The 144179-nt window shown below is 45.4% G+C and overlaps 2 protein-coding genes across 2 annotated transcripts in view; both read right to left on the bottom strand.

The window, feature by feature from the left end:
- Window positions 1-39469, bottom strand: part of LOC142768589 (uncharacterized) — a 45014-nt gene extending 5545 nt beyond the window's left edge. The window contains exons 1-5 of the mRNA XM_075870594.1: window positions 39157-39469; window positions 38721-38816; window positions 32561-32644; window positions 24508-24606; window positions 2089-2148 (exon numbers count right to left, since the gene is read on the bottom strand). Coding sequence (XP_075726709.1) covers window positions 2089-2148; window positions 24508-24606; window positions 32561-32644; window positions 38721-38816; window positions 39157-39262 — 445 coding nt within the window. The 5' untranslated portion in view covers window positions 39263-39469. The remainder of the gene's footprint in view (window positions 1-2088; window positions 2149-24507; window positions 24607-32560; window positions 32645-38720; window positions 38817-39156) is intronic.
- Window positions 39470-60935: 21466 nt separating this feature from the next.
- On the bottom strand, window positions 60936-143440 carry LOC142768588 (uncharacterized). The gene is made up of 7 exons (XM_075870593.1): window positions 143316-143440; window positions 129720-129829; window positions 102471-102557; window positions 97605-97703; window positions 92200-92403; window positions 61914-61958; window positions 60936-61311 (listed from the first exon to the last, which is right to left on the bottom strand). Exons 2-7 carry the CDS (start codon window positions 129820-129822, stop codon window positions 61307-61309), a joined length of 543 nt encoding a protein of 180 aa, XP_075726708.1. The 5' UTR covers window positions 129823-129829; window positions 143316-143440; the 3' UTR covers window positions 60936-61306.
- Window positions 143441-144179: the final 739 nt, after the last annotated feature.

Genomic DNA, 144179 nt, shown 5'->3' with positions numbered 1-144179 from the left:
TTTACAAGTGTATTGCTCTCGAAAGCTCAAAATTTGCTTTTACAAGATACATATGGCATCATGCACATGGCTCGTTATTCATATTACTGTGCCGATACGTACATATGTCAAAAGCTGCGCCTTAATATAAGAAACCGAAGACGTTGTCTCCTTCGTACTGTTGACACTCATTGCTTTAGGAAGCAGTATCTGACTTTTTCGCCACGGTGGTCTCGTGACTAAGGCGCTCGACTGCTGACCGCAGGTGAAGGAATAGAATCCTGGTCGCAGCGGCCATTTTTCTTTTGATGACGCAGTAATGCTTTGGGCCAGTATGATTAGATTTAGGTGCACATAGAAGAAACCCAGGTGATCGGTTGTTCGGAAGCCCACCACTACGGCGTCTCTCGTAATTGTACCGTGGTTGAAGAAGGTAAGTTCTTACAATTATTAGTATTGGTATCTTATTCGGAAAAAATGTCTGTCAGAGGACGTCATTCACAATTTGTTTTCACAGGTTTTATAGAAGAAGCTCTGATCTTATGTGTTCCACTTAACTTACTTCAGCAATGTTTTTGAGTCTACTTTCCCGTGCTTGTTGTGGTCTCTCTTCCTTGCGAAATGGCGTCGATTCAGCCAGGACGTGGACAAAACAGTTCGAAAGATTCAACTGCAGCAAAACTATGACTTTTTACAAAAAATCTCTCCAAGGAAGTGAAAAAAAGAAATACGTGAGCTCCACATTGCTTTGCAACTAACCTAGCAAGTACTAAAGCTCCGTAAAGCACGAAATGAACGTAAGTTAACCAACAGCCACCATCATCAACATCTACTAGTCTACTACCACTGAAGAAAGGAAGCCTCTTGCATATTCCGTCAAACAACCCCGCGCGTTTTCGTTGTCACAATGCAAACACGAACATCTTCATATCATCGGCCAGCTAACTCTCTGCTCTTCCCCCTACGCGTTAGCCATTGCTTTGTGAACCATCCATACGCCATGTTTATCTTTCTTATGAGCCTCGCACCCAGCCGATGCCTATTTGCTCTTCTTTGTTTCAACTCTCACATCACAAGCCCGTTCGTTCCCTCTACCACTGGGATCTCTCTTGTCTCTTCAAGTAACATCTGCCATGTTACTTTCCATCTCTCACTGCGTTATCTTCGATTTATGGTGAACCCTCTTTGTAAACCTCTAATTTTCTGTTCCTAAGTGACTAACGATAAGATGCTGCTGTTATGTACGTTATTTTTCTGGGCTAGTAATTAGAGTACTATGACTTGAGAATGCTTATCAAATGTGCTCCATTCCAGTCTTACTCTTGCAGTTATTTTGCTTTTTATGGTTTGGCTCCATGGTTACTACGTGTCCTAAGTGGACGTAGTTCTTTACAAATCCCGGTGCCTCACCCCTCATCGCAAAGCATTGTTATATGCTGTAACTGCAGCACATAAAGTTTCTTCCATATATATGAAGTATCAATCTACTCCCGGCAGCTCAAAACGTCAGGCAGATGCTGTGCGTATCTTTTTGTGCAATTGCAGAACCATAAAAGTGCCAGACTGCTAGCCGCGATAAATACGAAATCTCAATGTGCTGCGATTGCAACCATTGTTTTCGCCTTGCAGAGAAACTGTAAATGTTTTACATCCTTTCGAACAAAACAAGCAGGCAGTTTGCCTGTGGATAATGCTACAACACTCAAAAAGAACATTGATATATTACGACGAGCAGTTTACGTTGTAAAAGGAAATAGAGGAAGAGCCACCACGAGTAACATTATACAAACGCGCCCAATATGGAGTGCTAATAAACAATCTAGGAGAGGAAGGTGCACTTTATTTACCAATTCGTGTGACTGAGCTGCTGACAAGTTCGTTAGAAAGGAAAGCAAAGTTGTCCCTGTGTGTGTATCATATAATCATGCATGTCAAAAACACTTAGAAAAGCTACAGCGCATACAGTATTGAATTCCACAGTTCCGATGGCTCGAAAAAGTAATGCAGCTTGATATTTTTACGAATATGCGTGTGAATTGATTATAAACGCTTCTTCACATCGCCGCGACGTTATGATTGAGTAAGCACAAACGAACACATGTTACGTACCCCGCCCACGGTTTGGAGGTGGCAAATTGGGAGCGATGAGTCTACCATTATGCCAGTTATCTGTAAAAGAAAGATAAAGCACTGAATTCACCGTCACTAAACATGAAGTAACCGCGTTTAAAACAAGCTGTAATGCAATTTCAAGTATTGAAAAGCGCGAAAGCCAGAGCGTGGTAACTAGATCAAACGTCCGAAAATCTATCATAGGGTAGTAGCTTAAAAACATGAGACGTCATTCACTCCACGATTACCTCGACAGATGAAGTACATCAAACTTGAAAATATCTAAAATAATTAACAAATCTTTATATGAACAAATATCAGCCAGACCTTCTCCGAGACTCTCACCGATTAATGAACAGTTTTCGGAGTGAAACTTGTTACATCTTTTCAAAACTCTGTTAAACGAAAATCTACTTGCACAGACTGTGAAAGCTGTAACAAAGATTGGGCTGAGGGTTGCCTGCCATTAGGGAACCCTGGATTTACCGGTTTAGTGTGTGCAAGTGTTGCATATGTGTAGGCAGCTTGGCATTCTTAGTAGCAAAAACGTGCTTCTTCTGTAATGATGTGGCAACCTTGCCACGGCTGCTAATTCTCACACTACTCTCCTTGGCCTGTTGCTGTGCGCTGCTGTTCCACCACCACCACCTGTTTCAGGGGTGAAGCTCCTTTATGCGTGGGTTTGTACATAGTCCGATATATGTATTAGTAGTAACTGGTCGCAACGTTGATCTGTCGGGAAAGGCTGCATGCGTGCCAAATTATACAGTCCCAAAGGCTCGAAAAAATGCTGCAGTTTGATAGTTTTACGAATATGCGCGCAATTTGATTACAAACGCTTCTTTGACTCCACCATGATGTGATTCAGTAAGCACAACAGAACACACGATGCAAGTTAATAACCACTGGTGGTACATACCTGCTCTAGAGCGGGTATGGGCCACAGTGACAGCAAGATGGGAGATGGCGGTACTTGAAGTGTTCACTAGATGGACACATGCACAAACAGACGCGCGAATTTAAGGACGAATGAACGCAAGAATGGACTAACAGACAGATCGGTGGACTCACGCTCGAGTCACCGCTGATTGGCGAGAGTTATGCTATCAGAGCACTTTGTTTGCAAGCTAACCTCCTCAAATGCCCCTTACCTTTCGGCTCCATGCTCTGGGCACATATATCAGTACATGTCGTGTTTCTTATGTCTTTTTTTCATTTTCAAACGATGAGTTATTGTCTAGATGTCTCTATTGGACTGTCCGTTTGGAGAAAAAGGAAGAAAATTAGGAGGAAATGAACGGCACCGAGGTTAACCAGCCTGTAGGCAGCCGGTTTGCTACTCTGCGCATGGGAGGAGAATGGGGGAGATGAAAAATAGAGAGCAGAGAGGGAAGAGAGATAAACACAGCACATTCAGCAGCCCACGCACGCACACTCAGTCATAGTCCAGCATTGTCTTTTGCGGTCTGTGACATTGATGTTACAGCCGCTTGTTCAAGCCCGTGTCGTGTAAGAATTTCAACAGAGCATTTGTCACCTTCAGTTACAATGTTTTCTCTCGGGCACTTGGCAGAATAGTGTCCACAGACATTTGGCTGTTGCCGATGGGCGCAAGAACGGACGTCAGTGACTGTCTCTGGATGTCGTACAACGTACAGCCGCACAGGATGTGGTGTAGCGTCTCTTCGCAATGACAGGCATCGCAGAGAGCGTTGTCGACCATTCCTATGACAAAGAAATAAGATTTTGTAAATGCCACTCCTAGACATAAGCGATAAAGAAGGGTGGCTTCTCTTCGGTCGAGCTTAGTGGGCATGCGGAGAGCCATCAAAGAGGGCAGGTGGTGTTGACGATTCGTATCGATGCTTGGTGGGCACCATAGTGAAAACGTGATTTCACGCGCAAGTCGTCGAAGATTACTGGCTGCATCTGTCCGTGAAAATGGCATGGCTTCTTCTCGTGTTCCCTCAAGAGCTGCCCGCGCGGCAGTATCGGCATGTTCGTCCGCTATGACGCCGCAGTGACTTGGAAGTCACTGAAACGTGACATGATGCCCTTTCTCGTGTGAAGTGTGGAGAAGGCATTGAATTTCTAAAACAGGCTATTCGCACGGCCCGAGACGCAGTGCGGAGAGCAAAGATTGTAGGGCCGCCCTTGAGTCACTGAAAATCGACCATTGTTGCGGTGGTTCCTGAAGTGCAGCACCGCAAAGCAGCTAGTTACGCTGCTGTAGATGCCGTTGAATGGTCAGTCCTAAAACTGATGGTAACACCTCTTGCTAGGACAACTACTGCACCTGACGAACACTGGCAGATCGTGGAGCCATCGGTATATATATATATATATATACATATATATATATATATATATATATATATATATATATATATATATATATATATATATATATTGTAACAGCGAGCTGTGGTGAGATGGTTTTATTTACAGGAAGTGAACGATGGTCGTTTGCGGCAGCACACTGCGATCATGCCAAAACTCTTCTTCTTCTCCTTCTCTTCTCTACCTTTTACTAGTCTGTTACATTCCTCCGCAAGCAGACGATGCCGGTAGGGTGAGTTATGATGCACAAGGAGGGTAGAAATGTTTCAGGTGAGCAACGTGAGTAAGCTGCGTTCTGCTCGATCGTTGACCATTGGACAAAAGACGAGCTATTACGTAAGTGAGCTGGCTCAGACGCTCCAAAACTACAAATGGGCCTGAATATCTTTATAGAAGCTTTTGACACAATCCACGCTTGCGTTGCGGTGTGCAAAGTAACACCAAGTCACCTTTTTTGAATAAAACCAGTTAGTGACGGTCGTCGTATCGTTCCTTAGAACGACGTTGAGAGGCCAGAGTCTGAAAACGAGCATTTCAACGGGCTTCTTTCGCGAGGCACATGGTGTTTGATACAGAGTCGTCATTGTGTAGAATGAAGGGTAAGAAAGTGTCTAGAGGGCCTAGTGGCAACCTGGCGTGCAACTGATAAAATGGGCTTAAGTTCGTTGTTTCATGTTTTGCCGTGTTAAAACGCGTACGTGATAAAAGGCAGCACTTCATCCCAGTTCTTGTGATTGGAAGAAACATACATGGCAAGCATGTTGGTCAGCGTTTTGTTTGTCCATTCAATGAGGCCATTCGTCTGCGGTTGATACGATGTGGAATGAAGGAACTGTGTCGTGCACATGCACTGTAATTTTTTAACGGCATCAGCAGTGAACTGACGGCCACGGTCGCTCATAATAACACGCGGTGGGAAATGGCGAAGGACCACGGAGTGGAGCAAGAAGTCTGCCACGGATGCAGTGGTAGAAGAGGAAATAGCTGCGGTTTCGGCATACCGCGTAAGATCATCCACGCAGACGATTATCCAATGCTTCTTATAGCTAGATAACGGAAACGGACACATAATGTCAATTACTACTTGTTTAAAAGGTGTGTTGGGTAGTGTTAACGGCTGAAGGAGACCTAGTGTAGCGGTGGTCGGGCGCTTGTGACGTTGGCACGTCTCGCAGCTAGCGACGTAACGCTTCGTCGTTTCCTACATCTTGGGCCAGTAAAAGCATTCCTGCGTGCGGTTCAGCGTTCGTATGAAGCCGAAGTGACCAGACGTCACATTGTCATGCATGGCACGTAGAACATCGGAGCGAAGGCTCTCGGGGACAACTAGAATAAAACGTGCCCCAGGCCTGGAGTGGTAAGATTTATAGAACAACATGTCTCGGACTGTAAAGCAACTGCTGTGTTCGGAGGCACGTGCGGCGGCAAAAAGAGGATCCAAGTTGAGATCGTTGCGTTGTTTTCTCTGGAAATCAGCCAAGTTGGGGAACGTGCTTGTAAGAGCAGCAAGGTAGTCGTCAAAATTCTCAGCATCGCAGTCGGTAGTCGCAAGAGGAATCCGGGAGAGGCAGTCTGCGTCAGCGTGACGACGGCCACTCTTGTACGACACCGTAAAGTCGTATTCCTGAAGTCGCAGCGCCCAAAGAGTGAGGCGGCCAGAGGGGTCACGCAAACCGACCAGCCAGCATAACGTATGGTGATCAGTAATTATCTTAAATGACCTCCAGTAAAGATAACAACGAAACTTTTGTAGGGCGAAAACAGCTGCCAGACATTCCTGTTCCGTAACTGTGTAATTGCGTTCAGATTTGCTCAGGCAACGACTAGCATATGCCACGACATGTTCTGCGCCACTGTGACGTTGTACAAGCGCCGTGCCTACACCGATACCACTAGCGTCCGTGTGGACCTCAGTCGGGCAAGATGGAGCGAAGTGACGCAGCAGTGGTGCTGACGTTAGTACAAACTGAAGTTGTGAGAATGCGGCGTCATACTCTGGTGTCCAGTTGAACGCTGCATCCTGTCGCAAGATGTTTGTCAGGGGGTGCACGATCTCCGCAAATCGTGGAACAAAACGACGAAAGTATGAGCATTGTCCTACAAATGAGCGAAGTTCTCGTGCGGACTGCAGTGATTTAAAAGAGCTCACTGCTTCTATCTTGCAAGGATCGGGTCTGACGCCATACTTGTCGACCAAGTGCCGCAGCACGAAAGCTTGACGTTCGCCAAAGCGACATTTTGTAGTAATCAGAACCAGCCTACCTTTTTCGATGCAGTCGAGAACTAGACTAAGAAGGTTTTTATGTTCCTCAAACGTACGGCCAAAGATCACAACATCGTCAAGGTAGCACATGCATATCTCCCATTTTAGACCACGTATTACTGTGTCCATAAATCTTTCAAAGGTGGCTGGAGCATTACAGAGGCGAAAAGGCATGACATTAAATTCAAATGAGCCACCCGAATTCATGAAAGCAGTTTTTTTTTTGTCGCCGGGTTCCATAGGTATTTGCCCATAACCAGACCGCAAATCAAGCGTTGAAAAATAGCAAGCGGCATGCAAGCAATCTATGACGTCATCAATCCGCGGTAAAGAATATACATTTTTCTTTGTCACAGTGTTTATACGCCTGTAATCTAGGTAGAATCTCCAGGAACCATCCTTTTTCCTGACAAGAATTACCGAGCCTGCCCACAGGCTGGACGACTCTTGCGCGACACCTTTGTTCAGCATGTCCTTTACTTGTTCGGTGATAACTTTGTGCTCAGAGGATGACACTCGGTAGGGCTTTTGGCGGGTGGGGTGTGCAGAGCCGGTGTCTATTCTGTGACGAGCGCGGGACGAGGGTAACTGAAGGGGTGCATCACTATGTTTGAAATCGATAGCAGCAACATGCCGGGAAAGGACCTGCACCAGCGTTTGCCGTTCCGTCGTACTGAGAGTCTTGCTGATCATTGCGAGCATTAGATCTTCAATATGGTAAATATCACAAGAAGAAGAAGAGTAGGGGAGGTCAATAGCTAGTGCTGTTATCGAGTTGCATGATGCTTCATCAAAGAGAGCTATCTTCTTCCCGCGAGGAAGTACAACCGGCAGGGCAGAACAGTTCAGCGCCCACAATGTTGCTTCTCACAACACAACAGAACAAGGCACAAGTATGTCCTTCTTAAAACAGTTCTCGCGTAGAGGCCCCCCTACGAGGTGAACACAAGCATCATCAACCGCTATGGAAGAGAGTCGGATGAATGTCAGGCACCAAGATGGTGCTATCACTTCATCAATCACACTAATTGTGTTCCTGTCTTCGCCACGGTAGTCCTCTTCGGAAAGCGACTGTAGAAACAAATTGTTTAGTGATATTTCCCCACTACCACAGTCAACGGAAGCACCGCACTGATTCAGGAAATCGATATCAAGAATGACATCTCTCGAACAGCGAGATAGAACCAGAAATTCCGATACAAATACTTTTCCAGCCAATGAAACACTGACAACACATACAGCAAGAGGATTAAGCCACTCGCCGCCTACACCACGAAAGCTGATTGTATCGTCTCATGAAAACATAACTTTGTGACCTAAGCGGTTTCTAAAGGCAAGGCTTATCACAGACACAGTCGCCCCAGTGTCAACTAACGCCATCATCAGTATTCCATCAATCAACACATTCACTTTGTTTTTGAGCATACCAATAGGCAGTGGTATATCTTGAAAAGGCCGTCCGGCAACCTCACCTCCATTGGCCACAGATGCTAGTTTTTAGGCACCGGAGAAGAAGAACAACGCAGATGAGACGGCGAGCGACGACAACGGTTGGATGGTGGTGTCAAACTCCGCTCGGATGCTAGCGAGTCACTGCATCTGGTCTCGCGCGAAAAATGGTCCCTTGGAAACAAGTCGGCTGTCCGCAGGTCATATGAAGCACCGGATGTTGGTGGCGAAGACATGGCTGGTGTCCTTCGTGATTGGCGGCGTTGTTGCGACAATACCGAGCGATATGCCCAGTGAAACCACGGTTGTAGCACACGGGAGGGTCACGGTTTATACTATATTCATTAGAACGAATCCGGAGCCACTTCTGTCAGCATGGAAGTTCGTTATCACGCAAAGAACGGGTTTCTGCCACTCTCTAGAATCCATTGTATTCGTCGTAAGTTACTTCTTGGTAGTAGGGTTGGTAATGTCCTTGCCGCAGCGGGATGTAGTGCGGCTGAGAGCATGAGTATAAGAATGCGGCTGTGCTCGTCGTGATTGTGCGTCATAGGCAGGGCCTCTATTGTATCGACGTGGCTGGTACTGAGGTGTGGCATCAGAATCCTCAAAGCCCTCCGCCACTCGGTGCGAGGAGAATGAAGCAATGTTTCGCTCGAACTTTGGTGGCTGGTAGGGGGGATGAGTGCTTGGGCGGTGTGCCACTTGCGCGTACAGGCCGAGTTTTTCACGTACTACTTGCCGGATTGTTGATGCAAGATCAAGCGCCTGGTCGCTGTCTATACTCGCGATGATCGTCGCATTGGCTAGCCTGCCGAACTTCGGCGTGATGTGTCTCGTCTTTCGTTGCTCAAAAGTGCGGCAGTGGCGAATGACATCGGTGACAGATGTCAAGGTGTCTTTTGCGATGAGGAAACTGTAAACATCCTCGCCGATTCCTTTTAGATTGTGCCCGACTTTGTCTTCCTCAGACAGTACGCAGTCAATGGTCCTACATAGCTTTATGACCTCCTCATTGTAGATCGTGCAAGTTTCACCTGGCACTTGAGCGCGTTGCGTTAGCGTCTGTTCTGCTCTCTTTTTGTTGTTGGGTCCCCGAAACGCTCTTTAATTTCAGAAACAAATCTGTCCGACGTCGTTAGCGCTTCCTTCGGATTCTCGCACCACATTAATGCAGTATCCGTCAGAAAGAACGCGATGTACAAAAGTTGAGAAGAGGCATCCCATTTGTTAGCGGCGCTCACCCGTTTCTAATGGATGAGCCAAGCCTCGACGTCTTCATCTGGTCTGCCGGCGAAGGGACGAGAATATCTCAGTTGTGGAGCCGAACTCGTCGGCGCAGAAGACGAGCGGGGTCGGTGTTCTTCTGCGTTGTGGGACATGTCCAGCCCAGATGGATTCAGTGGAAGTCCAGCAATGCGACGGCTCGTCGAAGAACTTGCGGTTCACCCTTCGTCTTGGGGTGGCGATTACCTAGCACGTCCACCACAACAGTAACAGTGAGCTGTGATAAGATGGTTTTATTTACAGAAGGTTTGTGGCACCACACTGTGATTGTGCCAAGACTCTTCGTATTCTTCTCCTTCTCTTCTCTACCTTTTACTAGTCTGTTACAATATGTACATTGTCTGAATTAACTGTTTATTTGGGTGAACCTGTGCCTGGTAAACAGAAAGTCCAATTACAGCAGCAGTCTCGCACAGATAGCAGTCTCAGACTGATAGCGGCGAACGGAGCGTCGGCCTTCGATCAACTACTGACAAGCGGCGAAGCGCGTCGGCATTTATACTCTTGCCGTCGAATGTTCTAGCGTTATCGCTGGCGGTGGCGTAGCTTCCAGAACAATCTGTACCGTTCGCACAGTGGGCGTGATCTTATCAAAATGATCTACTACAGTCCGGAACCTTCTAGAAAACTGCAGGCGCGGTTTGCGCTGAGAATCGTGCGGTGTTTTCGGACGATAACAAAAACTTGGAAAATGGAACGTGGCATTGCCCCCCTCTGAAAAAAAGGCATCGTCCCGATGCTTTAACTAAAGATGAAAGTACAATAATAATGCAAGAAAGTACAATGAATAAATTACGATACAACAATAATACAAAAAAACACTAGTTCAGTTTGTTAACGCGCATGAAACGGCTTGAGGCGCGCGACATGGACGACTTCAGGTCGCGATCGGCGTCGTTGAGAGTTCGTGATGCCGTCGGGGACAACCTCGTAATCAAGTGGGCCGAGCCGTCGAACCACCCTGTACGGTCCGAAGTACCGTCGCAGAGGCTTTTCACTTAGTCCACGTCGGCGTATCGGCGTCCACACCCAAACACGTTCACCGGGCTGGTATTCCACGAAGCGTCGTCGAAGGTTGTAACGGTGGCTGTCGGTCGTCTGTTGATTCTTGATACGGAGCCGCGCAAGTTGTCGGGCTTCTTCGGCGCGATGAAGGTACTCGCTCACATCGATGTTTTCTTCGTCGGTGACGTTGGGTAACATGGCATCGAGCGTCGTTGTCGGGCTCCTTCCGTAGACCAATTTGTATGGAGATATCTGCGTCGTCTCCTGCACTGCCGTGTTGTATGCGAAGGTCACATACGGAAGAATGGCGTCCCACGTCTTGTGTTCGACATCGACGTACATTGACAGCATGTCGGCGATCGTCTTGTTAAGCCGCTCGGTGAGGCCGTTGGTCTGTGGGTGGTACGCTGTCGTCTGGCGGTGGTTTGTTTGGCTGTATGCCAAGATCGCTTGGGTTAAGTCGGCAGTGAATGCCGTTCCTCTGTCAGTGATAAGGACCTCCGGGGCGCCGTGACGTAGGACGATATTTTCGACGAAGAACTTAGCTACGTCGGATGCACTGCCTTTTGGCAGGGCTTTTGTCTCGGCGTAGCGGGTGAGGTAGTCGGTAGCTACCACGATCCACTTGTTTCCGAAAGCCGACGTCGGGAACGACCCCAGTAGGTCCATACCAATCTGCTGGAAAGGTCGGCAAGGTGGATCAATTGGCTGCAGAAGTCCCGCTGGCCTTGTCGGCGGTGTCTTGCGTCGCTGACAGTCCCGGCATGTCCTCACATAACGAGTGACGTCGGTGGTAAGACGCGGCCAGTAGTACCTTTCTTGTATCCTCGCGAGCGTGCGAGAAACACCGAGGTGCCCTGCCGTCGGATCGTCGTGGAGGGCCTGCAGGAGTTCTGGTCGCAGAGCTGAAGGCACCACAAGGAGGTACTTAGCCCGAAGCGGTGAAAAGTTTTTCTTTTGTAGAAGACCGTTTCGTAGAAAAAACGACGCAAGTGCGCGCTTGAATACCTTCGGCACTTCGGCGGTCCTGCCTTCGAGGTATTCTATTAGGGCCTCAAGTTCCGGGTCGGCCCGCTGTCGTTCAGCGAAGTCGTCCGTAGTGATCGTTCCCAAGAAGAAGTCGTCATCCGGGTCGTCGGGTAGCGGTTGGTCGACAGGCGCACGAGAGAGACAGTCGGCGTCGGAGTCTTTTTTGCCGGACTTGTAAATGACAGTAATGTCATATTCTTGAAGTCTCAGGCTCCATCGTGCGAGGCGACCTGAGGGGTCTTTCAAGGTGGCTAGCCAACACAATGCGTGGTGGTCGCTCACAACTTTGAAGGGCCTGCCGTAGAGGTAGGGGCGAAATTTCGACGTAGCCCAGATGATGGCGAGGCACTCCTTTTCTGTTGTGGAATAATTTGCTTCTGCTTTGGATAGCGATCGGCTGGCGTAACTAATAACCCTTTCAAGTCCGTCAGCCCTCTGCACAAGAACGGCGCCAAGACCTACGCTGCTTGCGTCAGTATGTATTTCTGTCTCGGCAAATTCGTCGAAATGGGCAAGTAACGGAGGCGTCTGGAGGCGATGTTTGAGCTCCTGGAAAGCGTGTTCCTGTGGCGTTTCCCACTTGAACTCCACGTCGGCCTTGGTAAGGTAAGTGAGAGGATCGGCGATGCGGGCGAAGTTTTTCACGAACCGCCTATAATAGGCGCACAGGCCCAGAAATCGGCGCACGGCTTTCTTGTCAGTGGGCGGCGGGAAGTCGGCGATGGCGGCTGTTTTCCGTGGATCAGGACGAACTCCAGACTTGCTGATAACGTGCCCCAGAAACAAGAGCTCTTCATACGCAAATTTGCACTTTTCTGGCTTCAGTGTGAGTCCGGAAGTCTTGATGGCTTGACGTACAGCTTCAAGGCGCCGAAGATGCTCGTCGAAACTCGAGGAAAACACGACGACGTCGTCCAAGTACACAAGGCAAGTCTGCCACTTCAATCCTGCCTGTACTGTGTCCATAACGCGTTGAAAAGTTGCAGGCGCTGAGCAAAGGCCGAAGGGCATCACCTTAAACTCGAAGAGGCCGTCCGGTGTTATAAACGCCGTCTTCTCTCGGTCTCTTTCGTCGACTTCGATTTGCCAATAGCCAGTCTTGAGGTCCATTGACGAAAAGTACTTGGCGTTATGGAGCCGATCAAGTGCGTCGTCTATTCGTGGGAGAGGATACACGTCCTTTCTTGTGATTTTGTTCAGGCGGCGATAATCGACGCAGAAACGTAGGGTCCCATCCTTTTTCTTCAATAACACCACGGGGGATGCCCATGGGCTCTTGGACGGCTGGATAATGTCATCCCGCAGCATTTCATCAACTTGTCTCTTCATGGCCTCACGTTCTCGCGTCGAAACCCTGTACGGACTCTGACGGAGTGGTCTGGCATTTTCTTCGGTTATGATGCGATGTTTCGTGATTGGGGTCTGCCGAATTTTTGATGACGACAAAAAGCAATCTCCGTATTGCAGGAGCAGGGCCTTGAGCTGTTCTTGCTTATCGTTCAGAAGTCTGGGATTGACGTCGAAAGCCATGGGAGGGGCTTGGTTCCTCTGAGCAGGTTCCGCAAAATCGGCGAGGGCGAAAGCACTGGTGGCTTCGACAATTTCTTCGATGTATGCGACCGTTGTTCCTTTGTTCACATGTTTGTACTCATTGCTGAAATTCGTTAGCATAACCGTTGCTTTGCCTCCCCGCAGCTCTGCAATTCCTCTTGCGACGCAAATATTTCGGGTGACCAACAGATGCTGACTGCCTTCAACGACGCCTTTGAAGCCAGGTGATTCAGGAGCGCCGACTGAAATAATGACGCTTGAGCGAGGCGGAATGGTGACTTCTTCTTCCAGCACATTCAAGGCATGGTGTCCAGACGGCGTGCGCGGCGGTAGTGCTTCTTCTGTGGATAACGTTATCGACTTTGTTTTTAGGTTGATGACAGCACCATGGAGGCATAAGAAGTCCATGCCAAGGATGACATCTCTCGAGCAACGCTGTAGGACTATGAAGTCTCTAGGATAAATACGGCCGTTAATGGTGACTCTTGCTGTGCAGATTCCTGCAGGCGTTACGAGATGACCTCCGGCTGTGCGGATTTCAGGGCCTTTCCAAGCTGTCCTAACTTTCTTTAACTTCGCGGCGAACGACCCACTGATGACAGAATAGTCGGCTCCAGTATCGACGAGAGCGGTCACACTGTGGCCGTCGATAAGAACGTCGAGGTCGCTAGTTCGCCGTCTCGCATTACAGTTAGGGCGTGGCGTCGGGTCACGGCTGCGTCGGCTTGTTCCGCTGCTTCCACGTTGCGTCGTCAGGCCACCTTCAGTAAGTGAGCTTTCGCCGTCAGGGCTTTGCCTGGTTGGCGTTGTGTTCGGAAAGCTCCGTCGCGGCGTCGTCGGAGGATCTTCGGTAGTTCGTCGCACAGCAACCACACCTCCACCGGTTGCTGCCCTTAGTTTCCCGGATACGGGCTAGGAGACCGGCCCCGCGTTGGGCCAGAGTACTGTCGGTGGTGCGGTGACGTGCGGCGGCTGGGCGACGGCGAACGCGAAGGGCTTCGTGGTGTCCACCGAGTTCCTGTCAGGTAGTCGGCGATGTCACGTGGTTGTTCTCCTGGCTGCGGACGTGGTGCATCGACGGCGAAGCCACGCAGTCCCATCTGTCGGTACTGGCAACGGCGGTAAGTGTGCCCGGCCTCGCCGCAGTGGTAGCACAGTGGGCGGTGGTCAGGGGTGCGTCAAACGTCGGTTTTCCTCGGCGCACTGCGCTGGCCCGCTGGTGAACGGTAGGTGATCGGTGGGGGTGGTGGCGGCGGTGGTGTCTGGCGACGGAACCACGACGGGGCGGCGTTTTGGCGTGGACGGGGAGGAGCGTTGTGGCGCACTGCAGCGGCGTAGCTCATAGTTTCCGGCTCGGGCAGTGGTGTATGGGGAATTCGAAGTGATTGCCGAACTTCTTCTCGCACAATGTCGGCGATCGAATCCACTTGAGGTTGCGCCGAAGGCAACAGTTTGCGCAGCTCTTCCCGCACGATCGCTCGGATCGTTTCACGCAGGTTTTCGGAGTCACTGGTTTGAGCAGCAGCGCATTCTGGAGTCAGGCGACAATTATACTGTCTGGTGCGCATGTCAAGAGTTTTTTCGATGGTGGTCGCCTCGGATACAAATTCTTGGACGGTGTTCGGTGGATTCCTCATTAGTCCCGCGAAGAGCTCCTGTTTGACCCCTCGCATGAGGAAACTAACTTTCTTCTCCTCAGGCATGTCTGGGTCAGCGTGACGAAATAGGCGGGTCATCTCCTCTGTGAAAATTCTAACCTTCTCATTCGGTAGCTGAACCCGGGTCTCTAGTTGAGCAGCGGCCCTTTCTTTGCGAGCGACGCTCGCGAACGTTTGCAGAAATGCGCCGCAGAAGACATCCCACGTTCGGAGCGTGGACTCACGATTCTCTAGCCAGGTCCTTGCGGTGTCTTCCAGGTAGAAGTACACACGCCGGAGCTTTTCTTCGTTGTCCCAGTGGTTGAGGGCGGCCACACGGTCGTATGTTTCTAACCAGGACTCCGGGTCTTCGAACGATGACCCATGAAAAATTGGTGGTTCCCTGGGTTGATGCATGACCATCGTGGGCAGGGATGCGGCGGTTGTCATTGTCGCTGCAGTCGCGGTCATGGCCTTGGTCTTCCGCGCCTTGTCTTCTAGAATCCCGTACTCCGGTGGTAGCCCTTGCTGTCGGCGGCTTGTTCGCTGCTCCTGGTTGGCGTCGGTGTCTTCTCCGCGACGTGGGCTGGGTTCGCGGCTTGACGGGGGCGTGCGGTACATGAACGAAGCAGCACCTCCACCAGATGTCACGGGGTCGTGACGTGGCCGAAGACAGGAAACTTCGTGTTGGGATTTTAACTGTTTATTTGGGCGAACCTGTGCCTGGTAAACAGAAAGTCCAATTACAGCAGCAGTCTCGCACAGATAGCAGTCTCAGACTGATAGCGGCGAACGGAGCGTCGGCCTTCGATCAGCTACTGACAAGCGGCGAAGCGCGTCGGCATTTATACTCTTGCCGTCGAATGTTCTAGCGTTATCGCTGGCGGTGGCGTAGCTTCCAGAACAATCTGTACCGTTCGCACAGTGGGCGTGATCTTATCGAAATGATCTACTACAGTCCGGAACCTTCTAGAAAACTGCAGGCGCGGTTTGCGCTGAGAATCGTGCGGTGTTTTTGGACGATAACAAAAACTTGGGAAATGAAACGTGGCAATATCTCTTGCAATGAAGAAGAGACAGTTGTTTGAGCACGGGCGATGAAAGCTCGGATTTCTTCCGAATCCCTCGTACACTAAGATGCACTGTGGGTTGAATAAGACACCAAAAAGATATCGATGGTTTAGATGCAGGAGTGAAACCCGGGGAAAGTTTCTCGTTGTACTTCACAATCATTTTAGCAAACGATGGTTGGCGCCTCTCTGAAGGTAACAGTGCAAGGAGAGGACAGAAAGCACGTACGAAGTGTCTAATCTGCGTTCTCAGGACTTCTACAACATTGTGAGTTTTTATCGGATAGTCACTAGCAATTGGAATTTTCGCTTCAACTGATGTGCATCTGGGCACACCAAGGCACACTCTCAGTGCTTGGGATTGTACTGCCTGTAGAACACGAACATTGGTCTTGCAGGTATGGCTAAGTACGGGCAACATACACCTCAGAAAACCGAGAAACAGGGCTCTGTAGAGCTCCATCAATGCGTCTCCTGACATCTCCCGATTCTTTCCTGCCAGGAACCTGAACAATTGGGAAATAGCGGTAAGGCACGTCTTCATATAGACCACATGCGGGTTCCTACGGAGGTCCCTCTCAATAATTATGCCCAGAAACCAGTGGGTTCCAGCGTAGAAAATTGGTCACCCACAGATTAAGAAGACATAAGGGGTCATTTCTTTGCAAGTGAAGGCCACCAGCGCGCATTTTTCTGGTGCTACGCTGAGAGTTTGTTTTAAAAAGTAGTCGGCAATCATAGTTGCTGCGCTTTGAAACCGGGAACGTATCTGAGCACGTGAGACTGCCGAAGTCCAGACACAGATGACGTCTGCGTATATTGAGATTTTATGGTACTTGGCAAGTAATCTGCAAGGCCAATTAGTGCAAGATTGAATAGCGTCGGGCTGAGAACTCCGCCTTGAGGAACACCCCTGGAAGTATAGCGTCGCGTAGCTGGCCGATCTTCTTTTAACACAAAGAATGCTCTTGCAGCCAGGTAACTAACTCAAAATCCACTGAAAGACTCAACCACGAAGTCCAACCACCACAAGAACACCAAAAATGGCTTCATAGTACTTTATCATACGCGCCTTTCACATCTAGAAACAATGTTATCGATAGTCGCTTACGGCATCTTTCGAGCTTAACGTACGAAACTAGATCAACAACATTGTCAATGGAGGAGCGGTCGCGTCGGAAACCAGCCATGGAATTGGGATACATATTTTAGTATTCAAGATACCACTCCAGGCGGCCTTGTATTATTTGTTCCATTATCTTCCCTACGCAGCTGGCCAGTGCTAATGGGTGGTATGAGGCGAGTTCGAGTGGCGATTTGCCATGCTTCAAGAAGGGTAACAAGCGGCTTACTTTCCAGTCGTCAGGAACATTGCCATTCTGCCACGAGATGCTGTGAAGGCTCAACAGTTCTCTCCTTGCACCTTCTCCAAGGTTGCACAAGGCTAGGTACGAAATATCATCTGGACCCGGCGAAGTTGAACGCCTGCGGAGAGCTAGTGCAGCCTCGAGCTCCTCCATTGTAAAAGGGAGGTCCATGTGGTATTTACGGGACCGGGGAACGTCACCACTCACTGCCCAATCTAGACGAGTGTCTTGATTGGTGATCTGCACACAGAAATCTTTTGCGACATCGATGTCTTGCCTCCTTGGAAATAGCGCGAGCGCTTTGAATAGAAAACGCTGTTTTTCAGGGTGACGCAGACCTTGCACCATTTTCCAAATGTGTGAGAGTCATTTGCACGTCATTCGAATGTCACGAAGCTTTCCCGACTCTGGGCACTAATGTGATGGACGATTTCAATTTCAACAACACAAATGGAGCACCCAGACATCCGCTTTGGGCGTGCATTCCGTACGCCACATACAAAATTTTATTGCATGAACCATGAATTAGGTGGAAATAAAGGTTCAAAGACTGGCTAGTTCAGATATATTCAGACTAAAGTATTGGCAGCGAAAACTAACGGGACCTAAATGCAGGAGACAAACAAGCACACTTCATCCTGTCTTTCTACCTTCATTTGTCTCCTCTTTTTCGTCCTATTAGTTTATGCTGCCAATTTCGCAATATGGATTATGTTCAAATCGAGTGCTCGTTTGTTGCCCCTGTGAAGGTTGGTACACCTTTCCCGTGTCCTTCTGAGATATCTGAAGCACATTATATGCAACATTATTTGCAAGTTGAGACTTGAAACGTTGATGTTCCAGTGAGCTTTGCACACTTGTTTCTTATGCTGGCAAGGTAGATGCAGATTCAAAGCACAGACGTGGTCAAGAGCAATCATTACGGCTCACCGCTCTTTAAATAACTGAAGAGAGTGTGCCAAATGGACTGCGGGTATGTCCTTTAGATGAACACATGTTTAGATTTCCAAAAAGTTGTAGCCTCATCTTCGCCCGAAATATCTAGAGATGGACGGGCCATAATTCTGCCGCGTCCTCTAGCCTTAAAAGGCGTCCGCAATACTCGCTGGACAGTATAGTTGTGCTGTCTTGGAGCTACTACACTGTTCGCGAATAAAAAAAACAGAAAAATAACTAAATCAATGGTATATTGAATTTTTTTCTTTATTTTTTACTCGAGTAAGTTGATAAATAGTGAGAGAGGTACAGTGAGAAATGTTTGATACCCGAAGGCTCAGCTAGTTCGTAGGTATCGTAATACACAGGATGAATACAGCTGGCAGATGCAGCAAAAGCGTTTATACTGCGATGTCTGCCTCGGCTCAGAACAGCAACAAGTGGGACCACTGGCGATGGTGATGGTTATGTACAGAAAAGTACGATGAAGTATGATAAATCGCGTGCAGTATTCATGGTAAAACAACATGATCCTAGGATACAGAGACGAGGCGAGTTAAGAGAGTGACGAATTATCTCTCACCTAGACAATCACGTACAACTGGATGAGAGGTATCACCCTTGCTTGAGTATACGCACAAGAGTATGCTAAGTTCGGAGCACTTCTGCGGACAAGACTATCGCAAGCTGTGTATACTGTAGTACCTTGGCGTAAAACAAGTAAAACCACGTATGAAAGAGTGTCTTATAGGAGGCTAGCGAAAAGATGAGAGAATGAGAGAAAGAAGCATTTTAGGAAAAAAAATATCAAGTTGATGAAGGGAGAGGTAGAAGTCGGAAGAAATAAAGAGAGAAAAACTGACAGAAAAGAGGAAAGTGCAAAAAAAAGAACAAAGTAAAATAAAGATAAGGATAAACGAAGGTCACCGTCCAGTTCATCATCTTCTTTATTTTTTGCACCACGATGGCAATTCAGTTTTTTTTTTCTTCAGGGCTCCTTTCCGTTGCTATACATTTTTTTAGTGAGCATTGCTGGCAGTGCCCTGAATATTTTGTTGTGCACTTGTTTACACATCCCGTATTATTTATAGTCCCGAAAAAGACTCCGAAAATACAAATTCTAGCTAGCACGCTCTTGGCGTTCGTCCTTGTTCTACAGTTCCTAGTGACTTCATAACGGTGACTGTCGTGATATCATTAGGGCACATATTGCCGATTGGTTCTTATACAAAAAGTATCAGTTAGGAATTGTTTTCTACTCACATTTGCCGTACATTCAGGCGCCTGTTGTTCCTCACCACGCATGAGTATTACGCGTGATGATCTGGTTTTACTTCATTTTAGACTTTGTGAACTTACAGGTCTAAATAACAGACTGTTGCCGACAAACCCAAAGCTATAAGTACAGCTTTAAGCTAGCACGTTTTAAATGGGTTTTCTCAAGAAACACTTGCGGAGAACTTTTCTGCAAGGTATGTAGGGAAGCGAGAACAACATCAATGAAAAAGGCGCGGGATAGATTGATGCTTTGAACGCACGAACACTTTACAGTGAAGACGACACAGTTCTTCAAGACAAAGGCAAACCCACGTACACAGTTTTTCTCCAATGTTTGTGATAACAATCAATAGGTGGATCTCTGAACTTTGCGTAAGCAGGCGTTTGTTGTGTAGCGACACCACGGATTCGAGCTAACGAAGGGGGGGGGCTCTCACCAGACAAGGATTGACCACACTGGTGCAGCATCTGGCCACTACCTTCTACATGCATACATCAATTAACTCACGGCCCTCAGTCCCCAGCAGCTGCAAAGCAACCGACAACGGCGGCGGTCAGATCTGCATCGCAGCAGAGGGTGCCAAGAGTCTCTGGATCAAGACAGGTCGACATTAGAACGTGAACTTAGCAACGTTTAAAGCTAGAACTTTATCTAGTGAGGCAAGTCTAGCTGTACTATTCGAGGAGCTAGAGGGTCCTAAATGGGATATAATAGGGCTCAGTGAGGTTAGGAGGACAGATGAGGCCTATACGGTGCTACAGAATGGGCACTTTCATTGCTATCCTGGCTTGGCTGACAAAAGAGAACTGGGAGTGGGGTTCCTAATTCACAGAAACATAGCTGGCAACATAGAGGAATACTACAGCAATGATGAAAGAGTGGTAGGTATAGTCATTAAACATAATATGAGATACAACATAAAGGTGATACAGGCCTACGCACCTAAATCCAGCCTTGATGACACTGCAATTGAAAGCTTTTATGAAGACGCAGAATCGGCAATGAGTAAGGTAAAAAACACAATATACTCTACTGATAGGAGACTTCATTGCAAAGGTAGGAAAAAGGCAGGCTGGAGACCAGGCAGTAAGAGATTATGGCATCAGTACTTGAAATACCAGAGAAGAGCTCCTTGTATAATTTGCAGAACGCAATAAATTACGGATTTTAAATGCCTTCTACTGAAAACGAGGAAACTGTAAGTGGATATGAACGAGCCCTTATGACGAAAATAAGAACGAAAAAGACTTTATATTCAATGCAGACGAAGACATCCTGCAGGTTAAGGAAGTGGTTGGCAGGGTACGATGCAGCGACCATAGAATGGTAGATCTCGAATGCGCCTTTACTTGAAGAAGGAACGACAGAAACTTTTACCAAGAAGCCAATAAATGAACTAGCACTGAGAGAGAAAGTACAGGAATTCAGAGTCTCGCTTCAGAACAAGTACTCGGCTATTATTGAGGAAACCAACCCTAGCGTAGACAAAATAAATGATAATCTGATGAGTATCATTACGGAGTGGGCAGTGAAAGTTGAAGGCAGGGTAGTTAGACAGCACACTGGCAAGCTTTCCCAGGAAACAAAGAATCTCATTAAGAAGTGTCATGCACGAAAGTCTCAAGTACAACAGACAAAATAGAACTGTCAGAGCTTTCTAAGTTGATTAATATGTGTAAGGTATCTGATGTAAGAAGGTAAACATGGAGAGAATTGAACACGCTCTGAAAACTGGAGGAAGCGTCAAAGCAGTGAAAAGGAAATTTGGGGTGAGGGAAAATCGGATATACGAATTAAGGGACAAAGAAGGCAAAATAACTACCAACCTGGATAGGATAGTTGAAATAGCGAAAGAGTTTACAGAGATCTTTACAGTAGGCGGGACAACCACGATCTTAATACTATAAGATCTAGCAGTAAGCCAGATGACACCCCACCAGCAAGGATAGAACAAGTCAGAAAAGCCTTGGAGAGCATGCAAAGAGCCAAAGCTGCTGGTGAAGATCAGGTAACCTCAAATTCGCTGAAAGATGGAGGACAGATTGTGTTAGAAAAACTATCTGTCCTGTTTACGAAATGTGTCCTGACGGGAAGAGCACCAGATTTTAGAAGAATGCTAACATCACCCTAATACATAAGAAAGGAGATGACAAGGACTTAAAAAATTACAGGCTGATCAGCTTGTTCTTCGTAGTATACAAGCTATTTACAAAAGTAGTACCTAACAGAGTTAAGAAAACATTAGAATTCAATCAACCAAAAGAACAAGCAGGATTTCGTACATGCTACTCAGCAATCGACCACATTCATACTATGAATCAAGTAATTGAAAGAGCTCACAATACAGCCAACCACTATACATAGCCTTCATAGATCACGAGAAGACGTTTGATTCCGTAAAAATATCAGCAGTCATGCAGACACTGAGGAATACGGGTATTCATGAAGCATATATAAATATTCTGCAAGAAATCTACAGGGGATCAACTGCTACCATAATGCTTCTTTAAAAAAAGCAACAGAACGCCATTCAAGAAAGGTGTTAGGCATTGGGATAAAATGTTCCCAATGCTATTTACCGCGTGCTTACAGGAGGTTGTCTGAGGCCTAGAACAGGAACAGTTAGGCATTAGAGTTAATGAAGAGTACCTTAGTAACCTGCGCTTTGCCGATGACATTGCATTGCTGAGTAACTCAGGAGACGAATTGCAGTTTACGACTACGGAGTTAAGCGAAGAGAGCAGAAAGGTGGGTGTTAAAATTAATCTGCAGAGAACGAAAGTAATGTACAACAACCTCGGAAGAGAGCAGCGCTTTGAGATAGGTAATAGGCGATTTCAAGTTGTAGAAGAGTATATCTGCTTAGGGCAGGTAATAACCGCAGAGCCGAACCACGAGGTTGAAGTAACTAGAAGAATAAGAATGGGGTGGAGCACATTTGGCAAGCACTCTCAAATTATGACAGGTAGTTTGCCACTATCCCTCAAAAGGAAAGCATTTAACAGCTGTATCTTGCCGGTACTTAGCTATGGAGCAGAAAGCTGGAGACTTACAAAGAGGGTTCAGCATTCCGCTTAAGTTGAGGATGACGCAGCAAGCGATGGAAAGAAAATGGTAGATGTAACCTTAAGAGAACAAGAAGAGAGCAAAGTGGATTAGGGAAGAAACGGGGGTTGAGGATATAATAGTTGAAATCAAGAAGAGGAAATGAACATGGGCCGGGCATATAGCGCGTAGACAGGACAACCGCTGATCATTAAGGGTAACTAAATGGATTCCCAGAGAAGGCAAGAGAGTTAGGGGGAGACAGAACGTTAGGTGGGTGGATGAGATTAGGAAGTTTGAGGGTATAAATTGGCAGCAGCAAGCACAGCACATAGTTAACTGGCAGAACATGGGAGAGGCCTTTGTCTGGCTGTGGACGTAGTCAGGCTGATGATCATGACGCACCATTGTTATGTTTTGTATTAGGTTCGATGGGTTAACTTTATTTAAGGGCACCGGATGCTGCACAAGCGAATAGAAAATGCAGGCCAGTGCCAGTGCAGTACAAGGCTGCATCATTGATGAAACAAGGTGCCCATCATCCTCGTGCAAAGGGTGCACGCGATAACATCCGTAAGCGTGCGAAGCCCTCTGTTACCGTTTAGTTCTAAAAAAAGCAAGAAAGTGCCTTTTCTCTCTTTCGCTAATGAATAAGTATGTAGTGACACCTTATTAGAGAGGATGCGTGGTTCGAGTCCCAAATGTGAAGCTTGGTTACAGAAATGTGGTCGTGCGTGCTAGCATGTGCACAATCTCGACAGGCATAAGAAAACGGGTTTTCTGCCATTCTACGCGATATGATCTTCTCGCTTCCTTTTGTTACCACTGAGGCGACAAACTGCACAAGAAAAACTTCTTTCCTAGCAGTGGCCGTATCACCATACCACAGTGTTTCAACGTTTTGTGAGATTGAATAAGAAATATTGTTAGTATTCGTTTGTTGCAACGTTCAAACTTGTTACTGTCATATTCACTGCTTCGCCCTTTTGTTAAGCAGATGTGTTATACATGGTTTAAGAAAAAAATATCCGTCGCACCAACTCCTCGATCCGCCGGGGTTAGAAACTCTGGCACGCCGCCGTCTGTAAATTTGGAAGAGGTACAACGGTTTTTCATCACTGTCAATTTGATGTACCGCTTTACAAGCGTCCGTTATTTATTATCCTCTGTTTTTACCTCATCTTCACTCTCACATCTCTCTTATATTTTTATTCGCACCATCTTGCTATATTAAACCATAAAGGAGAATAACGTGTTTCACCTCCCTTCTAATCCTTACTCCTCAACCTTATGGCTTTTCCCACCCCCTTGCAATTTTATACTATACACAGCTGTGCACAGTATAGTATAACATTCACCCTAGCCTTCCTTGATTCCTCCTTTTCAATTTCACATTACTGACATTCGATCTCAAAGCTTTGTCACAACGCCTGAGATTCTCTTCAGTATACTGCTAAGCCGTACCAAGCCCCTTCATCCATTTGTTATTTTTTCTTCTCACAACGTGCCTCTACAATGTCACTCATCTTGCCAGCCCTCCAATCTACAATATATAAATCATACGTAGATTTTGAACACATAAATATGCAACCCATACTTCAGCTTGAGTGACATCAAACAAAAACAGGTAGATGACAGGAGCTGTGCTAGGACAACATGAACGCTTTGGGCACTCTGCACGCAAAGAAGACTGGTAATCGATGTTTTTGGTGATTCAAAACCTATGCTGAAAACCCAGGACCCGCAGTAACGCGGAAACGTCCACGGCGATTTTCTGTAGCTGACTTCACGAGAACACACATCTGGTCAGAATATCTAGGAAGTGAAGCTGGAAGTTTGAGTCATTATGATACATTATGTATTACTGGCAAGTGTAACAAGGTGAATTATTTATGGATTGTGCCCCATTCAAACCATAATTTCACTTTGTAAAGCCGTTGTTTGTTTCTTCTGTTTTAGTTGATCCACAGAGAATAAAAGAGTAGGTTGCCAAATTCCTGTGAATTTTCGCATCCAAGGCTCTGTGAATTTGATTGGTTTTACCCAGGTCTCGTACAGTATAACTATTGAATATCAGAACGCAAAATCAAATTAAGCACATCTCGAAAATTCTGATTCATTGTAGGCGCAGTGTAAATAAAATAAGCAACGTACGTACCATGATGGGCGAATCCAGTAATAGGTGGACCTCCGCGTCCTGCAAAAACTCTAATTCGTAATCGCTGAGCCCACGGAGTCAACGGCCTTGGACCTTCCACTGTGGGTGTAAAAAATAGATTCGCAATCAAGTTCATTTTAGACAAACTACCTGTATAATGCCACGTGCCATGCCGTTCTGCGCAGCTGCCACTATGGAGCGACAGCCGTCGCGTCATTTAGATAGGCTAGAGCGGACTGCGATCAAACAGTGCAGTATCTGATGGTAGATGTGCGCATGTCTTGTGTTGTCTTCTCAGCGCTTAAATAACTGGCAGAGCGTAAGCTGTGGTTTGTTGTTTGGTGGAACGGCAGCTGTGCATGGGCACGCCGCTCTAATCCTGTTAGTGTTCATTTTGTGTCCTAAGCGGGCGACACAAGAACGCCTCCTTACTAATAAACCTTGTCTGTCGCACCCTCGTCTTCTGTGGATTCCAGTGACGACGACGCACGTGACATCTCGTGGTGGTGCTGGGTATGTTCAGTGACCCCTCGTGCAGCCGTGACACCAGTCCTCACCGAGCAAAGGAATACGACCAGAGAAGACGCCACTGACAGCTAGGACTTCCCCCGGAGCATGGCCTCCTTCCAGAAATACCACCCGCCACGAAAGAAGTCATGCCCGTCGAGATGAGTCAAGCCCAGTTGCCAACAGCCGTCGTATTGCAGCAACCCCGTGAACCCCCTAAATTCCGCGGAACGCAGTGCGACAACCCCGAGGACTGGCTGGAACAGTTCGAGCGCGTGGCGGCCATCAACAAGTGGAATGACGAAGCGAAGTTGCAGTGGGTCTATTTTACACTGGAGGAGTCTACGCATACCTGGTTTATCAACCACGAATCCGTGCTTAGGACGTGGGAGGATTCCAAAGGCAGCCTTCTTCGGACGTTTTCAAGCGTCGCTCCCGAGGAACGGGCGGAGAGGCAGCTGCATTCACGCTTCCAGCTCCCTAACGAGAGCGTCGCTGTCTTCGTCGAAGAAATGAAGCATCTATTTTGTCGATCAGATCCCGAAACGCCAGAGGAAAAAAACTCAGATTCCTTATCAGAGGAGGGAAGGAAGAACTTTTCGCTGGATTAATGCGCAATCCACCGCAAACTATCTCTCAATTTGTAACGGAAGCAGCCGCCATGGAAAAGGTTCTCGATGTGCGGCGGAGACAGTATGCACGCCCTGCTGTGGTAGGCGGTACGTCGCCAGCCGAGCTTAATGCTGTAACCGTCAGCAACCTTCGGGACACCATAAAGGCTATTGTGCTAGAGGAACTACGGAAGATGTCCCCGAGTTCTTGTCCTCAAGGCGCGACGTTGAGCGATGTCGTCAGACAAGAAGTTCGGCGGGCGCTGGGGACCGGACCATTAGTTCCACCAAGCCAGAAGCCTGAGTGGGCTCCACGAGGACTGCAAATCATGTCGTACACCACGGCCATGCGCAACCCAGTGTGCCCCGCCCAACCGACGTACTCTCCACCGCCACGCCAACAACTAAATGTCTACCGACCTCCTGCCGAAAGAGCCGTCCCTAGAAAGTCCGACGTGTGGAGGACTGACGAACATCGCCCGCTGTGTTTCCACTGCGGTGAACCTGGCCACTTCCACCGTCACTATTTCTATAGGAACCTCGGAATACGTGGATTTCACGTCGGCGCTTCACGCCCGCAACCTGGTCAAAGGCCAGCCGAGATTGAAGACTATTTGCGGCGACAAAGTTTGCCAGCGAGCCGCTGCAGGTCACCATCGCCTTCGTCTCGCCGTTACCCATCGCCACACCCTGCCAACACAGAAGCATCACGGGGAAGATCCCTTAGCCCTCATTTGCGAAACTAAAAACGGCAACCAATGGAGGTGTGGTTGCTGCCGGGCGCACCCCTGAAGACCCTCCCCCGCCCGAAATTCCCAGTGGAGCAACACTACCTCAGCGTGTGAGAGACACGAGCGACATATCAGCACTATGTTCCATGCAAGCCGCAACAGTACACCACGACAGACCTGCAACGCCAAGGTAAAATCGACCGATCTGGCAGTGAAAATCGACAACCGGGACGTAATTGCGTTGGTTGATACCGGTGCTGACTTCTCCGTCATGAGTGCGGTGTTCGCCGATCAGTTGAAGAAGGTGCTGACTTCGTGGGAAGGCCCGCAGGTACGAAAAGCAGGCGGTCACGTCATAACACCAAAGGGAAGATGCACAGCTCGTGTGGATGTGGAAGGGCATACGTACCCTACTGTTTTCGTCATCTTGGACCAGTGCTCTCGGAACGTCATTCTCGGTGCGGACTTCCTTCAAGCGCAATCATAGGTCTTCAATCATAGGTCTTCAAGCGCAAACAATCACCCTGTCACGAGATACGGGCGTCACGCGAAATCCAAGTCCTGCATTATCAGCGGCCCTAATGATTCTCGACGAGCACGTCACATTGCCACTATGCTCGAGTGCTGTCATCCCCGTTGGCGCAGCCAGCTGCATCTGCGTGGAAGGTTTGGTCGAGGCCAATCAGAGTTTGCTCTTTGAAAAAGGTTCGGCTATCGCCAGTGGAATCGTTCACATCGTTGAAGGAACCGTCAGTGTACTAATCACTAATTTCTGCTCGGAATATCGTCACCTTGCAAAGGGCACCACTGTAGCACTATTCGAGACCATCCTGGGCATAAGCGATGTACTCACGATCGATGACGCACTTCATCCTCGCGCACATGACGTGTTCTTTACCGTGAATCCGGCGTCGCCCCTGGAAAGACACGAAAGGCTGCGGAAACTGCTCTATAGCTACCAGGATTGTTTCGCCACGTCAACCAAGATCCGCCAGACAACGCCTGTAAAACATCACATCATAATTGATGAAAATGTGCAACCAAGTAACCAATCGCCGTGCCGTGTGTCCATAAAAGAGCGCAAGGCAATCCGGAAACAGGTACAAGAAATGCGTCATGACAACATCATTGAGCCCTCCCAAATCCCGTGGGCTTCCCCTGTAGTGATCGTGAAAAAACGGGACGGTATTCCAAGATTCAGCGTCGACTATCGCCGACTCAATAAGGTAAGGAGAAAGGACGTTTATCCGCTCCCTCGAATCGATGACGCCCTCAATCGTCTCTGCAATGCCAGATACTTTTCATCTGTGGACCTAAGGACTGGCTACTGGCAGGTGGAAGTTGACGAAAGGGATAGCGAAAAGACGGCGTTTATTACACCAGATGCACTATACCAGTTTAAAGTCAAGCCATTTGGACTTCGCACTGCCCCTGCAACTTTCCAAAGGGTAATGGACACCGTATTGGCTGGCCTGAAATGGCAATCTTGTTTGGTGTATTTGGACGACGTCATAGTCTTCGCTCCATCTTTCGAGGAACAAATCAGCAGGTTAAAAGTGGTACTTGATGCACTTAGGGCTTCAGGACTTACGTTAAAGCCCGAAAAATGCCGTTTCGCCTACGAGCAGCTGAAGTTTCTTGGTCACGTCGTCAGTTCTGCCGGCGTTCTACCAAACCCTGAGAAGACAGCTGCAGTTCAAGACTTCCCGCAGTCCCGTGAAAAGAAGAGCCTTCGAAGCTTCCTCGGACTTTGCACGTACTATAGGCGCTTTGTCAAGGACTTCTCGCAGGTCTCCGAACCCCTGACACGTCTAACGAAAGAAGACAGCTCGTTTGTCCGGGAGGCACCCCAAGAAGCGTTTCGGGAGCTCAAAAGACGTCTTGCAGCGCCCCCTATTTTGGCCCACTTTGACGAGAACGCGGCAACAGAAATCCATACGGACGCCAGCAGTGTAGGCCTCGGTGCCGTTCTTGTTCAAAGGCGGGACGGACGAGAACACGTCTTCGCCTAAGCCAGTCGATCTTTGTCTAAGACAGAGTACAATTATTCCACGACCGAAAAGTAATGCTTGGAAATTGTGTGGGCAACTTCCGCCCATATTTGTACGGCAGGCCTTTTACCGTCATTACCAACCACGATGCTTTATGCTGGCTTGCGAACCTAAAGTATCCATCCGGAAGTCTCGCAAGGTGGAGCTTGCGGCTCCAGGATTTCGACATATTGGTAGTACACAAGAACGGAAGAAAGCATTCTGACGCAGATTGTCTGTCTCGAGCCCCGGTTGAGCAACCACCACCGCGTGCAGACGACGACGCCAGTTTTCTGGGCATGATCGCCGCTTCCGACTTAGCCGCCCAACAACGGGCCGACCCTGAACTGAACTGTCTCATTGAACATCTTGAAAGAAAACGTACGGAGATACCCAAAACTTTCAGGCGTGCTCTACACACATTCTGCTTAAAAGACGGTGTCCTTGTGAAAAAGAACTTCGACTCTAGGAAGAGCACCTACCTTCTCGTCGTGCCGTCGTCATTGCGTCAGAAAATCTTGCAGGCGTCACATGACGAAGCAACCTCCGGGCATCTTGGGTGTACACGAACGTTTTCGCGGATCCGTGAGCGTTACTACTGGCCGCGCATTCTAGAAGACGTCAAGCATTACGTACGGACGTGCCGAGAGTGTCAACGCCGCAAGAGACCGCCAACAAAACCCGCTGGACTACTCTAGCCACTTCAACCCTCCAAAAGGCCATTCGAACAAATCGGAATGAACTATCTGGGACCCTTCCCGACGTCTACCGCAGAAAATAAGTGGATTATTGTGGCGACAGATTACCTGACTCGCTACGCAGAAACCCGCGCCCTTGCTCAAGCCACTGCTGAAGAAGCCACCAGATTCTTCGTTCACCAAATTGTCCGGCGCCACGGTGCACCTCAGGTCGTTATCACTGACAGAGGGACAGCCTTCTGTTTCAAACTAATGCAAGCCATTTTGCGGTACAGCCACACCACCCATCGCCGAACTACCGCATACCACCCGCAAACTAACGGTCTCACAGAACGGCTCAACAAGACCCTGGCGGACGTGATGTCGATGTACGTCGATGTTGAACATAAAACATGGGACGAAGTGCTCCCATATGTCACCTTCGCATATAATACGGCCGCCCAGGAGACAACCGGGCTGACACCATTCGCTCTTGTTTACGGACGAGAAACGACAACGACTGTGGACGTAATGTTGCCGCATTTAAACGAAGGCGACCCAAACCCGGACGTAGCGATATTTAAGCCACGCGCTGAAGAGGCCAGGCAGCTGGCTCGACTGCGAACGGCAACCAAGCAAGCGACGGATGCCCGACACTACAACCTGCGACACCGCCATCAGGAATACACACCCGGCGAACAAGTTTGGCTATGGGCACCAGTTTACCGACGAGGCCTCAGCGAAAAGCTTCTGCGGCGTTATTTTGGCCCCTACGAAATTGTTCGTCGCGTAGGGCCACTGATATATGAAATCGTCCCGGATGGTACGTCCCGGATGGTCCCGGATGGTCTGTAGATTCCGGCGACGACGACGCACGTGACAATATCTTAGGTAGTTGCATGATAATTGGGCCACCAATTTGTTGCACTCTAGACTGTTGGAGGTTTGTCTGAAGTATACATTTGGAGCTTCCAGCATGTTTTTTCGCTTCCAATAGAGCTGTTCACCAAAGGAAGCTCCCCACATTCGCAACTTGTAGCCAGGAATGTGTTCAAATATATGCTTCGATGCAGGTGTAGAACACGTTAATTGTCACAATGTACCTTTAAGTCACTGTGCCTGAAAGGCGTATAAGCACCGAAATGGAGCATTGTCTCTGCTTCTTTCATTTCAGATGATTGTTATCGCTTAATGATAACATTTATGATAACCATTTGTGTTCCAACAGGTAAGAAAGGTTGAATTATTACTTCTTTTTTGCGCCATTTCCCTTCGATCACATTTAAGTGAGTACCAGTTTATTCATTTGGACTTAAAGTGCTAATACATCTATGGCACTGAACAATTTCATCGCTATTGCTTACATTTCTTCCCGAAAATGGCACAGAAACGAGTGCACTAGCAAATGCAGCAAAATGTATGAAAAGTATTGTTACCCGCGACTCTGTAGCTATCTCGCAGGAGGGCAAGAGAACACTGGAGTAGGAAATAAGCAGTAGTCTCAGTGGGTCTGGTCACTTTCACCCAGCGCCAAACTACAACACAACCGTAGCGCTCAGACCACATCGGGTGCTAAAATAACACAAATCGGTGTCATTGCGAAGTATCACGCAAGCAACTACGGCGGGCCGATAAAAGTATTCAGTGGCTACCGGGGCCAGGCCAGCCCACACCAACGACAACGCGGCTCTATTGGGCGACAGAAGGATACCTCAAATTTTTATCAACTAATGAAAAAGAATACCACGTTGACACAATACCATTCATGAAATAGAAACTTTGTGCTATTTTATGATTTCATTGGGGTATTTTAAATAAATACGCTCACAGCTGAATATATATTTTATTGAGTAATGCACGCTGTTTCCAAGTACACATTTTAATTTTCTACTTCACTTCGAAAACGTCTGCACCAAGAGAGAGAGAGAGAGGTTCAGGAAAATAAAAGACGCAACTTCTGCAGCTCTAATTGGGAGCACGGCTTAGCGACTGTGTCGATTTAACCAGCATCTAGAACACTATCATGATAAGTGAGAGAACATGTGCAGAAAATAAGTAACAAAAGAGTAAAAAATAGAAAAATGTCAAATATTGGCAAGGCGGCCTTTGAAATCGCATGCCCACTATTGGAAGGTAGTATTTATAAGGAAAACGTTGTTGTCAGCCACGCTAGCAGACTATATCATAGACATGTGCGTGATACAATCGCAAAAGCGGTCGTAAAGGAAGAGACGAAGAATGCGAAGGAGACATGTGATGGTTCAGAGCAGGAAAACGAAGAGGAGTGATGACACATCATAGTATATGACAAATGAGAAAGAATGAAATAGAGAAATCACCTAAAAAAACAAGACACTGAAAGAAGTCGACAAATAGAAAAATAAAAAAGGTAGTGCGCAAAGACATTAAAACAAATAGACAAAAACAGCCCTGCGCGAAGAAATGACTTCCAATGAACAAAGAGAACATAGCGAAAATTCACAGTCAATAAAACACTTCCTACTGCATATTTTTAACGCATCTACGTGAAAGGCAAGGGTGACTGTATATGAGAGAAATAGAGAAATAAGCGTTTATTTTGGAACAATGTCCAGAGTGATGCCCCACATCATCCTAAGGTTAGAATCTTTCTTACACAAGAACTCACTGGCATTTAGGATTTCTGCAAGGCATAAACTACGTCACAAACCATGACCTTTAAGAAGTACGGCTATTCGTCATTCTGTGAATAGGTGAGGTATCCGTAACACCTCTATAATGTATGTAAACTTTGCTTATGCTGCCTGTGGCTGATAACAGTGACCAATTATGACTGATCACTTTGTAGCGGGTGGGAAATATTACATCATTGGTTGCGTAATTAGAATTCTGTGGTTACTGGTTTTTAATTTAGTCGTCTGCCAGGTTATATTAAACAGGTTAATTCAATTGTACGACAGATTTGATATTTGTTTGTTAGCTTTTTGCAAAATTCTTTCGATCAGCAGCATTGCTATATGGTAAAATATTTCACTGCCGTGCACAGTGTCTGAGCCTAATTTTCATTAGATGTAGGTTTTTTTTTATCATTTGGAATTCTGTATTGATTATGTCACCGACAGTGACGGCTACACTAATCTTAATCTGCTCTAAAAGAAAAAAGAGATGAAGAAAAACACAATATCAAGATAAAGGATGCTGAGCAATGTTTAACATTTACTTCAGGATTGGGACGCAAATGTGCAGATTACCTAATTATCTAAAAAGTGATTTTTAAATACAACAAAAATGGTCGAACGCAAGCCCTTGAAACAGACACAAAACATTTTAGTGATATTTTGTGCCACAATATAGCACCACTGCTGAATATACTCCTGTGTTATTATGGGTGCTCGCGGTGAGTCGACGAAGGGTAGTGCTAGGGCTTGTTACTCGAAACGAGAACTTTTGACTTAGCTTGTAGATGTGTCTTATCTCTCAGTTAAAAGTATATGTAATAAACAGCAGGCTATACGCACCTTCTTCAGTTATTGTAGGAAGACGTGGAATTTTCTTCTTCCTTTTTCTTCCTGCCACGCCTCTCGTGTAGAGCGGATCGTATGCTAACAAAGAACAAGATAGTCGGAGGGCGCTCAGAATAGTTCATAAAGTAGGGGAAAGTGTACAAAAGTTACGGATAAAGACAGTATTCTAGAAATGCACGTGCATGCAGTCTTTCCGACAAAGAAGTGGAAGTTCTTGGTCCCCATTTTTCATAAGGAAACGAAGTAGTAGTGCTTTTTTTCTCGATGCAATATTTACTTGTAAGAAGCAGCAAAATGTGGTTTAAGTTGGTCAATACACTTATGAATCTTTAGCATGAAAAGTCTCGTACTGCCCACTTTTCGGCCAACTCTATGCTCTAATTAAGACCTCTGTTTGGCGGGCCCCTGACTCTCCCCGCTATGCTACCGATGCGGGGAAGCCGGATATGCCGACCGCCACCTCCAGCACCACCTAATAAAACTACATATATCCGCCTTCAACGCCCCATTTTCAGGGCAAGATGAACCACCACACGACATCACCGACTACTTTGAACAGCATGGCAGACACCCCGACCATCTTCTAACTCACAATCGCCAAGCTGCTGCATCGCATCACAGTGTCAGCAGTATACTGGCCATAGTAGAGGCCTATCCATGAGCCACTACCCGGAAAACTAAGTGTAGAAACCGTTGAAGCTGTCTTTTTTGTCTGGTGAAATTCCGAAGAACCTTCTCAACAGATGGTGCCTCGACGAAGCTTTAAGAGAACGCTGCACGCCGAGTGGAGCTCAGACATCGCAACCTTAACGATCATCGTTACAAGCCGAAACCACGTAACAGACAGACGTAACCGTGGTTGACATCACTACCTAGCCGCAACTCTAGACGATAACCCAGCCACCTCAATGTTCTCGTCGTAGGCCACAATGTCACCACTCTCAAGGAAATAGGTGTCAACTATACTTTTCTGTGTGGGCAGTTCACCGTGACGCTGGATAAAGTTAGAGCTTTTAGAGCACCAGGGGAGGCCATTTATAAAGCCGACTGTGGTCTCTCTGCAAGACTCGCCCTCAGTAACAAGCCTTATCCTGCAAACTTTGTATTACTGCTGCTCTGCTAAAAGAATAAGATACTTGGTATGAACTGTTGTAAGACGGTAAGTTGGGCCAATTGGTTAAGATTCATCGTGAACTTATTTGCAGCGCAAAACCAAACACCAGAAAAAAAGACAGGACAGGGAAGGAGCAAAAGAAAAAGAACAGGATATATATATATATATATATATATATATATATATATATATATATATATATATATATATATATATATATATATATATATATATATATATATATATATATATATATATATATATATATATATATATATATAAATATATATATATATATATATATATATATATATATATATATATGTGACGCTATGATGAATGGGCGACGTGGCCTGGCTCATACCTCATGTTTATTCTACTGTGCACTTCTTCCTCCTCTACTTCTCCTAACCATCACTTCATACGTCACACAATTCCCCCTCCCCCGAAAAATGGCACCGAATACAAACTATAAGAAATTGAAGAAGAGATTAAACGAAATAATGTCCAAGTTCACAGTTTCACTTCCTGACACAGTTTCACAATCTCACTGAATCTTCAAGGCCGAGGGAGCAGTCCGGTGTTTTTTATGACGACTCTGGTGGACGAGTTTGACTGTTGCGTCCTGGATGGCATAACCACACCCTGTAAATCTGAACTGGTGATAACATTGGTTGAGTTTTTGTGAGGAACGGACAAGATTGGGAGTGCCTGTAGCATTTGAAGTTCGGATGTCGTCGGGGTTGTATAATTAGTCGTAAATGGTGCCATCCCAGTGCTTCTTGCTTTGGTGCTTTTTGACAGACTGTGCAGAAGTGCCTGAGCGCTTGCGGTTTGCAAGCCGTGTTTCCGCGTCTTTCTCGGCGTTCTCTGTGGTGTTGCAGTCGGCGTAATAGCAGGCGCTGGGAGTGTCTCTGACGACTTTTCTTTGCGCGAAAGTGCATGACGTCTTGAATTAAAGATCTTATTTTCCGATGTTCTTCAAATGAAGAGTGCGCTTCCGTCGAATTTTGCGTTCGTCGGTGCCCTCGTTGCAGTCTCTCGCGTTGTAGCATGAGTTTATGAACTTGGCTTTGCTTGCTTTGCTGAAGCGGCTCAAGGGATGGCTGTAGTGGCGTCCCTTCCGGAATGGGGCATTCATTTCCTTCGGTGTTTGACGTGTCCTGTCGACAGCTGATGCTTGGTGAATTAGTGTCTTGCTTGTCGGGCATAGTTGGTAGTGCGTCATCATTGCTAGCACGCTTTTTAGAGGCTTCGGTGACGTGGTTCATTACGCACGCTTCCGAAAGACAACTGTGTACGAGGTTTGATGTATCATGCACTTCTGAATTTGTTCGATTCGTGAATTGGTGAGCTCTGCATGTGGGCACCACAGGTTTCAAGGCATTATTAGGTTTGAACTGCAGATTTTGGCAAGTCTGCGGTGCCATAGAAATGACACGAAGCTCTTCAGGGGCTTCTTTTTCGCTGTTCACTGCGAGTGGTTCTTGCACCTGGTAGCGTGCGACGCTCGATGCGTCTGAGCCTTCTGTTTTGTTTGGACTCTCGAGAGTGTGTGCGCCGAACGGTGATGCATGAAACCGTACGGGAGAAGAATGGCTTGACAGGGTATTTTTCCGATGCGTCAACTCGTCTATCGTGAACATGGTGACCTTATGAGGCAAACGGTGAGCGTCAGGAACGCTTGACGAGCCGCATGATGGAAAACCGGGTGGTGTACCACGTATTCGTGAAGAAAAATGAAGTGCATGAGGTGGGTAAGCAACGTCTCGTGTCGTGTGCTTGAGCGACGACTTTGAAAGTACCGGCTTTCGTGAAGGAAAACCTGGTGGAAAGCTACGTTCCTTGAGAAATAAGCGTGGACTGTGATGGCCGCGTGTGGTTGTATGCAGATGGCCGGTAATGAGAAAGTCCTTGTCGTAGTCGTTAAAACGGGCAATCATATCTTCCCTGATCTTTTGCCATGATTCGTCGTTTTCGAATATGTGTATCAGGTAAAACCTAAATGCCTCACCGGAGATGTAGTCAGTGAAGTTGGCGATCATTTCCCGTTCTGACCATGATGCAGCGAATGCGTGGTGCTCGAACAGATCGAACCAGTCCTGTACAGGTCCATCGTCCACTGCTCCGGTGTACTTGGGAATGGGAAGGTCGTCTGATGGTGCTGTCATGATGCTAGTCTTGGTGTAGTGTTGGGATGTACTTTCGTGGTCCACGTTCGGTCACTGCGTCTTGCTGAGACGTTCGGAGATGGTGGCTGGTTGATGAAGTGGCCGCCAGGTCTTCATCCTGTCGACTTGTGTGACGCTACGATGACTGGGTGATGTGGCCTGGCTCATACCTCATGTTTATTCTACTGTGCACTTCTTCCTCCTCTACTTCTCCTAACCATCACTTCATACGTCACATATATATATATATATATATATATATATATATATAGGTACTGGCAGCCTACATCACGACATGCGCAGAACACGTGCACACTAATTTTCTGAGTGGCGCATTTAGGATTGTCTTTGCAATCGCTCTCTTCTTAATCTTAGAATGGCCAGACTTGTAGTTTAAGGCAGACTTCACTGATCCTAGGTCACAGTTCCAACACAAATAACTTTAACCAAAGATTAGCTTTAGGTCCAGAAACTGTAGCTCGTAATTTTTACAGACTTCGTAACGAGGGAAGGTGAGACCTATACCATGGTATAGGTCTCATGTGCGTCGCTCAGGAAATCCTGTGTGTGCGTGTTGAATACTGCTTTTCATAACCAGGTAAAACGCTTAGTAGATGCTGCGTATCCTGAACAGGTGATTTTGTCTGTGCATGAGTCGGTGATTCGGAGTGTTAAGCTCGCAAAACGCAGAGGAGCTCAAGCAAAATATGATGAAAAAAGAAAAAGAGCAGTTTTTCCTTTTGTACACAAATTGGCGCATGGGCTGAAAAACGTAGGTTTAAGGTTGGCGTCAACTTTCTTTTTTCCGCCAAACATAGGGTAGGTCGCGTTTGCGCGATGGTTCAGAATGCGCTGAGAAACAAAATAGCCAAAGGGAGATGCTCGGTGAATAATAAGAACAAGTACATTGCATGCGTAAAAAAAGCTTGGTATTTAACTCCATGATCGTGTGGTATGGAGTACGTGGGACAAAAAAAAAACGATGTGTGAATGTTGGCTTAAGGGAGCATGAGTTATCTCTTCAAGGAATCGCGTGACTTCACCTACCGGAACATTGCAGGTCATGCGGTTTTCGTCCCATTTTTAAGAGAACCACCATCATCTTCAAGCATCCTAACCAACTAACAAGAGAGGCATATCATACAAAGATTAGGGGTAGCAAGTGCATAATCGAACGATCCGTAACACAGCATGATAAGAATTAAGTTATTTAGGCCAACTTTGATTATCCCCAAGAGTGTGATAACGCCACCTCGGTGAACCTCTTGTTTTGCGCATGTCGTGATGTAGGCTGCCAGTACCTATACCTACACATTTAACCCCGTTTTTATTTTCAATGAACAACAGTTGTTAGTCAGCTACGTCTTTTCTTTCTCTTGTGCTCTTTCCCTGTCCTGTGTTTTTGCTTCTGGTATTGCGCTGTAAATGAATTAACTTGGTATTAACTTTCTAAGTGAAATGATGCTAAGGTCGACTTGACGTCTGATTTTAAAACACCTACCTCAGAAAACGCACTCCCACTACAGAACACCAGGGAGAACCGCACTGAATGTGTTTGCATATTAAGTCACTGTTCTCTCTTTGGTGTTAGTTAAGTGGACACTACACTGTGCAACCAGTAGCTGTATGCGAACCATCACATTTGCAATCCAAGGTGCGCCGAGATACATCTTGGGAAAGCGAAAGTCATACCGACAAACTTTGGCCATCAATACAAGCTCCCTAATATTAGTACGAATCCTGTGTACTTAAGAACATTCGATGAGGCTAGCAGTTATTGCCTTTTCTTTAATGCTACCGAACCTGCTTCAGCGAATTGATGTCTCACACATAAATTCAACGTCAAGCCGAGTCTTCCGAAGTTCAAGCGAAACAAGCTCAAAGGAACCGCTGTTGTATTCCAAAGATTGCTTCATATCGTCGCAAGGAATTTCACAGAACCCAGTAGCCAAACGTCACATCATAACAGAACGAGCCCGCCAGGTTTGTGAGAACTCGTACAGAATTCCGAGGCCCGAATGTGAGGAAGTGACAAAACAAGTCGACGAAAAGTATCACGACGACCTGATTCAGCCGTCTAACACTTAGCGGGCTTCTAATGTGGTGTTGGTGATGAAGAAAGAAGAAGCGTTTTATTCGTGCGTTGGTTATGGCCACTTGAACCAAGCCACCAAAAGGCGTGTATCATCTCCCTTCAAATAAATGACGCTGCGGTTGACTCCACAATGTGATGTACTTTCAGTCAATTGAACACAAGACCACCCACTGGCCCATTGAAGCCGACGAATGAATCCAAGAAAAATCTGCCTTTTCAATGCTAGAAGGTTTGTTGAAGTTCAAGCTGATTGCTTTTAGGCTGAGCTTCTCTCCTACTGATTTCTAACACATTGTGAATACAGTGTTAGCTGTCTTGAAGTGCGAGACGTGCCTACTGTGCTATGACGTCGTTGCCGCGTTCGCCTCTGATTTCGAAGAACAATTTCAGCTTTCTATAGCCGTCCTCGCAGCAATAAAAAGTTCTGACCTGATAACTATTGACTACTCGTTTAGACATAGGGTGAGCGTTTTATTCAAGCAACATGCTTTTCGCTTAATCGCTAATACTATGCTATAGGTATCATTTTAGTTGAAGAATTTGGCTTAGCTGTCAAATGCTCTTTTCATACATTTCAGTATATACGATATATTTCGCTCCACAGCACGCAGCAGAAAAAAGAATTTAACAAATTTAATGTCGTTTTTCAGCAAAATTAGGGAGGGCGCTCTTGCTGGTGGCTAGTCCTTATTGGTACTAAAATTGCGACTTTATAAGTGAATCCATTACTTGCAAAAAATTATGTAAGTTATGAAGCGAAAAAAAAATACGCACGCTCTTCGTCTTCAGGTATTGGAGGAAGACTTGGGTGCCACGGATGCCGAAGTCTCCCTGGCGGGTTTTGCGGGAAATTGTCAAGTGGTGCTCTTCCTAACAGAGTCAAACCAAATTAGCCAAAATGGTGTAATATTTTCTATTAAAAACTGAATAAAACCCTTCTTTTTGAAAAAAAGTGCGAACATCTGTTTCTTATCTAAAACTTTTATATTCTTTTGAGAACTGCAAAAAGTCAATTATAGAATACCATTTTGTTGCGCTTACGCAGATAACGAAAGTACTCAAATACACGTAAATACACAAATAACCAACGTTGAAAGTGTTTTATTACACTAGGAATTAGAGCTGGTTGGGAATGAATGGATGTATACTGAAATATATTACACCCTGTGCGACCATATCCATGCTAGCTTGAGAAGTTATATGCACCTACCTGGTCTGCCCCTTGTTGCAAGCGTGCACATTGGTCCTTGGTCTAACGTGGGCAGATAACAAAATAAGCCCAGAAAAATAATAAAGTTTGCATGAAGTAGCTGCATAATTATTCGCTACCTGAAAAACATAAAAGCAATTTATTTACGTTAGCAGGCGCTTGTATTGTTGCCCATTTAAAGTGGAATAAAGGTTACAAAACCCCCATTTCACTTGCGATATTGACATATAAATTATAGGCTTAAATTTTGGGTAACACCGTTAATATACTGTAAACTTAAGAAAGTAATTTACTGTGTCTGTGTGAAGCGTTTCAGAAATAACATGGAGTGATATCTTTGCAGAAGTGACTTGCTGTTAATAATTTATCATCATTTTTTTTTCATGTCGTAATGTCTCTTTCTATTACATTTGAGGCAACTGGCAATCTCATCAACTTGTCAATTTTCGCTCACATGAATCAGCGTTTCATAACATCTCAGGAATTTTAATGCGATAATCCTGTCAGCCAACATGTCAGTATTATCACCTTCGTTAAAAATAGTTCCACGCCGTAGAGTGGTCACCGTTCCCATTTTACTGCTGGACCACATTGAAGACATGGAAATAAGTTTTGGAAAAAAATAAAACGTGGAAAAAAGAATATTGCTTTCGCAATATTCTTCAACCTACATTGTAATATGTACTGCCCCATTAGGTATAAGGTTATTATTAAACTCTTTACTTTATTTCTGCTGTGAATTCAGAATATATACTGACGTCATGAGAAGCTGTTGATTAACCATGAAAATTGAAACAGTCAATTGTTGCAGAGAGACCGTCATTCTTCAAGAATGCGTGATGTTCAGTCAATACAAATGAATAAATGGGCTTTACGATGAGCCTTGCATGGCAAAGAAATACACGTATTTAATCTAACTGCAAGATTTCATTTTTTTTGTGGCCACGTGCACCATAAGAATGGCCTTCATATGAATGGTCTATTGCAGTTGCTATCAGCCCACGTCTCTTGATAACTGCAGTGGACATAAAAATTGACCGGACAACTTTGTGCAGCGTCCCTTTCTGAGGGCTTCAACATTAAACCACCACTTTCAAATGAAATGCTACAGTTATAGCTACAGCTGCGGCAGCGTATTGTGGTTTTCTGTGTCCCTGTGCGTATTCTCATATGGCCTCAACGTAGGTCACATGGTGTCAGACATACATGGTCTAAAGGCTTCTTCAAGCAACGGACATATTATGCCTGCTGCCTCATATTATACTGCTGGAAGTATCACTGAACGCTGGCCTAAGTTTCGTCACCGTTTTGAATATTACCTCAAAGCCATGAAAATTGAGAAGAAATGCAATCAGTAGCAGAAAGTTGCATTGCTATAAACTCTGTATTTCAATTCCAGAAGCTATCGAAGTATTGGACATTTTCGTTGTCAATATGACCGAAAAGGTGGCAAAGACATGCTCCTAAAAAAAATTGAAAGCTATTGTGAACCTCTCGTAAATAAGACTGTCAGGCGGTACTTGTTTCTGAAGCACGTCTGTGGACGGCGAACCTGTTAAAAAGCTTTTTGAAAGACCGCTGATTGTGAGCACCAAGTTGCAACTTCGCAACTTTGCGTAAATACCTAATACCAGGTGAAAGCGTGTTCGTAACGGCTGACAACGACCTTCCAGAGCACCTAGTAAGATAAGACTCGCTTGGTTGAAAAGTGCTATAAAGCAGCCCATTCACAAGAAATAGCAGTCAATCGGAAACTACCGAAGCAAACTCCACGCCTTGAATGTGCTGGAAGAACAAGTCACGATTCCGCCTCGTTCAAGCGTCATTATTTCAGTCGGCGCTCCTGAATCACCTGACTTCAAAGGCGTCGTTGAAGGCAGTCAGCATCTGTTGGTCACCCGAAATATTTGCGTCGCAAGAGGAATTACAGAGCTGCGGGGAGGCAAAGCAACGGTTTTGCTCACGAATTTCAGCAATGAGTACAAACATGTGAACAAAGGAACAACGGTCGCATACATCGAAGAAATTGTCGAAGCCACCAGTGCATTGGCCCTCACCGATTCTTCGGAACGTGCACAGAGGAACCAAGCCCCTCCCATAGCTTTACGGGTCATTCCCAGACATCCGAACGATAAGCAAGAACAGCTCAAGGCCCTGCTCCTGCAATACGAAGATTGCTTTTCGTCGTCATCAAAAATTCGGCAGACCCCAATCACGAAACATCGTGTCATAAACGAAGAAAATGCCAGACCACTTCGTCAGAGTCCGTACAGGGTTTTGACGCGAGAACGTGAGGCTATGAAAAGACAGGTTCATGAAATGCTGCGGGATGACATTATTCAGCCGTCCAAGAGTCCATGGGCATCCCCCGTGGTGTTAGTGAAGAAGAAAGATGGGACCCTACGTTTCTGCGTCGATTATCGCCGCCTGAAAAAAACCACAAGAAAGGACGTGTATCCACTCCCACGAATAGAAGACGCACTTCATCGGCTCCATAACGCCAACTACTTTCGTCAATGGACATCAAGACTGGCTATTGGCAAATCGAAGTGGACGAAAGATACCGAGAGAAGGCGGCGTTTATAACACCGGACGGCCTCTTCGAGTTTAAGGTGATGCCCTTCGGCCTTTGCTCAGCACCTGCAACTTTTCAAGGCGTTATGGATACAGTACTGGCAGGATTGAAGTGGCAGACTTGCCTTGTGTACTTGGACGACGTCGTCGTGTTTTCCTCGAGTTTCGACGAGCATCTTTGGCGCCTTGAAGCTGTACTTCAAGCCGTCAAGACGTCCGGACTCACACTGAAGCCAGAAAAGTGCTGATTTGCGTATGAGGAGCTCTTGTTTCTGTGACACGTTATCAGCAAGTCTGGAGTTCGTCCCGATCCACAGAAAACAGCCGCCATCGCCGACTTCCCGCCGCCCACTGACAAGAAAGCCGTGCGCCAATTTCTGGGCCTGTGCGCCTAATATAGGTGATTCGTGAAAAACTTCGCCCGCATCGCCAATCCTCTTAGTAACCTTACCAAGGCCAACTTGGAGTTCACGTGGGAAACGCCACAGGAACACGCTTTCCAGGAGCTTAAACATCGCCTCCAGACGCCTCCGTTACTTGCCCATTCCGACGAATTCGCCGAAAAAGAAATACATATTGACGCAAGCAGCGTAGGTCTCGGCGCCGTTCTTGTGCAGGGAGTGACGGACTTGAAAGGGTTATTAGTTACGCCAGCCGATCGCTATCCAAAGCAGAAGCAAATTATTCCAAAACAGAAAAGGAGTGCCTCGCCATCATCTGGGCTACGTCGAAATTTCGCCCCTACCTCTACGGCAGGCCCTTCAAAGTTGTGAGCGACCACCACGCCTTGTGTTGGCTAGCCACCTTGAAGGAACCTTCAGGTCGCCTGGCACGATGGAGCCTGAGACTTCAAGAATATGACATTGCTGTCATTTACAAGTCCGGCAAAAAACACTCCGACGCCGACTGTCTCTCTCTTGCGCCTGTCGACCAGCCACTACCCGACGACCCGAATGACGACTACTTCTTGGGAACGATAACTACCTACGACTTCGCTGAACGACAGCGGGCCGACCCGGAAATTAAGGCCCTAATAGAATACCTCGAAGGCAGGACCGCCGAAGTCCAGAAGGTATTCAAGCGCGCACTTGCGTCATTCTTTCTACGAAACGGTCTTCTACAAAAGAAAAACTTTTCACCGCTTCGAGCTAAGTACCTTCTTGTGGTGCCTTCAGCTTTGCGACCAGAACTCCTGCAGGCCCTGCACGACGATCCGACGGCAGGGCACCTCGGTGCTTCTCGCACGCTCGCGAGGATACAAGAAAGGTACTACTGGCCACGTCTTACCACCGACGTCACTTGTTATGTGAGAACATGCCGGGACTGTCAGCGACGCAAGACACCACCGACAAGGCCAGCAGGACTTCTGCAGCCAATTGATCCACCTTGCCGACCTTTCCAGCAGATTGGTATGGTCCTACTGGAGCCGTTCCCGACGTCGGCTTTCAGAAACAAGTGGATCGTGGTAGCTACCGACTACCTCACCCGCTACGCCGAGACAAAAGCCCTGCCAAAAGGCAGTGCATCCGAGGTAGGTAAGTTCTTCGTCGAAAATATCGTCCTACGCCACGGCGCCCCTGAGGTCCTTATCACCAACAGAGGAACGGCATTCACTGCAGACTTAACTCAAGCGATCTTGACATACAGCCAAACAAACCACCGCCGGACGACAGCGTACCACACACTGACCAATGGTCTCACTGAGCGGCTTAACAAGACGATCGCCGACATGCTGTCAATGTACGTCGATGTCGAACACAAGATGTGGGACGCCATTCTTCCGCATGTGACCTTCGAATACAACACGGCGGTGCAGGAGACGACGCAGATATCTCCATACAAATAGGTCTACGGAAGGAGCCCGGCAACGACACTCGATGCCATGTTACCCAACGTCACCGACGAAGAAAACCTCGATGTGAGCGAGTACCTTCAACGCGCCGAAGCCCGACAACTTGCGCGTCTCCGTATCAAGAATCAACGGACGACCGACAGCCACCGTTACAACCTTCGACGACGCTTCATGGAATGCCAGCCCGGTGAACGTGTTTGGTTGTGGACGTCGATACGCCGACGTGGACTAAGTGAAAAGCTTCTGCGACGCTACTTCGGGCCGTACAGGGTGCTTCGACGTCTCAGCCCACTTGATTACGAGGTTGTCCCCGACGGCATCACGAACTCTCAACGACGCCGATCGCGACCTGAAGTCGTCCATGTCGCGCGCCTCAAGCCGTTTCAAGCGCGTTAACAAACTGAAACAGTGTTTTTTAGTATTATTGTTGTATCGTAATTTATTCATTGTACTTTCTTGCATTATTATTGTACCTTCATCTTTAGTTGAAGCATCGGGACGATGCCTTTATTCAGAGGGGGCAATGCCACGTTCCATTTCCCAAGCTTTTGTTATCGTCCCAAAACACCACACGATTCTCAGCGCAAACCGCGCCTGCAGTTTTCGAGAAGATTCCGGACTGTAGTAGATCATTTCGATAAGATCATGCCCACTGCGCGAACGGTACAGATTATTCTGGAACCTACGCCACCGCCAGCGATAACGCTAGAACATTCGACGGCAAGAGCATAAATGCTGACGCGCTTCGCCGCTTGTCAGTTGTTGATCGAAGCCCGACGCTCCGTTCGCCGCTATCAGTCCGAGACTGCTATCTGAGCGAGACTGCTGCTGTAATTGGACTTTCCTTTTACCGGGCACAGGTTCGCCCAAATAAACAGTTAAATCCTAACACGAAGTCTCCTGTCTTCGGCCACGTCACGACCCCGAGACAATATGCAATTATAAAAAGAGAGAAGGGTTATTTTAGTTTCGGAGGGTAGTTCCTTCAGCAACACGTACATTACGTTGTCAGAAGCTGGGGTAGATGTATTACAGCAGCTGAGTGCTATTCGCAGTTCTGCTAATGGTTCATTAGATTGCCGCGCCCGAAACAAAGAACGAAGACGATGTGCGCGTCACCAGCCTCGTAAAAAGGGGGACTGAAGAAGACGACGTGCTTTTGTTTATGCTCGCCTGCTCTTGGCTCCTGCATAAAAACACACGCCGTCGGTTCTCGGACTCAACGTCTCGGTGCACTGCTTACGTTGAACCGCGACACTGATGGAGGCGCTGGGTTGCAAGCCTGCCGATGCTCAACACCCCATCTGGGAGCCGTTCATCAAGTCCCGACATGCAGCCATCTGTTACGACACCAGTGCACCGCTTCAGTCGGCGGTTGCTAGGCCTATCTCCTGAGCTGACCTCCTTCGACGAACATTCTACCAGGCATCACGTACCTCTACCAATGGCCTCCGCTAGCCAGCCACAGTTGGTCCAAGGGATACAAGGCAGCCCCGTTTCCAATCCAATTCAGGTAACACTTCTTCAGCCACTTGTGCCTGATCGCTTCAGTGGTGCCCCACACGAAGATGTTGACGATTGGCTTGAGCATTACGAACGCGTTGCCGACATCAACCAGTGGAATGCTCAACAGAAGCTCGCCCGCACGTATTTCACTCTCGATGAGGGCGCTCACACGTGGCTTGAAAATCGTGAAGGCCGTATATCCACATGGGATGACTTTCGTCAGCAGCTGATTGACACCTTTGCTAGCGTCGACCGTCGAGAGCGGGCTCAGCAGTTGCTCGAGTTAAGGCTTCGAAAACCTAACGAAACTGTGGCAATGTTTGCTGAACCTGTGACGCGCCTCTGTCGTCGGGCTGATCCCAACATGTCCGAGGAGAAGAAGTTGCGCTACCTTATGCGTGGCGTCAAAGAACAACTGTTCGCTGGACTTGTACGCAATGCCCCAACTACCGTGGCCAATTTTATAAAAGAAGCCACTGCCATTGAGCGTGCTCTGCACCAAAGATCGAGGCAATATGATCGCTCGTCCACTACCACCCCAATAAACGCCGCTTCAGTGACTCTGGACAATCAGGGCTCCCTACGTGACCTTATCAGATATATTGTCCGCGAAGAAATGCAGAAGCTTTGGAGTCCTCCAGTGGATACACCAGTGACCGCCGTCACCGCAGTCGTTCGTGACGAACTTAGGCACGCTTTTTCAGCAGCTGATCTTGATCAAGATCAGCGTCAACTGAGTTACGCCGACGCTGTCCGCCGACCACCACCCGTCCCGCCCATTACATCATACTACCAGCCACCTACAGCCGCACCTTCGTCGCAACCATTGCAGGAGGCTTTCAGACGTCAGCCCATGTCTCCGATGTCTCCATGCCACCAGCCACCACTTGCCGCGCCTTACTCACCACCACGAGAGGACATAAGACGCCCACAATTTCGCAGAACGGACGCTTGGCGCACCGCCGATCGGCGCCCTCTCTGCTTCAACTGTGGTGGTGCCGGCCATATAGCTCGCTATTGTTGGTACCGCGACACATCACTTTGCCCGTCTCGGCCAGGGTACGACGGTTGCCGTGCCAATGACGACTACATTGTTCGCCATGATGACCCTGGTTTTCGAGGACCTTCAACAACGTGGTCTCCCTATCACGAATCGCCTCCTCATCGCCAGCCCAATTCCGCCCACAGGTCACGCTCTCCATCCCCTGCTCAGACATCATCACCGAATCGACGTACTTTTGCTGACCTTCGGGGAACAAGGTCGCCCAGCCCTTACCGGGGAAACTAAAGGCGGCGACCTCTCAGGGTAAGGTCGCAGCCCGACCACAAGACGATAAAAAGTCCCCAGTACTGCCGCGACAGAACAACTTGACGCCGACGAATATTAACAACGACGAAATGGTGAGCGCCGACCTCAATGTAATTATTGACAGAGAGCAAGTGACAGCCTTAGTCGATACGGGTGCTGATTTTTCCATAATAAGTCGCAAGCTGGCTGATCATCTTAGAAAAGTAAGAACGCCATGGACAGGACCACATATAAGAACAGCGGGTGGTCAATTGCTGCTCCCTACTGAAAGATGCACAGCAAGAATCCGCATACGGGACTCTTCTTTTGCCGTGACTTTTATTGTTCTGCCAGAGTTCTGCAAAGATTTATTTATAGGAATGGACTTTCTCAGGGAGCATGGCGCAATAATCAACATCCCGGACCGCGGGGTTTCTTTTTACGAGAGTGCTCGTCTGACTGATCCTACATCACCCGAGCACAAATCCTTTCGTCTCAAAGACCACAATATAGTCGTGCCGCCTCGATCATGTATCCTCGTTTCAGTAGCATGTGACGTACCATTCGACGGTGAAGGAGTCGCCGACCAACTAACCTCGCTGCTTTTCACTCACGGAATTTCCGTAGCACGAGGAATAGTCAATGTCACCGACGGCCGAACGAACTTGCTGTTGACCAATTTCACCTCCGAGCGACGGTACCTTCCAAAAGGCACAACGTTGGCACATTTCGACGAGATCGCAGATGTTCATGACTGCTTTTCAGCACTCGAAGCAACACCTGCACAAGACCCACGTGACCTAGCACCTAACCTTGACGTCAGCCCTACTTTAACTCAGCAACAGCGGGAACGCCTGCTTGTGCTGCTAGACGAGTTCCACGACTGTTTTGCGTCGACCTCGAAAGTTGGCCGGACGTAATTGACCAAGCACCGAATCATCACAGAGGACACGGCTAGACCAATCCATCAAAATCCGTACCGTGTGGCTTCAAAAGAGCGAGAAGCAATAGAACAGCAGGTAACAAGAATGCTTGAAGACGACGTCATTCAACCGTCGAAAAGCCCCTGGGCATCACCTGTTGTTCTAGTGAAAAAGAAGGACGGCAGCCTGCGTTTCTGTGTGGATTATCGAAAGCTAAATCAGGTTACAAAAAAGGACGTGTACCCGCTTCCCCGCATAGATGATTCGATTGACAGGCTTCGAAACGAACGTTACTTCTCTTCCATGGACTTAAAGAGCGAATATTGGCAAATTGAAGTAGACCCCAGGGATCGTGAAAAAACCGCTTTCGTGACGCCAGACGGGCTCTACGAATTTAAGGTTTTACCATTTGGCTTGTGCTTCGCTCCTGCTACTTTCCGGCGTCTCATGGGTACCGTTCTCTCTGGCCTTAAATGGAGCACCTGCCTAGTATACCTTGACGACGTCATTGTGTTTTCTACAACGTTTGACGAACACCTTGAACGATTGCAAATGGTCTTGCAGGCCATACGGGCCGCAGGCCTGACGCTCAAGCCGGAAAAATGTCACTTCTGCTTTGAGGAACTGCAGTTTCTCGGCCATGTCGTCGGTTGCGCAGGAGTTCGTCCAGACCCAGAAAAAGTGGCCGCCGTCGCACAGTTTCCAACACCATCAGATAAAAAGGCAGTGAGGCGTTTTCTGGGTCTCTGTGCATATTATCGACGATTTATTCCAGATTTTGCACGCATTGCGTCACCTTTAACTCGTCTCACGAGGGTTGACGTTGAATTTTTTTTGGGCGACGAACAGGAAGATGCTTTCAAAGACTTGCGGCAACGTCTACAGACGACCCCCGTGCTTGCCCATTTGAATGACACAGCCCCTACAGTGCTCCATACTGACGCCAGCAATGTTGGCCTCGGAGCTGTGCTTGTACAGCGCTAGGATGACGAGGAAAGAGTGATCGCTTACGCAAGCAGAACTCTGTCATGCACAGAAGCAAATTACTCGACCACTGAAAAGGAATGCCTCGCCGTGGTGTGGGCAGTTATGAAATTTCGCCCATACCTGTACGGCCGCCCATTCAAGGTTATCAGTGACCACCATTCGTTGTGTTGGTTAACAAGTCTGAAAGATTCTTCCGGGCGATTAGCACGCTGGAGCCTTAGACTACAGGAGTTTGATATAACGATGGTGTATAAGTCGGGAAAACGACACACGGATGCCGACTGCCTATCTCGATCACCAATAGAGTCGGCTGCTGCTTTTGATGAAGAGACAGCGTTCCTCGGAATCCTCGACACGTCAACCATCGCAGATCACCAGCATGACGATCCTGAGCTACTTGGCTTGATTAATTATCTAGAAGGACGAAGCCAGAATGCACCCAAAGCCTTTACAAGACTATCGTTGTTCTCTCTGTGAAACAATGTCCTTTACAAAATGAACTTCTCGTCAGACGGGTCCACCTACCTGCTCGTCGTCCCTACCACTCTTCGATCTGAGGTGTTGCAAGCGTGCCACAACGAGGTAACATCTGGACATTTAGGCTACACGCGTACACTGAGCAGAGCTCGAGGGAGATATTACTGGCCTAGACTCACCGCTACTGTGAAGCATCATTTTCGGACCTGCCTCGATTGCCAGCGGTGCAAATCACCTCCAACAAAACAAGGCGGTTCGCTACACCCTGTCCAGATCCCGACAACGCCGTTTGACCAGATTGGAATGGACCTTTTGGGCCCACTTCCCACCTCTAGTGTTGGTAACCGTTGGGTTATAGTGGCGACCAACTACCTTACTCGCTACGCCGAGACAAAAGCCATCTAGAAAGGCACAGCAGAGGAAGTAGCCCGGTTCTTCATAGAGAACATTGTGCTGAGACACGGTGCGCCATTGATCGTTATAACAGATCGCGGAACCACATTGACGGCCACGCTTTTATATCATGTGTTGGTGCTCAGCAGTACTATTCATCGCAAGTCGACAGCTTACCATCCACAAACCAACGGGTTGACCGAGCGACTTAACAAAACGCTGGAAGACATGCTTTCAATGTATGTGGACTTCGAACACGAATACTGGGACGAGATTCTCCCTTACATAACGTTCGCATACAATACTGCGAAACAAGAAACCACACGGATGACCCCATTCAGCCTTGTTTACGGACGAGAAATAAGAACGATGTTAGACGCGATGCTGCCACATGAATGCGATGACAACGAAACGAGTGCTGACGCGTTTACTCAACGCGCAGAGGAAGCCAGGCAGCTCGCACGTCTGCGAATATACAAACAGCAAGACTACGACGCAGGCCGCTATAACCAACGTCATACACCTGTAACGTACAAAACCGGGGACAGGGTATGGGTGTGGACGCCTGTACGAAGACGGGGTCTATCCGAAAAATTGCTCAGAAGGTACTTCGGACCTTACCAAGTGCTGCGACGACTAAGTGACGTTACTTATGAAGTCCTCCCGGATAGTCCAAACTGTTCAAGGCGTCGCCAGCACCGACCTGAGCTTGTGCACGTAGTGCGCATTAAGCCATACGTCAGCGAGTGACTCTGCGAGGCACCGTTGCTTCTACAAAGTGACTTCTTGCGCAAATTACTGTCTCAGCTATAGCATCGGGGCGATGCTCTTTTAAGGGGAGGCAAATGCCGCGCCCGAAACAAAGAACGAAGACGATGTGCGCGCCACCAGCCTCGTAAAAATGGGGACTGAAGAAGACGACGTGCTTTTGTTTATGCTCGCCTGCTCTTGGCTCCTGCATAAAAACACACGCCGTCGGTTCTCGGACTCAACGTCTTGGTGCACTGCTTACATTGAACCGCGACAATATGGCTCATTTCTTGCGAATTTTCTTTCTAGCTTCTGTTTTCTATTGGCGCTTTGTAATTCTGGAAGGTTTCGGAGTAGTGTGAGGAGCTCGATATGTGTTTGAAATGATTGCCTAGAAAGATGACTTGATCTTCCAAGCTTTCCCCGAGGCTATTTACTAGTGGAGGGGAATACATTTGTTGGCCCTTAATTTCTTTAACTTATTCCACACTTTTCCCTCATCTGTGTATGAGTTGATACTCAATATAAACTTTGTCCACCTCTCTCATCTAGCTTGTCGACGCGTTCTCCTTGCCAGCAATTTGACCCGCTTAAAATTTTTCATGTTTTTTGCGGTTGGGGAATCGCGAAGCAGCGCCCATGCTTTGTTCTTAGTGGTCCGTTCTTTCCTGCATGCGTCGTTTCATCAAAGATCTCGCCGTTTTAAAGGCATGCTGCTCGTTCTGGCAATATATTTAGAGGTGGCTTCAAGTATAAAAGCTGTAAAATACGTAACAGCGTTATCTATTGTCAAAACAGACAGCTCAGTCCATGTCATGTGTGTGAGAGATCGATACCCTTTCCAATCAACTGAGTCAATTTTCCATCGAGGAACCTGCGGGGGTAGTTGATTTTTGTTCGGCGCACTCAGGATGATTGGTAAGTGGTCACTCCCATGAGGGTTTTTGAAGAACGTTCCACTTGAAACAGGTAAAAGGGACGGGGATGAAATGCTAAGTTTTATGAAGGAGTACGTGTTGTTTGCAAGGCTAAAATAGGTAGGCTTCTTTATACTTAAAAGACATAAATTAGAAGAGAAAAGGAGCTGCTCAATGAGACGTCCTCACGCATCACAGTGAGCATCGCGACACAAGACATTGTGTGCAATAAAATCACCTAGAACCAGAAATGGCTCAGGGAGTTCATCTATTAATAATTCTAGATCACGTCTGTGTAGCTGTTGATTCGGTGGTTTGTACACAGAGCATATGCTAATGAGTTTATTAAAAAAAACAGCTCGAATGGTCACTACCTCAAGGGCCGTTTGAAGCTTCAAATGCTGGCATGCTATACTTCAATCAGCTATAATGGCCACACCACCAGATGATACGACAGCATCCTCCCAGTCTTAGCGTAAAATAATGTATTGCCGCAGGAAGTCCCTGTGCTTGGGAGTTAAGTGAACTTTTTGCACACATAGCACTTTCGCGTTAAACTTACTCAGAAGTTCTTAGACATCATCTAAATTTCTAAGTATTCCCCTTACGTTCCACTGTATGACTTGGTCCCTAGTGGAAAAAAAGGAAAAAGGGCTGTGTGCAGAAAAGACGGAGATTAGCTCATGTTACAAGGCCTTTATCAGGCCCTGTAATCGGCGTTTTGTCTTTTTTGGGGCGGTAGAGAGAAGCTCGCCGCACTTTCGGCACTTCTTGTGCCGTTTAGCTTGAACTCGTGTCCATAGCCTCTTGCGAGGCACTCGACGGCTTCTCTACAGAGCAATCTGTGCGTCGCTTAGACTTCTCCTCGATCGACGAAGTTTTCGTCCCAACCGTGCTGGAGGTTGCTGAGGCCCCTCTGGCCACGTGATTGCCCTGGCTCCTGCCAGAGCTGGTAGAGGTCACTGGTGTGGACAGGCTGATTGTGGGCAGGGCAGCGCTGGCTGCTCCCGCCGTAGGGGCTTGTGGCGTTGGCCTCGGCACGCTAGGTGCGGTCCGGGCAACTGCCAAGGGCCTTTGTGGTGCCGCTCCTTGTTGCACCACTTAAGCGAAAGGTACTTTTAGTGCCAATGATGGCAAGATCCGTTGTCTTGCTTCCCTGAATGTTATATTTTCCTTAACTTTTATTGTATTTATTTCTTTTTTTTCCTTTTTCCAGGCTGGGCACGCTCTGGAGTATGCGGTGTGACTACCTTCGCAGTTAGCACAGAGGACCTCGTCATGACTACATTCATCAGCACTGTGGCCGGTTGTGCCACGCTTAGCACTCATCAGCTGCCCTCCGCAGCTGTGGGATGCATGACCAACATGCTGGCATTTGAAACAATGCCTCGGGTTCGGAATGAAGAGTCGGACATGGAGTTTTATATATCCAGTTTCGAGAGTCTCGGGTAAAGTTGTCGAGCTGAAGGTGAGTATCAAGTGCTTTGGTGCTATCTCGTTGTTGTTACGTCTGATTTTGATGCGCTGGACATGTATTACACCTTGGTCCTTCCATCCATCAAACAGCTCGTCTTCACTCAGTGTCATCAAATGTTTGTCTGATACCACGCCCTTCACTGTATTCATGGCACGGTGTGCGCTCACAGAGATGGGGATGTTACCAAAGGCTACAAGGTGCGAGAGTTTATTGTACTGTTCCTTGTCTTTTAATTCGAGAAGCAAATTTCCACTTGCCATCTTCGTGGCCTTATAACCGGCTCCAATGGTCTCTCTCAAGTACTTGGCCACAAGAAAGGGTGAGATTGCTCTAGCTTTTGTAGATGACTGTTCGCAGTGAAGGACATGGTATTCTGGGAAAGTTTCTCTGTTTTTAGGCCAAAGTAGTGAAGTTGCATTGGTGCGTACCCTTTTCGAGGCACGATCAGTTAGACAGGGGGTCGAGAATACCATGGGAAAATGTAGATGTTTCGGTAACGGCGCCTAGCACCCACCACGGAGTCCAACAAGAGGACGTGGCAGAGCATGTGGACATGGCTGCGCAACGCCAGCAGTACGCAGTTACTATAACCCAATATGGTCTATCCTAGTTTGGATAGTCACACAAGGTTAACCCTTGCCGCCAGGAAAAACAGAAGTAAATTGAAGAGAGGAGAAAACAGGAAAGATTGAATGTGAGAAAGAAACACGAAGATGAAGAAAAAAAGACAGGAAAAGGCGACTGCCCGTTTCCCCTGGGTGGGTCAGCCCAGGGGTGCCGTCTACGTGAAGCCGGGGCCAAAGGGGTGTGTTGCTGCCGCTCGGGGGCCTTAAACGTCCAATCACCCAGCATTGGCTCAACCCCCAGGATCCCCTTTTCCCCTGACACGGCTCAGCCACGCACAGCTAGGCGTGGGAGGGAGTTGAAACTCCCCCGTTAGCTCGGGTCCATGGTGTCGCTACACACCAAACGCCTACTTGCGCAGGTGCCCCTGCGGGAAATATAGTATGAATGTACGTAATGGTAGTTGTAAACTTTTATGAAAATACGTGACATGTTAGGTCTTATTTTCGATCCGCTTTCTTTCGCGGTGGTGTTTTTCAGTAACAGTGTCAGTGCTTTCCTAATCTCTTCGTGGTGCATGGTGGTTTGCACAGACAATTCACCTGAATCTTTATGTACCATTAGCGCCCAAGGATAGAATATTCCTGCGGTTTGACTTTCAATGCAGGTACTTCAAAAGGCTCATTTTTGAAGCGTGTCTGTCCTAATTACCTTAGCAGAACGCCCAACCATATAATTCTTCTGACACCATAAATGCCTAGCTAAGGTATTTATGCAGTTACTACAGTATCACGAATAATCATCACGTCCCCGTACACAGCTGTATACAACTGTACTGCAGCTCTATCAGTTAAAAAAAGCTTCACTTGGGACTATTGCTCTGTTATGTAACATATTTTATGCTAGACATCATTTGTACAATGGCTTGAACTCTTGGAAATATATTGCAATTACATGACAGGATAATGACATTGACTTAGAGATTCTGAGTGACTCAGCATGAAGTACAATACTTGGAGTCATGCTCTTCTCCGCCGACAAAGAATGCAACATCTGACAGCTGAAAAAAATTGGTTCAAATGCAGCCCGGCCAAGGAAATTTAGTGCAGGATATTCAATCTATTGCTGCATTTTATAAATAGTGTAGGACGCAGTGACCAAGGGGCTGACCGGCACTGGCGCATTGTCAGTTCGCTTGTCCACCACGCCTCCTCAGCTGCTTTTTCTGCCCTTTCTGCGGTGTTTAGAAAGTAATGTACTGACCATTAGCCTGTGAACACAATGTTCGAGACTATTCTATGGGCGTTTCTTTTGTTTTTCAGTGAAATAGTTTATTTTATCACCTTCTAGATGGCACAAGATTTTCTATTTCATTCCTTCAAAGTGCACCACGGCTTCCTAGGCATCACCAGAATTTCAATTCAGCGCACACATTTATCAACTAGCACAAAACAACTCCATAAATAGAGCTGTCAGCTTGCAAATTTTAATCCGCGTTGGCAATCACTTTCCTTTCTTAATTGCTTCTCTCTCGGAAGCTTACTAGTTTTGTCGTGTATTGTCAGGCCCACAGAGTGAGCGCGAAGCTTTTATACAAACCTTTCGTCTCCGGAAGAAGGGAATGAACGTGTACTCGATTGACTTGATGTTTTACCTCACTTAGTAGGTACTTTTTATCAATAACTAGTTACACTTTTTATTGAAATATTTCTTAAAGCTTTCAAATGTGAAAAATTACCACATGCATGGTATCAGGAGCGCCAGCGCAAAGGTAAGTTAGATACAGAAAGTAATGGCAAAATAAACTGAAATGAAAGAGCAAGAAAAAGTGTGACCACCTCACCCTGAAAAACACAGGTACAGCAGATGGAGTCGTGAATGGTTCACGAGCGACCATCCATGACTGATGATGACTAAGAATAAGCTTCATCCATCATTATGTTGAAAAATCTGAGGACGATCATAATCCCCAACGGTCCGAAATGTATAAGTGCTTCTTAGAATGGCAGCTGAGGCCATTACAGAGATTGGTATTCTGGAGGAGAACAGCCTGATATTTCCCGACAAGAGTGCTACCACGACGTGATCACCACATAAAACTCATAAGCAGCTTAGTCTAGTTTTTATTAGCCTTGTGTTGTTCCCTCTATATTCTGTGTGTGCTGTTTTATAATATTTAGTCACGTGCATTGCAGCCAAAAGTGCTCGATTGGCCAGTAACTATTTTATAACAAAGAAATGAGGGTATCGAAGGCAAGAAAAAAGTCACCATCTGAGGCTGATCGTATTTAAGCTCTTTTCTGTTTTCAATAATTTTTTCTAGCACAGTCTTGCTTTCTTATAACAAAATGAAGACAACTCCTCTCGACGAAAGCTGTCGTAACCAAGAAGCAAAATTGCCTGTCGTAAGGCAATTGAGGTTTCATGTTTTAAGTGTGGAGCACTTGAAGGACCCAAGGTGTCGTACGTGCAAGTTTTCGGAGATTTAATGCTGTCGTCATCATTTGGCACAACGTATGCATAGCCACATATAGAATAGCTGACTGTATCATATTGGGTGCGCGCTCGCATCTGAAAGAGGTCGACTTGCTCTGGTTCCCACATGGTACTCGACCGCTATGTTGATGCTATGATGGCACACCATATGAAAGGTGCCCTCTATCACGATGACACTGACGCTGATGACGACGCTTCCAGGTTTCTAGGTAACTACTGCCAAGAAGCCGCTAATAAATACCTCTCTTTTTAGGGTTAGTGACAGACTAGATATCATAATTTGAGAATTCTTGCTCGATATGGTACACCCTATCCTTATTCCTCTGTTTATGTTACTCTTATCGTTGCGCTCCGCAATTCCTGCCTGTCCTAAGTAGACATACTTCTTTGCAACTTTCAGCATCTCCCCACCTACCGCAAAGCTTCGTTTGGAGCCGAGACTCTTGTACATTACTTTATTTTGTACATAATATTTTCAGCCCTACTTTTCTGCTTTCCATGTCCAGTTCAGAAGTCATAGGCTGTAATTGGTCCCCTGAGCCACTTTTAGGTTAAAGAGATAGTCTTGATTACCCCTTATTCCTAGCTCTTTCCAATCTAGGAACATAAAAACCTCCTGCAAACACGTGGCGAACAGCATAGGTTAGATCGTGTCCCCCTGCCTTACACCATTTTTCGGGGGTTATGTCACTTTTTTCATAGAGAACTATGGTGGCAAATGATCCACTGTAGATTTCTTTCAATATGTCTGTATGGGGTCCTTCGATTTATTGATTCCGTAGGGCCTGCGTTACTGCTTACCTCTCGACTGATTCATACGCCTACTCGTATGAAGGCTATTTATAGTGGTTCGTTGTATTCCGCACATTTCTCTATTGCATGACTGCTAGTAGGAATAGGGGCTGTTGTGGAGTAGCCTGTCCAAAATCCTGCTTCGTTCTTCAGCTTATTGAACTGTAATGTAACAGTAAAACATCTATCCGGATGCAAGGCTGGATTTCGACGAGGTAGGTCTTCAAATGATAGCGTCAATGACTGAGTGACCTCTGTTCAGCAACTGAAAGCTAAGAAGCGGCTGTCGGAAGCTGTGTTCTTAGATGTGATAGGTGCCTATGAGAACGTGACCCATGAGGCTGTTCCCAATGCTCTCGAAGCAGCTGAACTAGGAGGTCGTGTCTTTCGATGGGTAAAAAGCTACCTCACAAAGAGATCTATGTTAGTTCTAACTGAAGATGGGCCTACGAATAAGCATTTCACAAGTCGTGGGGTGCCATGAGGCGCCATTTTGAGTCTGACTCTTTTCAAATTGGTTTTGGTGGGACTCACCGAAATACTGCCACAGACGTCATATATATCTCTCTACGCTGATGATATCAGCAATTGGGCGCCCGGCGTAACATAGCCTCAAGTGCGCGCAAGTATACAGAAAGCGGCAACAATGAGAGCGGCATATTTTCGCCAGCAAATTTTCCTTTCACCACAGGATAATACGCAGCGGCGGTATTTACACGTATACCGATGTCTATCTACCTATTGTGTATCTATGACAGATTTTTTGCATATAAAAGCAGTCACAGATTCTTAGGTGTCATCGTAGATCGCGACATAACCTGGAGCTAACATGTCGCATACCTGAAAAGAAAAGCTCATTGGCATCAAGAATGTATTCAAGTTCGTCACCGGAAAATCTTGGGGCCCATACGTGCACACCATGCTGCAGCTTTACACAGCCCTCTTTCGTGAATTCTCGGGTGCAGCCTTCCTGCCCTGTCCAACACGTGCAAGAATAACATCCGTGCACTACAGAGCGCACAAGCGCAAGCACTTCGGACATGTCTTGGCCTTCCAAGGTGCTCATCGACAGTTGCAATCATCGTTATCACACAAGAAGAGCCACTCACAACGCATATCATTGTCGAGACACTGAGAGCGCACAATCGGCATTTAACACGGCTTCCGGCACACCATTTAGCGTGTTTGTCAGCGTGGAGGCCTCATTCTTTGTTCTGCGGTATTGTGACAAACCATCAAGACATATTACCGCCTGGCTTCAATCTTGTGATGTATCCAGCAGCTGCGTTATGGAGTCTCCCTCAACCAGACGTGCGCTTATCAGTTCCTGGAATTGTCCAGAAGGCACGCATGTCACCGTTAGCCCTGGAGCAATTGACTTTATGTCTGGTGGACGAAAGATACTTCAATCGCATACATGTTTACACCGATGGCCCCACTCATTCCAATAGCTCTACAGGAACGGTGGTTGTTCCGTCTGATAGTGTTGCTTCAAGACAAGTTTTGTCACACCGCGACGTCGACAGCAGCACAGCTCGCCGCACTTTAAGGTGCTATAAAGTACATTCTGCGGCAGCAACCTAATCGATGAGCCATTTTTTGTGACACGAGGTCAGCCTTAGAGACACTGTGGTTCGTTAAGAAGCACGGGTTACACGAATAAATAGTATATCAGATAAGGCACGACTACCACGATGCGCCCAAGGAAGGGCACGATACATTATTTCAGTGGTTGCCGAGTCACTGCGGAAATGTCGGCAAGGACGGCGCGGATGAATCTGCTCAATCGGCTCATGACCAATAGCTACGTACACCCATACCACTCTTGGGAACGGACGCTGCAAGGCAACTACGATCACTTGATAGCCGCATAACTCTCCTACAATGAAATACGCCGGGTTTCTCCAAAACGCACCTCTATTCGATCACCCTAACCTTGCAACTTCGTTTGCCATCCGGGCTGCCACGATGCGCTAAAACTTTACTGTGTCGCAAGAGGTTGGGCATGGAATTTACGAATGCGTATTCTCGTCTCCTTGGAATGGCGAGCACTTCGGCATGCAACATCTGTGCCTGCGAAGAAACGCTCAAGCAGATTCTGTGTGATTACCCAGCATACTAGTCTGAACGACGTATTATGGAAGCCAAGCTCTGTCAGCTGGACTCACGGCCGCTTACAGAAGAGAAGAACCTGGGACTTTCGCCGACAACTTCCCATACGCGCAAACCCACGAAAGCCCTCTTTTACAGCCCAGGGACCACCAGACTTAAAGGCCGCTTGTGAAAGAACAGTGTGAAACCACGCTGTGTAGTCTGGAGCAGAACATGCATCCTTCTGAGTTTTAGTGCTCTTTTTGTATCTTATTCCTTTCTATTATACTCCATTTCTCCCCCGCCAAGTGTAGGGTTGCCCACCGAGCCAGGCTTGGCTAACCTCTCTGCCTTTTCTCTCTATTTACCACTCTGTCTCTTAATTCTATCAGCTATTATTTTGTAAAGAAGTTATATAGATCGGGCGTTAAGCTGATGGGACTGTAATTTTTTTATTTCAAGCCCTTGGCAACTTTTTCTTATGGACTAAGATGATGTTGGCTTTCTCCCATTGTTTTGGTACTCTTCCGGTCAAGAGAAACTTGATATATACCTCACATACCTTCTGTGAGAATCTTATTAAAATATTGACTGAGCACAATGAAGCAGTACTGCCCATCTGCCCACGCCCCACTGGTGATACCTCGTTTAATTGCATGTCATGTTTGCAGAAAACCTCAACATATTTTAGGGAAGCTCGTAACATTTCTTGATTTTTCACATTTTGCACAAATATAAATTAGGGCTGATTCGAAGCGCCAATACGCAATCTTAATGACAGTTTCACATATACTACATTTTGAGGCATTTCCCAACTGGGCGTGAATGTTGATTGCATATGTATCATGTAAACAATGCGTGGATTGATTGATATGGGGGAGGGGGGAATAACGTCGCGAAAACACCATGGGATTATAAGAGACGCCGTAGTGTAAGGCTTCAGAAATTTCGACCACGTGGGGTTCTTTAACGTGCACCCAAATCTAAGCACACGGGCCTACAACATTTCTACCTCTATAAAACAATGCGTGGAGGCAATGCTGAACAAAGTCTTTAACTTTGGCCCAATACCTTGCGCCGTTCAACAGAAGTTGGTGCAAAACCGCGTTTCCTCTTAAATGTGGCTGTTGCATTGAGGTAAAGTGCAGTGAAGGATTCAATAAAACAGGCAATTTTTCCTTGACATGAAAAAAAAAGCGTGAGCTTGCTTCTTCAGAATATACACTATGGTTCCGCTAGTTTTCATATCACTGGAAAACGTCGCCGACCTCAATAAAGTTGACACAATGCGGCCCAAGTGTTGTCGATAATAATATATCTTGCTTTTAGTGGAGCATTAGCCATGCTTGGCAAAAGAGCGCCAGTGGTATTTTTTACGCAATAGCTGGTGTTAACAACCGTGCTCAGCACATACTCTGATATATTCTTTTTTGGTGGTCCACCTCCATTTATGCGACACTTTGGTCTATACAACGGCTGTCATCCTGACCTGATTTATTGCGTATCGTGCAGGTTAGGCCCGGTCTTTCTCTTCAACGGGCCGGCAGAGAACTCTGAGGTCTAAAATTGCTCTGACGAGAAATACGAAAAATTTTTATGTGAACAAGCTATAATGATAATTTTGCGAATACGTTCTATAAATAAAAAATTTGAGACTTTTCAACATCCATATCAACTGGTTTCAAATTATCTCTCATCCTCACCACCCTTTTTTTCGATATAGAGAGAAGGAAGGCGTAGACCTTCCTCATGACTCCGCCTATTGGACCACGTGACACGACGTCAGTGATACGTCACTGGCCTATAAGCAATGACCGAGCAGGGCATGCGCTGAAGAACACGTGTCTGCCTTCCTCAGAGAAGGCCGTGTGGAAGATGAAACATGAACTATTACAGGAATCACTTTTTCATACGTGTACCGTGCACCCCCTGCTGTTCTGGTACATGCCGAACCCAATAAACTGTCAGATTGACTATATATATATATATATATATATATATATATATATATATATATATATATATATATATATATATATATATATATTTATATATATATATATACATATATATATATATATATATATATATATATCCGTGTGTGTGTGTGTTCAAGGAGAAACACAATGTGTGCCTGCGACCTGCTTTATTGATATTGAGCTGGGGTTCTGAGCTTCACGGAGCTATTAACATGCAGGACCATACCTAGCAGAGTGAAGGCACGTCAATAAAAACTGATATGCAAATTTGTAGTTATCGATAAAAATATTCATGAAAAGCCTAAGAACAACAGCTTTTACCTTTAGTACTCTAACAATGCTACAAAATTCGCCACCGGAAATGCACAAAGTACCATGAAAAACCAACGGATAAACTGTAAAATTGGATAATTACCTTCTCACAGACGGGAATATAGCATTATATCTTCACAACTCTGACTAATTACAGTATCCAATGTTTGTGTTGCTTTGAGGTGGTTTCTCCGTTTATCAAGTTTTTTAAGGCGGATAATTTAAACTCTTCAGCAGTCTTTTTTCTGTAGTGTTTAACAGCGAAGCACTTTTCTGGCTACCTTAGGAATAGACTAATGTGATATGTAACGCATATATACAGGTGAAAAGAAAGTGAGATGCACTGAATGACCAACAGAAAGCATACACACATGTGACAATTACATGATTAGGATATTTTATTAGCGCAACACAACAGTGGGACCAATAAAGACTGGTAATGCTGCGGTGAAGGAACTGCCCCACACATTGCGGATACACACACCTTCAGGTCACGCCTGTCGCAATCGCACATCTACTATACGTCAATGAATAATATACCCTGCATTTCTGCACGAGTATTTAAAATGTGCTGATTTAAGTCACTTGATGCATGTTATGTTTTTAAATCTCCTGTTCTGGTGTCATAGGTAAAAGGTGGACGAGAGCACGATATTACGAGAGAATACTCGCAGCCACTTGGAAGGCCACTTGACTAGATGCCACTCACTGTTTGGCTGCTTACTTACTGAATGTACCTCAGGAGTATACTTTGTTAACATGGGCACCACAATTATCCTGTCGATAAAAAAAGAAAACAAAAATAAGAGTAAAGTTGGGCTAGTTTATCGAAGCAGTTTGTTGAAACTTTTTCAATCATGAAGAAAAAGAGTTGTAAACACCGTTTGTTTAACAGAAGGGTCAACTTGTTGCGTAGCTAAACATTTGTATTAAATTCGGCCGAACGCTTAACCTCCGCCCAAATTGTAATGTTTCATAGGCATGACTTCCGACCATACTGTGTGAAGCAGAACAGCCTTACCGGTATCACTATTTCCACCTTTTCACAGTTATACGTGCGAGCTCATTGAAAAACCTTCGAGTGCATTGATGTGATGGTGTTATTCATTATTTTAACATTGCTGTTGGGTGTTTCATCTACCCGAACTACGTCATAATAATACGTCATGGTGCAGAAGGTGCCCTAAATATGAATATCTCAACTTTCTTGTCGACAGCCAAAATATATTTCTCTGGCCTATCTTACTTCAGCTTCCGCAAAACAGTGAATGCTACGCGGGTAATAAATACTCTTTTTTGGCTCACATTCAGAGCAAGGTAAGCCCTATTCAATCAACAAGGAAGGTATAGAGTAAAAACATTTAAAGTGGGGTACTTACGCTGTCTGCGGATAAAACGATTGATAAAATTTTGAAGCCTGTTTTCTGTAAAAAAAGATGACAATTTGGTATCACAAACTCAAAAATTAAACACGTCTAAATCAAGTAAAAAGTGTTTCAAGTATACCACATTCCTAAATGATGCTTAAAAACAAAATAAAATAAAAATATGCTGCGGGCAGTAAGAACCCGACCAAACATTCTTTTTCTTAATGATCGATATGTTTATTAGAAAGAAATGCCAGCCTGTTCCCAATTTTGGTTATTTCAAGTCCTATACCCTAAACCGTTCCCCTGAGCGAAAAATCCACATTTTGGAGAGGCATCTCTTCTTCGAACCCCTTGTTTGGTAAAACTTCTACAAATTTTTGAACAAAAGAAAGGTAGTCATATATATAAATATGTACATATATGTATATATATATATATATATATATATATATATATATATATATATATATATATATATCTCTTAAGAAAAGAAGTGTATACCTAAGGCCTCGTTTTGCGTGTTTTTACACAATAATAATGAGATCTAACGGACAATAATGCCAAGGAAAGTATAGGAAATGATATTACACCGAATTGTATTGCAAATTTGAACAAAGAAAAGTGTGTGAAAAGATAACTTGCCGTGGGCAGGATCCCAATCTGCGACCTTTGAATGACGCGTTCGATGCTCTACCACTACTTGAGCTACCACGACAGCCATTCCCTGGCGCGCTTTCATGATGGCAGAGCATTAGTTACGGCAGTTAACGCTACTTCTTTGCCTGTTGCACTGCCCCAGGGCACCAGTGTGGTTTGGTTCACAGACACCAAACCACTTTCTCTGATGCCCCTTCACGCAGACACACCATCTTTTTCTACGAGTACTGATGATGACGCTACGACGGCTGCTTTAACAGCCACAATAAATCCTGATCTCACGTCAGCGCAAAAGCAAGAACTTTTGGGTATCCTTCGAAAACACAGTGCTTCATTTGATGTAAATTCCAAGCTTTTGGGTCGCACTTCCGTCCCCGTACATCAAATTGAAACGGAAGGCAATATAAGTGTACACCGCCGCCCATATCGAGTGTCATCCGCAGAGCGGAAAATCATCGAGAACAACGTTGCTGATATGCTCGAACGAGATGTTATCCGGCTTTCGTCCAGCTCATGGTCATCCCCTGTAGTTCTAGTTCGAAAGAAGGACAGTTTGGTGCGATTATGCGTCGATTATCGAGCACTTAATAAGATCACGCGAAAAGACGTGTACCCGATCCCACGAGCCGACGACGCACTTGACTGTCTGCAAGGCGCTGAATTTTTCTCCAGCCTAGATTTACGGTCTGGTTATTAAGAAACACCTATGCACAAAACGGACAAAAAAACGGCATTTGCAACACCAGATGGGCTTTATGAATTCAATGTGATGCCATTCGGTTTATGTAATGCTCCTGTCACGTTTGAACGCATGATTGACACAGTTCTCTGCGGCCTAAAATGAAAAACATGTCTCTGTTATCTAGATGACATTGTCATTTTCTCCACTTCTTTTCGTCAGCACCGTTATCGTTTAGACGAAGTTTTGACGTGTGTTTCTAGTGCTGGACTTCAGCTAAACACAAAGAAATGCCATTTCGCCAACAAGAACATCAAGGTGTTGAGCCACCTTGTCAGCAAAGATGGCGTTCGCCCGGATCCTGACAAGCTTGCTGCCGTGGTACGCTTCTCTCGGCCAGAAAATCAGAAACACCTACGAAGTTTCCTGGACCTGGCGTCCTACTTCCGCCGCTTCATAAGCCATTTTGCTACCATCGCGTCGCCACTGCATACGCTGCTGGCGTCCGGATCAACTTTCGCTTGGAACGACGCCTGCGAGCGTGCCTTTCAAGCCCTAAAGCATGCCTTAACAACCAACCGTGTTCTGTGCCATTTCGACGAGAACGCACCTACATGATTGTTTGATTTGTGGGGTTTAACGTCCCAAAACCACCATAAGATTATGACAGACGCCGTAGTGGAGGGCTCCGGAAATTTTGACCACCTGGGGTTCTTTAACGAAGAACGCACCTACATGTCTCCACACCGATGCGAGTGGTCTTGGCATTGGTGCAGTTCTTCTACGGCGGGATGCCACTTCACGGGAAAGAGTAATTGTGTATGCTAGTCGTGCTCTTATGGCTGCTGAACTGAACTACTCCATAACTGAGCAGGAGTGCCTTGCTGTCGTTTGGGCCGTACAAAAATTTCGACCGTATCTCTACGGACGCCACTTCACAGTCATTACAGACCATCATGCCTTGTGCTGGCTATTGTCACTGAAAAACTTGTCTGGTCGCCTCGGTCGTTGGGTGCTCCGCCTACAAGAGTACGATTTTGACGTCATCTATAAGTCTGGCAAAAAACACCAAGATGCAGATGCTCTATCTCGCTGCCCCCTTCCACTGTCTTCATCGAATACGTCATGTGATTTCTCGTCTGGTGGGCAAAACTCTGCGTCACCCCTCACATTATCACAACTTGCTGTTATCGACACGCCGGCTTCAAATCACTACACCAAGTTCGCCACACGCCAGCGTGATGACCCATATTGCAATAGCATTATTCAATGCTAAAGTGGTATATCATCTACTCCTAATGCCAGATTGCGCCGACAACTACGGAAATTTAAGCTCGATAACAATGTGCTCCATCGTTATGTTTACACTACAGATGGACAACGCTGGGTTCCAGTACTTCCGCGTTTTCTACGTCACCAAGTCCTCAAAGCCTTTCACGACGACCCATGTGCAGGCCACTTGTGATTTCACAAAACACAAAGCCGCATCAGGAAACGTTTCTTCTGGCCTGGCATCTCTACCTTTGTGGCCCAATACGTTGCATCTTGCCATCTGTGTCAACGGCGGAAGCGGCCAACTTCGTCTCCTGCCGGCCTTCTGCAACCCATTCCGTGTCCCGAGACTCCTTTCGCCATCGTTGGCATAGACCTACTAGGAACTCTTCCCATCACACCAGCAGGCAATCGTTGGATTTTGACTGCTGTTGATCACCTGACACGGTACGCAGAGACTGCTGCACTACGCACAAGTTCTGCTTCAGACGTCGCAGACTTCTTTCTCAACGCCATTGTATTGCGCCACGGTGCACCTCGCGTCCTCCTGAGTGATTGCGACAAAACGTTTCTGTCCACCATAATCGAAACCCTGCTCACAACCTGTGGTACAGTACTTAAGACGACGTCACCCTACCACCCCCAAATTAATGGACTGACAGAGAGATTTCATCGGACACTAACAGACATGCTATCGATGCACATCGCACCAAACCACGACAACTGGGATACGATTTTGCCTTTTGTGACGTTTGCCCATAACACCGCTGCTCAAAGAACTACTGGCTACTCGTCTTTCTACCTCGTTTACGGCCGTTCACCGACATTCACCATCGACGTCTCTTTCCTGAATGTTCCAAATCACGCCTCGGCAACCGTATCAGAGCAGTTCATCACAAGGTTCGAGGAATGTCGGCAATGGGCTCGCCTTAATACAGAAGCCAATCAGCAAGATCGCAAGCAGCGCTACGACAGCTCTGATCGCGACGTCTCCTTCAGTCCTTGGGATGAAGCGTTGCTTTGGACGCCCATTTGTACTCCAGGATTGTGCGATCAATTTCAGTCACGCTTCATTGGACCCTGTACAATCAATGAACAAACGTCACCAGTGAACTACGGTGTCACTCCCAGCAACCATTCTTCGAATCGTCACTGTCGTGGTTCGGAGATTGTCCACGTATCGCGTCTGAAGCCATTCGTTCGACGTTCCGTTTCCGTCTAAGACGCGTCCGGGCTGGGCGCTTAAGCGTGGGGGGAAAATAATTGTGAGCATTATTCATGCGCGTCATTTTATCCTATGTACATACTCATCATCATCAGTCTGACCTGTGTTGTGGGGCAGAGGCTCGGCTAGTAAAAGAAGTGTCTTGCAGCCAAAACGTTCCCTTACAATATATATATATATATATATATATATATATATATATATATATATATATCTATATATACTTCCTCGCAAAGCATATATATATTTATATATATATATATATAAAATAAGGGAAAGAAGTGTATACCTAAGGGCTCGTTTTTCCGTGTTTTTAACACAATAATAATGAGATATAACAGACAGTAATGCCAAGGAATGTACAGGGGAAGTTATTAACATTAATGGAATGTAAATAAGAAGAAAGAAATTCGAAGGTCGTAGGTTCGATTCCTGCTTACAGTTGGTAATTTGTTCATCCGCTTTTCTTTCTTCTTATTTACATTCCATTAATGTTAATAACTTCCCCTGTACATTCCTTGGCATTACTGTCTGTTATATCTCATTATATATATATATATATATATATATATATATATATATATATATATATATATATATATATATGCTTTGTGAGGAAGCAGACACATATATAACACTTTATTGGGTCCTGAGAAACACTACTCTAGCAAGCTTGCGGGCTACTCCCACATAGGAACGGGGAGACCTAGCCTCACCACCACATCGTGGGCTCTCTCGACAGCCTGTTGTTGTGGTAGCGACACTGTACTTCGTAAGAGCAGACTTGGGCCCCGTAACGTAGAGACAAAACCCGACCCTGAGCCAGCTGCTGCATTCCACACATCCTCCTTTTCTGCTTCTCCCACCTAGCTCCTTGCGTGCTAGAGTCGCGATGCTCCTTCTGTAAATCAACCATGATTGCGAGCGCGTTGAGCGGCCGACAGTGCTTCAGGTGGGTGGAGTTGGCTACATCTTGGTGGTTGGGCACGACCACTGGGTTACGTAAATAACAGATCTGTGTTGAACGTATCCGGTTGGTGGCACTGACTGTAGCAGAGTGGCTGGACACGGCCAGGTTGCAAATCCGCCTGGTAGTTTGTCCAAGTTAGTTCCGGTGGTCTACACTGGCTATATCTCCTGAGACGTTCGCCATGTTGCTGTGGAGGCTGGGCCTTGGTCAGTCTTTTTGTCCATCATGATCCCAGAAAATGACAATGGCTGTGTCTTGGTGGCCTTCGACCTCGGGGCTTCTTGGGCAATTTTTTCGGGGATGGTTTTGGTGGGTGTGTCTGACTGCACCGACATAGTCACTGGTTCATCGCGTGACACTGGCCTCATTTTGGACAACAGATCAGGACTTAAAGGATCTGGTGATCGAACATTCAGCGCCAATGGTGGCTGGCGGTGCATTTTTCAGCGGTTGATGTGGTGTTTGGGAGTCTTTTTGGACGCCTGAATTCAAGTGGAGTCAGGTTTATGCACTTACATGTGAAGTAGCTTGTGCTTATGTTGCATTCTCTCTTTAGATTTTCCTGACGTTCTCAAACGAGTAATTCTCGAATTCGCAGTGTGTGCAGGTGTAACATTCTCGTCGGAAGCCGTCCCAAGATTAGGAGACTTGTGGCGCATGAGCAGATCACCAAAGAGGAGGATCAAAACGTCTCAAAAGCCTCGGTATCGTCACAAAAGACAGCTTTGAGTGAGTTGTTAACACTTTCACTTTTATCGTGGCAACTGAAAGCGTGCAGGTGTGCTTCAGCCTGGCCACGGATAAGCGTGATTGAATGCACACGCACACGTTTCACGACGGTTTAGAACATCTATTACGATGGAGGCCGGAGCTTCAACGACTACCGGATGGCCTGTGTCAGAACCTGCTGCAAGGCGTTTCGCAAAGTTGCCGTGAGGGAGGCGCCGGACACGACTGCACCATCGGTACCCTGCTTTTAAGGAGCTCGAAATGCGACAATAGAAATGTCTGTGCAAGCGAGGGTTACACAGTCGTGATAATGCTTTTGACCTCTGTCAAAGAAGAATGGTAGGATGGTAGAAACCTGAGTTGCAACTTCCTGGTACGCCTCATCCTTAGATCTCCCCTTAAACGATGACAAGCTTCACGGGCAGGTAGCACAGAAAATCGGACCGAAAGCAGCTATAAGCTAGGACCTCTACTCAACCGATGACTGCTGCTTCAAGCATTCATACTAAGACCATGCCGCTGTACCTTCCCGAAGACGGTTTCTGGCCACGGACCATTTCTGATGCTTTGGTCAGGCCACGCACAGAGCCAGTGTGTTGAAGGTTGCCGCCCAGTTGTCGGCAACGTTCCTGAACCGTCAAATTCCGGCAGTTTGCAACTGGACGGCGATGCTGAGGCGGCACTTGATCACTTAGGCAAAACATCCGAGCTGGTCTGAGATCAGTAGGAACGTGCCCCTGAGCTCTCTGAATTGCTGATATGAGCAGGTCTGAAGGTCCTGCGAGATGACTGAATCGAGAATGGCGTTGCTTGAACTCAGGGCCGGCAGGATTTTGAGAAACGTCGCGTTGTATATCGCTGTTACGATTTTCACTGTGGCGCGGAGTAGTGCGATTGTAAGCCACTGATTCTAGGTGTTTGCGGAAGTGGAGTCTGAAAGGCAGGCATCACTTTCGCCGAGTCTGCAGTGGTTCCTGTCATCACTTTGTTGAGATTCACATGCACGGAAGCCTGAAAGGTGTACCATGGCAGCTTGTATGTTGGAAGAATAATGGCAATTGACTGACAGTTTGGGTTTAACGTGCAAAAACCAGCATATGACTATGAAATATGTCAAAGTCGCGGGGTCCGGAAATATCGAACCCCGGCGACTCTTTGACGTGCACCCGAATCTCAGCACAAGGGCCTACAGCATTCGCGCCTTAATCGAAAATGCATTGGCCGCAGCTGGAATTATATCCCACTACCGGCGGGTCAGCAGCCGAGTACCTCGGTAACCAGACCGCCATTGCGGGGCAGAATACTGGCAATAGAATTCACATCCTAGAAAGCCAGAACAGCATTCGTAATGGACTGGAGCCCACGCGTTTTTCTGCCGTGAAGTGGTAGCATGGTGTCCGTTCGGTCATGCCCAGGTATCACTGGGAAGGCGTGGGGTCCATCCCATGATGCTCCGATAGACAGCTGAAACGGCACTCGGGTAGATGACTCCATCGGCAAAAAAGCGCATGGACGGCGTTCCTGAACACAGAAGCCCGCCCTGCTGATGACCTTAGAGGACAAGGACCTGCGGCTTCAGACATAGCGTTTTATTGTCGGGCTCCTCCATTTTAAGGAAGCAGACAAAGACAGCACCATTTCCTGGGCCAGCTGTTGATGATTATGATTAGAATTATGATGCCCTAGAATATGACTAATACCCACTCACGAAGTTGCTTTCTGTATTTTGTCTGCCTCGGGGTCTCCCAGCTAGCTCCTCTTGCGCAAGAGCTCCAATGGTGCTGCTGTTATTCGTCACCTTATATATATATATATATATATATATATATATATATATATATATATATATTTATATATATATGTACATATTTATTTATTTATTTATTTATATATATATAGAGAGAGAGAGAGAGCTTCAGCGGGAGCGGCCGCGTCAGCAGCACGGGTAAGTGAGCTCTGCACATATCTACCTATACTTTAGCAATTTTAGTTCTAGGAGGGTCAGAGTGGTGTCTATTTGTTCGTGAAGACACAAGGAGTTCTACCGCTACAAATACTGCTATTACAAATGAAATTTTAAATTTTAGGAGCGGAAAACAGTGTGAATCTGTGAAAACAACAACCGTCGGTCCACGTGTTTTTTACGATCGCTTGTAGCTTCGTTAATATTCAACCGGGAAATTTCTTACTTATGAAATTGAAAGTTCTTAGGGTACATCTGACGCTACTGAAGTTTGATCAGGCTAGGTTTAATAGTTCTAAAGTTATTCCGCAATCAAAATTAAGCCTAGTCACTCAAAATATTAAATTGGTAATATCACCTCGCAAACGCATTTAAATTTTGGCCGCTTAATATAATAATCAGCCGCACCCCATAGGCTACCAGGAGGCACAATTCCGTACACTCTAGGCCCTAAATCAAGGTGGTAATCAGCAAAAAGCTCATTTCATTAAAACAAATTTTCAAAAGGAGCTACAAAGCCATTGAAAAATAGCTAATATCTTCTTTTAGAACCCAACAGTCCGGCTTTTTCGGTGTAAGAATAATTTTGATAGCTTAAGGTAACCGGAAGATACAGAGTTAAGAAGAATATAACGAGAACCGCTAATAAACGTGTGGCGCCCGCGTTTTCCCTCGCTCAAAGGAGGAGGGTGGCTCACTGCTCGGCAGAAAGGTACGCCCGTCAGATCAAAGTCTTGAACTACGTGCTTTTTTGTTTTTTTTTCCTTACGATTGTTTTTAACTTTCCTAGTAACCTACCGGGAAACTTCTAACTCATACAGTATAAAGCCCTAGTTGTAGACCTGTCGCCGTTAGAGTTTCATCAGGACAGGAGTAATAGTACTAGAACTATTTCGTGACCAAAATTAGGCCTAATCGCTAAAAAGAATAATTTGGTAACATTACCTCACAAACGAATTTATATTTTGTCCGCCTAATATATTAACAAACAGCACACCTTAGGCTAATCGGAGGCCCAACTCCGTACTCTCTAGACCCTTAATTAAAGGGGTAATCAGCAGAAATATTATTTCATTGAAACATTTTATAAAAATAACCACAAACTTGACTGATACACCGCTGGAACCTACAATTAGAACGTACAATCCGGGTGCGGCGATGGCGTAGTGGTTAGAGCATCCGCCTCGCATGCAAAATGTCCGTGGTTCAAATCCCGGTGCCACGCAGTTCCTAACCGGAAAAGAAAATCCGCGTGTTGATGGAACTGCATTAAGAGGCCTGGCGTGCGGCCTCACCGGTAACCACCGCCGGAAACGCACTCCCTCGCCAGAGAAAGATTGGCCACCCTGGTGCAGTATCTGGCCAATACCTCCCACATGCATACGTCAAATAACTCACTACCCTCAGTCCCCAGCAGCGGCGAAGCAACTGACTATGGCGGCAGTCAGATCTGCAACGCAGCTGAGGGTGCTAAGAATCTCTGCACTACAGGCCACCATTGGAACCTGAACTTGGCAACGTTTAACGCAAGAACCTTATCTAGTGAGGGAAGTCTAGCTGTACTATTCGAGAAGCTAGAGGGTGCCTGGATGTTCATTTATTTAGTTTTTTATTGTGTTAAATTTGCAGATAAAGAAAGATTGCCGTTGTTCCCGCTCACTTATTGTTCGAAAATGGCTTTCCAATAGTGTAACCCTGATGTCATCAAAGCTGTGGTCTTTTATAGTACTGTGTTTTAAAAGCGGAAGGCCTGGCAGAAAACGTACATGCGCCCGATGGTTGTTGAATTTAATTTTAACTTATGTGTCTGTCTGGCCCACGTATTGCATGTTACACTCCGCACACTCCAGAAGGTATATGACGTTATCTGAGTCAGAGTACAGTGTACCTCCAATCCTGTGCTTAAAATCTGAGTGGGTGCTTTCCGCCGTGTCGTTGTCTTCATGTGTTTGCATACTTTGCATCTGCTTTTTCCGCAAGGGCGACACCCTGTTAGAGGTTTCACGCCTATTTTTACTTTATCAAATGATTTCTTACACATTTCGGCCGCCTGTATACCACCCAAAGAGGAGATGTGAATATTTCGGATAGTCACACGCTTTATTCCAAAATGTTAAAGTGTTTTCTTAAGACCTTGCTCATGTTAGGTGGGTTTCTCGTGAAAGGATATAGCAAAGGTTTGTTACGGTGCTAGTCGGCAACTTTTTGGTGGTGTAGAAGAGTCTGGCCGTCCAGATTTTCCACTTTTTAATGGCGCCATCATTGACAGCGGAGGGGTATTCTTGATGAAGGAGTACTTCGCGCATATGTGTGCTGTTTTTCTGGGAGTCCTCGGCGCGGGAGCAGATTCATCGAAATCTGTCTGCCCTGGAATAGAAAATGCTGGTCTTGCTGTGTCTTGGATGGCAGATTTTTAAGTGAAGGTATTGTTGCCTGTCCATGGTTTTCTGTATATACTACTTACCAACGCACCATCATTCATTCGAATAAGTACATCAAGAAAACTTAATTCAGTGTTGGAGTGGGAGTGTGTAAATAAATGCTTGGGTGTACTTGGTTAAATGTCTGTATGAATTTGAGCAGTTTGTATTCGAATGTGTCCAAATCATGAATATATTGTCGAGGTACCGTCTATAAATTAAAGGTTGATATCACAAAATGGAAGGAAGTTGGACTCTATATGGTGCATGATCCACGGCCGATGTTTGTTCAAGCACGGCGTAAGGACCCAGATATCTGTGAACGTATTTTTTACAGAGGTGGCGTGTGCCAACAGGTGTCCAGAGGAGCACTCTGTCGCCTCGGTAGAATGACACAACTCGACGTGTCGTATCACAACAAACTTTTCGCTGGGCCTGAGGGGTAGAGCTGTTAGCACAGGCGATTGTGTGGCAGTGGTTGACACTAGCAGCGAACTCTTCTGGAATGGCCGCAGATGAGACAGAGGCCGTGAACAAGGAGCTGGTGTCAAGACGGAAAGATGGTGGACAGCCATACACAAGAAAAAACGGGCTGTAACTCGTAGTGCGTTGAATGGCAGTGTTATAGGAAAACGTGGCAAAAGGTAGTACTGTGTCTCAGTTCTTGTGATCGGGCTGCACATACATATAGATCATGTCGGACATAGTTCTTTAAAAATAATCAGTGAGAGTATTTGTTTGCAGATGGTGTGCCTAGGTACTCCTATGGATAGTGTCAGAGGCCTGTAGGACTTCAGCGAGCACATGAGAAAGAAATATCTTGCTACAGTCACCCTGGAGAACACGAGGGGTGCCGTGGCGCAAAATAACGAGATGCAAAACAAAGTCGGCCACGTCAGAGGCAGCGCCAGAAGAAAAAGCTGCCGTCTCAACATTATGAATAAAATGAGTGTACGGCAGTAACAATCAAGCGGTGCCCGGCGGGGGTAAGCCGAAGGGGTCCGTATAGGTCTATACCAACCAACTTGAAGAAAGTGGATGGGCACGGGAGAGGTTGTAGAGGGCCGTTGGGAAGAGATGAGCGTTTTCGGTAATGAAATGATGAACAGGAAGTGACGTACTTGGAAACACTAAGGGAGAGGCCAGGCCATAAGCAGAAAGTCTTGAGGCGATCGTAGGTTTTACGAAAACCCAAGTGTCTAACCATCGGGTCGTCATGAAAGACTTCTCAAACTCGGAGTGGAAGTGAGCGAGGCATGACCGGGACCCATAAGTTACCGAGAAGATGGTGAATTGGCCGATATAGCGCTCCATCATGAAGTTTGAAACGCGTGAGTTGTCGTTGTAGGCGGCTGTTTGGAGCACGGGAAAAGTCGGTGAGGCGATCATAGACTTTACGGCAGTACGTGTCTGCACGTTGGAGCGAGGTGAGGTCGGTGGACTGAAGAACGTTATTCGGTGCAGCGAACTGAACAGGACAAAGACTGGTCATCTGCGTGGTCTCTTGGCTGGGAGGTGCTGCACAGCAGGTAGATATGCAACAGAGGAAGTGTGACAAACTGACGGCATCCTGGCGTTTTCGACCCGGACAGTATGTGACACTGTACTCCTGCAGCCGGAGCACCCAACGGCCGAGGCGTCGTGACAAGTTCTTTTAAGAGAACAACTAACAGAGCACACAATGATCCGTGATGATCGTGAAGCGGTGGTCAAAAAATAGCGGTGAAGTTTTTGGACGGATCACAAGATAGCCAGAGATTCTTGTTCAGTGATGCTGTATTTCGTTCGGCCGAAGAGAGAGTATGGCTCACGTAAGTCACGACATGCCCCTGCAAAGACTGGTGATGCTGCAGCAGGACAGCACCAATCGCATGCCCACTTGCGTCACTGTGTAATATATTAGGGGCTGTGGGATCAAAATGGCGAGAAACTGGTCCACACGTAAGGTATCGCTTAATGGTCTGGAAAGCAGCTTCAGAGTCATCAGTCTAAATGAAAGATGCACTGGTGGTCAGGAGTTTGTGAAAATGATCCACGGTAGTGGCGAAATTACGGACAAACCAGCGGAAGGGGCTAAGCTGAGGAAGCAGCGAAGGTCTTTTAGCGTGGTGGGCCTAGGAAAGGGCAACACAGCGGCCACGCTGTCGGGATGAGGTTCGATGGCAAGCTTGCTGACGTGGACTAACGCTTCGATGCTGCCGCTCGCAATTAGGCATGTGGTATTTAGCTGGAGACCGGCTTTGGCTAGATATGTGGACACTTCGTCTAGGCGCTCAAGGTGTTGTGAGAAGCTGGATAAGTAGGTGACGATGTTGTCAAGTTAACAAAGACTGATCTTCTATTTTAGGCCTCGCAATACCGTATCAATCAGCCACTTAAATATGGCAAGGGCTATGCAGGGCCTAAAAAGGAATCACATTGGATTCGAAGAGGTCATCAGGGGCAGCCAACGCTGTGTCTTTTTGTCAGACTCAAGCATCGGGATCTTCAAGTCGCCAGATCACAGGTCGAGGCTTGAAAATTATGCTGCTCCCTGTAAGATGTCTAGCGCATTGTCGATCCAAGGAATAGGACATACACTATCCCTGGTAATTGTGTTCAGTGCCCTGTAATCAACACAAAATCGCACTGATCCATTCTTTTTCTTAACCAGGACAAGAGGAGAAGGCCAATGGCTTGCTGATGGCCTGATAACATTGCGTGCGAGCATGGTATTGACTTGTTCCTCGATAACGTTTCCTTCTGAAGGTGGCACATGATGGCGATTGAGACGAAACCCGTCTGTGACGATGTGATGTGAGGCCGCTGTAGTTTGACCGAAGCCATTTGAACAAACGTCCAAACCACTCTGGTGCTTCTATAAAATGATCGTTAGGTCATTAGCTTGAGTTGGAGTAAGATACGGACTCAAAGTGGCTTTAAAAACACCAGCTGAGCCTCCTGGTGGCGTACACTGAGTGACTGACGACAGAGACGATACAGTGACGACACATACCGGTGCTATGTCAATAAGGCTGGCAACAGTAGACCCCTCCCGGTGTAGTTGGGGCTCTGTTGTCATGTTGTAGGTGGTGAGACTGACATGACCACCCGGAAACCACACTAAAAAAACAGGCGATGGTGATTCCTCGGGAAATGCAGCGCTGATCAGAGACAACTTGCGTCACCACCAATGGTATCGCTCGACCTAATGGTGAGGATCCGTTCTCGGGCCAGGCACAGTACAAAATCTGCAGCGGAGGCAGCTGACAGAAAGTGCCAGCCCAATATATTTGGATGAGCACATGAAGAACAAATTTGGGGCGACAAATGTTATGTTTTAGTGTTCCTTTGTTATTAAATAAATTACTGGAGGCGAAAATAATCCTTGAGAAATGCAGTGCACGTGACATTAGGGAAGTGCTTTTATCGTGAAAATTGAGAAAATGGTGGTCCAGGCATTCATGGAACTCTCTATATATGTATATGTGTGTGTATATATATGTGTATATATGTATATGTGTGTGTATATATATGTGTATATATATGTGCGTATATATATATATATATATATGTATATATATATATATATGTATATATATATGTGTATATATGTATATGTGTGTATGTATGTGTATATATATATGTGTCTGTATATGCATCTCCATATGTGTGTGTATATTTATGTGAATGTGTGTACACGCAATTTCTATGCATAGCATTGTTGTCATATATATAGTATTCTGTATTCCGTCATATTTTGCATTGTACTTCGGAATTTGTGCCGAACTACTTACGCATATTAGTCTCTGTATATAGCATTACTGTACGTGCATCTTCCGACTTGTACTGCGCTAAACATCTCATGGCTTATGTTCGTTGCCTATATGTTCATGGCCTATGTTTCTTCACCCATGTCCACGTTGCTTGCCATGTATTAGGGAGGCTCGGGTTCTCCTCAAGTGACAAAACGTCACTTTTCTCCCGAGCCTGCCCTCATCCTTGGGATGAAATAAAATTGAATTGAATTCAATTGAATTGAATTGAAGAAAATACAGCAAGTTGTATATGATGGCGAATTCCGTTGATCATACCATGAACAGTGCATTGTCTAATATGCTAAGCTCAACAAGGAACAACATATAGAGTTTGCACTTTTTGTAGACAATGACATAGTTCACGATCAATGACTGATATGGCGGCTCCCGTGTCCACGAGCGCGTCAGCCGAATTGTCTTTTACACAAAGAATCAGTAAGTTTGCAGGGCGCACAGGAGAAATTGTGACACTTCGAAGACACGTACGTTTTCCTCCAAAAACTGCAGCTTTTCGGTTTCCGAGTTGCTGTCAAGGGGCTTCAGGGCAGAACGTAAAGGCGAAGTAGTTTTGTGGTAGGGAAAGGGTTAACGACGCCGGGTTGCGCGGGAAGAACGAGGGTGACCATGGGACGAAGGAGGCAAAGGCGAAGGTCTTGACGAGAGAATGTGGGTTCCTGGAACTCAGGGTCCGGACCTAGCGGCACGGTCACTCTCGTACGAAGAGTAACCTCGTCGTCCATCTAGCTGGTTCCAGCGGCAAAAACGGCAAATGGGTCCTCGTATGCCACAATAGTAGCTAACGGTGCGCGTTGGGCGCCAGCCAGGGAAGTGTGGTTGTAGTGGTGCTTTTGCTGCCATCTCATTCAAATGGTCGTATACGACGTCCACAGGTACAGGTGGGCTTGGCGAAGGAGGCCGTGAGACGGCATCAGCATACGTGGGTACATGTAATGACGTGGGGGGTGGGGCATGTGCGACAGTCTTCATTGACGTCAATTCATCTTTGATAAATGGCCGCAAGTTAGGAGGAGGTGAGCAGACAGATGAAGCAGGTCAGCTGGCAGGAACAAAGCTTTGAAGTTTCTCTATCAATAAGGTGGGAATTAGAGCCCGCAGCTCATGCTACCCAGTAAAATGAGTGTCACAGAAGGCCTGTGGAAGGCGCACGGAATATAGCGCGTATATGCGTTTGCACGTAGTGAGGACGTCATAAATTGAATTGGGGGCTGAATTATGAGGGCAGTGAAAGTGACAGAGTTTACGCCTATCAGAAGATGATGGATGCTGTCGGCTTCCGTAATGGGACTACGGGCTCGACGGCAAAGAGCCAGTGCGTCTTCAATATAGGATTTATAGGATTCGTCCGACCCTTGAATGTGGGTGACGAGTTTCTGTTTGGCTGCTTCAGAGCATCCTGCAGGCGTGCCAAAAATCTGCCGGTGTTGCATCTTGAATGTAGCCCAATAGGGAAAGTCGTGTTCATAGCGGCAGAATCATGTCTTATCGACCTTTTTGAAGTAAATGGTGACGTAGCGCAGTTTGTTGGCTTCGTCCCAATGATTACAAGCGGTTGTTCTGTCGTAATTATCGAGACACTCTTCGACATCTTCTCCGTGAAGGCCGTGATATGCAGGAGGGTTTCGTTATGGTGAACTCACGGTGTAGTGAGGCCCAGAAGGCTGAGTGGGTGGTGGGAAGAAGGCGGCCGGGTTGGGGCATTTTGCGCCATCACTGTTGGCAAGCATAACTGTCGACCAGACCGGAGCTCAAGGAGTGACAGGTAGAGTACGAGAACTTTGGAATCACAGCACACCCCACCACTTGTAAGACAACGTTGGGTACGAAGGAGCAACCGTTGTATTTTTGACACAGACGCGGGAGTTAGCAACCGAGCACGCGGCGAGAGACTACGGTGATGATGATGATCATGATGATTTGTATGATGCGCCGGTGAAGATGATGAACTACACAGTAAGTGCTCACACTATTTCGGGAGCGGCAGAGAAAAGAAGTCAGATAATAGAACAATCTGGCAACAATCAGGTGGTGTGTCAATTTGTCTCTATATATATACATATATATATATATATATATACATATATATATATATATATAAATATATATATATATATATATATATATATATATATATATGACGCCATGATGAACGGGTGACGTGGCCTGGCTCATACGCCATGCTTTGTTTCATAGCACTTCTTCCTCATCTACTTCTCCTAACCATCCCTGCCTACTCACGTCACAGGATTCCCCCTCCCCCCGAAAGATGGCACTGGTTACAAACTACAACAAATTGAAGAAGAGAATAAACAAAACAATGGCCAAGTTCACAGTTTTACGTCCCGACGGAGTTTCATAATCTCACTGAATCTTCAAGGCTGAGGGAGCAGTCTGGTGATTTCTATGACGACTCTGGTGGACGAGCTTGACTGTTGCGTCCTGGATGGCATAACCACACCCTAGAAATCTGAACTGGTGATGACATCGGTTGAGTTTTTGTGAGGAGCGGACAAGGTTGGGAGTGCCTGTAGCATTTGAAAATTGGATGTCGTCGGGGTTGTATTTGTCGTCGTGAATGGTGCCACCCCAGTGCTTCTTGTTTCGTGCTTTTTGACAGACTGTGACGAAGTGACTGAGTGCTTGCGGTGTGCAAGCAGTGCTTCTGCGTCTTTCTCGGCGTTTTCTCTGGTGGTGCAGTTGGTGTAATAGCTGAGGCAGGGAGTGTCCCTGGTGTCTTTTCTTTGTGCGAAAGTGTCTGACGTCTTGAATTGCTTTTTCGTTTCGGGATCTTATTCTCCGGTGTTCTTCAATTGGTGAGGGCACTTCCGTTGAATTTTGCGTTCTTCGATGCCCTCGTTGCAGTCTCTTTCGTTGTCTCTTGAGTTTATGTACTTGGCTTTGCTTGCTTTGCTGGTGCTGCTCAGGAGATGGCTGTAGTGGCACCCCTTCTGTAATTGGGCATTCATTTCCTTCGAGGTTTGATGCGTCCTGTAGACAGCTGATGCATGGTGAAATGGTGTCTTGCTTATCGGGCATAGTTGATAATGCGCCATCATTGCTTGCATGCTCTTCAAAAGCTTCGGTAAGGTGGTCCAGTATGAATGCTTCTGACAGACAGCTGCGTGTGACGCTTGATGTATGTAGTACTTCTGCATTGTTTCGGTTCTTGGAGCTGTGAGCACTGGATGGGAATACCATAGGTGACGTGGCATTATTAGGTTCGAACTGCACAGCCTGCTTAGCCATAGAAATAAAGTCTTGTGATGAAAAACACATTTTCGAGTCGTCATGGCGTGGTTGGGTATTTTCCCGATGCGTCAATGATTCACCTTTTCTGAACACGGTGTTTTTACGAGGCAGACGGTTAGCGTTACGAGCACCTGAGGAGCCACGTGATGTAAAACTGGGTGGCGGGCCATATACGCGAGATAGGATAGGAAGCATCAAGTGGTTGAGCAACGTCTCGTGTCATATGCTGAAGCGATGATTCTGAAAGTGCCGTCTTGCGTGTAAACCAGGAACCCGCGTGATGGTTGTGGTTTTCCCGAAATACGCTTGGTCACCGGTTGTCAGTGTACTGAAGTTCCACTTTGCGTTGTGGCAGTGGACGACTCATGCTGGGCGTTCATAAGCTTAAAGACTGCTTGTGAAATTGACAGCCGAGTGCGATTGCCTGTGGATAGTTGTTTATAAGCGAGTCTTTGTCATAGTCGTCATTGTATTCTTAAAATCAGATGGTCATTTCTAATTTAATCTTTTTGCATGACTCGTCATTTTGAAATATGTGAGTTAGGTAGAATTTAAAAGCCTCACCAGAGATGTAGCCGGTAAAGTTGATGATGATATCCCGTTCCGACCATGATGCAGTGGTAGCGTGGAGCTCGAACAGGTCGAACCAGTCCTGTACAGGTGCATCGTCCGCTGTACCGGTGTACTTGGGGATGGGAAGGTCCGTCGATGGTTCCATCATAATGGTTGCAACGGTGTCCAGTGGTGATGCACTTCTGTGGTCCGCGTTGCGTCACTGCGTCTCGCTGATGTCTTCGATGATGATGGCCGGCTGATGAAGTGGCGGCGAGGTCTTCATCCTGCCCACTCGTGTGACGCTATGATGAACGGGCGACGTGGCTTGGCTCATACGCCACGCTTATTTCATAAGCACTTCTTCCTCGTCTACTTCTCCTAGATAGATATGTGGGGTTTAACGTCGCAAAACCACTATATGATTATGAGAGACACCGTAGAGGAGGGCTCCGGAAATTTATACCACCTGGGGTTCTTTAACGTGCAACCAAATCTGAGCACACGGGCCTACAACATTTCCGCCTCCATCGAAAATGCAGCCGCCACAGCCGGGATTCGAACCCGCGCCCTGCGAGTATCTATCTACTTCTCCTAGCCGTCCCTGCCTTCTTACGTCACAGGTTAGGTACGAAAGAGCGACCGTTGTAGTATCGACACAGACGCGTGAGTCAAAAATATTCGAAAAAATTCCTCCTCGAGGCATCTCTTAAATAGCCAGAAATCCCTCTCAATCACAGTGATAAGCAGGTAAAGAAACTGGTCGCTATGACCAACACCATTCTCCGCTACACCTTCTTGAACGAGGAAATGAACGTGTTAACAGTGTTCAAACAGAATAAATACCAAGCCATCATGACCACAAAAATTGATAAACTCAAAAGAGACTGTTTCCCCGACCCCGCGTTTCCTGAGATGATTTAATATCACTACAACACCAACCAAGAAACCACTAACGGTACAAATGAGCACCCATTTATGAAGAAACCCGGTGACACTGTGATTGTAAACCTGTCAAACACAAGTTTGTCACCCGAATAAGAAAAACTACAATCTAAAAGACTAAGCTTCTGCTTAAACACAAAATGTTTTAAAGAAGTCCAGTTGCTCCGAGACCTCGACAAATTCGCTAGAAACTTGAGGTTGCTCGAATATTTTCTGGGCAGGTCTTCTAACCAAAAACAATTCAACGTCGTAAAACAAATGATTGAATACAGAACAGTAATCGAAACAAGTGTCTGTCCCTTTATATCACCACAGTACAAAAAGCTATTGTACATGAATAACACATACATAAAGGAAAGCGAGAAAACTTGACATATATAAAAAAATGAGAATGAGATATCGAGCATCTAGGACAGACATAAGAATAAAAGTTGCTGACAACGGAGGAGTAGTTGTAGTACCTAATACAAACAACTACTTACAATAAGCATACCCCCAACTAGCCGACTCGATATTTTACGAACGCCTACCAGGTGACGGGACAGATGAATACAAACGCATCTTATCAACAAAACTAAAGAAACTGTTGGATGCACAAAAGATAACTAGCATTGACCACAAGCTATTGCGAGCAGCATTCCCTCATCCAGTTCGCTTCTACAATCTTCCGAAAGTTCATAAACTCGCCAACCCAGGTAGACCAACCTTATTAGGCATAGGTACAAGACGGAGCCCATATCAGGGTATGCAAACAAAATAATAAGCCTCATTGCATGCACCCTCGCGTCTTACTTAAAAGACACCACACAATTTCTTCGAAACATTGCAGATCTGTGCGGGCCGAAAAACTTGTACTTGGTTACTCTTGATGTGTCCACATTGTATACAAACATTTCTTACGATGATGGTACAGCTGCATTACAAAACACGTACACAGATAACAGATAACCTGACAACCCCGATTTCTCTGCTATCTTAACTTTGACGAGGACAGTCCTAGAAATATGTTTATTTGAATATAACCAAGAGTATTTTCGACAAATCAGCGGGACTGCTATGGGCATCAAAATTGCAACCAATTTCGCCAACATATTAATGAGAAAGCTAGACTCCAAATTTCTTGCAGAAAGTTTCTTGAAACCACTCTAGAACAGAAGATAGATAGACGACATCTTTCTTATTTGAATCCACAGAGAGGATGAACTTCCCAACTTTATCGATACTTACAACGCTGCACATCCAAACATACACTTCACACACACGTACTCGCAAGCAACCGTGAATTTTCTTGATGTTACCATAACGGTAAAAGAAGACAAGCTTTCCACAACCCTATATCGCAAACCAACATATCGACAACAAAGCCTCCATTACCAAATCGATCACCCATGTAAAAACAGTATTCTATTCAGCCAGGCTCACCAGTTTCAGCAAATATGCGCACGAGACGCTGATTTTGACACCACCTCACAGAGGCTAAAACTTATGCTCGATAAACAAAAATACCCCCATTTGTCATTGATGACGCCGTTCAGACAGCGAGAAAACTGAAGCATGATGATTTACTTACGAAGCGACCACCGCAAGAAGACCCACAACAGACAAACCTATGCTTAACTTACAGCAGTAGCTTCCCCAATAAAAACAAAATCCTTAAATGACATTACAGCGTTCTGGATCAAAGTCAACATCTGCAACGCGCACTCCCATCTGCTCCTGTCGTTGTTTACTGACGACCACGAAACCTCAAAGACACACTTGTCCACTCTCAAATCTATACTTCTCCCCCTAATTATTCATGCTGATCTTGTTCAGAGTCATGACATATTGTATATGAAGCGATGCGAGAAACAGACAAAGCAACCAGCACGCTACCCAAGTTTTCGAATAATATACGAGAAAACCTAACATGCGATTCCTCTGATGTGGTATACCTACTCGAATGCAACGTGTGCGGTACACAATACATCGGAAAAACAGAAACACCATTTACGATTCAATCAATGATCACAGAGCCCATGCGAAATCAGCCCCAAACGTACCTCTCTCGAAACATCTCAATCATTTCGACCGTGCAATCGACAAACTATCAGTAACACTCCTAGAAACGGGATTTAAACCAAGTCGACAACGTGAACAACGAGATTCATACCTTATCCACCGATTTACACCCTCGGTAGAGGAATAAATGTGAATCCGGGTACATGTACAGTATTTGAAGCATTAGAACACAATAACGAAAATAATGACAATAATAACTGAATTCACGGCACCTCAGCGGCGACGGCAACTGGACCACTCAAAATACTTCCAAGTGTAACTAGTCTTCCTCACTGCAGCTGTCTGTTTCTGTTTCTACCTTACTGTCCAAACAAGTGTACCAAACGTTACATGCCGAACAGGAACACTGCGAACAATCGCGAGGACCCGACTGCGTGCGTTATCCAGAAGCGGGTCAGAATTGACATTTCACCCGCTTTCCAGTCTCTGTGGCAATACGTGGCGCCCCTCTTTCAACGAAGAGATGTCCACAAGACGCTGAGTAGTTAAAGGCTTAAACTTCTTTAAAAAACTCTTTTCTCCACACCAAACCGCCAGAGCCACGTGGCACCGTCTGGTCGGGAACAATACGTTAGTGGAAAGAAGAATACGCAGACCGCGGGCATCCTCAAGGTGAATTTTCAAAAAAAAAAGAAGAATAAAATAAAAGGAGAAAGAAAAATAGAACGGGGATGGCCGGAGAAGTCCACCTCATATTTTCATTTTTCATTGCCCCTTTTTGTCTTTTTTTGTTTCCTGATATATATATATATATATATATATATATATATATATATATATATATATATATATATATATATATTGTGAGGAACCGAATAATTCAGCCAGGCTCGAGCTAAATCACGCTGGTGTTGATATGTACAGATAAAGAAGATGTACAGGTGATGATGTTGTCAAAGAGAATAAAGAGTCATTCGCTTGTCGTGCTCACACTAATTCCCCCGCGTGGTGAAAGCAGCCGCCTGGTTGCTTGACAGTATAATGAAATGCGTCGCGCATAAGGCTTTAAACGAGATACGTGCACTAGCACTATCTCTCTTCCTCGTCAACGGTGATCAGGATTAGCGCTAAGAGAAGAAACGTGGTAATTGATGGTATATGTATGTTCGACTACCGTGTACGTCCCAATTAAGCGACTGATGAATTTGTCGCATAGGCCGGGGACGCGTACAGGAGTCCATAGAAGAACTTCGTCACCAGGAGAAAAACTCAACACGGCGAGACGAGCCGTAGCGAGATTTTCGAGTGTCTCTGGAGAGGCCGGTGTTAACACGGGCCTGGTGACGGCAGTGTGCTAGACGGGATATAAATTCTTTAGAGAAAGGAGCCTTCAAGGGTCCAGGGGCCGAAAGGAAAGATACATCCAGAGCGAAACTCGTCGAGCGACCATGGACGAGAAAAATTGGAGAAAAGCTGGTAGTGCGTTGAGCAGCCGTATTCCGTTGAGCAGCCGCATCCCAGTTCGCGTAGTTGGGGTGAATATACATGGCAATCATGTCCCATAGGGTCCGATGAAACTGTTCAGTCAACCCGTTGGTCTGCGGGTGGTAGCTAGAAGTGGTCTTGTGAACACTGTTCGAGGCACGGAAAACTTTTTCGACAATAGAAGAGAGAAAGACTTTGCCATGATCACTCAGGAGAATGCATGGAACGCCATGACGCAAGAAGATGTGGCGAAGAAAGAAATCGGCGATCTCAGCGGCAGTCCCAGATGGTATAGAAGCTTTTTCTACGTAGCGGGGTAAGTTGGTCGACGGCCGTGATAATCCAGCGATTCCCATTGAATGATATAGGAAGAGGGCCATACAAGTCGATAACAACGACTTCAAAGGGCGAGGCGGAAGAAGGAAGTGGTTGCATTAAGCCAGCCGGAGCAGTTGTCGGCCGTTTTAGCCGTTGGCAATGGACACAGGAGGCGACGTACTTAGCGACGGCTAAAGAGAGGCCAGGCCAAAAACAACGACTTCGTATTTTGTCGTAAGTCTTGTGATAGCCTAGATGAGCGGTGGTTGGAACATCAAGAGAGGTTTCCAGAACTTCACGTTGCAGAGAACGTGGTATGACGGGTACCCACTTGTTGCCATCGGTGTGGTAAATGTAGCGACTTAAAGCATCACCGACAAGCTTAAATTGTTTAAGTTGTCGACGGAGTCTGGCGTTTGGAGGGGTAGTAGAGCCGGTCAAGCGGTCAACAATGGTGCGGCAGTATGGGTCGACACGTTGTTGTGAAACAAGGACGAATACGGTGGCAGGTGATGAACTTAGCGCTGCGATTGGAGAGGTGCTGTCATTTTGGAGTGTCGATAGTGAGTGGCTTTTGCTGGGCAAAGGACAGCGCGATAAAACATCAGCATCTTGATGCTTCTTCCCAGATCTGTAGGCGACATCGAAATCATACTCCTGCAAGCCAAGCGCCCAGCGTCCGAGGCGATCCGGTAAGTTTTCCAGCGATGAAAGCCAACATAGGGCGTTATGGTCGGTAACGACGGTAAAATGACGGCCGTGAAGATATGGTCGGAATCTTTGCACTGCCCAAACAACAGCAAGGCACTCCTGCTCGGTGATAGTGTAGTTCTTTTCTGGAGCGGTAAGAGCACGACTTGCGTTAAGCAATGACGCGTTCGCGTGAGTTTTTGTCACGCTGCAAGAGTACCGCACCAAGACCATGACTACTTGCGTCGGTGTGAAGGACAGTGGGTGCGGTGAAATCGAAGTGGCACAGTGCCGGATCTGACGTGAGGGCTTGCTTCAATGCCGTGAAAGCGCTTTCGCAGTCTTCATACCAATTGAAAAGGACGTTCCTTGCGAGGAGTTGATGGAGTGGAGACCGCAAGTTCCGCGAAGCCACGTATGAAGCGCCGGAAGTAAGAAGATAACCCAACAAAGCGAATGACTATATATATTAAGGGGAAGAAGAGGGGCCGTTATATATATATATATATATATATATATATATATATATATATATATATATATATAAGGGTGTGTGTGTAAGTGTGCGTTCCAAGTACTCATCTGTGACCGACATTTTACCACGATGTGCAAGCATGACTAATGCGTTTCTTGTTCTTACAAATTTTTAAATCACCTGGTTAAACCCCACGTGATTCCGCCCTTGTTGGTTGAGATAGTATCCCCAAAGAACCGCTAGGATATTCTTTTTACTCTTAATGTGTAGAGCTGCGCGCCACTTAAGCACCGCTTCCGCGCGGACACGAGTGGTCCTCGTAGCGAAAGACAGCACTTAATATTCAGCGTGAGACTACAAATACAAAATTGAGCGGCAAAAACATATGAAAAGAGGCTCAACAGGAGGGTCTTACTGTCGTTACCGACCCCTCTAAGCCTACACCTCACCAGATCTCGTATGTGATAGGAAGATAACCAAAGTTTGATAGGAAGATAACCAACGAATTTTGGGCTGCCTTCACACCCTTGTGGAAATTCAAACCAATGCAGGACCATGAAAATTGAAAAGCAAGCTACTAAAACCTATAGAGTAAGGCAAGTTGGGGCAGGGCAAGAAAAATAGGATTAACTCTTCGCAAAGTATCCATGATATCGAAAAGTAGACCACAATGATGAAGCAGGATGTTGCGGCGACAGCAAGAGGTCCCGCCTAATGCGAATCTTCAGGTCCTGGTCAATGAACTTCTGCATGTGGGGGAGGCTGACTGCACCCTACAAGCCCGATAAAAAGAACAACGACCTAATAAGATTTTACGTAGACGAATCGCTAAACTAAATAAAGAATTTGAGAAATACGTGTTACGGCTTTGCAAATCACTGTCGGAAGAGACGTGTAAGAGCATGAATAGTCTGGTAGGATTTATCAAGACATACAATCTTCTCGGCTTTCTACTGGACCCAAAGGAGGGAAAAACGATACATAAGTGAAAGACAATCAGATAAAAACTACGACTAAGGAACAAACGATGAACTCTGGCGCGAACTGAAGTTGAGGTACGCTAATCAAAAGAGACCCGTGCCCCACTCTGAATAGAAGGGCAGTGTGAGCAAAAGTTTATATAGAGAGTATAGCATTTTCTGAAATACGCGTGGCGTTGCACAGTCTCAAGATAAAATCCCGCCAGGGATGGATGGGGTTACTACCAAACCCTTCAAATACTAGACGACACATCGAATTGTTATGATACCACGCCATGTCTGGAAAGGGCCTACAGCTGGGAAATCTAAGGCTAATATCACTTAGTTTGTGCGTTGGTAAGGCCATGCAGAACGTTGTTCTGACAAGACTAACAAACTTTCTCGAAGACGCTGCCTGATTCCTCACACCATGCCGAGTTTCAGCAAAAACCTGTCACCGCAGGATGCCATGGAACAAGTCAAGCACCAGATAATAGACAGCATAACCACATCTGCTGAATCGATATTACGGCTAGATATAAAGAAGGCATATGACAACGCTAAGCACTCATTATTGCCCACCTGAATAATAAAATTAGGACTCGGTAAATGAACATACAATTACGTCCATGATTTTCTTTTGAACAGGACAGCGAGGATCACCATGAGAGAAGTAGAGTCCGCTGAGATGGCCAGCGGCGGTTCCTCCTCGCTCAGTTATTTCTCCCTTGCGCTTTAAGCTCACACTCATAGGGTTACCAGTGAAATTAAGACAAATTGATGGGCTCTACCATAGCCTTTAAGCAAATGACACTACTTTGTGGGTGACTTGGGAATGCAATTGCCAAATAGATCAAGCGCTACAGAGATCCATCGACATGGTTCAAAGTTTTTTTTTTTGAGAGCACGAGCTTCACCTTCTCCACTGAGAAATCAGAGCTTCTAGTTCACAAACAAACAGGCACAGGTGGAAACCCTGAATGCAGTGAATAAGTTTGCAATCAGGCAGATGAAGCGACATGGCTGACAAACTCCGATGATCATGCCATTGCCAAAGAAGACATGATACGTGAGCTAAGCTTGTATATCGCAGCCAATGGGCACAACAGAGAAACTTTTAGCAGGTTGGAAAACGCAGTACTTAAGACAATCTGACTTGTAAAACGAATTAAAAACAGACATTGTGGTACGAAAGAAGGCGACACTATTAGGTTTGTGCAAGCCTTTGTCCTCAGTAGAATCACTTAGGTTGCCTCTAACTCTAAATAACACGTCGCCGAGAAAAGAAAATTGGCTTAATCAGCAAAGTGTACAAGCAAACCTTATGCTCACGCAAGAACAAATGCACAGTGAAATTATTAGAACTGTGTTAGCACAACATGCCCGATTAATATAGTAGTAGTGCACGACAAAGCGCGGTATATAGGAAATTTGTAACTGCAGCGTGCTAAAAAATAGACACGAGAACGAAGTGAACAGGACGATCGCCGAATAAAAACTGGTTTATTCGAAAAGTACGCCATCGTTCTTGAAACAAACTAAACGCATGCGCATTGACAAACATGACCGCGTGACAAGTTCCAAGACATTTATCAACTGAAAATGTGATTGCGATCTTTCCCACAAAGATACACGGGCGAGTCGCTTACACACTTATCAGGCCCTTGTCTATCTTCCCAGATGCGTACAAGATCTCTCCTGCTTTTTGGCTCTTGGATAAGTGTTATAGGTGGTCTATGTTCTTAGATAAGCCGGCCAAGCAGCTCGTAGAATGTACAGGCCGACCATGATATTGAATACGTGGCGTCGGATTTAGCAGTAGTCGCAATGTTATAATCGACTCGTCGGGAACTAATCTGAGACGCCACCATGCTCATAATTCTCAACCAGGCTTGGTGCAATCTATAAAAACTTCGAATAAATATAAACAGCTCGCACCTTTCAAAAAATATTATCAGAAAAATTTTCTGAAACTTTCATTGCATGGATACACATCTGCACACAGTACAACGACCACCAAGTGAGAAATTTGGCTCCTGAATGGAAAACGCCCCTCAATTCTCTCAGCTGGCCTTGATGTGACGGTGAGTTCTACCATTACTAATGAAATGTAATGCGCTGAGCGTTGGATTTCACTTTTTTGTACTGTTGGCACAATAAAAAGGGGATGCGTCAGAGCCCAAACAATCCCGACTTCTGGCAAACTTGGGTTGCTATGCACGTGAAGGTTGAAAGCTAATAATATTTCATCGTATAAAACATTCAAACGCGAAAAACAATTATGGACGTATTGAGGGCTACGTTGTTCTTACTCAAGAAAAAGCCTTCATAGCGGAGGATGTAAGCTGATATACATAAAGTAGTGAAATATATATGTCGCTTTTCTTTGATATGGATCATGTGTCATATTTTTGAAGTTTGCTAAACTATATTAATAATAAAATATTTTCCAAAATCTTATAAACACCGTGCTTGAGGATAAAAATGTGGTCACTGATCAAGTCAAGGTAAAACAGATACGTTTTGAGAACAATCTGGTTTCTTCCATCCCACTGTGTGTGATTAGGGACCCGTGTGACCACAGAAACATCTCTGTTTTGTCTACAATAACTCACACGAAACAATTTACTTAGCTTAATAAAAATACCACAGAACCGGCTATGTTACACGTATTATGTTGCTTGCAAAATTGCATGTCTTATACGATCGACTGTCTTCCTTATAACAAGATCAGAGAAAACGTTGTTTTTGCGACTACTGGAGAGCATACCAAAAACACAGGCAGAAACACACATTATATATATATATATATATATATATATATATATATATATATATATATATATATATAATTTGTGTTCCATTCCTGCTAACGGCTGGTTATTTTTTCATCCACTTTTCTTTCTTCTTATTTACATTCCATTGGTTCTAATAGCTTCTTCTGTACATTCCTTGGCATTACTGTCTGTAAGATCTCATTATTATTGTGTTAAAACACGGAAAAACGAGCCCTTAGGTATACACTTCTTTCCCTTATATATAAATATATATATATATATATATATATATATATATATATATATATATATATATATATATATATTGAGAGTAATCATTGAATGGAACAGATAGTCTTCGTGAAGGTATGGGATATGGCAACGCGGAAGCGTTGTCAACAAGGATAAATATATTTATTTCTCAACAGTTTCGGGAGGGGTCCTCCCTTCATCAAGGGATGAGTTATACTGACATGAACTTCCAAACTTCGTAGCTGCCGCGTCCCTCTCGCCTTGAAAGATGTTTGCGAGAGTAAGAGGGAACTAAAAAAAGAAAAGAAAGAAACAAAAAACAAAAAACAAAAAGGGGAAGAAAAAAGACGAAAAAAAAGAAAGAAAAGAAAAAAAGTAAAAAAGAGGAAGAACCACTGTCAACACTGAGAACGAATTGATTGATTGATTGATGTGTGGGGTTTAACGTCCCAAAACACCATATGATTATGAGAGACGCCGCAGGGGAGGGCTTCGGAAATTTTGACCTCCTGGGGTTCTTTAACGTGCACGCAAATCTGAGCACACGGGCCTACAACATTTCCGCCTCCATCGGAAATGCAGCCTCTGCAGCCGGGATTCGAACCCGCGACCTGCGGTTCAGCAGCCGAGTACCTTAGCCACTAGACCACCGCGGCGGGGCAGCACTGAGAACGAAACCAACTTTCCGTGTATGTCCACATAAGGTTCTTACCACGTGCTCTTCAGTTAGCGACGTGTGTCGGGCCACCCAAATTGTCGACGCGGTGGCGGGAGGGTTCGTGATGGCGTGCGTAAAAAATGGGTTTCCCCTTAATGGGTCGGTCGGCGTGCGGCGTGCGTAAAGAAAGGGTTTCCCCTTAATGGGTCGGTTGGCTCTTTACCTTTAATCTTTGTCGGTTTCCCTTCAATGGTCATCAAGTCGTAGGCGAACGTAAACACATTGTATGTGCATGTGGAAAAAAGAGAAAAAAAGGAGAAAAAAAGGAAAACAAAAAACAAGAAAGGACAGTGTACACGTACGAGTCAGTCAGAAAAAACAAACATGCGCATAAAAGAGTGGTTTACACTCGTCGCTTGGCTTATAGATGGCGCTGACTCTCACTCCTACTTCTATTTTCATATATAAACCCCAAAAAGTGGATGGAGGGAAGGCCGCTGTGGTAGCTCAGTGGCTAGAGCATCGAACGCGTTATTCGAAGGTCGTAGGTTCGATTCCTGCTCACGGCAGGTTATTTCTTCATCCACTTTTTTTTTCTTCCTATTTACATTCTATTGGTTCTAATAACTTCCCATGTAAATGCCTTGGCATTACTGTCTGTTAGATCTCATTATTATTGTGTCAAAACACGGAAAAACGAGTCCTTAGGTATACAGTTCTTTCCCTTATTTCATTTAACGAGGGTCTCGTACTGGAAGACTTCGTGTCATTAGGTTGTACACGAGGGACTATTAATCAGCTGCCCGCTCGTAATAAGTTCACAAGCTACGTGACGCCAAACATGCGCATAAAAGAGTGGTTCACACTCGTCGCTTGGCTTATAGATGGCGCTGACTGTCACTCCTACTTTTAAATTCACATATAAACACCAAAAAGTGGATGGAGGGAAGGCCGCTGTGGTAGCTCTGTGGTTAGAGCATCGAATGTGTTATTCGAAGGTCGTAGGTTCGATTCCTGCTCACGGCTGGTTATTTTTTCATCCACTTTTCATTATTTTTATTTACCATCCATTGGTTCTAATAACTTCCCCTGTACATTTCTTCGCATTACTGTCTGTTAGATCTCATTATTATTGTGTAAAAACATGAAAAAATGAGCCCTCAGGTATACACTTCTTTCCCTTATTTCATTTAACGAGGGTCTCGTACTCGTAGACTTGGTGTCATTAGGTTGTATACGAGGAACTATTAATCAGCTGCCCACTCGTAATAAGTTCACGTGCTACGTGACGCCAAACATGCGCATAAAAGAGTGGTTCACACTCGTCGCTTGGCTTATAGATGGCGCTGACAGTCACTCCTATTTATAAATTCACTTATAAACCCCAAAAAGTGGACAGTGGGAAGGCCGCTGTGGTAGCTCAGTGGTTAGATCATCGAACGCGTTATTCTAAGGGCGTAGGTTCGATTCCTGCTCATGTCTGGTTATTTTTTCATCCTCTTTTTTTCTTCTTATTTACATTCCATTGGTTCTAATAACTTCCCCTGTACATTCCTTCGCATTACTGTCTGTTTTATATATATATATATATATATATATATATATATATATATATATATATATATATATATATATATATATATCCGGTGAGTGACGGTGACGCAGACCACAATCACGAGCCGAGATTGTTTATATTGTTTCTACCGGAATAATAAAATTATAACCATAGCAAAACTCAGAAAAAATTACATGTCACCTCCAAAGCATGTTGACCCCTTAATCTTATTCAATGTAACCAGAAAACTTGTATGGGTGCAGAGATGTATATGTTCGATCTCTTAGTCATCAGTCACCGAATCTTCATCAAGCACGATACCTGAGAAGACAAAGTCTTGTACATTACGCTACTAATGTCGTGTGAGGGAGATTGTAAGCCAGAACAACGCTTAAAATTTTTGATATATCCGAAATTTTTGTTTTTCGAATGCATTGAAAAATTTCGAGAGATCCCATCACAATGGATTAATAGACAGTGTTATCAGTCACCCGAATAGGATAAATAACATTACCTAAATATACATCTCTCAGCAATGGTTAACCAACTTTTATCTTTATCATATCTCCGCACAATCGAAATAAGCTCTTGTAAAATAATTTGCTTGGTTACACGCTTAGGCAGCCGCGTATGTAAGCACGTTACGTACGGACATTGGGGGCTTGGCCACGAGGTGGTGGAACAGGCGCCGGAAAAGCAACATTAGGTGGAGCAGGACGTGGAAGAGGAGGTATCTGAGGAGCCGCTCGTTGAAGTGGAGGGAGTTGTGGTACACGAGGTCGCGGCAAACGAGGTTGCTGACCACGAGGTGGAGGACCGTGGCGCCAAAGGCCTTGAAGAAAAGGATCACGTGCTGCAAGATATTTAGTCATAGATGAAACGCCAAAATAAAGTAGACAGATGCACGCAAGAAAGTTAGAGGAACACCATGATTTCTAGTTGTTGGAAGTGAGAGTGCAAGTGACAATGATTGGTAAAACATTCCTCTATTTTCACAAGTTTTCTTTTATGCAATTGTAATTGTCAGAAATCATGCCAAATTCGTGGTGAACCTCAGTTAGAACATTGTGAAAATACCCATTATTTAAACCCATCGAATGTGGCAACACAAAATGAGGCGAAGTTCAATAACATGAATTCAGAGGGCTGATAAGGTATCTAAATTTGTTCAGTCTTTTGTGGTAGAACCGGTGTTATAAAAGCTGTAGCATTTGCTTGGCTAAGTGAGAAAGATCGCTCTCTGAACTGCGAAGATGAAGGGCAAATAGTGAAGTGTATAGAAATTAGAAGTAACTAATTTTGAGGCGAGAAAATGAATTATTTTCTGTGGGGGAGCGTGTTAAAACCATAAGGGCGAATACGCTTTTTTTTTCGCAAAAAAAAACGCCATACAACAGTCATACACTGTACATGGGGTTTCAGTTACACCTGACTAATATCGCCTCAGTCATTTTGCACGGCTCTACAAAAATTGCCCTGAAATTCTTGTATGACCGAAAGAAGTGTAAAAGAAGGCTTTTGTGTAGCCCACATCCAGAATCAGGTGAATGACTTGTGGAAACAGCATAATCAAAGTGCCATACAACTTCAGTTATAACAAGGTGAGCAAATTGATTATACAGGACGCGTAATAGAGCATGTCCGTGATTTTACGTCTTAATGTATTGTCAACTTATTCTTATTACAGAAGCTTCGTGGAGACCCGTATAGTGTTTATTTTACGGAGTGAAAATATTTTCACCGCTTCTTGCTATCTATCTATTCACCGAAGAATAGGTTTTCTGCCTGTACCGTGCATAACCTGAAATATACCCGAACTCGGACAGTGGAAGATCAAAGCATTGTGAAACCAATTAAGTCATCACGATATAAATCTTGAAAAATACATGTCACGTATGTTATGAGACTTTTTGCGTCTATGAAGCGCGTTACAAGTCAGCATACAACTGGTCATGTTGTTCGGTATACTCACCAGGTTATTCACAGTCTCAACACAGTAACAGTAGAAATATACGCACAAATAACTCTCTACTTTCTACATGAAGAGGGCCTCAAAAAGCCTCGTCGCCATATCCAGGAAACAAAATATTGTAGTAAACTTCATAGTAGAAAACATGAAAGATTTCCAACTGATGTGCTATACCTAGGACAGCAGTTCGAAATCCTGGCTCCCTCTTACTTAAAACCATCCTCGTCCTCATCATGAAAGTGCCCAATAACGTCTTCTTTGCAGTTTCTTGGGCTCAATGATTATGGTGATGATTGCCTTGTTGAATAACTGTCAAGAACCCTTTTCTCACTGCGAACGGTTTCAGGAAGTATGTGTGGGCTCTCTGCTAACAGACAAGTATAAACAATATATACTAGCTCACCGATTTTGGTGTTGGTAAAATTTATGAGGCCGCTCGCGTCGTTCCGCAACTGTAAACCACAGGATATATAAGAATAGGCAACTCTTTAACTTATCCTTATGAGTATAACCATAGTTCTTCTAATTTGCTGTTGTGGATTTTTTTCCACTTTTTTCACTCCTGCTGGTCCCGTATGATCACTGACAGTCGCACGGTATGCAGATCGTCGCATGGCAATACGGATATCATGTCGTATTCTCCGAGAAAAATACGGCGAGCCAAATCTGCCCAGAATTTAGCAATGAAAAGGCAGGCTCAGCAGCGTTAGAAATTGGATGTGCCCTCAAGCATATTAAACAGTTTGTTCCTCTCACAATACCAATGCATGTAGCAAGGCACATATCGTGCAAAGCATATAGTATGCCTCACTATGAGTCTGTAGCAGCACAATTTTTAATAGAATTACTATTCACCCACTTAGTGCAGCACTGAAAGAGGTACGATCAAGGCAATTTTAAGGCTACATTTGAATAGACAAAAGTAATCTAAAATCACAGCGGCTTCTTGGAGAGGAAATTGTGGAGGCCTACGCTATCTAGAGAGAGCGGCTGCATAGCATTATTCAACCATCTCTCAGTTTACAGGAGAAGGAGATAGCTTTTCAAAAGGCCAGTGAACGTCGGCGGGCGCTCAGGTCACAAACACGCGTTGACTGACGTGTGTAACGCTCTGTGTACGTGCGTCCATACGAACGTGCTGCAACGCGTTTTCCTGGCCACAGGTGTTGGAGCGGTGCGAAGTTGGTCATGCCGAACCTGGACATTTGCGTCATGCTGTCCTCGCACGATTCCCTCAAAGGTGCATGCTGATGTCTCTTTCCCCTCACCTGCAGCATGCTCTCCGCAGCGCCAACAGATGCTGGTCCATCCGCCCGCTCGCACACACTTCTCTCTTGCTTCACCCTCTCCACCACCTGCAGCGCTCGACCGCACGTCTAGCAAAAACACTGTTTTGGCTTGTTTATCTCCGAATACACCTAAACAAAACTTAACCCACCTCAAGTGTTATCGCGTTTCAAGCAAACGTTTACTCTAGTGAAGAATACACAGAGTTTCGCTAACCGGATAGACGCCGTGCGGACCTCTGCCCGTTTGCATCCCATCAGAGTTCTCTTCGGGGAGATGGTGCTAGTTTTCTTGAAAGCTGACGTTTTGTCGAAATAGGTAACCTTCTGAGTGAAAGAGTGCAAAAGTACCAGATAGAGATCATTTAAATGTCTAGATGACTGGTTATAAGAACTTGAATAGTGAGAAGGAGCGGAAACATGGACCAATATGTGTGCAGCATTGCACCTCCACAAAAGTTTCCGGAACAGTAACATATTGGCAAGGTTGTCATGGGAGACGTTCCATACGATTATGAGAGGTGCAATACACTCATCCTCTACAAACACAACAAAGTCCAGATTATGCTAATGTTATTTTCAATATGCCGTGGGAGCTTTCTTCCTTATCTGCTTCCTTCAAATAAACACATGAAGCCCCCCTCCCCTTAGCTCAGCCTCGAGCTAAACAATCAGGGTGTAACATTTTAATGTAAATGTGGTAAAATATCTTACCAGAAATGCAATAACTTGTAAAAAGACTGTTTAGACTAAACAGAAAAACGGATCAGTGATAGCGCTTATCGCTGTATTACCACAAAAAGATGCGGCTGCCACAAAGCGCATAATTGCAAGAGGTACACATCTATCTCTATATTTAAAACATGCCTTATCAATTCTTAACAAAGGTGGAAATTTCAGCAGTACTTACTTAATTTTTCATTCCTATGAGCTCTTATCTAAAAAAATTTATCATGGGTTTGGTAATGATTGCACCTAAAATATTGATGTCAGTTTGAATATACTGCGAAGGAACGGGTTCCTGCGAATGAGCTTTAAATCAGGTTCTTTTAAAGAAGACCTGCGGCATGCGTTCAGTTTTGCTATAATAAAAGGTGGGGAACCCTTAAGGTTTGCCTCTAAAGGTTGAACGCAATCGCTATATTTGGTTCCCAGTGCGTGGTTTCAAAATTTAGTGTTCGAATCGTTTTAGGGGCGAAGCTTTTTAGGTTCTTGGCAGTATGTCCAATGTCGTCTTCATCGTAGTAGACACCTCTTGTTTAGTTCTCATAATGTCCACTGGATGGTGGTGCATGTATATGACGAATACATGATGAAAAGATGCAAAATAGTGCTACTTGCAGTGTTCACTGGACGGACGGACAGATGAATGGACGCATGGACGCACGGATGGGTGAACGGACAGGCATACGCTTTGCCCCCTCATCATCTTTCACTCGCGTTTCGGTCGTGTGCTTTCGAAACCTCGTCTGTATATTTTATATTTACTGGTTCTGCCCTAATAAAACTTATTTGTCTTGTCTTTCCACTCCATAAATACGCTGAATTTTTTAAGCTATGCACCCACTAACTGGTTTTAAGGGTGCTGTAGCGGCTGTCTCTTTTGTAGTGGGTGACTAGCTCTTGACTCGAAAATTATCGTGATAAACCCACGCTCTAACGCCCCATGGCAATTTACTCTTGTAACCCACATTATCCCGGCAATACTTCATGCTGTGTTGTGAAGCATGTGTGTGTAGCAGGCGTATGCTTCTAAAGCACATGCTAATTTCACTGCATCTGCTAGCCCAAAAAGCTATATTGAAAATATTCACAAGCACAGGCGCGCCTGTGGTGTAAAACATTCGTTTGCCACACAAGTGACCCGGGTTTGATCCCTACTTACACCCGTAGTTTTTCATTATTTTATTTATATTCTTCTTAAATTCTTGGTCACAGAAATATGACTTTTCACTGACAACAAACGATGCCGTTGACAGCTTTTTGGAAAACGAGCCATTTATTGCTTGATTGATTGATATGTGGGGTTTAACATCCCAAAACCACCATTTGATTATGAGAGACGCCGTAGTGGAGGTCTCCGGAAACGTCGACCGCCTGGAGTTCTTTAACCTGCACCCAAATCTGAGCACACGGGCCTACAACATTTCCGCCTCCCTCGCAAATGCAGCCCCCGCCGCCGGGATTTGAACCCGCGACCTGCGGGTCAGCAGCCGAGCAACTTAACCACGAGACCAGCACAGCGGGGCAGCCCTTTATTTCTATGACGTTAAAAGTTGTATGGTCCTTTAAGTGTTTTATGGTATTCCTACAAGGCAAAACTATCTTTGTTTTCTTGTTCACTGTCTGTAGTGATCCCACAGCGTCAATCACTTTTTTTGCACTGCCTCCGTGATTGGAGGGTTTTGAAGTTTCTTTCACCTCACACGGTTTTGCTATATATTTAGGATGGACCAAGGTTCGACGAAGAGATGATGCCATGCAACGAAGTCTTCATGGGGTACCCGGAGATTTATTTCACACTGACATCCTAAATTCTGGCGGCATGTGAATTAGCAAGACCACATCACTTGATGATAGTTATGGCATGAGCTTCAGGTCACCACTGCATCGGCCAGATTTTGTGTTTGCGCAGGCATTCAAGATTTTCGCCTCAAAACCAGATAAACCTAAAGTGTCTCCGCTAAATAACACAACATTGCTCTGTTTCAACCCTGCTTGACAAAGAAACACCAATATTCCGGAACATTTTGTTTTCTTTTTTTACAAAGAAAAGAATGAAAATAACACCATACGTACGATGAAATAAGAATCGAGTAATAGGTGGATCTCCAATTCCTACAATGTTGGGATTCTCAAGTATTTGATCCCATCCATCACGTCTTCTCGGACCACTTTCTAACAAAGATTAAAAAAGAGTACAAAAAGGTAAGCAACTGAGAACGTCACAGCAAAAACATTTGTACGGTGATATTGGTAATGTGAAAGCGTGTCAATATTTGCATGCATTTTCAAGCTTTTATTAGGCCTCCGTCCTAAATATGGAAGTCCCTTTTTCCTACTCAGTTGCGTCCTAACTCTGTACAAGACAAGGCTTTTGAACCGCTAGGTGGACGAGTTTTGTGAGGTCTTTTATATGCTTTAATCAGCACGTGCTCAAGTATATGACATATTATTAACTAAGTGCCTGTTTCTGTGACGAATAGAAATCTCAAAATATAATGCTTCTTGAATGTCTAGGTCTATAACATCGCAATTGCTGATGGTGCTCAATGATTTGTTTTTAACAGCCTAATTTATAAAACTATGTCTTGCCTAGAGGGATTAGAAACTGTAATTTAGGCTCATTTTCATTCTAACTAACGCTTAATATTCAATCAGTTGGGGTAGTTCGTTTGACTACAGAGTTGAAAGGTCGCGCACAGCACACAAAGAGACAAGAAAAAGCACACAAGAACTAACACAGACTGGCACAGTTTTAGTCCCTACGTGGCTTTTCTGTTCTTTTTTCTTGTCGAGTTCATTGTTGGTCTTTATTCACTGGAGTTTAAAAATGCAAAGATCTGACTGCACCACAAAGTTAGGTAAAGTGAAAATTGATTGAATTTCCTGTGTCAATTATCTGTGTTGAACTTTGAAATTGCCTATATATATATATACCAAGATTTATGCGTTTATCAATCATTGTATCGTGAATATCAGATTTTTTTATTCTGATCACAGTTCAATTGAACCTGCCGGAAGCATGTATGCAATGCACGGTGCAGCCCACGTGACCATGATATTTTAAAGAACCACAAGCACAACGTATTGACACGCTGAGAAATGTGATTCAAGCAGATATCAAGCAACGCGAATGCCTCATTTGATTGATTTATCAGTAAAGTTTAACGTCCCAAAACCACCATATACTTAGGAGAGTCGCCGTAGTGAAGGGCGCCAAATATTTTCACCACCTAGTTTTTTTTAACATGCAACTAAATCTGAGCACATGGGCCTACAGCATGTTCGCCTCCATTAGAAATGCAGCCACCGCAGCTGGCATTCGATCCCGCGACCTGCGGGTCAGCATTCGAGTACCCTAGCCACTACTCCACTGCGTTGGGGCAACGCCTCATTTAAGCGAAGCGGTGATGAAGATAGAAGGCGGGGGGCTGTGCCCACCTCCAATAAGGAAATGCGTACTGTGACTAACTGGGCGTGGTAGGCCACTGTGATGTGTTAATACTCAAACGCGAATACCAGAATGATTCCTTGACTGTTTGATATGTGGGGTTTAACGTCCGAAAGCCACTATACGCTAATGAGAGACGCTCTAGTTTGGGGCTCCGGAAGTTTTGTTCACCTGGGGTTCTTTAATTTGCACCCAAATCTGAGCACATGGGCCTGCAGAGTTTTTGCTTCCATAGAAAATGCTGCCACTACAGCCGGAATTCGATTTCGTGAAATGCGCATTAGCATGTGGATGTCTTAACGACTAGCCCACCGTGGTTTTCCAAGCGAATAACAGATAGCGCATGCCCTTGTGAGTTTACTACCCTCATCCGAATGTTATTGTAAAAGCTTTGGGAGCAGAACATTAACCGGAAATCGGCAAGAAGGAACATTTTTGCTGCTTCTGTGCTATGGCACCCAGTGTTGACTGTTCTTCCCAGTGGGAATGCACCAAGCATGAACACTCCTCTGGCTGCTCATCATTCTGCTCGTTGCTTGGCTGGCGCCTCCACTTCCTCACATTATACCCTCAACTTCCAATGACAAGTGTGGGAACTCGTCATAGTAATGAGTTCACGTCCTCTGCAATCATTCAGATTAGATGCATGGTCCATTGAAAAGGCTACATGCTCCTAGCTCCCAGTGTAAGCTCCCAGTGTACATGCTCCCAGCTCCCAGTGTAAGCGGTGTTGGAGCGTGCGCTCCAACACCGCTTACACTGCTGACGCACTCACATTCAGAACTGTGTTGTATACTTCTGTTCACCGGTACTTCAACTGGCGTCAGCCTTGCCGTCCGAACTGCAGTATTTCTGGTGTCGTTACTATTTCCATTGTTAGGCATCGCAGTGACAGTCTTGTGACAAGAAACCCCAAGAAATGTCATCAAAATAGACGGAACAAAATTGAACGCAAAACCAACAACACGTACAAAGTGTCATATGTAACGGACACTCTAGTTGAGAAAATAAAAGAAACGAAAAGTCGTCGGACGACCACAAGCACTCTAAATGTCCTTGCTTCTCTTTTGAGCCTCCATTTGCAGGCCTAATCCTATAACATGAGTATATACGCACCAAGTAGCTTCTTAGCTCCCTCCTATTCTTGTTAGCACTGTTTTCTCGCCACCTCAATTTTCCAAACAGTCTGAGCACCTCAGCCTTTCTCCCGTCACTTGTGTCGTCCTCTTTCGGGCGTTTTAATTTTTTAAACAATGTCTGCATCACCGTTGCACTTGACGTCGGCTACTTAATTTTCTGTACGTTGAGCCAAGTCCTGCACCTTTCAGCAGTGATGGGCAAGTGCTGGGTCCCCTAAACAACGCCTCCTTAATTCAATGACAGTGCAAAGGGGCACTTCTCAACGGGATTCGTCAGTTTGTTTTATTTGAAAAAGTGGTCCTGATGCAGTGGTATATAGAGAGTTGTACTGTTCGCGTCACATTTGCGTCCGAGCGCTTTCCCCCGAAGATGCGATAGACTTGTTTCCCACACCAATACCATATAGTCTGTCAGATTCACTCTTTTGTGCTTCTTCTTCCTGGCTCGAAACAATGCCGCGGTCTTGTCACAAAACAGCGCATGCAGAAACGTTGAAGAGACGCTGCCCCATTGGTTGATTTCATAGCACCACAAGCGGTGGCACGCTATCTCAAAACATCGTATATGTCACCAAGCCAGCGTGACTTACAACACTGTGAACCTGAAGAATGCAAGACGCCGCCCCATGCATATCTACACAGAACAAAAATTACTTCAGACGACTTCCATCATGAGGCACTGCATGAGGGGCTACTTTCCCCCTTCACCACATAGCACACATAAAGGCTAGGTGATGGAAGAAAGAGGGAAAGGGCCAGAGGAGAAGGTGGCAAACAGCTGGATTTGGCGCATCTGGCTGGTGTTGTTAAAATGCAGAATACGTTGCCCTAAAGCACTTAGTGGTAGCGGCGTCACTCAGTGTCAATAGCATCCGGCCTCTCTCAGTTTCTCCGCACCCGTTTCCTGTTCACAATGTTCGCTTTTGCCCTACACATCCTTGACGTGCCCATCGATGTTCTGATCTTGCTGCAACACAAAATTGCGCTTAGAGATATTGTTGCCAGTGTCACCATCATGAAAAGGGGCACTCTTCTAAACACATTCATTCTTTAACTCTGCGCGTGTTGTTATGTTCCTTTTCCTCTTTTTATTCACCTAGAAACGCAGGCGTGCATATGGTTTTCTGTCGAAGGAGCCAATTTTTACTGCAAGGCCCCATCCTCTTTGTTGCATTGGCCGAAAACTAAAGCGAATGAGACCTACTTCTCTGCAGAATTGAAAAAAAGTTAGAAATTGCTTTTCAGCAAGGCTTGCCTTTGTTCATGACTTTCCGGTGCTAAGTCGAAAATCATACATTTCTTTGAATGCAACATTCGAATACATATTTGTCCCCACTTTTGTCGAAAAGATGGATAGCCTTAAGGCTTCAGCTTCAGATATGACGCAAATGGTGCAATTGACTAAATATATGAGTGTATTTGTGCCCCCTCCAATAAACATTTAGCAAGTATGAGTGCACTCGTGCTCGCTTAGCACTTTCCCACATGCACCACGCCCAAGTATTCATCCTAGTCGTCATCTTTTTTTGGTCTATCTTTCATAGAAGCGGTTTCCTCTCCACAAAATCTAGTGTATTCTGTGCTTTCATTATTCACACCGTAAATTGTATAATGAGGATTGATAAATTGATGTTAACCAGGATAAGTGTGAGCAAAAAATATTTAGGATCCTCAACGGGATTTTTTATGAAAACAAAATTCCTCAGTAGTCAGCAAAACAAAATAGTCAAAGATAGTTAGTAAACAAAGTTACGAAACCATTCTGCTAGTATATTTTAATGTACAGTTTCAATCGTGGTGCATAACTTTGGGCTATGCAAACTTGCTGAAAGCCAAGGATAGGGAAAATTATGCAAATATATATATATATATATATATATATATATATATATATATATATATATATGCGGATATAATGCATACATATATATATATGCAAATATATATATATATATATATATTATGCCACATGGTTATAAGTATAAAAATAGAATACTCAATGTTGGGCCAGCTGTTCTTCTAGTCATCTTCTTTTCCTACTGTTTCTCTCTAGGTGCCTGTCGTTGAACATATATTTATTCATTTTATTTTCCGGTGGCTCGTTCAATCAGCGAGTTTAAAATTTTTACAATGCCTATCTTCTAAACAGTATTACCTAATTCAGTTTCTCACTGCTTTGATTGTGTATTTAGGCAATATAAACTAGACAACATATTTTATAACTAACCTCTCCCACCCCTCGAGTGCACTCTCACTGCGTACTTCCTATTATCATGAGCTTTTGTGGCTGGGAATGCAAGTTCGTTTGCACTTCATACATACATTAAAAAATTCAAAGACATAAAATACCACCTTCTTCAGGTATTCGAGGAAGAGATGGTTGTGGCAGCCTCCATCGGTTTCCCGTACGTCTCGGATGCTCGTAAAGTGGATCCTTTGCTAATATTGGCAAGAGAGCAATGTAAAGCATAAATAGTTTTATTTAAAGAAGAATGCCACCACAGGGAAACTCATCATTATTCACCGCTGGAAAATTGCTTTTTTAAACAACTCAGCTTTTAGGCACTTTATAAAACACATATAGAGCCGGGCGTTCTTTTGCGGTTTTTGATATAAATATATATGAGCTCCTAATTCAGTCAGAACTCAAGAGCAATCGCTTGCAGTGAGTGAGCGAGCTTATTGTTTTCTGCAATTTTTAAAAGAGCTGAAGAGCTTACTTTTTGCTGCCATTCAGACTGCTGCTAATCATACTAGTGCCAACAAATATTGGTTGAAAGTGTAAGTTCTTCGTTCATAGCACGTTCACTCTTACTGCATTGTTGCCACGAAGCGTGATGGCGACAGCTGCCTTGATTTATTTCACCATGCTCTAGGAGGCCTGGCTGCCACTTCTTTGAGGAAGCAGGAGAACTAGACTTTATGTCACAAATCCAACGCAATCCCGGATCATAGCCACATACGACATTGCTGTGCAAATTTCTCAGTGCATTTCTTTGTTTTCAGCTGAACTCAAATTACCTTCAATGAGAATTTTTATCTAACCCACTGATGTTGACATGATTTCTATTATTTTTATACTCGTAGTCCAACCTAAGCCCACTAAAAAAAAACTTTTGTAATGTTGCAATTAGGACAGACATTGTACAAAAATGTATGCCGAACTTTATATTCTTCGTGGTATATTTCGCGTGAAATTTGTCCTCTAGCACGGCAAGGAAGTACGGTGCAGAATGTTTATTATTCAAGACAGCCCAGCCCATTGTCTGTTCATGATCTTCCTATTTGTATCATTCTCCATGACGTAGGTGTTTCTAATGCTGTGCTAATTGAAAAAAAATTCACTCGTTTTTTAAATGAACTCTTGTCCACCACACGTTAGAAAAATATCCAGCAATTAGCTGGTCGTAGTTTGTACATTACTGGTTCAAAGTTAATACATTTTTAAATGCTTACGTCATTTCACATGTAGAGGTCCGTTCATACTTAGACTGTACAAGAGCTATGCTTTGTGCACCACCTTTCCATTCACAGCGGCAACGATGTACTTACGTGTTGTAAAACCTAGTGCAGCCACGCAAAGTTCTAGGACAGGTACATTGCATCATCTGCTGCACCACGGAAGCAGATGATGGCAGTGTGTTAGTGGCTATGGCATGTTCAACAGAGCATCAGAGCACTCAGCAATGTGTTAATCTTAAAAGTAGGCTCATGGAATCTCTAGATTTTGCATATGGCAGCAATCTGTGTAATGGGCAGCAGGCTTCAAACCACAGATAATTATACACGCTAAATGTCTTTGAATTTGCTAATCACGCATTACGTGGCTTTCAGCTATTATAGCAAGTAACTTGTGTGCCTCTTGTTGTGGGTAAGCTTTTTTATATTGAGTAAACGTTTGTTTAAAACGCAATGACACCGGAGGTGGGTTGTTTTTGTATAAGTTTCTTCGCAGATCGATCGATTTGTGGGGTTTAACGTCCCAAACTTTTCTTCGCAGATAAACGAGCGGGAATAGTAATCTCTCAACTCAATGTGTGGCCAAGAGTTGCGGACGATGGATAGAGTGAAGCGGCAGAGGAGTGTGTTGCGAGTAGGAGAAAGGGCCAGCAGCTGCGGTGGGTGATATCGAGAATGTTGTTCATGCGTTGCTAAGACTTGACCGACTTGGTACCGCTACAACACCTGCGGTGATGGGGTTGTATGCAGATGCAGTTGTATGCACACAATTCTGCCTTCTTCATTATAGAATGGACACATTTGCTGTAATATAGATATTGACGTTGCGTTGCTCCATATGCTACATCTTAAGCAAAACTGTATATTACTCACCTCGTAAGCACGCGTTATGAACGAGTCTGCTCAATGAATGCAAAGGCAGCCGTCTACTTAACGCATGGCTCAAAGCAAAACCAAGCGAGACCAGTTGCTATTTTCAGGCTATTTCGTATTAAATTTACGCCTGAAATTATGACATCAGCAAGAATACTTTTGAGTGATAAAATTTGTGATGTACGCAAAAAATTGTGAATGAATTCTTCATGCTTGAGACTCTTAATGCACCATTACTTGTGACGTTTTGATGTTTTTTCTCAATATTTGATTGTCCATAGACAAGAATCTGCTTCCTACTTTCCCGGAAATGCTATAAGCAAAGATGCCCTTTGATAATTTCAACTTCGACTCAAAACTAAAGCAATTGTTTTGATATCTACATCCCGTAAGTGTCGGAGAACATTCGAAACAAATTGGCATATATTTATATATATATATATATATATATATATATATATATATATATATATATATATATATATATATATATATATATATATATATTGTAATGTGGAAGACAAAGACAACAACCGTTCGATGAGGGTGACGATGATAAGTCTTTTGCTTTGCTGGCACTCGCCCAGAAAGGGGGATCGCCCAAGAACCGGGTAGCATTATCGTCAAGTGGGTTAGTTACGCATTTGAATCATTAAAAATAGTTTCAGTATAAAACAAAAACAAATTTCAAAAATGTATGAAATTGCTACACGAGCTAGCAGTCAGGAATTTAGTTAGTCACGGAGCCAGAAATAATAATAGCAATTGACGAACAAGGTGATTGTTTTGTTTCAATTATATACGTACAAAGAGCAGAGCAAATCTCCCTGCGGCTATAACCTAATGTAATCCCTACGGAAAGTAAATTTACTATCACGTTTATTTTTTAACCTAGCTTCTCAATTGGTTCGACCAGGTATCTTTTCCTTTGATAAAAATATCGGTGACAGAATAAAAAGAAATGATATAATGATTCTAATTCCTTGCAAAAGAGACATAACGGGGATGCTGTGAGTCCAGCAATAATTCAGGTGTGGAAATCTGCACCGTACTATGGTTATTGTAATTTCTAATTGCCGAGATACAGACCACTGTTTGTTCCAGCAAGATCTTAGATTTACGAAGTCTGTGACTTTATAAAATGACAGTTTTTCTATTTCCTTGTGCAAACAAGGATTTCTATATCTGAGTGCTGTTACATAAGCAAAATCAGGTAAATGGGTAAGAGTAGTCCGCTTAAAGATCCTTTGGCTAACGAGTCTGCCATCTCATTTGGATAAATCCCGCAGTGGCCGGTACACATAGCACGTGGAAATGTCTCAGGTTGGCAGGTAATAAACTGCTAATCATACTCAACAATATCCACCTTTTTGCTGCAGTTATTGTAGTGCGTGCTGAGAGAAAATCAGTAAGTATGACTGCTTCTGATTTACTTACAGAAAGTGCAAGGAGTGCTAGAATTATAGCGAATAATTCAGCGATTATTTTAAGCGTATAATCTGGTAATCGATCTGAAGAAGACAAGTCGAGAGAAGTACAGAAGATGCTTACTCCAGCCTTTTTGTTCAATGCAGATGCATTCGTTGCAATAATGTTGTTTCTGAACAAATGAGTCAAGTAATCTTGTAACTGAATATTTAAATATCGAAGGGGAATTTGTTTTGCATTAGAGAGAAAATTTCATCAAATTCTATTTGAAGTTTTGATTTAGGAATCTTCATTGAAGAATTCTGATAGATATTTTCATTCAGAGGTTCTAGCAGCGCTTGGACGAACCTAACCTGAGAGAAGTCTAGTCTAAACCTTAGGGTTCTGAAGAATGCCCTTGGATATTGAATAAAAACATAAGACGCTTGTCTCAGAGGCGAATGGTATATTTTTCGGACAGTTTGAGCTGTGAGTATTCTAAACCGAGTTAACAAAGATTGAAGGCGCGCTTGCACATACAAAACCTTATTAGCGAAGAATTTGGAGAGTGCAATACACAGAGAAAAGCATCTCTCTAATGTCTCATCTTGTATGCCGCGCTGCGAGAAAATATTATGCACCCGAATGCCATACTAGACCACACATACATCTTGTAAATTATTATCAGTGAACTCCTTTGCAATCCAATTTTCCTGTTTTCCGATTTTCGTAACCACCTCAAAGCACGTGACGCTTTACAGCCAGCCTCATCTATGTGGCTTTTTTAAATTTAGCGTTCTATTATATACAATGCCTAGGTACTTCAGGAAATCAATCTGGGGAATGCGCTTGTTACAATACTTCAGAGAAATGTAGACACGATTTTTAAAGAGAACGGAATGCGAACTTTTTTGACATTCAATGACATGTGGATATTGTCCAGTCATGCTTCTGGCATGTTCTTGTACTTCTGTTATGCCTGATACAATGAGTGCAGAATACTGTTTGTTGCAAAGAAAGCAATATCATCTGCATACACGTAAACTTCAATATCCCGATGAGTTCGATTGGAATTAGTAATATATTGAATAAAACAGAAGATAATACCGAGCCTTGAGGTACACCTCATGTCTGCCTATATCTTTTAACAGAGCATTCACCCAAGAAGCAATAAATATCTCTGTCTTTTCGAAACACTGTAATCAATGATGTTGAGTATTTTGGAAAGCTATAGTCTTGCATCTGGCTTCACTTCATTGTACACTTTAGCTAAGTCTAGAGTGACTATTGCACTGTATTCGCGCCAGTGCCAAGCCAGCTGTATACAACACCCGTTCTTGGGGAAAGCGGTCCTATTTTCTATTTCATCTTCCTCTCATTCCCTTAGCTGCCCCCACGCACCGGAGCACAAGTGTTTTTTTTTTGTTTTTTTGTGTTGTCACACTTGGTCAGCAATGCGCGCGCGTGGAGCTGGCAGCAAAGTTTCTGGGGGGCAGGCTTGGCTCTATGGTAGTAGTTGGCCCGGACCTCATTGCAACATTGGGTGGCCGTCTGGCAGAAGCGTCTCTAGGACGACATTGGCTGCCTATAGCTGGCTGGTCTACACCACGGTGCGCCTCTGCTTGAATATCTCTCAGTGTGTTTTGTCATGAAAGGAATTGGCTTTGTCGCTGTGGTAGATCTCGCCCATGGTGTAGCGTTTCCTCACCATTCGTAGAATACAGTTAGGGTAGACGGCCCTGATTTTTCCGGCAAGGTCGCAGAGTAACGTGGAAACCCTGGTGTTATTCCCACCACTGGTAGTGCACTTAAATGCAGCGGGATGCTCTGTGGGGCAGCCACGTGGACGGTTGGGCTATTTTTCGAAATGAGATGCGACGTAGCCTATGGTCGGGCATCAAAACGGCAGCAGAAGTTCCTGACGTAGTCGGTCCGGTGGCTTCTGGTTAACTGTCATCTTGGAGGGAACAGCCCAAGGGCTGGTTTTCACCAAGTTTTCAGTGTCAGTGGCCTCATCCTGGCTGGGTATCAGGACTTTTTCGAAGGAAGTATCCCTCGGGAGCCGAGTGTGTTCATGGCTGAGCATCAGCGCGTCTTCTAAAATAAGCGTATGAGTCGTCTTAAAATATCGCTGTGTCACGGCTGACTTTGTTCGCTTCTTCAGAAATGCCTGTTTTGTGAAGCAGTAGGTTGTATATTTTGTTACTGGCGGTCATGGTCTGTTAAGGTATAGTTGTGCCTGGTCTGGTAGAGGTGAGCGCCTCCATATCCTCAAACAATGACGAGCCCAAGGGCAGTATCTCCGAACGAAGTTTTGGTGGCGGTATTTTCAGGTCGATTACTTATGCAAAGTCTGGACCTGCAGACTAAGACTGCAGCCACTTCGGTCAGGGTTAGCCGCAGGAAACTCCTCGCTGCATTCTATCGACGAGCTCTAACGAACGATTTCAGCCTCGAGGTGGTGCCACTACAGAGCTCTGTTTTCGGTGAAAGTCTGGTATTTGATCAAGGCACTCGGGGTCCGGTCAAAGGCAGTTATGAGCTTGGAGCTCCACTCCGCCCAGGTCTGCTGCTTCACGAATTAATACCGGTGCCACGCCGTTGCACCTGCCCGAAGCCAATCATACCAGACGTACCAATTCTGATGCTCTGTTTAGGACACGCGCGCTACATGCGCGTTGACGCTTGCCACCCAGCGGTCGGCGTCATTCTGAAGCCCGTCGTACTTCTCTGGTTTGCTGACAGCCGGTGCTGGTGGGTCAGCACGTGAGAATGCAGACATTTCCGAGTCGAAGCAGCTCATCTGGTTTCAGAGCTTTAGAAGGACGCACCTCAGATCTCCGCGTCGCTCAAATGAGCAGACGTCAAGGCCTTGTATAGTGACTGCATTCAACATGTCGTGGCTCTCACTGAGGACCGGCAACATGGCAGGGAACGGCACGGAGCTTGTTGCTGTGATAGCATTGACCGTAACGTGGAGTCGTGCATTGGTACGCCGCAGTTCTACAGCACCGTCCCATGAGGCCCCAGAATCACTCTGTTTCGCGTCCACGCATTATGCGGTGCTAGCAGTATTCACGGCGGCGACATGCACGTCCTAAGAAGTCTGAAGAGCGTCCCTTGGTTGTTCACACGTTGTAAGACGACAGGGCCCGGAAGGCAAGCCACGGAAAGCGTGCGCGACGTTCTCAGATGATAACAGTTCATGCGCATACTGAGATGAAAGCCTGTAGTCTGTCAAGTCCGTCTGTCAGTCTTAAGGGATGCTGTTCATGCTTCATCAGACATCGCTGCCCATCGCATCCCAGACATCGCAGTCACCAGACTCACTGCAATTGCCGCTTCCAGCGACTTCACGGTAATCACGCAAACAGTGTTTACCACGATGAAGTCATTTCAAGACAACAGGAAATGCATCAGACGAGCAATGTCACGCACAGCACTGCATCCGCCATTGCTTACCGACCTTCCTGAATTTCGGGGATTTCAAGACAACCCCACGCTTTGGCTGAAACCACTGAATACATTATCCCGTCACTATTCCTGGCCTGACGACATCAAAATTAAGGAAAACCATAACTGCGCTTTAGAAGAGACACGAGAATGAAGTGGACAGGATAATCGCATAACCACGACTGCGATTGACGGACAGGACTGCAATCGTCTTGTCCACTTCATCTTTGTGTCTCGTTTTAAGCACAGTTGTTATTGGCCTAGATGTAATAATAACTAGCCCCCACGATCATACGCTTCTCGACATCAAGATGTCGCGTGTGGTGAGAGAACTACGTGATCCGGCCAAAGCATGGCATCATTACGACGGCTGTAACCACAGCACTTGGACCACCTGAAGTGTAGTCCTTGTCAGCTCCATTCGCCCGCTCTCGTCCATGTAGGACGACCGGTTTATGCTAGTGTATTGGTGCCGGGAAGGTCCCACTCAAGATATCACGAACTACATCAATGAGAAGCTCTGGTAGTTTTGGGACGTTAAACGCGTAATTCTATCTTTCAGAAGCTCCAGCTTCTCAACGACTGTGTCATCACGTAGCAGTCTCCCGCTGCACGCCAGTACGTTGTCGACAGAATGTATGACGCCACTACAGTGGCATCCTGTCCTCTCAGGGGGCGGAGATCTCACCGACAGTGTTCATTCACAAGGCCGTGGAACTCAAGTAGACTTCCCGACGCCACCTCACTCTCGACACGCCGCAGCAGACGAGACCATCTTTAGCCACCTCTACGAGATGGGATCGCTGCTCCTGCGGACGTCTTTGACAAAACCCTTAAGTGTGCCACCAATCGCCGAAGTCCCGGATTAGATATTAAGTCTTCCAAACTCCACTGTTACCGGTGCATGTCGAAGAGATTGATGACTTCTCAGCGCTTTTCGATCCCGAGGCCAAACGAACGGTGCTCCACCCACGTCACGCTCCCGACGCTATTTCCCTGTGGACTCAGCCTACACTGCATGTACTTGCATCACTGCTTCAGTGGGGATGCTTGAAGCGAATGTCTGGACGACAGTGGGGACAAAATTTCTCCTAGCCGTTCCTGTTTTAGAGGACCTGCCTGCCGACATGATTCAGGGCACGGATTTCCTACCGGTAGATGATGCCCAGATCACAATCGATTGCGGCCTATTGAGCTTCAGCGTTCGTCAAGCGAGGCTACGGAGGCGCTCCTACCAACTCTGAGACGTGAGCCCTTGCCTCGTCCGCTTACCTTAAGTTTTGTACTGGCCCGGCATAATCAATATTAGCCAACACTGCAGCATATTTTCCAGGCACTAAGATGGAGTTGCAACGCACAACAACGGGGCAACACTCTGCGATATGCGTGCCATAAAGAAGATACGCTGAGAGGAAGCGTGCTGTTATCGCATATAAAGTACGCGAGATGGTCTTCGCGGGCATAATTAGGCTTTTGTAGAGTCTGTGGGCAGCGCCTAGTGTGCTCGTGCGTAAGAAGAACGAATCCATGCGGTTCTGCGTAGAATAAAGGCAGCTCAACTAGTGCGTAACGCCCTAATCGTATCCACTGCCCCGCATCGACGAGGCAGGTGCTCAAGTGCTCCAACTAGATACTGTCTCTCTCTCTCTTCCCCACTACATTTGCCCCGGTGGGTAAGAGGAGCCATCCTGGCGACTCACGGCGAAGCAAGCACAAGGGGATCATAGTAAGGTTTTAGGTGGCTGATGTGGACTGTCTCACGACCACGGCATCGTCTGTCCTCGGCAGGTGTCACTGGTTCAACTGCGTAGTTGACCGGTGACGTGCATTAAACGATGCGGTACGGACCGTTGTACTTGGGTACAAACTTTCGGGAGAGTCCGGGGGACTGGAAGGGAACCGAAAGCCTTACAAATGAGCCTACGGGAAGCTGTGAGCAGGCTTGTCTTGGTCGAGTCGTTCTTTTTGGAGACCTTGTGCGACGGACGTAAATGAACGCGCTAATTGGCGGCACTCTTCGGCACACTGAAAAAGCTCGGAGGTTGGGCGGTATTTTGAAGCATCTGGGCGGTAAGTAAGTATCGTGTCAAGCGTAGAAGATGGCTCACGTCCGTACAGTAGGAAAAAAGGTAAAAACCCAGTAGTTGCTTGCGTGGCCCTATTATACGCATACGTCACAAAAGGAAGCACCATGTCCCAATTACAATGGTCGCAGGATATGTACATAGAAAGCATATCACCGAGGGTGCGGTTAAAGCGCTCTGTCAAACCGTTTGTCTCTGGGTGATAGCTTGTAGTGGTGCGACGAATAATATTGCACTCACTGAGAAGCTCCTGGACGACTTGCGATAGAAACGCATGCCCACGGTCACTAAGCAGCTCACGTGGTGCGCCATGGCGAAGGATAAAGCTACGCAAGATGAACAAGGCGACATCACTAGCAGCAGCGGCTGGCAAAGCGGCAGCTTCAGCGTAACGGATTAGGTGGTCAACGGTCACCATAATCCAGCGATTTCCCGCAGGAGTACAAGGTAGTGGGCCGTAGAGGTCTTTGCCGATTCTATCGAACGGCCGAGCTGGACACGGCAATGGTTGTAATTCGCCAGAGGCATGACAAGTTGTTTTCCGTCGCTGACACTCAGTGCAGGAGCGTATGTACTTGCGAATGAGCGAGTACATTCCACGCCAGAAAAATCGATGACGAAGCCGGTCGTATGTTTTCAAAACGCCAGCGTGCACGTTTTGAGGGTCTGCGTGGAAGTACGTGCACATGTTGGAGCACAAATGGCGAGGTATAACAAGAAGCCATTTCCTACCATACAACTGATAGTTGCGACGGTACAACATGGCATCCCATATTGCATAATGGGGAATTCGCCGACGTAGTGCACGAGGTAGACGCTGGCGTTGCGTCACCGAAAACGAGGAGAGAAAGTCGATGAGCGATGCTATCCAAGGGTCCTTGCGTTGTTCCGAAAGCATGTCAGTGGTATCGATGCTGCCGATGGTAGCTTTGGCGAAGGAAACAGGTACAACGGCTGAAGGTAGGGGCGAACGAGAAAGAGCATCTGCGTCGGTGTGCTTGCGGCCTGAGCGGTAAATGACGTGAATATCAAATTCCTGTAAACGTAGCGCCCAACGTCCAAGCCGGCCCGAAGGATCCTTCAATGAAGCGAACCAACCGAGTGAATGGTGATCTGTAACTACATCGAATGGGCGTCCATATAAGTAAGGACGAAATTTTTGTAATGCCCAAACAATGGCCAAACATTCCTTTTCGGAAACCGAGTATTTGTGCTCTACCTTGGTTCGGGTGCGACTCGCATACGCAACTACATACTCCGAGAAGCCAGGTTTGCGTTGAGCAAGGACAGCGCCATGTTCTATGTCACTGGCATCCGTGTGCACCTCGGTTGGAGCAGTAGGGTCGAAGTGGCGTAAAATAGGGGGTGAAGTAAGGAGATGGCGTAACGTTGCAAAAGCATCATCGCATGCTGGCGACCAATCAGAGAGGTGTCCATCGCCAGAGATCAGCTGTGTCAGTGGTGCAATTATTGAAGCAATGTTCTTCCCAAAGCGGTGAAAGTAAGAGCATAGTCCGACAAAGCTGCGAAGCGCTTTCAAAGTCGTAGGCTTCGGGAACTCAGCAACAGCACGAAGCTTCTCTGGGTCTCGGAGGACGCCCTGTTTTGAGACAACGTGACCAAGTATTGTGAGTTTCCGAGCTCTAAAGTGGCACTTCTTGATGTTTAGTTGAAGGCCTGCGCTCGTGAGGCAGCTCAAGACTTCGCTGAGAAGTTGGAGATGGCTGTCGAAATCAGGGGAGAAAACAACGGCATCATCCAAGTAGCATAGGGATGTCGTTCATTTTAGCCCATGCAGGACGCTATCCATCATCCTTTCGAATGTGGCTGGCGCATTACCAAGGCCGAAGGGCATTACACTTATTTAGTATAGCCCATCAGGCGTCACAAAAGCAGTTTTCGGACGATCTTATGGTGCCATGGGGACCGGCCAATAACCGGACCGTAGGTCTAGTGATGAGAAGAATTCAGTGCCTTGCAAGCAGTCCAGGGCATCAGCGATGCGCGGCAAAGGGTATACGTCTTTAATCGTGACTTTGTTTAAACGGCGGTAATCGACTAATGAGCGAATCGAGCCGTCTTTTTTCCTCCCAAGTACCACAGGTGAAGACCAGGGACTGCTCGACGGCCGAATGACGCCATGTTGAAGCATGTCGGTCACTTGCTCGGTGATTACACGACGCTCCACAGAAGATACACGGTAGTGACGCTGTCGCAGAGGCGCTTGGGAGCTCGTGTTAATCTGATGCACAATGGTGTGCGTTCGGCCTAAGGACGTCTGCTGGCAATCGAACGAACCGCGAAACTGGTGAAGAAGTTCTGGAAGCTTCTCGGGGTGTGGTTCTTCAAGTTCGTCATCAATTGAGGGGCCAAACAATTTATTATTTTCGTAGACAATTGAATGGGCAGATGGCGTCAATGCATTAAGCTGCAAATCAATTTCACCGTCAAGGTCGAAGATGGAGGAAACGTCTAAGTCTTGGAATGTTCCAATACATGCTCCGCGACGCAAGGTTGTGGGAGACGGCAAGGGATTTGTGACAAACGAATTGGTAGCGCCCGCCGAAATATCTAGAACTGCAAATGCAACGCGAGGCCCTTTTGACTTTGGAATGTTTAGGAAGGCGCAAACAACACTGCAGGCTTAAACACATCGGCACAATATACGGGAACAAAGGCTGCGCTAGTCGGTGGTATGTCGATGTCGTCAGCGACAAACAGCTTGTTCAACGAAAATTCCGGAGACGAGGCACACAACGCAGAGAAGGCCACTCCAGCACGAGCACAGTTGAACTCCGCATGATTACGAGACAGAAAATCCCAGCCAAGGATCACATCATGAGATCACGCCTGTAGCACAACAAATTCAACGGTATACAAAACATCTTGGATGAGAACGTGGGCGGTACAGTCAGCTGATGGTCGGATATGGTGAGCACTGGCAGTACGGAGGGACAACCCCCTTGGCGTCGTGGTAACCTTCCGAAGCAGGCGGCAAAGTTTTAAATCAATTACTGAAACGGCAGCACCAGTGTCCACAAGCGCAAGGGTACGGTAACCATCCACAAAAACGTCGATGAGGTTTGACGGAGAAATGCGAGGACTTGATTCTTTCGACGACGACGCAGTTCGTGCCTCCGCAACTGCGGCATCTAGTTTTCCGCGTCTGAAGGGCAGGGTCGACGGCGCATAGGCGACAGGGAGTGACGTCGTGGAGATAGAGATCGGTGACTGACTGAGGGAGGGCGGTCGGGTGAAGAAGATTCTTGTTGACGTGCCGTGTTGTTAAAGCGCCGAGAGTCGTGCGACGATCTCTGCATGTTGTCGCTCTGAACGAGAGGGCGGTGGCGGCACAAGCGAGCCACATGTCCTGCGTAATCGCATGAATAGCAAATCGGGTGGTTGTCTGAGGTGCGCCACGGATTCGCAAACGCTGCAATCGGCCGGCTAAACGGAACTGGTGATAGCCGAACAGGGATCGGTTAGGTAACATAAGTGGGCTGTCGAGGTGCTCTGGCTGCAACGACTTGCGCCTACGTCAAGGGTGCGGCCTCCAGAGGTGGGGAACGAGCGAAAGGCAAAGCGTCCGCTACCTCATCTTGTATGACGTGCCTTATGGCCGGGGCCAGATGATCTGGGGCCAAAGGATGCGTTTGTGCTGGCTCGGGCGCACTCGATGAAATGGAGAGATTCCGAGCGACCTTTTCACGCACGAACTGCTTTTTGCAAGCCAACATGTCGTTCTGGTCTCCGAGAGTCAAGGCCGCGATCGAATCACGTTGTTCCAGAGAGCGCCGTGTTTGGGCGCGTTGCTTGCGCAATTCGTCAAAACTCTGGCACAAGCTGACGAGTTTGGCAATGATTTGTGGGTCCTTGGCTAACAACATTTGAAATGCGTCGCCGCATATGCCCTTGAGGATTTGTTTGATTTTGTCGGCTTCGAGCATCGCTGGGTTTACCCGCTTGCACAAGTCAACAACGTCTTCAATTTAGCTCGTAAAGGTCTCTCCTGGCTGTTGAGCACGCTCACGAAGTCGTTGTTCTGCGCGAAGTTTTCGCGCAGAACAACGACTTCGTTCTGCGCGAAGTTTTCGCGCAGGGCGGTCAAAGACTTGCGAAAAGGTGGCCTTGAATGTATCCCAGCTGGCAATGTCGGCTTCGTGATTGCGCAACCAGAGACTAGTGACGACGGACAAGTAAAAGCTTACACAGGTCAGCTTAGCCGCATCGTCCCAATTGTTCGCTGCGCTCACCTTGTGGTAGGTAGCCAGCCACTCCTCAACGTCTTGGCCGTCAGTGCCGCTGAAGAATGGTGGGTGACGCAGTGGCCACACGCCGGGACATGTAGAGGCGGGAACTTGCGAGGTACCTTGAGTGGAGGGTTCTTCCGGCATTGCTGGCACTGCAGGTAAGGTGCGACTTCGTATTTCCAGCTTCGAAGACTACGCAGCACCTCCACCAGATTATAAGGGGATTTATTGAATAAAACCAACTGCCTGGTTCAAAAAGCGTCAGTCGCTGTCACGAGCTACGCTATTCGTCGTAGTCGTCTTTCAGGTGCTCCAACTAGATACTGTCTCTCTCCCTCTTCCCCCCCTACACAAAAGATATGCAGGTGTTGCAGCACGTAATACCACCGCCATGGGTGCATCTCTCGCAACATCTATCGCAGAGGCCATAGAGAAGGCTACAAAAAAGGCAATGGAACGCCTCGTAAAAACATTTTTGGAAGCTTGGCACAATTGGTTTCCAATCAGCTATCTCAAATTCTAGGTGTGGCATCTACGAACGATTGCGCTCCTCAGACATCATTGGTATCGCAGCGTACGGAAATAGAAAGTGCGACAACACGTCAGCGAGCAGTTTCTCCTGAGGCAGGAACTTCCAAAACAACAGAAGACAGTGGTCTTACGGATGATTCGAAAGCATGTGCCGATATGGATTTAGATTCTCATAAGGCTCTCAAGCGAACCCATCTCCTCAATCAAAAAACTTTTCGCATAATTCGAAATCTAAAAAGTATCTATCAAAAAAATTCTTTGAGAACATGTCTAAGAAAGACTTTTTGCGAAAGGACATTTTGGGCCAAGCAGTTTCTGCGACGGTTCTGCCGTCAAAATAGGTTCACTAATCATATTACAGTGGAATTGCAGATCTATATTTTCAGCAGCCACAGACCTATCGTACCTTTCTTCACAACTTTCCCCGTATAATATATCACTGCAAGAAACCTGGCTTTCAACCAGCCAGAAGTTTTACCTAAAAAGTTATCGGCTATTTCGATTGGACCTACCTAGCAGAAGTTTAGTTAAAAAGCTACGATCTCTTAGCGTTGTGTGTCTCCAGATTGTGAAATTTTGATAGTAGACATAATATTTCCAGACGCTTCTCAATGGTCGTTTGTAAATGCATATTTCCCAGCCGGGGTGCAAGACACACGAAATCTAGACGATATGTTCTGCCTGCAGAAAGGATATATTAATCACTGGAGACTTCAATTCACATCATGTGGCCTGGGGTTTCAAAACAGATTTAAGCGGAAAACGCTTGTGGGAATGGGTTATTGGCAAGAATTTAGCTTGTTTATATTCGCAGTCTGCTACTTTTGTCCGAGGTCTCTCTAAATCTGTAATTGACTTGACATTTTAAGCTCATCTCTTAATATATGTTCGTGGTAAACTTTAGACTGTGCTACTAACAGTGACCACTTGACTATTAGTTTTGTACTGAACTTGTGAAGAATACATTTCGCCGAAAAGGCCCGCTCACTCCTCAACAACAGAAAATTAGAAAAACACTTAGGGCTACTTTTGATCCCCGCAATGACATACAAGGTGACATGAGGACTATGAGTCAGTGTGCAGTGTTAAAAAGATGAGTAAAAGACGCAACTTTTAAATTATACTCGGCCACAAGAGATTCTTTTAGTCCATGGTAGAGTGCATGAGGAGGTATAGAAAACGGGAAGCTGCATGGAAACAACTGCTGGTCAAGCAATCTCCATAAAATTGGTGTGATTATAAATTCGCAGCAGCAGACTTCAAACACAAAGTAAGTACAGCAAAAGATGGTTATAATATGAAACGACATGATTATCTTTCTAGGGCTAAAAACAAAACAGCGCTCTTTAGATTTTTAAGATCTCGAAAGATGTTACCACCCACTAAAATTATTGACTCTTCTGTTCTTTCCCCCGTGAGCTCTCTGATTTAGTAGAAAATATTGCGAATGGGCTCCAAGATAGATTTATGTCATTTATAGCACTGCATATTGCGAACCAAATGGCAGGCGAGGATTTCGAGGAGGTTACTTTAGATGAGCTGGCAGAGATAATAAGGCACTTATCTCCTTCGGAACCTGGACCAGACGGGGTACAAATGCAATGATAAAGTAATATTCGAGATTTGTCCAACTGAAGTACTTAATCTGGTGAATTTTTCTTTGACAAAAGCTTGGGTACCTGCTGAATTGAAGCTGTCTAAAGTGATTCCACTTCTTAAAAAGCAAGAAAAGGGATTCGCCTTGGACAATGTAAGGCCGATATCACTCACGTCAAATCTGGTCAAGCTAATTGAAAGAGTTTCGAATGCCCGGGTAATGAAATATATCGATAATAACGCAATATTACACCCCAGTCAAATTGGTTTTAGATCCGGTTGCTCAATATGGTGTGCGCATGTTGATTTAGAGAGCTGAATACAACTGGCTTGGCGTCGGCGTAAATACTGTGCTTTAGTTACTCTAGATTTGGCTAAAGCGTACGGTAGTGTTGAGCATTCAATTTTATTAAAGCAGATGGAATATCACCACTGTCCCAACTACATCACTGCGTGAGTGTCGGAGTTTTTAAGAGGGAGAGAATAATACTGCTTTAAAGATGGGTACTCGTCGAATAGATAAAAGCAGACACGTGGCGTACCACAGGGGGCTGTCCTGTCACCAGGTTTATTTAACATCTTCATAAGCTCCATTCCATCAACTAACGATATTCAGTTATATGTGTACGCGGACGATATTGCTTTTTTTGCAAGTAATACCGACCTTCAATCCCTATACCAGAGTCTACAAAATTATCTCAATACATAGAAAGATGGCTTAAAAATATTCATATGACCCTGAACAGTAATGAGCTAATTCCGCAGGCGAATTCCCTTAAATATTTGGGCATCATATATAGTGACACGATAAATTGAAGAAGTCAAACTGATGATGTGTACTCCAAGGCAACACGGGCCATGGGGTGGCTACGGAAGCTCGCAAACCGTTAAGCGGGTTTAAGAAGAGATGTGCTAATAATGACATATAAACTTTATCTGTGTCCCATCATAGAATTCGGATGTGTATTATTTTCTGGTAGCGTAGCATATAAAATGCGACCCCTAATACTGCTGGGAAGAGATGCGTTGCGTTTGTGTCTGGGTCTACCAAAGTTTGTTGCAAATAACGTGTTGTATATGGAAGCTCGCCTACCATCTCTGCTAAATAGGTTTAAAATTCTTACTGTGCAAGCATTCCTAAACATATACAATTCACACCAAAGACACTCCTTTTACGCTTTCATTTAAGAACCAGTTTTATTTTTTGAAACCCATTGGTCGCGTCTACACACCCTGCAAATAGTATTTGCACAAGCGCCACTAAAGCAACTGAATGTAAAAATTAGACATATTGGTCCAATACGCAACCTAAAGTCAATGCTTCGCATACAATTTGATGATATATTTCCTCATAACGCGAAACAATTGGCGTATAAGTATTTGAATGACCAGTTAGCAGTTGATGTAGCTCACCTAGAGATAAGCAATATTATTGCGACTAATGCATCTGTGTCAAAAGAAAAGGCTGGGGATGGCATTTTCTCTCCTTCTTTGGACTGGTCCTTTTCGATTCGACTCCGAAATTATACCCCTTTCATATTCGTTATCAATTTGTGATGCACTTTCTGCGGCAGTAAATGCAGAGCGGATGAATACATTTCGGCATTTAGTACCGAAAACCGTAAAAAAAACTACATTTTTTTATTGGTACCAGGCCACCGCGGAATATATTTGAACGAAATGGCGGACACTTTAGCAGAAGTATCCCTGAGTGGGCCCACTATCCCAGTTTTGCCAGAGATACGGCTTACGTGACAGCGCTAAGGTTTCGAAATGCTTGCCTGCAATGGGGAAAAGGTAATTTGGATAAATTCAAAGATTTCGAGCTTTTGAGCTATTGCTGGAATAAACAGTGGTGTGTATCTCGCCAGTTAGAGGTCACTTATACCAGATTGCGCTGTGCAGTTCCACAACTAAATTATTACCTTAACAAAGCTCGGCTCAAGGCGTCACCGCTATGCAATCGGAGCAACGAAATTGAAACAATTGAGCATTTCTTTTTATTCTGTCAACGTTATTCTTATCAGAGAAAAAGATTTTTAGTAGCCCAATTACAAAAGCTAGGAATACAAGTAAATCTACCAGTAATTTTATCACTTGGCGGAACTTCATTTGGTTGCTGCCACAGGGATGCATGCTCCACTTTATTTGATTACATCAACGCAACTAAAAGATCACCGTGCTAATGAACCCCTACCTTTTCAGATCATTAGTTTATAATTCGTAGTTATGTCTATCAAAAACAAGAGATGGTTTGACCGTTTGCTCAGCAAACATTTTAGTTTTTTGGTAGTAATAATTTTAAACTACTTTTTCAGATTGGCTTCATTTTCACTTTAGTTTCATTTAGGTATCCTGCCGCCCGGTTCTTAGCCCATACCCCTCTGTGGGTAAGCGCCATCCATCAGAGGTTATCAGCATCAGCATCAGCATCAGTATGAGCCAGGCCACGTCTCCCAATAATCGTAGCGTCACACAAGTCGACAGGATGAAGACCTGCCAGCTTCTTCATCATCTACGCAGTGCTCTGCATCACACCCTGAACATACATGGACTACCGTACAAACATCTAGCATTATGCATCGACCAGCATCATGTCAGAAGCATCTACTGACTTTCCCATCCCCACGTACACCGCAGCAGCGGACGATGGACCCGTACAAGACTGGTTCGACCAGTTCAAGTTCCACGCTACCGCTGCATCTTGGTCAGAACGGGAGATGGTTACGAACGTTAGCAACTACGTCACTGGTGAGGCATTTAAATTTTACCTCACACACATATTCGACAACGGCAAGTCTTGGCAAAAGATAAAAGAAAAAATGATCGTATGGTTTCAAGACAATAATGAAGATTCGATTAGAACACACACTCTCAGTGCATTCGAACTCAGTCATCGCAGCCATAAACAGCCTTCACGCATTCACGCGCAGAGCATGAATTTACAATTCCCGTCAGGTGAAGTCAGCCACATGCTCACAGAAAAATCACGTGGACGTTTTCCCAACCTTCCATCTGGTCTTCCGTAACTTGACCCGTTGGTTGCTGACTTCACCCACCTCATGCCCAACACGTTCACTAGAGCCGGAATAGAGCAGAGGGATTCGGTGTGTACTCGACCGAGCCCATACTCTTCAATACAGATTCACGCAATAGATGAGCTCAACTCTTTAACTCCGCAAACTGACCGACATTTACAAATAATATCTGACCAAATAACGCCTGTCAAAGTGTCACTGTCCAGTGTCCAGCCAGCTGAGAGTGCAAACAACACAGGAGGCTCAGAAGCATCACCTTTCAGGCATTGCCGTGAACCAAAAGCGTCCGTTAACAACGGCGTTGCAAAAGCCTCCGAAAATCGTTTTGTTGATTCTAGCCTGAAATCTTTTTTGCCTGACAAGAATCGTGAGGACTCAATAAGTACTCACTATTTAATAGTCACATCAAGTTGAAAAAACACGCAGGCTCATGTTACTAAAGAAAAACTACCTCGTCAGCTTCCACAACTGCAGCAGTTACGTGAGCTAGCAGGACGACGAGGAACTAAAATGACATCTCAAGCACAGTTATGACTTAAGGAAGGTCGTCAGAAACGACACCAACTAAAGTAAGGACAAAGTCAACATTCTAGCTATCTCCGCAGAAGAAAACGTCAAGGAAGTCTTCTACACAAGATATTCAAACATCGTCGGTGATGCGATCAATGGAGCCATTGCCACGGAAAACTACGAAAAAGACTGAACGTTATCATTTGTACAATGCCCGAACATAGACATAATTCGTTGAACATCAGTTCTCTTACATGCAGGCTGAAAGCACTGATTCTGTGTCAGCCACGACACAAAATACAGCGCGTACGACGGAGAATTTGGCGCCTACGACATTCGACCTTCGAATGCTACAAGGACTTCCAGCCTTGTTCGCTCTTCGCAGCTGCTCAAGTCGTGTCATGGTCAGTGCAGTTTTGCAAGATGCGGTTGCCTTCTCCAGAACGTTACAGCCAGCATCGCTTACCAGAACTCCCCAATTTACCGGACTGCTGCACTCTTTTTTGAAGTTTTGCGAGTTCACCGAACACCACGGGGCCATGAAACCAATTGTGCATTTTGACATTTGTGACTTTTTAACCCCTCCTTGTTCACTTTTTCTTGTTCATAATCCACGCCTTCTTTCGGGTGGAGGGGGAACCGTGTGAAGTATGAAGCGATGATTGGTAGAAGCCGAGAAGGAAGAAATGAGAATGGAATAAACATGGCGTATGAGCCAGGCCAATTCTCCCATTCATCGTAGCGTCATATATATATATATATATATATATATATATATATATATATATATATACATATATATAGATATATATATATATATTCAGCAGTAAACAACAGTCAACAATACTCAATTTTCTTCTTCCCTAACACTATATATCTATATATAAATAATGAAAGAACTGGATACCTAAGGGCTCGTTCTTCCGTGTTTTGACACAATATAATGATATGTATATATTAATGAATAATGATCCAATATTATATATATATATATATATATATATATATATATATATATATATATATATATATATATATATATATATATATATATATATATAAGCGGGAATAATGATTCATTGGGCCAGTAAGTCCTCGTGAAGGTATGGAATATGGCACAACGGGAGCGTTGACAACAAAGATAAATATATTTCCCAACAGTTTCGGGAGGGGTCCTCCTTCCACCAGGGGATGAGTTTATATATATATATATATATATATATATATATATATATATATATATATATATATATATATATATATATATATCTGCAGAACAGGTACTCGGCTCTTAGTGAGGAAACCAACCTTAGCGTAGATACAATGAATGATAATCTGACGAGTATCATTACGGAGTGTGCAGCGGAAGTTGGAGGCAGGGTAGTTAGACAGGACACTGGCAATCTTTCGCAGGAAACGAAGAACCTCATTAAGAAGCGTCAAACCATGAAAGGGTCAAGTACAACAGATGAAATAGAACTGGCAGAGCTTTCGAAGTTGATTAATAGACGTGAGGTATGCGATGTAGGAAGGTATAACATGGAGAAAATTGAACACGCTCTGAAAAACGGAGGAAGCGTCAAAGCAGTGAAGAGGAAACTTGGGATAGGCAAAAGTCGGATGTATGCCCTAAGGGACAAAGAATGCAAAATAACTACCAATATAGATAGGATGGTTAAAATAGCGGAGGAGTTTTACAGAGATCTGTACAGTAGCCGAGACAACCACGACCTTAATACTATAAGAACTAGCAGTAACCCAGACGAAATCCCACCAGTGATGATAGAAGAAGTCAGAAGAGCTTTGGAGAGCATGCAAGCATGCAAAAGAGGCATGCAAAGAGGCAAAGAGGACAGATTGTTTTAGAAAAACTAGCCACCCTGTTTACGAGGTGTCTCCTGACGGGAAGGGTACCAGAGTCTTGGAAGAACGCTAACATCATCTTAATACATAAGAAAGGAGATGACAAGGACTTGAAGAATTACAGGCCGATCAGCTTGCTCTCTGTAGTGTACAAGCTATTTACAAAGGTAATTGTTAACAGACTAAAGAAAACATTAGAATTCAATCAACCAAAGGAACAAGCAGGATTTCGAACAGGCTACTCAACAATTGACCACATTCATACTATCAATCAGGTAATAGAGAAATGCTCAGAGTATAACGAACATTTATACATAGCCATCATAGATTAGGAGAAGGCGTTTGATTCAGTAGAAGTATCAGCCGTCATGCAGACACTGCGGAATCAGGGCGTAGATGAAGTATATATAAACATTTTGGAAGAAATCTACAGGGGATGAACTGCTACCATAGTGCTTCATAAAGAAGCAACAGAATACCAATCAAGAAGGGTGTAAGGCAGGGGACACAATCTCCCCAATGCTATTTACCGCGTACCTACAGGAGGTTTTCAGAAGCCTAGAATGGGAACAGTTAGCGATAACAGTTAATGGAGAATACCTTAGTAACCTGCGCTTCGCCGATGACATTGCATTGCTGAGTAACTCAGGGGACGAATTGCAACTCATGATTACGGAGTTACACAGGGAGAGCAGAAAGGTTGGTCTTAAAATTATTCTGCAGAAAACGAAAGTAATGTACAACAACCTCGGCAAGGAGCAGCGCTTCGAGATAGGTAATAGTGCACTTGAAGTTGAAAAAGATTATGTCTACTTAGGGCAGGTAATAACCGCAGAACCTAACCACGAGTTTGAAGTAACTAGAAGAATAAGAATGGGGTGCAGCACATTCTGCAAGCACTCTCAAATTATGACAGGTAGATTGCCATTATCCCTTGAGAGGAAGGTATGTAACTGCTGTATCTTGCCGGTACTTAGCTACGGAGCAGAAACCTGGAGACTCACAAAGAGGGTTCAGCTTAAATTGAGGACGACGCAGCGAGCAATGGAAAGAAAATTGGTAGGTGTAACCTTGAGAGACAAGAAGAAAGCAGAGTGGATTAGGGGACAAACGGGGGTTAAGGATATCATAGTTGAAATAAAGAAGAGGAAATGGACATGGGTCGGGCATGTAGCGCGTAGACAGGATAACCGCTGGTCATTAAGAGTAATTAACTGGATTTCCAGAGAAGGAAAGCGGGTTAGGGGGAGGCAGAAGGTTAGGTGGGCAGATGAAATTAAGAAGTTTGCGGGTATAAATTGGCAGCAGCAAGCACAGGACCGGGTTAACTGGCGAAACATGGGAGAGGCCTTTGTCCTGCAGTGGACGTAGCCAGGCTGATGATGAATTTGATATATATATATATATATATATATATGTATCACGAAGATTACAAATACGTGGAAGAGAGAAACGAGGGTGGGAGAATAATGAAAGATGATTCAGACTTCAACCAGAAGTTTTGAAGAAACCCGACGCTTTGAAAGTGACCTGGTTCCTCGCGCTGCGTGCCCATTTCTTTTTAGTCGATTCGTCTACGACGACGAAGCCATGCTCACTGCCTTGTAACAGCATTCTTGGAGAACGAAACTAAGTCATCAGGACTGGCAGTGTAATAGCGCTTTAGGCACGACACATGAACAACAGCACTATATGCTTCAGCCGAAGATAACTGTGGTTGAATGGTGGTTAAGAGGTAGCCCACGTCGGTAAGCTTGCGGAGAACTTTGTAGGGCCCTGTGTATTGTAGGTCCCTGTGCAGGGCCCTTTGTTGGGCCCTGTTTAAGAGAGTCAGGAGGGTAGTCAACGTCGCAGTGCCAGTCATCATAGCACACTTTTGTGAGGCCTGAGAAACACAGAGCCAAGTGCGTGCGTTTTGGCGAGTGACGTGGGCTAGAGAAGCAACATCCTGAGCATACATTGTTAGTCAGATAATATCAGAAGAAAGGAGTGTGTCCAATGGCAATGTATGGTTTCGGCCATATAGGAGAAAGAACAGAGAATAGCCGATGGTAACATGCCTTCACAAATTATATGCAAAGGTAACGTAGGAGAGCGTTCCGTCGAAGTCATGGTGGTTAGCAGAGACGTACATGAACAATAATTCTGTAAAAGTTCAGTTGGCGTGCTACTCATTACATCAAAATAGTACTCCTGGAGATGTAGACCCTAGCAATCAAGGCAATGATTTGGGTCCTTGAGCGACGACTACCAATACAGAGCGTGGTGGTCGGTAATAACTGGGAGCCCTTGGCCATACAAGTAGGGGCGAAATATTGCTACAGCCCAGACCAACGCAAGACACTCGCGCTCATGATCGAATAGTTTCGCTCAGACGTGTAGAGAAGGTGGCTGGCATAAACAATAACACGCATTTGGCCTCTTTGGTGTTCAGCAAGGACGGCACCGATGCCGTGAGCATTGGCGGCTGTGGGAACTTGAGTCGTAGCGGACGCGTCGAAGTGGGCCTGTATTGGTGGTGAAGTGAGCAGGACAATCAAGAGGGAAAATACAGCTGCTCAGGTTCAGCCTGACGAGAAGGCCGCGCTCTTTTTGAGAAGGTGAGTGAGTGGTCAGGCAACGGTAGCGAAAATTTGTTTTAAACGTGTTAAGTACGAGCATAAGCCCACAAATTTTTGAACAGCTTTGGTTAAAGAAGGCAGAGGAATGTTCTTGACAGCGCTATTGTCAGGATCCTGTTGAAGGCCTGCAGCACTTCCACGATGAACAAGGACCATGATTTCTTGTCGGCTGATATTGCACCTTTTCCAGTTAGGCTGAAGTGCTACTCGACGAAAAACGGCTAGAATGGTCGACAAACAAGCTAGGTGGCTTTTAAATGTCGAGAAAAAGCTATCACATTGTTAAGGTATCAAAGGCAGATGGACTATTTAAAACCACGAAGGAGGAAGTTAATCATGCGTTCTAAAATTGCCATGGCGTTGCACAGCTCGAAAGGTATAACCTTGAACTGATTAAGGCTGGCTGGTGTGAGGAAGGCAGCTTTTTTCTCGGTCGATGTTGTCGACAGAAATTAGACAGGAGGCTGAACGCAGATCAATGAATGAGAATTATAGCGCGCGATGAAGACAGTTAAGCGCGTCGTTGATTTGTGGCAGCGGATATACGTCCTTGCGAGTTATCTTGTCTAGGCACGGTAGCTAACGCAAAATAATCAGCTGCCATCTTAAAGGGTGGTCGTCGAAGTAAAAAAAAATATCTCGGTAGGCCGTCAGAGCGTGGTGTAGTTGCGCAGCCTGACAGGGCAGAAAATCAGGGACAATCATCTTCGAGATTTCGTCAGTAGATAAAATTGCTCGGCTGGCTGCAGTAGGGGACGAGCAGTGTATATGTGAGATTTAGCGTCCAAAAACACCATATGAATATAAGAGACACCCTAGTGGAAGGCTGCGTAAATTTACACTACCCGGAGTTTTTTAGCGAGCACCCAAATCTACAACGGCCTAAAACGTTTGCACCTGTATTGAAAACGCAGCCGCTGCAGCGGGGATTCCAACCCGCGATCTGCGGGTCAGCAGCCGAGTACCTTAGCCACAAGGCCATCACGGCTGGGCATGGGGCGAGCAGTTTTCAGGGTCTAATGCCACGAGGATACATGCATCAAGTGGGGAAACGTGGGCTAACTAAATGCCTTGTGGAAGAACTTGAGCCGAACTACTTAAGTTGAGGAGTGGAAGCTGAACGCAGTTGTCGATCATAGTCATATTGGTATGCATCACAGAAGAGTTCGGGCCAACAGCACCTCCACTAATGGAGACATATTAGGTGACCGTCAGGAAGAGATGGTATATCGCCAAAGGCACACACGTGGTAATTTTCGGGGACAGCCGAACATAATCTACAGCTCACAAGTGGTGTGACGGGAAGGATGGCACAGCCCAAAGTCTAGGCTCTTCAAGCTGGAGAAAATGGGTTGCACAGTCGTTGAGAGTGGCACGCGTGGACAAGAGATCCAATCGGAGAATCAGGTCATTGAGGCACTGCTCAATAACGGCAAAATAAAACAAAGGGGGTAATAGGCGACTGTGATGCGTGCTGTGCATATTCCGGTAAAGGCAAGGCGTCTTTCTGGACCGAAACAAATAATGCCAAGAGCAGCCGGTGCGAGTATTTTTTTCAGGCAGCGACTAAGTCGAGCACTCATCAAGGAAATATTCATCAGTATCAACAAGCGCAGAAATAGTCAGGCCGTCCACGTCGACATCGATCAAATTTCATCATGTCGGCAGCAAAAGAAGAGGATATGTGGTCGAAATCGAGTACGCAGTCTCACCTTTGAGAGCTTCACTGATAAGTTTTCCCCATGCGTATTGAGCGAAGAGGTCGGGCGTCGTCTTAGGGTGATGGGGACAACGGGTGACGTCCAGGCGGTAAACGGGACTGGTGAGCTCGGGGCAACAGTGAGCGGCCTTGCTGCATAACAGGGGCATCGAAAACGTAGGAAGTGGAGGACAGGAGCCGGAGGTAGTTGTCGGTGAATGGCGCAGGAGGCTGGAAACAGCGGTAGCTCTCGGCAGTGTGAGCAGTGCTAAATTTAGCTTGGGGCTAAGAACGATGTTTGTGACAATACAGTGTGACATGACACATGCGGCGGCCCTTAAAGCAAATCGGCCTATCATTTACAGTTCGCCGTGCTGCTGAATTGCGCAATCGTGAATTGGACCGTTCCTGGGGTGGTGACCTGTGGTGAGGCGGCGGCCTTAAACGGAAGCTAAATGACCGAGACTAAGCAAAGGGCAGACATCAAAGCCCGAATTTCTTAGTTTATACCACACCAACGACTTGAGCAAGGAAACTTGAGCTACTTGCAAATCGTCACGGAAATTGATGAAAAGAGCAGGTGTACTTGTATCAATTTTCTGCCGGATGATTCGCATTGAAGAAGACTGCCGACGAGAGGTTCACGCCGGTGAAGGCTGCCGATAAGAGGTTCGTCCATCTTCGCAGGAGAACGTCGCCGCAGTGTTCGGCAGTCGAGTGAATGATCTTGCAATTAGCCTCCTTTTAACAAGTTCAAAACGCCCGCATTCCCCAATTATTTTGTCGACGGTAACATGAGTCCGTCACATTAGCAAGCTGAACGCGTCGTTCGCTATCTTCTTGCGCACATGACCAGCCTTCTCAAACTCCGAGATGTCAATGTCGACTTAGAACCGCACGACATAGAAGCAGCACGACCTGTGTTTACGAGATATACGGCTCTGTGGACGTCTAAGCACTTATGGAAAACTCCTTCTTTGCATCTGGCTTTTTACCGATAGGCTTCCTAAATAAGCCGCAAAGCTTTTGCTTCAAAGTGTCCCAACTGCCAGTCTTCTCTTCATGATTTCGTGCCAAACCAAAGCCAGATCTTTAAGATAAAACAGCATGTTGGCCACCATGAGAGTCAGCTTGAGCGCACTGGTACGTTCATAGTCGACAACCCAACTGTAGACATCAACTTCATCTGTATCGCAGAACGTTCCTGGATGCTTCAGATGCGCCAGCACGTACGTTATTGGTGTTGGGGCCGGTGCAGGTGTTGTCGTGCGTGGTGCAGGCATTGCCTAGGCCGATGAAGATGTGGCTGCGGAGTCAGTCTAGTGTTCCATGAGAGAAACTTCGATTTGACGACCACTGCGGAGCTCCGTTGTTAAGCGCTTCGTTAGCCAGCACGTTCACCAATTCTCACGAAGATCTTATATACATGGAAGAAATATAGCGAGTATATTTGCAATATTTACAGGTAAGTGTGGTCCCCAGGGCGGCCAGTAGCTTGCACGGACAGTCCGCTTATTCTTTGTCGATTAGTCAATGACGGTGGAGCCAAGTAAGGATACATGTTCTCATGTGTGTGTGTGTATGTGTGTGTGTTTGCGTGTGCGTGTGCGTGCGTGCGTGTGTGTGTGTGTGTTTGTGTGTGATCACTGACACAACATTTACCAAAAGCTGCACAGCCACTAGTTTATGTGAAATTAAAATGTTTCCAGGCACAAATACCTGTCGCAAATGCAGTTTTCGAAAAAAAAAACGAATGAAACTTCCATCACCTTTGATGCATTTGGCCATTTTGTATCTTCTTGATCGCCTTGGTTTCACAATTTCTTAAATACGAAGTGCAAGACACGTGAACGTCGAGTTACAAAGAAAGCTACTACGGCGTCCTTACAACAGCCGATTTGGAAGGCGTGTATGACCACGCCACCATTGTGGATACATGTTATGGAGCGCAAGGAGAAATAATTATGCAGTTTTAGTCAACATAATTGCTGTTGGATGTGCCGAGCAGTGATTAACCTGTTCTTCAATGCGAGACGGAGGAGGCGTGTGCTGAGAACTACATGAAAAAACATTTTTGAATTAACTTAAAAAGTGTTTGGGTTGAGACACCAGAGCAGTAAATAACAGAACAAGATATACATGTATTAGACACTACGCATCCCAATATTTTCTTCAAATAATGGCTTAGAATCAAAGTTGAAAAGTCTATGTACCTACCCTGCCCTCCGACTCCTGCAAGAACGTACGTTGGTTCTTGGTTTAAGGTAGACAGCACGAATAGTAAGCCGCGCACAAACCAAACACATCCCTGCATAAGCATTCGTTACCTGGAAAAAGGAACCATGTGAACACAATAGTAAGCTTTTGTATCCTAGCCTAGATGATGTGGTATAAAAAATAAGTGCTGCATAGTATAGACTAAACTGGTACACACACACACACACACATACAGACACACACACACACACACACACACACACACACACACACACACACACACACACACACACACACACACACACACATATATATATATATATATATATATATATATACATATATATATATATATATATATATATATAGGCAGGCATGGTGGTTGAGTGGCCGTAGCGTTGCATATAGTCTAGTAGATCCTCCGTGAGTGGTCACAACGTGGTTTATTTCGACGTTTCGGCCTAGAGTCTGGCCTTCATCAGGAATAAAGATACAGTTTGTCGGTGCTCAGCTTTATACAATCTCAAATCAGAGGGCAAGGTAAGAGGGAAAAAAAGAAAAGAAAAAAAAGAAAAGAAAAGAAAAGGAAAGAAAAAAAAGAAAAAAGAGAAAAATAATATACGGTGAACGCCCCTCGGGTGACCCCTTCCACTTTTCCCTCCACTCCCCCCCCCCATCTCTCTCCCCCCTCTCCCCTTCACCTTTCTGATGTCAGCGGTCTGTGTATGTTTCCGTTCACTAGCGCATTCCTCCCGATCAGACGGTCCCTCCTGGCACTGGCGGTTCGGTGTGGGGCAAAAAAGAGCTTTTCAGGAAGTCCTAAGCCTTTAACTGCTCGGGGTCCCGTAAACAATTCGTCGTAGAAGGACGGGGGCCGCGTATTGTGGCAGAGGCTGGTCAGCGGGCATTTTAGGAAGTTCTAAGCCTTTAACTACTCCGCGCCCTGTCAACATTTCGTCGTAAAAATAGGGGTGCCCCGTATTGCGGTAGGCTGTGCAAGCGCGTGCAATGCGAATTCCTGGCCCGCTTCTAAATTACGCGTGTCGTGGGGGCCTCCCGGCTGTGCACATGGTTGCTGTTGGGCATGTCGTGCATGGCACAATTGATTGGGTAGTAAAATAAAGCAGAAAACAGACGACAGCTGCACTTAGGAAGAGTAGTTACACTTGGAATTGTTTTAGGTTGTCCAGTGCCCTTCGCAGCTGCAGTGCCGTGAACTCAGTTACTATTTTCATCGTTGCCATTATTGTTTTCTAATGATTTAATTGCTGCAAGTGTACCAGGATTCTCATTTATTCCTCTATCGAGGGTGTTAAATCGGTGGATAAGGTATGACTCTCGTTGTTCACGTTCTCGATTTGATTTAAATCCCGTCTCTAAGAGCGTTACTGATAGTTTGTCGAATGCATGGTCGGGAAGATTGAGATGTTTTGATAGAGGTAGACTTGGGGCTGATTTCGCATGGGCTCTGTGATTATTGAAGCGAATCCTAAATGGTGTTTCTGTTTGTCCGATGTACTGCATACCACACACGTTGCATTCGAGTAGGTACACCACATTAGAAGAATCGCATGTTAGGTTTCCTCGTATGTTAATCGAAAACTTGGATTGCGTGCTGGTTGCTTTGTCTGTTTCTCGCATCGCCTTACATACAAGACATCATGGCTTTAAGCAAGGGCGGCATGAATTATTGGGGGGTGATGTGTTAATTTGGGAGTGGACAAGGGTGTCTTTGAGGTTACGTGGTCGTCGGTAAACGACGCCTGGAGCGGATAGGAATGCGCGTTTCAGACGTTCACTTCAAAGAAACTGGTCGCTATGACCGACACCATTCTCCGCCACAACACTTTATCGAACGAAGAAATCACGCGATTAACAGAATTTGAGCAGAATAAATACCAAGCCATCAGGGCCACAAAACTTCATAAACTCGAAAGAGACCATGTGCCCAAACCCGCGTTCCCTGATACAGCGCCTTATCATTACAACACCACCACCCAGGAAAACACTAATGGTACAAACGAGCACCCATCTAGGAACACACCGTGTGACACTGTGGTTGTAAACTTATCGGACACGAGCTTGTCACCTGACGAAGTAAAACTGCTATCTAAGGGACTAAGCTTCTGCCCGACCACAAAATTTTTCGATGAATTCCACTTACTCCGAGACCTCGACAACTTCGCTCGAAGCTTAAGGTTGCGCGAATATTTCTTAGATAGGCCTTCTAACCACAAAACAATTCACCGTCGTAAATCAAATGATTGGACACCGACCAGTAATCGAGACAAGTGCTTGGACCTTTATATCACCGCGGTACAGAAAGATATAGTACACGAATACCACAGACAGAAAGGAAACCGAGAAAACTTGACCAAATCTGAAAAAATAAGCATGAAAAATTTGGCATCTAGGACAGACATAACAATAAAACCCGCTGACAAAGGAGGAGCAATTGTAGTCCTTAATACAACCAACTACCTACAAGAAGCATACCGCCAACTAGACGACTCAAGATTTTACGAACGCCTCCCAGGTGATCCGACAGACAAATACAAACGTATCGTATCAACAGAACTAAAGAAACTGTTGGACGCAGAAAAGATAACCAACACTGACCACAAACTGATGCAAGCAGCATACCCTCGTCCAGGTCGCTTCTACATCCTTCCAAAAATTCATAAACACGGCAACCCAGGTCGACCAATCATATCAGGCATCGGTACAATAACTGAACCCATATCAGGGTACGTGGACAAACTAATAAGCCACATTCCATGCACCCTCACGTCGTACATAAAAGACACCACACATTTTCTTCGAGACATTGCGGGTATCTGTGTGCCGAAAAACTCGTACTTGGTTACCCTTGATGTCTCTTCATTATATACAAATATTCCTCACGATGACGGCATAGCTGCACTAAGAAACATGTACACAAACCATAGACAATCTAACACCCCAGATTTCTCTGCCATTGCAACATTGACGAGGATGGTCCTTGAATTAAATTCATTCGAGTTGAACCAAGAGTACTTTCGACAAATCAGCGGGACCGCTATGGGCACCAAAATGGCACCTAATTATGCCAACATATTTATGGGAAAGCTAGAATCTGAATTTCTCGCACAAAGTTCCTTGAAACCAATGTTATACAGAAGATACATAGACGACATCTTTCTTATTTGGACCCACAGCGAGGACGAACTTCTCAGCTTTATAGACACTTACAATGCTGTACACCCGAACATACACTTCACACACACATACTCGCAAGTTACCGTAAATTTTCTTGATGTTACCATAACGATAGAAGAAGAGAAGCTCTCTACAACCCTATATCGCAAACCAACGGATCGACAACAATACCTTCATTACCAAAGCGATCACCCACGCCACTGTAAAAACAGTATTCCATACAGCCAGGCTCACCGGTTTAAGCGAATCTGCTCTAGAGACGCTGACTTTGACACGAGCTCACAGAGGCTAAAACTTATGCTCGAGCAACAAAAATACCCCCCACATGTAATTAATGACGCTGTTCAAAAAGCGAGAAAACTAAAGCGTGAAGACTTACTTATGAAGCGACCACCACGAGAAGACCCACAACGAACAAACCTCTGCTTGACTTACAGCACAAACTTCCCCAATGTAAACAAAATCCTTAAACGACATTACAACATTCTGGAACAAAGTGAACGTCTGAAACGCGCATTCCTATCCGCTCCAGGCGTCGTTTACCGACGACCACGTAACCTCAAAGACACCCTTGTCCACTCCCAAATTAACACATCACCCCCCAATAATTCATGCCGCCCTTGCTTAAAGCCACGATGCCTTGTATGTAAGGCGATGCGAGAAACAGACAAAGCAACCAGCACGCAATCCAAGTTTTCGATTAACATACGAGGAAACCTAACATGCGATTCTTCTAACGTGGTGTACCTACTCGAATGCAACGTGTGTGGTATGCAGTACATCGGACAAACAGAAACACCATTTAGGATTCGCTTCAATAATCACAGAGCCCATGCGAAATCAGCCCCAAGTCTACCTCTATCAAAACATCTCAATCTTCCCGACCATGCATTCGACAAACTATCAGTAACGCTCTTAGAGACGGGATTTAAATCAAATCGAGAACGTGAACAACGAGAGTCATACCTTATCCACCGATTTAACACCCTCGATAGAGGAATAAATGAGAATCCTGGTACACTTGCAGCAATTAAATCATTAGAAAACAATAACGGCAACGATGAAAATAGTAACTGAGTTCACGGCACTGCAGCTGCGAAGGACACTGGACAACCTAAAACAATTCCAAGTGTAACTACTCTTCCTAAGTGCAGCTGTCGTCTGTTTTCTGTTTTATTTTACTACCCAATCAATTGTGCCATGCACGACATGCCCAACAGCAACCATGTGCACAGCCGGGAGGCCCCCACGACACGCGTAATTTAGAAGCGGGCCAGGAATTCGCATTGCACGCGCTTGCACAGCCTACCGCAATACGGGGCACCCCTATTTTTACGACGAAATGTTGACAGGGCGCGGAGTAGTTAAAGGCTTAGAACTTCCTAAAATGCCCGCTGACCAGCCTCTGCCACAATACGCGGCCCCCGTCCTTCTACGACGAATTGTTTACGGGACCCCGAGCAGTTAAAGGCTTAGGACTTCCTGAAAAGCTCTTTTTTGCCCCACACCGAACCGCCAGTGCCAGGAGGGACCGTCTGATCGGGAGGAATGCGCTAGTGAACGGAAACATACACAGACCGCTGACATCAGAAAGGTGAAGGGGAGAGGGGGGAGAGAGATGGGGGGGGGGGAGTGGAGGGAAAAGTGGAAGGGGTCACCCGAGGGGCGTTCACCGTATATTATTTTTCTCTTTTTTCTTTTTTTTCTTTCCTTTTCTTTTCTTTTCTTTTTTTTCTTTTCTTTTTTTCCCTCTTACCTTGCCCTCTGATTTGAGATTGTATAAAGCTGAGCACCGACAAACTGTATCTTTATTCCTGATGAAGGCCAGACTCTAGGCCGAAACGTCGAAATAAACCACGTTGTGACCACTCACGGAGGATCTACTAGACTATATGCAACGCTACGGCCACTCAACCACCATGCCTGCCTACACAAGACCGGCCACAGGCGCACCTCCAGTCGAGCAGGTCTCACGGAATATCCCTAAACATGCACCAACTACAGCCATCATCGGAAATTCGCAAACAAGGTATTTACATCGGCATTTCAACCCACATGAGAAGACGACACCTGCAATCATTTCCATCCGCGGAGCCTCTACATTCGACATCGAGAAAGAGCTTGCTGGCATACCACGATCTGTGACCACGCTCGTTTTTCACGTCGGTACGAGTGAGCTGGCGTCGTACGGACTAGACGAATCGCTACGCCGCCTTCGTAGCCTAGTGAACAACACGCTTCGGACACGCCAGGAACTCGAAAGGCTCATTGTTTCATGCGTGTTGCCCCGGTACCTCAACCTACACCTGCAACGATCGAACGAACAATTCGTGCACCGCTTCAACCGGGACGCTCGTCAATTCAACGAGACAGTCAAGGCCTACTGCCGGAGACCCAGCAAGGTGTCATACATCGACTACCAATTCGAGCAGTTGCCACCAAGACGCTTTCTTGCTGCGGATGGGCTTCATCCGAGTTTTATGGGTGTCGCTTTGATTGCCGAAACCCTCAAGAAAGCACTCGGTCGTGGAGATCTTGAATCTACAACAGGGTGGTCGACTCAACCAGCAGCTCCCGTGAATATACGTTCAACACAACAAGACACCCACGAGAAGACTTCTGCATATCAACATACACCAGGAGCCCCACACCCACCCAACACCACAGATGAGCTCCCGACGATCAACGAAACTGTGACTCCCGCGAGCCTCAAGCACCCCCTCACCATCATCAACAGCGCACCACTACTAGGGGGGAAGTCTGCAGAACAGCCAACACGCGTCCCTCCATTGCGGATGTCGAGACCAGAAGCACTACACGACAGCACCACTACACCACTCCTCAAAGGGAAGCCTGCCGAACTACGGAACCGCGTCCCCCTATTACGGACCCCGGAACTGCCAACGAACACGTTCGCCGGGAGCCCAATGCCGAAATTCTCCCCACAACGACGAAGGCCTGCCGGACATAACTACAACCTGCGCACCTCATCAGTGCCATCCCCGCACCCAAAAGAAGATTGACTTCTGAAATGTAAGTCCAGCTCATCACTTCCCAGTTGCAGTGCCACTTTCCTTAAAGTACGAAAACTTGCTGACAAACGAATTAGACATGAAATGCATAAATCAACATTGCAAGTGTACCTTCGTGCTAGAATAGCCCCCAAGGGTATGACACTCTCCCTCACACCAGCTGCTACAAATCTAGATAAACACGACCAAATAACATGGAAAAACGTCCTCCTTAAGGCATCCCTTAAATTAACAGAAATTGCTCTTAATCATAGTGACAAGCAGGTAAAGAAACTGGTCGCTATGACCGACACCATTCTCCGCCACAACACTTTATCGAACGAAGAAATCACGCGATTAACAGAATTTGAGCAGAGAAAATACCAAGCCATCAGGGCCACAAAACTTCATAAACTCGAAAGAGACCATGTGCCCAAACCCGCGTTCCCTGATACAGCGCCTTATCATTACAACACCACCACCCAGGAAAACACTAATGGTACAAACGAGCACCCATCTAGGAACACACCGTGTGACACTGTGGTTGTAAACTTATCGGACACGAGCTTGTCACCTGACGAAGTAAAACTGCTATCTAAGGGACTAAGCTTCTGCCCGACCACAAAATTTTTCGATGAATTCCACTTACTCCGAGACCTCGACAACTTCGCTCGAAGCTTAAGGTTGCGCGAATATTTCTTAGATAGGCCTTCTAACCACAAAACAATTCACCGTCGTAAATCAAATGATTGGACACCGAACAGTAATCGAGACAAGTGCTTGGACCTTTATATCACCGCAGTACAGAAAGATATAGTACACGAATACCACAGACAGAAAGGAAACCGAGAAAACTTGACCAAATCTGAAAAAATAAGCATGAAAAATTTGGCATCTAGGACAGACATAACAATAAAACCCGCTGACAAAGGAGGAGCAATTGTAGTCCTTAATACAACCAACTACCTACAAGAAGCATACCGCCAACTAGACGACTCAAGATTTTACGAACGCCTCCCAGGTGATCCGACAGACAAATACAAACGTATCGTATCAACAGAACTAAAGAAACTGTTGGACGCAGAAAAGATAACCAACACTGACCACAAACTGATGCAAGCAGCATACCCTCGTCCAGGTCGCTTCTACATCCTCCCAAAAATTCATAAACACGGCAACCCAGGTCGACCAATCATATCAGGCATCGGTACAATAACTGAACCCATATCAGGGTACGTGGACAAACTAATAAGCCACATTCCATGCACCCTCACGTCGTACATAAAAGACACCACACATTTTCTTCGAGACATTGCGGGTATCTGTGTGCCGAAAAACTCGTACTTGGTTACCCTTGATGTCTCTTCATTATATACAAATATTCCTCACGATGACGGCATAGCTGCACTAAGAAACATGTACACAAACCATAGACAATCTAACACCCCAGATTTCTCTGCCATTGCAACATTGACGAGGATGGTCCTCGAATTAAATTCATTCGAGTTTAACCAAGAGTACTTTCGACAAATCAGCGGGACCGCTATGGGCACCAAAATGGCACCTAATTATGCCAACATATTTATGGGAAAGCTAGAATCTGAATTTCTCGCACAAAGTTCATTGAAACCAATGTTATACAGAAGATACTTAGACGACATCTTTCTTATTTGGACCCACAGCGAGGACGAACTTCTCAGCTTTATAGACACTTACAATGCTGTACACCCGAACATACACTTCACACACACATACTCGCAAGTTACCGTAAATTTTCTTGATGTTACCATAACGATAGAAGAAGAGAAGCTCTCTACAACCCTATATCGCAAACCAACGGATCGACAACAATACCTTCATTACCAAAGCGATCACCCACGCCACTGTAAAAACAGTATTCCATACAGCCAGGCTCACCGGTTTAAGCGAATCTGCTCTAGAGACGCTGACTTTGACACGAGCTCACAGAGGCTAAAACTTATGCTCGAGCAACAAAAATACCCCCCACATGTAATTAATGACGCTGTTCAAAAAGCGAGAAAACTAAAGCGTGAAGACTTACTTATGAAGCGACCACCACGAGAAGACCCACAACGAACAAACCTCTGCTTGACTTACAGCACAAACTTCCCCAATGTAAACAAAATCCTTAAACGACATTACAACATTCTGGAACAAAGTGAACGTCTGAAACGCGCATTCCCATCAGCTCCAGGCGTCCTTTACCGACGACCACGTAACCTCAAAGACACCCTTGTCCACTCCCAAATTAACACATCACCCCCCAATAATTCATGCCGCCCTTGCTTAAAGCCACGATGTCTTGTATGTAAGGCGATGCGAGAAACAGACAAAGCAACCAGCACGCAATCCAAGTTTTCGATTAACATACGAGGAAACCTAACATGCGATTCTTCTAATGTGGTGTACCTACTCGAATGCAACGTGTGTGGTATGCAGTACATCGGACAAACAGAAACACCATTTAGGATTCGCTTCAATAATCACAGAGCCCATGCGAAATCAGCCCCAAGTCTACCTCTATCAAAACATCTCAATCTTCCCGACCATGCATTCGACAAACTATCAATAACGCTCTTAGAGACGGGATTTAAATCAAATCGAGAACGTGAACAACGAGAGTCATACCTTATCCACCGATTTAACACCCTCGATAGAGGAATAAATGAGAATCCTGGTACACTTGCAGCAATTAAATCATTAGAAAACAATAACGGCAACGATGAAAATAGTAACTGAGTTCACGGCACTGCAGCTGCGTAGGGCACTGGACAACCTAAAACAATTCCAAGTGTAACTACTCTTCCTAAGTGCAGCTGTCGTCTGTTTTCTGTTTTATTTTACTACCCAATCAATTGTGCCATGCACGACATGCCCAACAGCAACCATGTGCACAGCCGGGAGGCCCCCACGACACGCGTAATTTAGAAGCGGGCCAGGAATTCGCATTGCACGCGCTTGCACAGCCTACCGCAATACGGGGCACCCCTATTTTTACGACGAAATGTTGACAGGGCGCGGAGTAGTTAAAGGCTTAGAACTTCCTAAAATGCCCGCTGACCAGCCTCTGCCACAATACGCGGCCCCCGTCCTTCTACGACGAATTGTTTACGGGACCCCGAGCAGTTAAAGGCTTATGACTTCCTGAAAAGCTCTTTTTTGCCCCACACCGAACCGCCAGTGCCAGGAGGGACCGTCTGATCGGGAGGAATGCGCTAGTGAACGGAAACATACACAGACCGCTGACATCAGAAAGGTGAAGGGAGAGGGGGGAGAGAGATGGGGGGGAGTGGAGGGAAAAGTGGAAGGGGGGCACCCGAGGGGCGTTCACCGTGTATTATTTTTCTCTTTTTTCTTTTTTTTCTTTCCTTTTCTTTTCTTTTCTTTTTTTTCTTTTCTTTTTTTCCCTCTTACCTTGTCCTCTGATTTGAGATTGTATAAAGCTGAGCACCGACAAACTGTATCTTTATTCCTGATGAAGGCCAAACTCTAGGCCGAAACGTCGAAATAAACCACGTTGTGACCACTCACGGAGGATCTACTAGACTATATATATATATATATATATATATATATATGTCGTCAGATGAAGTGGGCGAGCAAAGAAAAAACGATGCTTTATATCCAACGTTACTGTCGAGGACCGGCCATACATGCTGACGAAGGCCCCGACCGTAACGTTCGTAATGACGCATCGGTTTTCCTTTGCTTGTCCGCTTCATCTGATGACTTATAACTCGACCGAATCTAGGAATACTACCAAGATATATATATATATATATATATATATATATAAATATAGTGTCCCAGCTATCTTTCGCCTAAGTTTAAAAATATGCCGATACACGCAATGATGACGTGATCGATTGTCTATTCCTGACTGTTTCCGGGAGTGAGTCAGACTATTCTTTGTGTTTTGAATAATTGTCTAATTAAGGTAATTTTATTACCTACCTTTTTCAGCAACGAAACTGGGCCCGATATTCTAATGAGAAAGGTTTCATTGGTTTTCGAATAGTTCTAAATGACAATTTTGAGTTTTTATCTGTTATATTAGGCGTTCTTCTACAAACTGCAAATCCCCGCGAAATGCCAATATTACCACGCGACGAGCCGGCTCATTCACCTGTGCGCACGATGATTCGAGTAATCCCTAACGTTCCGAGTATGAACGACCATAGCATCTGTTGGATTGTATTGTTTTCATGGGGCTGCAACAATGGCTGTAGCTTTGCAATGACCACGTTGCGCTATAAGCCACAAAAGCGATAAACGCTATTGCTACTTAGCACTGCTTTGAACTGGTGCAAAGGAAGCGTATCGTTCGTACGCTGAACGTGAGGCAGCACCACAATAACACCTCTCGTAGATGGGCCAGTGCGTTCGTCACGTGGCATTTTTTTGCATTTCGCTGACATTTGAAGTTAGCTTATACGCACTTATCACTTATCACTAAATAAAGTTTGAGACAGTTAAGACGTTTAGCACACCAATCTACAATTTTCTAATTGGAACTTTTGACATTAATTGAAACTTTTGGCAGTAGGCAGACAGCCGGTACGGACACAAATGCTCGAGCAGCCCAGCGTCTAAGCTCGTGCACACGCTGGCGCTTCGCGCTCAGAGATGGTCCCACTAGTCAGTGCCTTGCAAATACCCTACTACAATACCACGACGACGAAGTTGCGTAGACACAGACATTATCAAGAAAAGCGCGACCAAATTAAGCATTTGTTGGTGTCGCAGTCAAGTTCCCAGGCACTTTAGAGCCCAACTAATACAGTAGGCTCAGAAAAATCAACTCTCAAGCACTTCCCTGCACCAGAAGCATCTATTAGAAATGGCGTTGTAAGAGCTTCCAAAGACCTTACTGTCAATTCTATTGCACCTCCTTCATTTTATTTTGAGAATCGAGAAACCCAATGACTACAAACTATTTGCTGGTACCATCAATCTCCAAAGAAAAGCGTGCTCATGGTTGTGAAGGAAGTCCACCTCGTCACATAAAGTAACATCAGCAATGCCAGCAAAAGTAACAAGGGGAACCTCAAGAGCTAAAACGGGCGCACCAACAAGGGCAACGAAGAGCTAAAACTACATCGCGATCATACTAGCAGTTTAAGGAATGTCGCGAACAACGACCACTAAAAAGAAAGCCTGATTCTGTATCTGAGCCACCTTCGGAGAAAGAAAAGCCAAAGAACTTTTTTGCTCAAGCATTCAAGAGTGCATCTTCTGTCTGAACATCTCCACCATCATCATAGAAAACTCCCTAAAAGCCACAATACAACTGCTTGTACTCTGAGAGAACGTAAGCATCGCCCAATCAGCCTCGGTCAACAAACACACAAACGGGTGGTGCCACATGTGTTCCAATGAAGACAAAGAACACGATGCCTGCGCAAATCATCCAGCCGATGCTCCGCGTTCATTACACCACGCTCACTCATCGCAAGAATGCCGGCTGTGTCTCCATCTGACTTCACTTTCAAAACATGCTGATGATGTCTAGAGCGCAACAGCCAACCTCGCCCTCCATAGCTTGATACCTCGCATTGCTGCCCTCTCCTGTGAAGTCTTTGTGCGAGCTTATTGAACATTGTTGTGAAATAAAACTACAGCCCATTTCGACTTTTTTTTTCTGTAAGACTACTTCTTCATCATGCTTTACGCGTAACGGGCGCATTCTTTCAGGGGAAGAGGAATTCCGTGACGTAAAAAGGCTGGAATGGTTATGAGAGGCAGATGAAGAATTGAGACGGAATAAATATGGCGTATGAGCCATGCCACGTCTCTTAGTCATCGAAGCCTCCTCGTATACAAATATGATGCCGAAATAAGTCCTGTGGGTCCGGTGCACATAGAGTCAAGTATTAAAATTGCGTACTTGTTTACTCTACGATTCGGCCGTGCATAGTCTTCGTCAGGATGAACAGAAACACTTACGTATGGCAACCCTTATGGACAGGCATGGACACGGCTACTGGTGGCACTGACTGAAACTCCCACGTTTATTTCAAATATATACTGAATACAGTAGCTGAGGGGGGGGGGGGGCGTAGCCGCCATGGCAGTTGCGTTGGTAAAGCATCGAATGCGTTATTCGAAAGTCGCAGGTTCGGTTCCTGCCCACGGCCAGTAATCTTTTCACCCACTGTTATTTCTTCACATTTATATTACTATATGTTAATGTAATAACATTCCCTATCCGTAATTTAGGCGTTATTGCAAGATCTAATTGTTATTGTTTGAAAACAAGACGAAACGAGCCGTTGAGTATACACTTCTGTTCATGTATATATATATATATATATATATATATATATATATATATATATATATATATATATATATATATATATATATATATATATATATATATATATATATATATATATATATGTATATATATATATATATATATATAGATTTAGAGAGAGAGAGAGAGACTTAGCGAGTAAGGAAGTCCACTGGCTCTGTAGTAATAAATATATATATATATATATTTATATATATATGATACTGAAGGGCTCGTATACCCGTGTTTGACATAATATGAGGTGTACCAGACACCGATGCGATGTATAATATAGGCATTGAAACTACACGGAATGTAAGTGTGAAAGAACAGTAGATCAACATACAACTTTCTGTCAGCAGGAACCAAAACTGTTACCTTCGAATAACGCGTTTGATGCTCAGCCAAAAGAGCTATCATGGCGGCTGCCTTCAGCCACTTTATTGGGATTATGTGTTAATTTAAACATTGGAGTGTTATTGATGAAATCTAACAGACAACTTCACCAAGGAAAGCATAGGGGAAGGTATTACACCCCATCGCAATGTAAATGTGAAGAGAGAAAAGTGAATGAAATGATAACTATGCGTGGGTAGGAACCAAATCTGTGACTTTCGAATAATGCGTTTGATGAGCTGCTGCCATGGCGGTAATCCCTAAACCTATCCCTATATATATATATATATATATATATATATATATATATATATATATATATATATATATATATATATATATATATTTGCAGCAAAAAAGTAACGCTTGCCGCCATAGAATTAGACAAATGCAGTACGTCCCACATTGCTTTTGCACGGTATATCTGCTAACTGACATTTCGGCTGGTGGGCTAGCCTTTGTCAATAGTAGCACATATATATATATATATATATATATATATATATATATATATATATATATATATATATATATATATATATATATATATATATATATATATATATATATATAGTTGAAATTGGGAAATCTGACAGCTCCAGCAATTTTTCACTGCTCGTACTTCAATAAATACAACGCTTTTTTGCATTTAAAAACCCGTTTGAAACTTACTAGTATTTGCACAGCTTCCAAGATCAGAACGATACGAAGCCCGAAGATTTAATACAGAAACAATCACATACGGAATAGTCGACTGGCATTCACAGGCCAAAAGCTTGTGACAACGTGTGAGGGTGGGATTATCGATTGACAGTTCTCTAATATATGATGTTCTATGTTCGGCTAATACTAAGTGTATTGTTCAAACTGGTGTTTTTTGCTTTTTTTATAGTACAATCAACTGAGGCATAATATGGACCGTATTATATGCCGGTGTGATCACCTCTAGCTGATCCATATTAGATTTTTTTGTCATGCGAGAATTTAATACGCCATGTCATCTAAGCAGCAACACGTTTCACAGACTACAAAGTATGCCTTCTGCGCTTGTTTGATAAATTATTGAACGAGCAGTATGAAGAATAAATGCCTGTATGTATATCCCTCGTTACTAATACTTCGCTGAAATGTTTTTTGTTGCCAAAATACGTCAGCAGAGATCAGTGCCGTGCATCGCAATATTTTAATTTGCACACGTCATTTGAATACAAATTAAGGCTACCTCGATACGCCACTTTGAGCTCTCATTGATAATTTTGCAGACACTCAACTCTGAGGTCTTCTCTAGCCGGTCGTAAAGGTTGTCTGTATATCTATCTCGTCAAGAATAGGTGCAAACATTGGTTGATTTATTTCCTAATCAAGGCGCAATTTTCAAGGGTGGAGGACAGTAGTTCTCACGAAACTGCATTTCTTCCTAGAAGTGACTATTGAGATCGGGTTTAAATGCAGTGCACAAAACATTAAAACAGTGCTTTTTATTCAATTGGCCAAATCCCTGTGCTTATTCGCTCAAGTTGTACAGTTGTGGTCACC

Source organism: Rhipicephalus microplus, chromosome 8, assembly GCF_043290135.1.
Source record: "Rhipicephalus microplus isolate Deutch F79 chromosome 8, USDA_Rmic, whole genome shotgun sequence".
Classification (NCBI taxonomy): Eukaryota; Metazoa; Arthropoda; class Arachnida; order Ixodida; family Ixodidae; genus Rhipicephalus; species Rhipicephalus microplus.
Note: the sequence above shows the minus strand (reverse complement) of the source record. Positions and strands in the feature narration are given on the sequence as shown.

Coding starts and splice junctions, on each gene's coding strand:
- LOC142768588 (XM_075870593.1), bottom strand. CDS start 129,822: ATGCTTATGCAGGGATGTGTTTGGTTTGTGCGCGGCTTACTATTCGTG. Junction 97,704..102,470: donor TCCTCGAATACCTGAAGAAG/GTGGTATTTTAT, acceptor AATCTTTGTTAG/AAAGTGGTCCGAGAAGACGT. Junction 61,959..92,199: donor TGGCCAAGCCCCCAATGTCC/GTACGTAACGTG, acceptor CTTTTTTTACAG/AAAACAGGCTTCAAAATTTT.